Source organism: Megalops cyprinoides, chromosome 7 (assembly GCF_013368585.1).
Source record: "Megalops cyprinoides isolate fMegCyp1 chromosome 7, fMegCyp1.pri, whole genome shotgun sequence".
NCBI classification, from domain to species: Eukaryota; Metazoa; Chordata; class Actinopteri; order Elopiformes; family Megalopidae; genus Megalops; species Megalops cyprinoides.
Window position 1 is genome coordinate 31,184,852 of NC_050589.1, and position 122,993 is coordinate 31,307,844.

At 43.7% G+C, this 122,993-nt stretch overlaps 5 protein-coding genes across 7 annotated transcripts; 4 read left to right on the forward strand and 1 right to left on the reverse strand.

Annotated features, from left to right (window-relative positions):
• Positions 1-24,662: 24,662 nt before the first annotated feature.
• On the forward strand, positions 24,663-29,763 carry kcng1 (potassium voltage-gated channel, subfamily G, member 1). The gene is made up of 2 exons (XM_036534258.1): positions 24,663-25,439; positions 28,755-29,763. The coding sequence occupies exons 1-2, from the start codon at positions 24,663-24,665 to the stop codon at positions 29,532-29,534; spliced, it is 1,557 nt and encodes a 518-aa protein (XP_036390151.1). The 3' UTR covers positions 29,535-29,763.
• Positions 29,764-31,958: 2,195 nt separating this feature from the next.
• Positions 31,959-34,061, forward strand: manbal (mannosidase beta like). 3 transcript variants are annotated; one of them, XM_036533916.1, is made up of 3 exons: positions 31,959-32,038; positions 32,565-32,755; positions 33,077-34,061. In XM_036533916.1, the coding sequence occupies exons 2-3, from the start codon at positions 32,603-32,605 to the stop codon at positions 33,182-33,184; spliced, it is 261 nt and encodes an 86-aa protein (XP_036389809.1). In that variant the 5' UTR covers positions 31,959-32,038; positions 32,565-32,602; the 3' UTR covers positions 33,185-34,061. The 3 variants fall into 3 exon arrangements, with proteins under 3 accessions (XP_036389809.1, XP_036389808.1, XP_036389810.1); XM_036533915.1 differs by having other exon boundaries at positions 32,568-32,755; XM_036533917.1 differs by having other exon boundaries at positions 31,962-32,038; positions 32,585-32,755.
• Positions 34,062-36,472: 2,411 nt separating this feature from the next.
• On the forward strand, positions 36,473-68,575 carry src (v-src avian sarcoma (Schmidt-Ruppin A-2) viral oncogene homolog). Its single transcript, XM_036532829.1, is given in 13 exon segments — positions 36,473-37,038; positions 57,188-57,445; positions 57,997-58,096; positions 61,520-61,618; positions 62,190-62,293; positions 63,451-63,600; positions 64,731-64,886; positions 65,211-65,390; positions 65,889-65,965; positions 66,194-66,347; positions 66,878-67,009; positions 67,455-67,648; positions 67,650-68,575. Coding segments are annotated over 12 exon segments (1,881 nt in total). The 5' UTR covers positions 36,473-37,038; positions 57,188-57,195; the 3' UTR covers positions 67,935-68,575.
• A 6,493-nt stretch (positions 68,576-75,068) lies between these two features.
• ptpn1 (protein tyrosine phosphatase non-receptor type 1) lies at positions 75,069-89,151 on the forward strand. The gene is made up of 10 exons (XM_036533184.1): positions 75,069-75,120; positions 75,235-75,335; positions 79,516-79,606; positions 80,464-80,564; positions 81,841-81,939; positions 82,773-82,910; positions 85,719-85,928; positions 86,376-86,537; positions 87,237-87,412; positions 88,401-89,151. The coding sequence occupies exons 2-10, from the start codon at positions 75,267-75,269 to the stop codon at positions 88,672-88,674; spliced, it is 1,320 nt and encodes a 439-aa protein (XP_036389077.1). The 5' UTR covers positions 75,069-75,120; positions 75,235-75,266; the 3' UTR covers positions 88,675-89,151.
• A 23,326-nt stretch (positions 89,152-112,477) lies between these two features.
• Positions 112,478-114,074, reverse strand: cebpb (CCAAT enhancer binding protein beta). The gene has a single exon (XM_036533479.1). The coding sequence runs from the start codon at positions 113,870-113,872 to the stop codon at positions 113,003-113,005; it is 870 nt and encodes a 289-aa protein (XP_036389372.1). The 5' UTR covers positions 113,873-114,074; the 3' UTR covers positions 112,478-113,002.
• Positions 114,075-122,993: the final 8,919 nt, after the last annotated feature.

The window sequence follows — 122,993 nt, forward strand, 5'->3', positions numbered from 1 at the left end:
AGCAGTGTCCAAGCTCCATGATGACCTCAGGACTCTTGTTTTTGAATAATACAAGGTCTTCTCAACATGTTCTTTGCTGTAGTGTAAGAACCATTTGGTTAACCTTGTTCTGGAATGCAGTTCAAGGTTAATACCATACGCAGTGGTGTCCACTCCTGGTGTCAAAGATCCATGGTCCTAGGAGTTTTAGAGGTGCCTTTCAAACCAGCTACTGAAGGACTGCTTGAACAAGACTCACGCTTCCATCCAATCAATGGCTCCAGTCACTTAATTAATATCTGAACTGGAAAGAAAGCAAGAAACCTGTGGATTTGCAGTGGACAGTGCTGTCTTACACAAACCTGGCTTGAGACCCAACTAAGGTGAACATTTTACATATGTTTCTATGCTTTCTGTGTTAGGAACATCAATGCTTTTTTTAACTAGAGAGGAATTAAGAAGCACTGCTGTGATTTTCAATATAAAGCAATGATGTGATGCTTAATAATATAAAGTAACACTTTTGTGCCTTTGAATAAAAAGTAGTTTTTTTGAATTTGAATATAAAGTAACACTCTATAGTATTAGAATATAAAGTGATGCTCTAGTGTCTTTGAATATAAAGTAACCACCCTGCTGACATCCCTTTGAATTATGTGAATGTAGCATGAAACATACTGCAAGACTGTATGGTAAGTGTTTTATTCTTGAATCCCATTTAAGCCAAAGACAGTGCATCTCCTTGGTGCTTTTGGTCCTTTTGTGGACACATGCAAGCCCGTACATTTTATTCTTGAACAACTGGCCCCTTCCTCACGCTGCACACCACTAGTTTCTCATTATATTGACAGTATAAAATTAAACTGATGTGCAAATGAACTACACACTGTAAACAAGTGTTACAGTGTAAACACATTTGTGGTGTATTACATTACATTTGCTTAGCAGGTGACATTACCAGGGTCACTCACACAGCTTTCTTTATACATTCTGTGTACATTCCTACAGCTTGATATTTAGTTGAGCAATCCTAGTCACAAGTCTAGAGCCATAACTACTGTGCAACACTGCTGCGTGGTATGTTTGTATAGTGATTTTTTCATTTTCATGACTCATCAGTTTCTCTCAGAACAGCACTCTGGCTGGTTGTCACACACAGCAGTGGTTTTGTACGGTAGGCTTGGGGTTTCTGTAGCTTCAGGGGCGACTTGCACTGCTGACATTTCTAAGAAAACAGCTGGGGTGAAGATGCCTGCTCAAGCATAACCCCTGGGAATCAAAACTGCAAGCTGTCTGATTACAAGTTCAGTTCCAAAACCCATCTGCCTTAGTCTTAGAAATGTGCACAGTGCAGTTGTGACCTGAAGCCAGATTATTAGCGATTACTGCCCAGGTTAAGAACCAATTGCTACATTCCCATTACAGTTGGAAAAACTGTACTATCAATCCAACGCATTGCACAGTAGGCTGTGGTACACAATTACAAGTAGATTGTATAGATATGCTGACCATGTGCATTGTGAGTGGTCTCTGCGGGCAGACGGGTAGTTATTGTGTAGTATTGATCGGTCCATTGATCAGAATCTCTGACACTTATAGGGCTAATTATTGCGCTGTATTTCTGTCCACGTCATGCGAAAATTATATGAATGGAGCATTGTCCATGGCCGGAGGAATACCACCAGTAATTTTCCTTTGTAGATGGAAAACGTGGTCTCCTCAGCAGTACAAAGATCATGAAAGGCCTCTTCACAATCCTAGTATGAGGGGATTGTACCAGTGCAGGAAATGACAAAACACACAGCTGTTGTTAGATCTGGAATTGAAAGGCACTAATGCTCAAAGCTCGTCTGCGCCAGGAAATGCAGCACCTCCTAATGTGATTTGGCAAGATGGAGTTAAGTGCCACTGCAGATGAGGTCGCAGTTTCCATTCATCCCAAGACGCAAGACCTGATCTCGATGACCAGTGGCAAACACCAACTGTCCATGGACAGAGCGACACAAAGAGCCAAGATTCAGCGGTATTAGTGACGCAACTGTCCACAAGCCGTCGCAATCCTCTGCTTGTAAATTAGGGTCAAAATTGTTTAGGAGAATCGGGTATTCAATTATGTTACCCATGAATTCATGCAAATTCATCATTAGTACAGCTCACAAGGGGAACTCTGGTCAAAATCTATACTTTGATGTTTTGTGTAACATTTATGAAACATTACCTTTTCGACTAATAATTATGCTTCCAAAGCACAGTTAACTGGACTGCCCTCCTGAGGGGATCTAAGGCAGCTAAGTCAATGTGTGCATCTCGATTTGTTTCAGAAGACATGACATATTTAATATTCACAGTGCACAAACCACACATCTGTACACATAGATAAAGTATGATTACCACCAGTGAAGCATCTTTAAGTCACTAGTGCCTGATGTATGGCAAAGCAGGTTTTCCTTAATAATTCTGCTTCCTCTCAATGACTTACAGCAGCATCTCAGAGCTCATAGGTTCAGTTATAGCATGCAGCTGGCAGTTTGGAGAGGTTCTTGGCCAGCAGTGCTTTGTAAGTATCATTCCCAGTCATCAAAATAACGTTTCATACATATTACATAAGACAGCAAATGATAGATTTTGACTGGAGTGCCTCTTCATAAACCCATAGGTGAATCAATAACAAGTCAGTGGGAAGTATGGGAAACATGACAAGTCGATCTCTGATCTGAGCACTTAGCATCACTGTAATTTTTATGATCTTACCTGTTATGATATTAATATTTTTGTATAATCTTTTGAAATAAATGAGTGACAGTAACAAAATAAGGTCTTTTGTTTTGTTTTGAAGTAGGCTGAATAGATGTGTTTTTGGTTTCACAGATGTTCAAGCACAGCAAATTTGGATGATTCAACAGAAATGTATTTGCCTGGAATGTTCACATTAGAATAACATCGGTTTCAAAACAATACTTTCATGATGAGCTCCTAATAAACCTTAGGACAAGTGAACACCTTCTCAAAAGGGATTTTTCAATAACAAATATTAGTTTATTATGAAGCCTACAAAGTCTTCAGGCTCTAATTCTAACCAGAGTATACACAGTAACAACATTGAGGACAACAGGCTTTGAATGTGCACTACATAACCTGCAGTGGTTTTGTCCAGTATATTCAAACTAACATGGTGTAATCTTCTCTTCACGTTGTTGTTCTGTTTTCCTTGACAGCTTATTCACTGTAGGCTTGCATCTGGTGATCCAGTATCTCAATCAGTCCAGCAGCTAGCATCTGAGGATGAGGTGATCCAGTACTCTGATATCACCCTTGCTGCTGCGAGATGACAAACCCTTTTCTGCAGAGAATCAATTTCAGCGCACTTCTAAAACAGTTGCAAGTGTTGGTGTGTACAAATTGAATTGGACTGAATGGATTACTGCACCATATGAGATAAAGGGAGCCCTGGGTAAGGCAGTAGCAGGCTTTTCACTCTGTAACAAGGTTAGACGTTCGCTCCATATTTGCCATTTAAAAGCTGTACTTGCTAACAGACTGAAGTCAAGTCAGCAGCCAGATTATACAGCAATGCACTGCCATACATACTCAATGAACAAGAGCAAATGCAGCCCAGAGATCAAAACACAGAGGCTCTCCACTTTCATAATTTGTGGAACTCCATTAAAATTTGTCATCAACAACCGTCTCTTTGCAACTTCAAAAGCAAGGAGGTATAATGTTACTCATATGCAGCTGGAGGGATTATTTTGCATTTGCAAGAAATGTACATAGTAGCCCTCTAAGATGTCTCTGTGTCTCTCTCTTTAATTATGGCAAGAATGGAAAACATTGATATTTCCGTGTTTTATTAATGTTGCCTCATATTTCATTTCAGAAGTAAGAGCAATGTTGAGGCTGAATGACATATCAACAATTAATTATTGATATCAATTAAATATGAATTAATTATTAATTGGAAGTAATTGGATTAATCAATCATTTTGCTAATGTATTGTAAATCAATAGATATTTATCAAAATGAATATTTTACATATTGATAATTATGATAGTAAGGTAGTGTTTTTTATTAATAGCCTTCCTATGTCAGTGATAGTAATTTATTTGAACTATTGTGATAGTAATAATTGTAAGACAAATGACCTTTTTGCTGAATAGGTCTGCATTTTCTGTATATGTGTGCCTTTTTAGATATCTGGCCTCGTTTAAATCAACCTCCTTTGTTTTAGTTAGAGTAACAGGAGCACAGTATGTTGACACTCACAGCTTTATATCATTTTATTTGGTCTACTTGGCCTACGAAAAAATTTAGCATAGCTGGAGGAAATGCAGGTGAATGTGTGGCCTGACTCCTTTTCACTCCATTCTCTTGTCGGAAGAAACCTAAGGTCTGTCTGTCGCAAGATTCATGTGATGCTCAACACCTAACAGACCGTGGTTACTTAGTGCGCTCCCTGTCTAAACACAAAACTCAACAGAAGTTGCCATCTGCTGGGAATAGAGTCGATTTTGTGTCAGGGAGCCCTCAATTTTTCACAGGAAATTCATGGCTGGATTACAGCTGTGGAAACCCTGAGGATTAGCCCTTTTAAACATCAATAGATACCAAATAAAGAGCCAATTAAATCTGCATATTAACTACCACAGATTAACTTCAAACTGCTGAACTGGAAAACAGGTTTTAATTGAGACTGTCTTTCTGAAGTGCCTACAAATATTCTTCCAATTTAAAAGCACACCTTTCATAAATTAGAATTTGCACTGAAACAGAAACAGACAAGACTATGCATTGATTGTTTTAATGTTCTCTTTGTGTTATAAGTACTGAGCAACTTGAGGAGAGCCCAGAATAAATGTTATACACATATATGTCTTTCCCAAGACCAGGTCAAGGGTATAGCTTATAGTCAGTAAGCTTCCTCTTTGATATCCTATTCAGTATCTCAAATCTTTCATTACAAAGAGATCTTATTCTTTAGGGCCTACATCCCCACACCCAAAGATAAAAACAAATAGCATATAAACAATTAATTAACCCCCAACCTCCTAAACAGCATATAAATGCAATCATATTGGCACTGGATCTGCAATTTATTGTTAGTAAACAGATGGTTGTTAAAATAAAAATGTGGGAAAAATAAAGCATATTTACTATGCTAGTGTTTTTTTTTTTTTTTTGATTGAGCGCTATCATAATCTTCATGCTGTTGATTAACATCAATGTAAATTATTTCAACAGCTGCTTTAATTTAAGTTCTATTAAGAAACTTTCTGAAGGTGGCTTGGAGGTTGAGTAGATCTGCATGAGCAGTGATGTACAAAAACCCTAGAGAGTAAATAAATGTGCTGGCTGTGACAATTAGCAACTGTCTATAATGTGTTCTGCAGTAAAATAATCCATCTGAACACATCAATGCTGTATATTATTAAATACAAAAAAAAAAAAATTATAAAGGAAGGTTACTTATCTTCATGGCGCACAAAGTAATGCTTATTTTTAATCAAGCTGGGCAGCTAAATTGGACAATCCTAAGGCATTATGTGGCACTGATTAGGGTCAATGTCAAATCTCATCACTGGGACAAAATTCTGTGCAGTTATCACATAAGGCTTGCAGAAAAAAAGCTTCAGGAAATAGCTGCATTTGGGTGTACATTGAATTAACTTATAGCCTTTGCATAAACCCAAGTGACAATTGTCCATGCAGTCAGTGACCTCAAAAGAAATTGGAGGGGCTCTTGTCAGTTCTGCTTTTGCTATGTGGGAATAACTCTGTGAAAAACTGATCTATATCTAAGATTTCTCTAAATTCTGGGTGAATACCTTCTAAGCATCCTTTCATTTTTTGACAGTATGTCAGCAGTGTGACAATACCTGATAAACAACCTGGTTTGATCCCGCAATGCACCAGTCAGCAGCAGAAGAGATCATGGTCAAAGTGGTCAGATGACCCATCAGCAGCAGAGATCAGCCTGGGCACCCAGCTGTGCGCCCCAGCGTTGTCCTTCTCAAAGCCCCCTTTCAGCATAGCCTGGAGCAGAGGGGAAGATGGAGCTGTGAGCTCTGCACTTGGTCAGTGCACCCCTGGATTTTCCATTGAGAGGAGGCTGCCTCTGTTATCCCTCAGGGAACTGATAAGAAATATATCATGGAAGTCATGATAAAACATCATGGGGTTCCATCATTGCGAGGACAAACTTATTTGCGCCTGGGGGATTATGTGACTTAAGCATCTCCTGGCTGCCGTTCTCTAAATTAAACTGTTTTCACAGGATTCACACCAAGGCCCAACAGAGAATATTCTGATTGATGGCTTGAACAGAGCACAAATTACCTCTCTTCCCTAATGCAGCATCTTATCTCTCCTCAAATTAATCTTCAAGACCAAAAATGTTTAATGGATACAGCTCAATACGGCTCATATTAGTTTCTTATATTTCATTTTCTCCAGCGAGTGCATTTATAGAGTTCAACTCAGGTTACATACACATCCTACAGAGGACAACATTAGTGCCCTACCCTGGATTTGAACTTTGAACCTTCTGAGTCAAAAGTTCAGTTTCCTATGTACTGCATAACACTACTACTATATTTATATCCAGCATGGCTATCTTGCTTATAAGTCATATGCCAATTAGCAAATTAGTATGTCTTGCATAAAATACCACACATTATGTTATATTACATTTAATTACAAGTAACTAAATCCTAACGCTTAACCTCTTGGAATGTAAGTTTACTGTTTTTCTATCCTTCTATTGTATCAGCATTGCTAAGACAAAGATTCATAACAGACGAGGCAGTAGGGACATGAATTAGTGAGCTGTTAGTGTTGGCCTGGCTGTGGAGAATAGGCTTCCCAGACCACAGACCACAAGTGCAGGAAGCAACATCAGTGAGGTATGCGGACAATTCCCGTCAGTGTCTAATGCATCACGCCACGCAATTTGCAAGTGGTCAGGAGAAATGATGGGAAAAGGGCAAGCAGAAAGAAGGAAACACCAGACTGCAGAGCCAGTCCGGAGGTTGGAGACTTGGTACTGGAGAAAGAGAGAACCCGGGGAGAAACTTGTAAAATGTGTCTGTAATTGTAATAATTGTAAATATGATTAACGTGTCATTTATTACACTCAAAGTGAAGTGGCCCTCCAAATTACAAAATGGAGGATATGTTTCCCCTGCTCCACAGGAAAGCATACTCGAATACCTTTTCGCAGGAAAAAAGTACCTGCTGCTGTTGTACTTGTGAACCTGTGAAGCCGTGAAAATGCAATCCCCTGTGTTAGCACGAAGAGGATCTGGTCTAAACACAGCTCCCTCCTTGCTAGAAGTGCTTTCATGCAACGCCATGAGAGTTTCATAAAGGAAGATATGCAGACAAAATCAGTCTGAAGTTAGGTATAAAATCACGTCTGCCCACTAGTAAAAGCTTGAAGTGGATGCTGTTTGCTCTGTGGATTGTCATTAAAAGATTGGTTAGGCAATGGAGTGAAGCTAATTGACAGCAATTGACTTCCTCTAAAGTTGAATTAAGAGGCTGCAGCAGTACAAATTATGTGAAAGGCAGGTAAATCAATAAGGCATAATCGTCTTGAACACAGGAGGCGTTGTTTTCTTGAGATAATACTTGCTAACGAATGATCATACGTGCCCAGCATTGCGAAAAAGGATTCGTGTGGTTTTTGCAATAGGTTTCCTCAGTTAGATTAACTCTGGCCTGCCTTAATTACACATACCGTGATTTAACCGATGCTGGATTCCATTTGTGTTTGTTACCGTAGCAGCACAGAAGCGAATCAGTGTCCCGCTACAGTGAATTATTGTCTCCTAAATCCCATGCAGCACCTGCACTACACTGACTCCTTCTCAGACACAGCCTGCTGGTCAGGCACTTAATGAACAGAGAGGAGAGCAGAATCTTGCACAAAAGGGCTGGGAATGGAATTCTGGAGCGTCCGCTAATCCTCGGCAGCGTGCTCCGCAAAGCTGACCTTCAAGTCATCTGCTGGTGTGAACTTGTACTAGGGTGTGTATTGTTGTGTTAATGCACAGTGGAGTCCCTCGCCGCCGGGGGGGGAAAAAAAGGCACTGCTGGCAGCGGCATGTACACAATGCAGCACTTTACACCTCACATTTTAGCCCCCAAATCCCAGACCTCCTCGCCGCATCTCTGCACTCTCAGGTAATGTCTGATGTTTCCATCTAAATGCATCGGCCAGTTGGAAGCTTTCTGAAATGCGATGGGAGCTGGAAGAGCTAAAGGGCACTTGCTGCTAAGAGCGTTCTCAGTAGGAGGAGATATGAGCCAGCAAACGGGGATGTTCTCCCTCAGACGTCACCGTGAGCCCTTCTCTGGCAAATCATTGTTATTAGCTACTCATTTACTTGGCAGAAACTCCTATCAACAAAGATTTACGGTCTGTTAAAAATGTAGCACATAACACAAACATAAGCTTTGCAAGTGTAATACAGCCTGTGGCATACAAACACCTGAAAGATAAAACATAGTAATCTCATAGAGTTTGAAGCCAAACCCCGAAGAGCATCAACTCTAATATGTATCAGTAACTCATTGAAACCTATCAATGTGAAGTCACAAAGAGTGTGACTCTGGGTCCACTGCACCAGCTGTGTTTAAATTCATCCATAGCCTAGTTGCCTAAGTAATATGCCAGTTAGTTAATATTTGCCTTGAAGAAAAATCAGATACATGCTGCTGTCACTAAGTTCTGGAAAAAGGCAAGTTCACCATCCTCATCATAATCTTCAAGCTGGAGGTCCAGCACTTCATGAGGTCAATATTCAGTTTATGGCCATCAGCTGCCGCCATCTTCCTAACTTTAGTAGGAGAAGCAATGAATGGCTGCAGTGATCTATCGTTAACACTGACAAAGAGTTGTATAGTATTCATTCAGACTGCATATCTTATTGGGGTTTGGTATTTATTTCCTGGAGGTTTTATTAGGTCATTAAGTATTTGAATATGAACTCCAGGGAGACTGTGTGATTAGATATAGTTAGCACACTATGCTGTATTTGTGAACGCTTTTTATGTCTAATTGAACACTTTTATTTTGCAGTGATCTGACATGAAGTGTCTTTGACTCTTGAAAATGATTGGAATAGCTGGATTTCTGTGTTCTCTTTACCTGTAAAATGACCTGCCTTTGCACCTTTGAAATCAATCACGTAGCTGCGAAATTCACTGGCAACATAGCAACTGAATTCTGTGCAGGTCTGTGCAGTTCAGTCAAACAGTTGGCCACTACAGATTCATCACAGTTACTGAGAGAGCAAAAAGGTAATGTATAGTGTTGATTTCTGTACCAAAGAGGAGTTTGATTTGTATTCATTGGAGGGAGGGGCAGAGGGCAGAAGAAGACAACGTGCTGGCGATTAAATGGAGCTGTCAGTTGCTATTTCAATAGACTCCAGCTGCAGCCGGCCCCTGCTCTGTTATTTTGCCCCCATTCTGCAGAGTGTTTGTATGTATGGTCCACTGTCAGTACTTTGCCAGACAACTCCCCTTTGCAGTATGTGGCCCTGTACTTAAATCCTGGAGCACTGACGGGCACAGAGGGTCATGAACTGAATGGCGATGCATCACAGAGCAACACAGACCGTTCTTTCCCCATCACTGCAAAGTCCTCCCTCTGTCACAATAGAACTATTCAGACACAGAAAACAACCTGACCCGCAAGAGCATTCAGGCATGATCCTTAGGCAGCACTTGCGAACAGACTCATCTTTTAATTACTTCTTTATCTACCCAGTCAGTCATTTAAAAAAAGGAAAAAAAAATGGTGTGAACTGGCACCAGAGCAGAATGTGAGAGGTGTGTGTTCCAGGCGATAGTTCTGTCTGGTCTCTCATCTGTGCAGTCTGTGGGCTTAGCTGATATGAGGAATTTTGTGTGGGAAAAGGAAGTCCTGGTCTTATGCTAGGGTTCTTATGCTATTCTAAATTGAAGCTGAACTGTGGGGAGGTCAGCACTGATATCTCTTCCACTCAAGTATGCCACTTTCAGGGACCTCACACACTCGCCTCAAAGGCACAGCCACTTGCCAAAACGGTGCAGAGAGAATGAGCACGCCTCAGCGAGTCTCCTTCCAGCCAGGAAACTTCGGGACAAATATAAACCGAGTGATTCAGCGGTCAAAAGAGAGCGATTATTCCTATTTCAAGAGGGAATCCTCTGCTCACTGGCTGCTGGTTGCTATGGATTTCTCTCAAAAGCTCTCAGAATAATAGCACTTCCCACCGCTGATGTCAGCGCTCGGAGCTGTTGATCGGCGCTGTAGCCTGTTGCTCATGATCATCAAATAACCCGCGAGCACTCCAGATACCTCGCTCCCGCGCACAGATGGAGCAGGGCAGGAGCTCAGAGCAGTAGGCATACTCCTGGTTCCTCTCCTGTTCACCGGCTAGCCTTTGGCTCTTCTTGCAAACTGGCCGCTTGCAGCTGCAGTTGATTTTTTCTTTTTTTTTGTAGCACAGTGAGTACTGGATTCATCTTTCTGCCTCTGAGTGAGTTCAGCTGCTCTTCATTATATCTGAGCTAAAGGCATGCTGAATGCTTTGACCATCATAGAAGGTAGTTGATTTTTTTTTCTTTTTTGTATTTCTGTTTTTTGGAAATGGATCCCCTGTTTAAGTGAGTGAATATAGAATCTCATAGGACTGGAAGTTTTAAATAATCCTTTGTTAGCATGCTGATTTTTGTTCTGAAAAGTGTGAGGGAGAAAAATATTCAGCACATACATACTTGAAAAAGGGAAGGAAGCTTGTATAGATTGCCATTTGAATCAGTTTTTTTTTCTTTTCTGTTCGTTTCTTTCTTGCGTTCACTGAAGCAGGGTCTGTGATAAAAATGAGATAAAATGTTTGCATTGTGCTTGTCACTGTGGGATTTTCTAGTCTTATCGGGAATGTGCTGGCCAGATCAACTGGTTGCACTAGCGTGTGCCAGGAGAACGTCTATGGGAAAATACGAGTGAATCTGGCTGAAATGAGTTCCTATGTCATATTTCTTCCATGATGGATGTGTCATTTTTATCTCAAATATAACCCGTTAAACCTGCCTCTTGCAACGATGCCCATCCATGCTTATTACTGCTCTGGTTCGGGCAGTTGTGAACATTGTGCAGAACAATATTGATGTGCAAGTGTATAACGCAGAGACCGGATCTGGCTTCAGTTCAACAGCAGTAGAAATCATAGCATTTGAGGGAAAAAAATACCTGATTTTTTACACATAATTGTATTTTAAATAAAAAAAAATACTCAGTGATATCTGATAAGACAGAATATTATTTTTAATTTAATTTGTATGGTCAAATAATGTGATACTGTATGATACCGTATGATATGTGATAGTGAAGAGTTTGTGGTAGCAGTTCAGGGACCTTTTTTTACTATGATATGTTTTGAAGACACATATTCACGGTACTTTCTAAACATGGTTACAACATGGTGAAGTAACATAAATTGAAAGGACTGTCACACAACATAGTTATTTTGCATTCTTGTAAAATTCTGGTCATGTTACTCTCTGACACTGTGAGAACAGAACTTTTCTGGCTACTGTCACAACATGTTGAATTAATCCTGGAGGGAGACTTCATTATAAAAGACAATTCTGCATTGCTGTCACATTCTAGCTACATTCATTTGCTATACCAATGGAAGAAATTGAGTATGTTAACTGTTGTCACAGAGTGATGAGGTGTAATTTTCATGTAATCACTGCACTGTTTTGTACTTGAAAATGTGTTTCTACAGCCATTTTTAAACACATTACGACCATATGACCACACAGAAGTTAACATTCAATCAGGCTTGAAAACAGAGGGAAAATAATAATTTAGACTCAAATGATTATGAAGTATAAAAAGAAAGAACCGGAGTCTCGTAACACCCACCAATTTTACAAAGCTTGAATAAAAACTAGCTTGAATAAAAGCAGCTATAATATCAGTTGCCTGACAAACCTTGTTTTTTGTCAAGGAAAGAGGGCTGTTAAGGAAAGAGTGCTCATGTAGTAGTGAGAAGCGGCTCCATTGAGCTGTGAGAAGAGCTTATAACATCATACACATTAACTGTGGAATATATTTGTAGAACAAAGCTCTGAAATAAGGAGCTTTGTGGTTGTATGTAGTTACTTCATTCGTTTAACAATTCTGATTGTTTAAATGAATGTAACAGGTCTTCCCAAGACAGCTGCAGTGCTTATGTATGTTCCCTGGTAAATGGCTTCCCTGTATATCTTTATGTCTACTAATAATAAGACACTGTGAAGTAGCCACACAGCTCCATAACATTGAAAGCACACAGAAGTGATAGTATGGTGCTTATTCAGTGGGACAATGGGTACATTTCTTTGTGATCTGAGGTCATTTAGAAGTCAAAGAAGCCCATGCTTGTGTAACTTGTGAGGTTGTGTATCTTAAATACTGAAAGTGTTGGTATTGTTATCAATACAAAAACATGGATGACAGGGCTATGACTATTATTCATTGTACTCCATCTAGGTTCCTAACATGAATTGATAGCATTGTTTTAGGATGCATTTTAATTAGATCTTCAAAATCATCACTTAGTAAGTAACATGGGCAGCTGCTCTCAGGTTACTCTCTTGTAAAGATGCAGAGGATAAACTGGGATTGTTCTATCCATTTGGATTAAATACCATCAGCTGAGGCAGCCCATTGTCGAATATGTTGTTTATAGGCCCAAGGGAGGCACTGAAATAAGCCAGCCTTTTAAACAGGAAATGACAAAGCCATTTTATTGATTGTATGACCAAGGTATAACTGAAGTTTTTTTTTTTTTTGTAAACCAGAGATCATGCTGTCTTGAAAAAGTATAATGTTTTTATTTTACATTTTAAATGATTTATGCTATGAATAGGCATATCTCCTCTTCTGTAGTAACCACAGTCATTTTCCTCAGCAATTATTACCAATAATTTAGTTGTGGGATCGTGGTTAGTATGAAATACTTACCGTACTTTACTGTGGAGACCACTCATTTCCAAAGACCACACAGAACAGAATATACTCTTAGCCTGTAACTGCTTTATATCTATTTCTGTGTTATGCTGGTTTAATTATGTTACAATACATAAAAGACTTGAATTTATATTTATATGTAACAAATAAGGGATTAAAGACAGCTATAATCAGTGTAAATTAATTTTGTTGTTTGTTTGCTAGGTCCAGGAAAACTTATCTGATGCAAGTATACAGTTGAATAATGTGTTTGAATAAACCCTCTATTACAATTGATATCTTTTAGCCATGCATTTGGCTTTGAAGTGAAGTAGAACTTTTCAAAGTGATTTCAACATATACTCTTACATAATCTTTCTCCAATATATTAATGCAATGATATTCATACCATATTATATCTTTCATGTCTCTCCTTTAGGGATTTAACAGCAATATCCAAAGCTATGTTCCTTATATATTTTATATTTAATGCTGAATAAATAGCAGACCTAATATTTTCTCTCACATTTTGTAACAACTCATCTGTTAAGACAATAACAAATGATAATGTAGGTGTTTGACCATATATAAGATTTACTGAAGTAATAAGGGAAATTAATGTGCTCTGACTGTGTGTTCTAGGTAGGTTCATTAATCATCGTTTATGCCAACCAATATTTTATTTTATGATGCACAATACAAATTGCTTCTCTCTGACACTACCTTCACTATATAAGGTTGATGTAATGAAGTAAACAGTGAGCCTTTCCTTATATTACAGATTGCTCATCTCAGACTATATCTCTGCTATACAAACTAGAGGTAGCGCAGTATAAGCTGTGAGCACTACAGCAAGGTAATGTTGATTTCATTTAGATTAGCTAATGAGATTTTTAGAGTGTAGAGTCTTTTTTAACGGGCAACTTCCGCGCTCCTGTGTGTTGAATTGGTATAATTACAGGATGCTATTCCCAGGTGTATTTACAATTTAACAGCCAATGGGGGGAGAGATAAACTTCATACTCTGAAGCAGGATCGAATTAAATTCAGTGACATTATAATTAAACAACGTTACAATTGTAACAGACTGCGTAAGGTACTCTTAGGCCAGTAGGAAATATAAATGACTATAAAAAGCTGGCATGCTTTTTCCCTTAATGTGAAATGTAGCAGTTTGTGCCAGATATCAAATAATGTTACCGACCAGGTGTGATCTGTGAATGGTTCACTGTACTGCGTTCTATGAAAAAAGGTTAAAAAGGTTTATGATAGACTTGTTCATATTAGAGACATAGATTCCATAAAACAGTACATGTCTGATGCACTGGGTTATGTATAAACAGAAGGCATCAGCAGCAGCACTTCTGAAGGAGAAATACGAAGCCTGTGGTTACAGTGCATCATGTTCCTAATAGTCAGGTCATTGCTGGCACAATATGAAATCATCCATAAACACTGACAAATGCATGCATCTTGATTACATCATTTTAAAAGCCAAACCTGATGATGCATTTTGTTTAGCTGCACCAAATTGCAAGTTGTCATGCTTTGCGAGATTCAAAATAATGTTTGATCACAACAATCTTTTTCTTTCTTTTTTGTCAAAGCAACAAAATAAAGAAACATTCTTCCGTTGCGCCTAAAAGCAGCTTGTTACAAGGACATCAATTTCAAATATAATTCAGATTTTGAGAGCTGCTTGAGTCTGTGGATCTTTAGTCTCAGTTTTCCCACTAGAGGTTTGACAGAGAGGAAGATTTGATGATTCCCTCCCATTTTTGACAAGCACTTCTGTGTTTTTAAAGGAAATAGCTCAAACAGTTTTCAAAGTCACTGGAATGGGTTATTAACAAGACAGTGCGCCATCTTAAACAATTTCACAGAGATGAGCATGTAGCTATCTGGCAATGGACACCTGTTCACTTTTCCACTCATCGCACAGTCTGTCAGGGTGTATTAGATTTTCTTCCAGGCAATATGGTTGGGAATTGGAGCTTACATGGATCTTCTCATTTTCAGGTCACCTCCATTCATCAGTCAGTCAAGTGTGAGGATTACCGTACAGTCCTGATGAGGCCTAAGAATATGGTTCTATATCTGTCTTTCATACAAGAAATTGAATCCTGGTACTTTGACTGATGTGCCCATTGATACTGACAACAGCAACGTCAATCATTCATGGTCTTGTTCAAGGCACCAGTGAGGGAAAACAAAACATATTTTGTATTTTTGTCATTTGTCAGTGCAGCTTCTTTGCTTTGGATTAAATGGACTGTCTTAGTTTCTGCTTGCATAACTTGGTCCTTTGAGTTGTACTCATGACATTATAGACTTGTATTTATGATATTATGAAGTTGTTATGTGGTTGAACTCCTGAGCTGAGGATCTTCATATCTGTTTTCTGAAATATTGTGATCTGTATTCTGTAAATATTGTGATCCTCATTCCTCATACAAAATGTTGCTTTTACATCACTTCTGTTTTCCTGTTAATTTATTGTAGTTTCATTGCAGATTTAAGAACAAAGCAATCCTGTCAATTACCTGGAAATTGCTTACATGCATGGTTCTTGGTCTGAAGACTACTAGTGGGAAACTGCCCTTAGGAATCTGCATGCGTTTTCCGTGTTAATTTCCATTTAGCCTACTCTTTCCTCAGCTCCCTTAGAAAAGAGCAAAAAAAAGGTTTCTCAGACACACATGCTAATGTGGAAAAATACCACACAGTTTCAGACTAAGAGTCTTAGTATTGTGAATCCTGTGTGACACACAATAGCCTGCCGTATATGCAGCCCGTTGTCACCTTTACATTACAATTTCGTTCTATCTTAAGGGACATAGGAATTCGAAAGCAACACTGCGAGTGATGCCCACATCTGTGTGCCCCCCCCCCCCCACCCCCCACCCTTCAAAACCAATTAAAGCACTTAGTCCTATTATTTACAATGGGGTTGATTAGAGGTATTCTCTCTGACTTCCTGTTCTAGCAGATGGCAATGATTGGATGAGGACAGGGGAGAGGGACTGGGAAGGAGGAGGCGGGTAGGTGTGGGGGGAGGCACACGCTGTAGAGCACACTAAGAATTACTCACAAGCAGGCAACGCTGGTGAAATATTTCACATTAAGCTGCTATAGGCCAAGGTCAGTATACACTGTGAGGCACCCCTACCAGCCCAAATGACTTTACCTGGTCTGGTCTGAATAAGGTGCCATTATGGTGCTTTCATTACCCTCTTAAAGTTAATTTGTCTCTGTTTTTCTGTGCCAGATAAGTGAAGTGCACATAATCTTAGGATGAGTGTGTGGGTCAGCCTGCAATGCTACTGGTGGATTACCGTGCACCACGGTAGAAATTTCTCCATCTTGGCTGTTGCGCTGAAAGGAAAACGTGACATAGGGACACTGAAATTGTTGTAGAAGACACAAGTGACCATCATGGAATGTGGCTTGATAGTATTTTTTAACCCGTTTAAAATCACCAATCGAAAGATTAGGCGAACCTCAGTTCGGATACATTACGAATATGCACTTACAGAACATCACATATTCTAATTTGCCAACGACAGAAAAAAAAAAATCTCAGTCTACCATTACAAAAAAGGCCAAGTCTGACCTGCCTTTCCTGAACAGTGTGTTCTATTATTTCTATGGTCAAAATCTCTCAGCTTTGTTGTTTCGTCTTCTTGTGTTCTTTTGTAGAGGCTCTGGGCATTTAATCCACCCCATCAACTAAAGTACCTTCTCTTGTTTCATTCGCTCAGGCTGCCGACACAATCTAATAATGGCGTCGGTGGACAGTTTAAGTCCGACACCTGCTCCTAGCCCCCTTTTGATCTACCTGGCCCCATCAGCTCCAAAGCACATCCACTATGATGTCTTTTATTGGGGGATGATGCCAGAGCCCACTTTCAGACTTTCTGGGATTGACAGTTTATCACAGGGAGATTAGTCATCCTTCTGCCAGCCTTGAAAAAACTTCTGTGACCTCTTTCAAGAGTTTTTGCTATAGCTGGGAAAGTGTGCTTGGCTGGAATCACAAAAAGGCATGCACTTTATTAGATGAAATTATGTCGTTTTTTGTGTTTTGATCCCTTAAATAAGGAAATTGCTGAAATGAGGGAATGACAATGAAAAGCAAATGGATGTGAATTAAAGCATAGACACACTGTTGAGCTCCCTTAATAAACCAACAGAAGGAAAAAACAAAACAAAGAGGGAAGGAAGAAAGAGGGAAAGAAAGAAAAGACAAATGAGGTAATAACAACCCCATTAAATGTCACGTATTTCAGTCCCTCCCCATTGTAATTCACACTGAACAATGGTGTCTGCAGTAAGATTACATCATTTGCTGACCAACATTAGCATAAAAATACTATTCATTTTCCTGGACGGCTACCAGGTGACACATTTTTGCTGATGATCTGTTCTTTGCCATTTCAAGAAGGTCTATCAGCTGCCAAGTGTTGTTCTTGCCTGGGGAACCAGTCATCGCTCTTTAATGAAACAATCCCTGCTTATGGGGATTTGGTGTTTTTGCACATTTTCATAAATGATGTGAAATTAATGTCTGTAATATTTTGTTGCTGTAATTCAACATGTGTTACTGGTCTTGCTTAAGGTACACAAAAAGGTTAGGTGTCTCACAGGCATGGTAGAATGCCTATATATAGAATATCAATGCAGGGAGATATCCTCAGGTAAATGCAATATTAGACCAAACTCTTCGCAATACACAGTGTGTGATTAATGTGTTTGATTCTATCAGTTCTTGTGGAGCAGACTGAGTTTCCTCTGTTGTTGGATTGCTATCTGTCATCTTGTAATACCACAATATTGCAGATATGTCTTATCTGTAAAGATAAAGAAAATGCATTTTCTCCTTCTATCTGGACCTTTAGAAATTGAATTCTCTGTTGTTCCTGCCAGGCTGAGGCTATTTTAGTTGTGATTTCACATTCTTACACATTGTTGAAAAATAAAACCACAGAATTATGGAGTGAAGTTGGGCTTCAGCTCAGATCTGCTCTTGCCATTAAAGACAGTGACACAGATTTATGGAAAGGAGAGGGATTGTGAGACATATGAAGAACAGCAAGGCAATCAGGAGAGATAATAGGATGACAATAGTGAGGCACAGGGACCTATAGGGAGGCAATAATAAGGTTATTATGAGAGACATTAACGTGTAGGGAGGTAGCAATGAGACACAGCGAGGCATATGAAGAAAACAGTGGGGCACAGTGGGGTATAAGGAAGCAACAGTGAGACATAGTGAGGTACATGGAGATAACATGGGGGCACTGTAATCTACACGAAAACAATATTAGACACAGTGAGGCATATGGAGGCAATGAGGAGATATAGTGAGGTATATAGAGATAATAGTGAGATAATAGATTATAGGGACATGGTGAGGTACATGGAGACCACAGTGAGACACAGTAAGGTGCAGGAAAGCAATAGTTAGAGAGACTGATGTATAGCAAGTCAATACTGAATCAGAGTGAGGTATAGTGTCTGAGGGTCACAGTGAGGTACAGTATAGCGAGACAATAGTGAGAAACAGCAAGGTACCCCCAATACCTCACCGCGAGGGAAAGTAAGGCAATTACAGCCCCTGAGATGTTTCTTGCCTCGATGTATTCAGTGATTTATTAAGTCCACCCACTTACATCTAAAAAATATGCTTTTCTCCAGCTCCAGCTGGAGTTCCTGAAAGCACAGGTCTTGCAATGTGAGTTTTGCTGCGGGCATGTTGTATATTTTCACATTCGATAGCTCATTTTTAATGTGTATATATAGAAGCTCAGTACAAAAGGCAGGAGGAAAGATCGCAGGAGAAATGGCGCAGTTACCCAGAGGTCCAGCATTTCCATCCCCCAACGCCATCCCTCCGTCAAGCCTGACGAATCGCTCAGAGAAAACATTCCTACAGGAAATAATTGCTTTAGGTGCTCAGTAAGAGAGAGATAAATAAGGAGAGAAAAGACGAGTGATCCTAGTGTGTCGGGCCGTGTTATCTTTTTCCTGTGTTACGAGCGCTCCGCAATATTAATAAATAAACACACATGTAAGAAGCAAGTGGGCAGATAGTTTGGACCAGCGTGTGGTTTTAGCGAGACCAGCTGCGTGCTGTTTACACAAGCCTTGATGTTCAGCGTTCTGGCGTACACGGAGCACTGTCTGGTCCCTCGTGGATTGACCCTGCGGCTTCCTGAAGGGGTGGGGTCCTGGCTGTGATTGGTGGCTTTTGATGCTGCGTGTCCATACAGGTGTCCGTCTCGGTTTTGGCCCACTCCCATACGGACAGACAGACCGCCCGGGGATGCTGAGCATTCTAGTCCCCCTGGAGGGGCTTAATGGATCAGCTGGAGAGCAGCCGTGATGATGTGGGCGGAGAGGAGAGCAGAGAAGTCACAGGAGAAAAAAATAAATGCAGAAAAAAAAGGTGTAGACCAGACTGGAGGGAAATGCCATAGTGGAGCATGGAGCTCTGTTTTGAGGAGGTGTGGTGAGGGAGTAGTCAAAGTGGGATACGCTGAGGGGGTACAGTACTAAGACTTGGTCCATACCTGTGGAAAAAGGAATTTTTCTCTGTTTCTTCTTACAGATTGGAGGATAATTATGCATACATTCTGTCATTTGCATATATCCATGCATTTTTCCAGTGTAGGTGGCCCCTGGGCATTGAGCTCTCTGATGCTGGAGGTGCTGTGCTGGGTGGATTGCAGGATGGCTTGTCTTTCCAGGCCTACAATTACTCCTAGGTTACATTTACTCTAGTGTGCCTGTAATGAACTATTTTCAATGCTGTTTGTTTCTAATATTTTTTTTTGCTCAAATGCAGTTACAATATATGCTAATATGTTACATAAGGAATAGGCTCATTTCTTGTGTAATTATTGTGTAATTATGTTGGAAAAACCTCAGGTCTGAACCCTTGCGCCTCTAGTGTAAGTATTAACATAGAGTTTTTAGATTCATGGCAGCTTCCCTTCTTCAACAAGCATTAAAATTTATAGCCCTAAGGATATGTTGCCAATCAATAATTCATCTCTGCATCATTACTCAGTTTTTAATCAAATATATGTTAAATATATTGATATGGACGGGCACACACACACACACACACACAAAACATCAAATAATGATTCCCCTCATATTTCACTATGACCTATGCCAACATTACACTAATAGGTTTGCCTGACAGCTAACAAATATTCAAACACAAACATGTTCTGATTTAAAAACATCGTTAAACAAACCTCTCAATTTGTATCGTTCCTATTGATTTTAAGTACTGCATTTTGCAATCGATTCAGATTGCCTAGATACGTACATGTATAAACACACATACGTGATCCATTAACCATTTTCCCTCTGGTTAATAACTTTGAGTTGAAACAAATCAGTCTAAACTCTAAACTCAGTGTGTGTTATCCTTTAAAGTTTCAAGCAGTTCCTGCTTTACAAAGTGGGGTTGAGAGCAAGAAAAGGAGCAGTGGAGTAAAAGGCCTTTGTTTTAGTTTGTTGTGTGGTCTTATTCTAGTTTGTCACATTCATTCAGTGAACCCATAAGAGGGAGGTGTAGGCATTTGTTTTTCTTTGTTTGTATGCTCTGTCTCCCTCACCCACAGATCCCTGACAATAAAGGCACTCGTTTCTCTCTGCAGGTTTCAATGTCCTGTCATTCCCAAAACATACGTTTCACAACAATGTACTGTGCTTTAATATCAACACAATAATCACACCCTAGTTTAGAGGATTCCATGTGGACATCAAATAGGAAAAGATCACTGTCCACCTAAAAATTAGCAAACCACAAAGATGTTTTAATGAGGAAATTAGTGCGAATGCACATAACTGCTAACGAAGGCTAATAACAAGCACGCTCTGCTTTTGCCTAATCCACAGAAAACAGTGTAAACGGAATAGTCTGTCTAAAACTATAAATCCTCTATTTTTCAATTATTGCTTTTTTCCATTCATAATATGACAGTGGCTCTTTAAGTTCATTTTGTTTGATCAGTGACTCTGGGATCTTTGGTGTTTTTTGGACATAACTGAATGAGGAAGTATTACAATGACTGAAAAAAGTGAAACCTTATTTTCTGATGGGTATCCTCACCAACAGAGAGAAGGCAGCAAGAGTAAGAAGTGCAGGATCCACAGTTGTGGGATTCTGACAGGCACACAATGGCATGAGTGCCCTTTGCAAGCGGTCCTTTGTAGCCCTGGGAGTGGCGGGAGTAGAAACTTTGAAGTATTAAATGCAGGCGCCTGATATCCGTGATTGGCTCAGAGCGCAAGCGTCTCACGGGCAATATGGAGAAAATGGCCTGCAGCAGGTGCAGGGATGGTGAGGGGACAGACATATCAGCTGGGAAAGAGTCCCTCATGGTCCATGCCACCTCATCTGTTGCTTCAAAATCACTGTTTTTTTGGGATGTTTGTTCCTTTTACACTTTTTTGTGGGTCTGCCATTGTCTACACTTCAGGGCAAAAAGTCACCCCGAAAACGTTGTCCTCCAGAAGTCTCTTTTTAAGAGTGTCATGGATAATCAACATGGGTAAGACTTGGACCTTACTCAGTGGAAAGCTTAGCTCGTTATCTGCATTTTTTGTTTCATTTCAAGCACTCCACACAAAAACTATTTTGATTACTTGGTAAAGAAGAGAAAAATCAAGACACTTCTGTGTGTAAATATCACTGCGAAAGTCACTAGATCTGGCAACAAAATCACGAAGTTGGCAACACTTGTATGGAGCCACACCAGCGTGCCTCACAGACATCCCACAATCCCACAGTGTAACAGTGTTCCCACCATACATGTGCAAAGGCCATCTGTTAATCTGCACTGAGAGAAGGCAAATTTCTCATGAAAGAGAGATTGATCTTACTGTGTTGTATGAAAGCATCATGGAAACGATCACGTTATACTTAATCAGACCTTTACACATAACAGTCAGTAGCAGTAGTAACACCAAAGAGGCTTAAATCACTCTGCAATGCCCAGCTTCAAAGACAGAGAAAGAGCATAAATTATTGATGTAATGAATGTTCAAGATGTAAGAAAAAGAGGAAGCCCTTGCAACAATAAGAGGTACATTCATCTGTAAGAGCAACTCAAGACTCAGGAGGGAGGGTTGGCAATTACCCAACTCACTCATCCATGTTGTAACATTTGTGTTTGACTAGCCACGGTCATAACAGTATATTGTGGTTTTAGGAACTCAATAACCCACAAAAAAGAAAATATATGGTTGTGTTTGTGAAAGACTGAGTAAATCCCATGAAGACTGTGGACAGTCCTATAGGTCAGTAATGGACCCTCTCAGTGTTCCCACATGTCCTATATCAAAGTGGCGGTGAAAACTAACAGACACAGTGGGGTGAACAACCATTGCAGATAAGATCATCAGTGCTGACTCTGTGGATACAAAGTACATTGTGTGCATTGGACAAAAGCATTGAACAGAAGAAAGAAACACACACACAAAGAAGATAACAGGAGGGCATCCACACCATCATTCCAGATGGTACCTGCAGAAATTTCTAGATGACCTTGTCTCCCAGCCCTATATTTGTCATAAGGGAAAGCTGGGCACTAAAAGGAGGCATTGAGGCTCTCAGAGTCATTATCCAGCCTCTTGGGATTTGGATGCACAGTGAAGTGTCAGGGCGAGGGAGAAGCCAATGTCTGCTTGGAAACTGCGGCGCATGCTCCGGCTCCAACGTGGACTGCCTCTCAGACAGAGGGGCCCCTGTGGCCCCTTGGCTCCACGGTGTCCGTAAATCTCCTTCACTCAGGGAGAGGGGGAGGAGGGATGTGGGGGGCAATGCCTCCAGTGCCTCAGACTAGGAAGGGCGGGGTGGAAAAGTACTGAGCACCACGCAGGAACGAAGGGAAACGGAAGACGAACAAAGACACGCAGAGGAGCTCGTTCTAATTTGACAGGCCGGAAACAAAAGGCCGAGTGTAATCCTTCATTTTCTGGGTCTCTGCAGGTGCTTAATAACTATCCACTGACGCAGGCGCATCCTTGATTTAGAACCAGAGAGCAACTCCTCAACCGCTGATTGGTGGCAGAACATATGAGAGCTCAGACACTAATTTGTGACTTGGTAACCTGGCTCTCTTTAATCACTGTAATTGATTTAATTAGTTTGGACACGAGCCTTGAAGCCTGGGAAGATGAGGAGGTGAACCAGAGATACAAGAGGAGTTCTTTAATTTTTAATTTTTTTTTTTGCTTTGTTTTTGTAATTCTGGTGTTTAGTTGCCATGGCGTTTCAGAGCAAAGACAGAAAGAAGTGGATGTGGTAGAAAAAGACAGAGATTGAAAATTGGGCAGTATTCCTTTATGAATCGTAACTTTATATGCTTTAAAACTAAAATTAGTTTGGAGGAAAGAGTCATTAACTTTGTAGTTTAAAAGCTTACAAAATATTTGGTGATTACAGCATTGATACCATATTTTTGAGTCCCGTTTCTGGTTCTCTCTTAATGCCACAATCTGCAATAATCATGTCACGTACTTGTGAATATAAAGTGTGTGTGTGTGTGTGTGTGTGTGTGTGTGTGTGTGCATGTGTCCTACTGTTGTGAAGGGCTCCTGAAACAGAACAATTTGAGAGAAAAAAATCTCAGTACGCATCGCAAATGAACCGCCACCCTTCCCGAAACTCACCTGCCTCGGAGCGACCACTCCTGCCCAATCTGCATTCGGCTGAATTCTCTGACTCTGATGGTCAGCATGCCGTACTGGGTCCTAATTTGGCACAGCATCATCTCGCTGCAGTCGTAGAGGCAGAAGCACAATTTGAATATTGATCTTTCTCCGGCTCAGTGACATCCCCTCAGCACTCCCTTACCCTACCCGCGGGCTCTCGATGGATCACGGAGATGAAATACCTTTTTTTTCATTCCTGAAGGCCCATGCTGGCTTATTGATGACACAAATCATTGTATTATGTATTCGTTAGTGCCTTCAAGTAGATTAAAGTGGAATCAGTCCAATCCAGTGACATCAGTTTGAGGGGTGACCTTGAGTAAGGCCACGTTTTTGATTGGTTCACTGGATGACTGATGATTGTTTCTTAATTATCACTTCTCTCACATTGGGTTTAAACATTATAGCCGCTCTATTAACTAGAAAAGGTGGCAGTTTACTAACTCTGAATCACTTATTATAATGTCAGTTATAGGTTATAGTGTAGTGTCTCTGCACCATGGTGCATCTATGTTGTTATATATCTCATATTTCTGTCTTAATCTCAGATGCATCTACATTTTTGTTACTTGTATAAGTTCAGTATTTACAAAAAGCCAAACAAACTACTTCACAGTAAAAATGTGTTACAAAACTTTGCAGTGTTTAAAGTGTAGGTGTAAATGATAGATGATAGTAATTTTGCTTCCAGAATACTGTGTTCTTCACAGGCCTCTGAGACCTGTTTGGCCCCTGCTTATGGCAAATTCTCTTCTTTTTCTGGAACACTCTGCATTTTATATTACCTTTCCAAACATGATGAATGCAGCCACGAATTCCACAGAGGTGTGAAATCAGATTATTGTGGTCAGATTATTTTTGTGGTTGAACTTCTCTATATTGTTTGTTTTTTTCCCAGCAGGTGGAGGTGTGACTGAGAAGGCACTGACCACAGGGATGTGACAGCAGGGGGCGCTCAAGATGACACTGCTGGCGGGAGATGGCTCCGACTATGACTACAGTGCCCTGAGCTGTACTTCCGACACCTCCCTCAACCCGCCTCCGATCCAGGAGCGGGAGGCCCTCAAGGGGGCCTTCTACAAGAGGGCCCAGCTCCTCCCCCTGGACAAGGGGGGCGGGGAGAGCGCCCCCGCCGGCGCCCGCAAGCTCCACGCCATCATCAACGTGGGCGGCCTGCGCTACCAGCTGCCCTGGACCACGCTGGAGAACTTCCCGCTGACGCGTCTCGGACAGCTGCGGCTGTGCAACAACTTCGACGAGATCATGCGCGTGTGCGACGACTACGACGTCACGCGCAACGAGTTCTTCTTCGACCGCAACCCCTGCGCCTTCCGCACCATCCTGACCTTCCTGCGCGCCGGCAAGCTGCGCATGCTGCGCGAGACCTGCGCCCTGTCCTTCCGCGATGAGCTGCTCTACTGGGGCGTGCCCGAGGAGAGCCTGGAGTGGTGCTGCCGCCGCAAGCTGCTGCAGCGCGTGGAGGAGTTCGAGGAGCTGGACCGCGCCGCCGAGGAGGAGGAGGACGAGCTGCTGGAGACGGACAGTGGGCCCCGCGAGCCCGCCCCCGGAGAGTCCCGGCTGGGCCTCTGCATGGGCAAGCTGAGGGACATGGTGGAGCGGCCGCACTCGGGCCTCCCCGGGAAGATCTTCGCCTGCCTGTCGGTGCTCTTCGTCACCATCACCGCCGTCAACCTCTCCATCAGCACCATGCCGGCCATGAGGGAGGAGGAGGAGGCGGTAAGGGACAACTCCCCATTCACCCCCATGATGCCCTGACTTAACACTGCCTTACGGTCGCCTTTATACTTCCTCTGTGTTGCGTATCTATCGTCTGTGTCAGCTGATCTGCATCAGTTTGTCTCTGTCTAAGGAAAATAACACAATGCCAGAAAGAGTAACTAATTTACTTTATGCTTAACACTTAATTAATGCATTATTGACCTTATGGCTGATTCCCCTGGATATGTTGATAGTCTTCTGAGAAAAACAAATGTCAGACACACACATGCACGCACACACACACACACTTTATTGCATTTGCCTCTCATATATATATATATATATATATATATATATATATATATATATATATATATATATATATATATATATGAGAGGGGCATATATATATGTATATAAAGAGGATCATAAAATGATTTAGATGCACCTAAATATAGAGCTGCAAAGAGTAGGGGGAATATATAACCCAGTAGTGTTTCTATACCAGTGTTATAGTATTTTCTTTGTGATATTATGTGAAATAGAATTTCTATTATGTTGGTCTCGAATTTATGTGTATGGAAATTGTGAGTTAAAGGCCGACAGAATCTTGTTTAGCATGGCTGGGACTGGCTAAGGTAATGCTATGTATATTGGAAATTTGGTCCTCTTTTTTACTGGTGACACATGTATGGCAGTTGCATATATTGAGACTGTCCACCTATAGAGCCTATAGTAGGTTGGTGTTCTATCAATGAGAGGGCATTGCCTCACAAGCCCATCATTTAGGATGTAGATGCAGGTAACCCACAGACGATTAGCACAATAGAGGGAGGTATGTAAAACTATCCATAGTGTGTGCAGATCTTGTTTCTGGCAAGCAAAACTGTGGCACATCTAATGAGGGCTGCCAGCTCTCTCGCGCAGTCACTGTTTCACTCACGCTTGGAGGCCGTGAGAACAGGTTGCAGCGAAGAATCAACGTCGTGGTGAACGCGTGACAGTCGACAAACACAGCATGAAACAAAATGTGCGTGTGTGCTCATGTGTCTGTGTCGGTGTGTGTGTATCTATATTGGGCAGGTGCACAGTTCGTGCTGTGACTACAGAGTTCTGCGGCAGTTATAAAAATTATTTTCTCTTTGCCTCAGGCCATCAGACACATAAGCAAGACCTAGTGTGAATGTGCTGCCGGGCAGCTAGATTAGGATATGGCTCCGGTTGATGCTTCTGTTCTCACTAGCCGTTATGAGTCAGCACGACTGGCTCCTCGGCCGGCTGTGTCCGTTACTCGGTATTAAAATATGCTGAAATGGAGCTTATGGGTCGAATTTATTCGGTTCTGTTCATCCCTCTGCTGGCCCGGCTCCTCCCTTTCTGTGTCTATGTGTATACGTCCATTTTAATTTTCTTCCTCTCCTTAAATTGCGCGTTCCTGTAAATTCTTGGACCGAACTCTCGTCGAGCCGACGTCTATCAAAGCGTCGGTGATTGCAACGTATTTCTGTTTGCGAGGGTTCTAATTAAAGGCACTCCGTGATGTGCGGGGCGGATCTGTCAAACAATGAGGATAATTTGAAGCGCGACGACTCCAGAAAGGTCATCTAATTCAAGCAGCGAGGTTCCAAGGGCTCACACGGTTATGTAGCTCTTTCACTAATTGAACTCATATGCTCGTTATGAAAGCTGACATCAATTTGCGCAATAATTCCTTTGTAAGGCTCACAGGTCAGTAAAAATAAACTACTGAATAGTACAGAGGAATATAAATAGAATGGAACAATAGAAGAAATATATAATAGGCCTACTGCACTTATTTAATTCCATTGTGCACATGTTTACGAATTTATGATTTAGCAAACATTTTATCAGTTGCCAGGTTTTGCTAATTTGACTGGGGGATATGTATGGTTCAATTAGCACACTAAATCTTTAATATGCCAAGAAGCTGGTAGTGATCACATTTATGGAAAAACTCCTTAGCTGAGACAGTGCAGTGCTTTGCAGAATCAATTCATATTCCTTGCCCTCTAACTCAAATCTAGTGCAGAGCTGCATGCTCTACATAATCTGTGCATGTAGAGGTAAATAATCTGTGCAGAGATGTTATAATCTGCACAGAGATACACAATCTGCACAAAGGTACATAGTATGTGCAGAGCTGTACAAATCTGTGCAAGCACACTGCTTCTATTGCTAATGCAAACTGGCCTTCATTCTCACCTGCTCTGGGGACAGTATTGCTAGCATAGTTTCCCATGCTCAGATTCACCCTCATTTTAGGTAAAATTTTCTGAAACGTCCTTGCAAAAACTGCTCTGAGGTCAGTTTAATTTTCCTGCCCTCATACTGTTGTGGTTTTACTGGAACCCATTGCTTCACCTCAAATCCTTCAGTGCGGACAGGTGAACAGACTCGGCACCCTGGGCATTCCAGTGCAAGCAGAGATATTGGCTCTGTTACACACTGGCAACCATCATCATACTATACCATAATCTGTAATGATACAGAACACACATGTGCCTGTTATGATGTGCTACACATATGCATCATCTGCTAGATTTCAAAGGCCTCTGTGTTCAATGCTAGTGCTCACTGTGCCCTCTCATGTTTTGCTTTCCTCATTTTTAAAGGTTTTTTTTTCAATTTGGGGGCTGAAAACAGGAAGCGGTAACATACATTTCTAATTATAACTTGACACCCCTTTCACCTCGGGCTCGGAGAGGTATTGGTGTAATCAGAAACACAGAAGGTGTTATCAGACTCCCGAATAAACAGTAGCCCGAAACTGTGAGATGGAATTAATACGTGACCGATGTCTCAAACAGCTAGATTCACTCTCAGAAAGGGTAATTGGCGCGAGTCCCGCAATAGGCGTGGTTGGACTGTGTCTTGTTACAACATGTTTGGAATGATTTTTCTTTCTGGCACAGAGCATGCTTGCACAAAATAACAGGTTCTGTTTCTGTCACACTGGTTCTCTCTAGTGTCAGACATGCAGTACTGCAAAAGCCTCACTGCACATAGGTGGCAAACAGGGCAAACATTACATTCATTAAATGTGTTAAAATTCATTCATTAGATAAGTAAGCACTGTGATCTGTTAGCTCCTTTTGTTTGAGAAATTAACACTAATTAAAGAGATATATTTGCAGATATAGAATAATGTCTTTGTTGGTTCCCATAAGAGCTTCATATGAAGTACCATCAGGTCTAAATGTTATTTAGATTGGCTAGGGGTTGCATGAGATCCATCGTTGCATTCTGTTATTAGTTGAAAGAAAAACGCTTGGCGGTCATGCTAACCGATGCGCTCTCCCAACTGCGTCCCAGGGCAAATGCTCCAGGATGTGCTACAACATCTTCATCGTGGAGACGGTGTGCGTGGCCTGGTTCTCGCTGGAGTTCACCTTGCGCTTCATCCAGGACCGCAGCAAGCTGGCCTTTCTGAGGAGACCGCTCAACCTCATCGACGTGGTGGCCATCCTGCCCTACTACATCACGCTGCTGGTGGACAGCACGTCCAGCGGGGAGAAGCGGCTGGGCTCAGGCAGCAGCTACCTGGACAAGGTGGGGCTGGTTCTGCGCGTGCTGCGGGCCCTGCGCATCCTGTACGTCATGCGCCTGGCCCGCCACTCCCTGGGGCTGCAGACGCTGGGCCTGACAGCCCGCCGCTGCACCCGGGAGTTCGGCCTGCTCCTCCTCTTCCTCTGCGTGGCCATCGCCCTCTTCTCGCCGCTCCTCTACCTCATCGAGAACGAGGTGGCGGGCTCGCAGGAGTTCAACAGCATCCCCGCCACCTACTGGTGGGCCGTCATCACCATGACGACGGTGGGCTACGGGGACATGGTGCCGCGCAGCATCCCCGGCCAGGTGGTGGCGCTCAGCAGCATCCTGAGCGGGATCCTGCTCATGGCCTTCCCTGTCACCTCCATCTTCCACACCTTCTCCCGCTCCTACGTGGAGCTCAAGCAGGAGCAGCAGCGCCTCCTGCAGAGACGGACGCACTTCCTCCTCCGCAACAGGATGGCGGGCCTCAGCAGCCTGTCGCTGGAGAGCGACGTGCTCTTCAACAGCGCCTCCTCCTCCGAGCCCCGGGACCCGGAGGACTGAGGGGGACCTCGTAGAAGCTTCCACCCCCTCCAGTCCAAACCCCTCCTGTCTTTTCCTCCATGTCTGGCTTCGTCACATAACCTAATGATCTTCTTCCAGAAAAAGGCCCCATCCAACATTACGGGCAAGGGGTTAATGCAATGTGGTCATCACATAGTAAGTGAGCATAAATTATATCCCACGTTGTTAAGTCACATGCAACATTGCCCTCTCTCAAAGCAAACATATATATCACTCCACATTGTCAAAGTGCAAAACAAATCGCAATTGTCATAAATTACAATAAAACATTAACTATGTTTAACAATTCCGTATATTTCCAGTATGTGATCATATGCCTGTATGTATTTTTTATTTTCATTTTTTTCCTCCAGGGTCTGGACATATGGATATGAAAAGGTTCTATGATTCATGTGACTAATAAAAATGTCCTCCTTCTATTGCTGCAATGAATGTACTGTGCATTTTGATGTTTACTTACGTAATCTTTGTCTTGCAATATCTCAATAAAGGTATATTTCCTGGTCAGTTTCTACTTTTGTTCTCATTTTACATTTATTGACAGTTAAGTCTAGAATAATCAAAACTTTAGTCTACAATTAACCATGATAATGTAAATTACCCTATATTGTTAAGTACTTAGGGAAGCTGCATGAAACAAATTGTCTGAAAGTAAAAAAATATTTAAAAAGGAGTACGTACATTCATGTCTGTACTTAAAAAATGATGGGTCCGCTGACTCATGAATTCAAAAATGAAAGGAGTATACCTAAATACTAAAAAACAAAAATCACATTCAAAATCTTAATCAAAAAAGGCTTGGAGCCATGGTTCTTTAATTAAATACAAAAGATGACTGGGGGGGGGGGGGGGGGTCCAAATGGCTCCCTCATTTTATTAAATAAGAAAGTACATTTATTAGTTCTCTTAATCAATGCAAGACTTTTTCATTAAAGGTACAAGCACTAGGTACTCATATTTCAGAGTGACATGAAATTACTATAAACACCCATTTTAAATGAATGAATAAATCCCAACTTTTATGGCAATGAAACCAGTAATGAACAATAAGATTCCCAAAGCAAATGTACTGGATCCACATACTTTAACTATTGTAATATATAGGCCTATATCCATTTCTCGAGTGTATGAGGGATTTGGTGCACTTGAGTTCTTCTGTGATGGCAGCTGTGGGCAGTATCTTTTACAGTGTGGAAATGATAGCTTTGAAATATGCCAGCATGCCAGAACATGAGTGTGTGTTGAGGCTCCCACAGACATTTCTTTAATTCTTATTCACTGTTATATTATTTACAACACATAAAAATAAACTGTATCCCTTTCTAGGTGAATGGTGAGCCTGTCTCCTTACATTTCATCTGGAGTGTATCTCAACTACTTTAATCTCAAAAGTTAATTAACAGTCAGCTCAATATGAACAAAAAATGTGAAAAATAATGAAAAAATGTAAAAGCATGTGCTGGTAGCATAATTTCTTCTCCAAATTTTTAAAATAATCATAGTAGAACTGCACAAAGGAAAATAAGATTGTTGCCTACACAGAGGTATCCACAAGCTTCTTGTTTCCTTTTAGCATAAAATGACATGCTACACAGAAGACATTCATCACTATCTAGTCTTATCACGGTTAAGGTCATAGAGTCATTGAGCTCCACAAGTTGGAAGATGTCAGTGAAGGAGTTCACAGAAAGTTGAATCTACCTCTGTAGTTTGTAGTGTGTAGTGTCCCTTGTTAAGACATTTAGCACTATGGGTTAAGTACCAGTCCTGCCACAAAGAGGATTCATGTCTAATCTTGCCACAATGGGCTGTGAGACAAATGATTTGGAAGGCGACCATAAATCCAAAGGCAACAGATTTCCTAAACAAACCGGCATCTTCATGCTGAAAAAAAATGCCAGAAAGAACCGGGGAATGTTCTTGCATAATATGAAACATGCATAATATATTGAACAAAATGTGGACAATACACAAAGAAACTTACAATAAGAAAACAAATAAATATATTTTTTAAATCAGCTAATACCCAGAAAAAAGGGTTACTTATGGTGTTCAAGTGAATGGTTTAACAATGAGTTTTAGGTGGTTGTTAACGGTTCTTTACTTGACTATTAAGCCTACTGTTCCGTAGGCCAAACGGAAATCCTCTAGATTTAACGCAATATTGTCACAAGAAAGACATTTGAATTTTTTTAATCGAAAATTATCCAAAATGTACGTATGTGCTTTCCAAGATAACATGTTTGTTATTTAGTTCGGGATATTGTCAAATATTGAGCGCATCTAAAACATAAATATACACGACTCAATGGATAGGTAAGAGCATTATGTTAAATTTCCCAACAATAGAGGGCGCTATTGTCAATGTTATCGCTGTGTCCAAAGTGAGCTTGGAAACCGGATGTTTCTTCGTGATTTAACATCCGATCATTCCGAGGCACATCCACCTACTCTTCCATCAACCCGACGGCACAGTAATTCAGGTAAAGTAGCTAGCTAAATGTTAAAAATTCATTCTGTAGAGTGCATTCTTCTGTATAATGCATTATTTTCATCAGATCAGACGTGTAGTTAGCCGCGTGTTTTGTTCTTTGTTCCTCCGTACCTACATCAGTCGCCAGCTAGCATGCTAGTTGTTAGCTGAGAAGATAGCAAAACGTACCGTACATTTTTGTTTTTAGTTATAGCTCCAGAATGTCGTGCAAGAACTTCAACTGAACTTCAGCTTGAACTGCTATCTAGGTTGCAATAATTAAATTAAAAGTCACAAGTGCTTCGTTTTTAGCTAGCTATATGGCTAATTAGCTGCTACCAGCCACTTTGCGTAGCTTGTTGGCTACAGCTTTAATTTAAAAGCTTTAAGCTTTAAAAGCAGTTTTCTTCCGATAAAATCAGAATTGTTTGGATTTAGTTGGCTGCGTGTTACAGGGGTATTGCATTTGATGTAGTGGGAGGAACAGCAGTCCTTTAAGGACTGTGACTGCACCTGACAGAGTTGTTTGACCGCAGCAGGGTTAACGACGTTACAGGAGGGTCTGAAGAGCGTCATGTCGGGCGATCTTGACCTGTCACCCCCCGAGGTGCCCGAACCCACCCTCCTCGAGAGTCTCCTGCGGTATGGTCTCTTTTTGGGAGCGGTGTTCCAGCTTATTTGCATACTTGCGGTAATCATACCATCATCGAAGACCCACCACGAACAGGTATGGAGCAGACTTCGAGTTGTGTTGTGTTTCAGCTGCACGTTTCATAAACCTAAAGGGTAAGGCTGAATTAAAAATGAAAAGTTACCACAGCTTCTGTTACAGATAGCCATAGCCATTTCTGTCTGGAGTGCTGATGGAGTGCTGATAGATTAGTGCATAACGTGAGGACTGTTGAGGTTGTGTAAAATACATGGGAAGAGCTTGGAAGTCTATGTTTTATATTACATATTTTCTCAGTTTAGTTGTGCTGTGTAAGTAAACTATCCAAAGATACATTGCAGCTCCACATAAAATGGCATTGCCTTTTGTTTTTTTCAGGAGCCAGAGCAGAGTGACGTGCGAGGAGGGGAACAGGTCAGGAAACCCAAGGGGCCTATCCCACAGATTCGACAGAAGATAAAGAAGGAGAGCAAGAAGAAGAGATAACCTGGCCTTTTGAGTGTGCAGATGGGCATCAGATGCGGTGTGTGGCACAGAGACTTGGTCAAACCTGGAAGAACTTTGAAGAACCAGAAATCGGACTGCCAATGGTCACTTTGTTCTTTGTGCAATTCCAATTTTTTTTTTTAAATTTTGTATTCTGAAATGTCATCAGATGGATATAGCTGCAAGTATCCAGCAAGCATTTGTTTAGAACTGCACAGGCATGGACACAATGAGGGACTGTTTGGGCCAGAGAGGGAGTGTATAGATGGGGCAGAACAAGTGACATCAAGGATGCATTCAGTAGTTGCAACTTTCTGATATGGTGCAAACATTTCACAATTTGGTTTGCCAGTTGTTTAAAGCTGTCTGTGTTACTGTGCAGCTGTCCTCCAAGGTGGTTCTGTGGTTTTTGTCGAAATGCAGATCACACTGATGTGGTGACCACAGACCATGTTAGCTGACAGTGTCACCCGCGAATTTTAGCTGGTGTTGGACAGCTTTGTTTCATGAAGTCTAACTCAAAGGCGTGCTCAGTTTGCATCCAAAATGCATTCCAGAAAACTCCAGGATGCAGCGTTTACTTTTTCCCCCCATATACCATCAGAAGGATCATTTCCCGATCCCTACCCCAGTGCATCCGTGGAGATCCCTCTCTGGGAAACTGTTCTGACTCTTGAACGCATCCATGCAGCAACAGATGAACAAGGGTAAAGAATGAGAGCAGGATGGAAAAAAGTGTTCTTGACCTGAAGCCATATAAAGATTCCAGTATGTTCAGACTGGAAAGAGAGTGCTCTCTTCCGCTGTCAGACCAGTTTTGCTTGTTTCATGCATTAATTCCGTTTTGATTGTAGCCATAACGCTAATAAAAGTACCAGCATCCAAAGCTTTGAGTTTGTGCCTGTTGCATTGAGGACAGATAACCTGAGGGGGAAACTCAAAACTCGCTGGATTCTTCTGCTAAATTCTATGGGGATAAACACTTTGCCTTTGAACCTGATGTAGCATTGAAAAGCTCAAATGCTAACTCAGGGCTTTTGCATTATGAAGACAACATTAAATCTAGTGTTCTGGGCCCTTTTGTGGCTCCCCATAGGTTTTCACCAGTACAGTTCTTGACCTCATGGTGTGATCTCGGGGGGAAAAGCACAGTCCATTCTACATTGTCTTTGGTTTATTTGTCATTTTTGTGCCTTAAAAGGTGAATTCTCAACATAGACTATTATGTGCCAGACTTTCAAACGCATGACAAACCAAGGAAGCACAAGTCAATTGTGCCCTTGTGGCTCCGGCTTTCATTTGTGCTGGTAATCGTCGCACAAAGGGCTGCCTTTCTCTTTATCAGGCCTTGTTTTCCGAGCCAAAACGATGGAGCCTGCAGGCTGCAGAGATAACAGGAGTCATCTCAGTTGTTGATCTCAGCTGGAATAAAATGCACACATGAGGCGAGGGGTGCTGTAATGGTTGGCCCCTTGCCTCTTCATTATCATTTGCATTCTCATTTCCTCGCAGAGTGTCTGACAAGAGTTTGTGCAGCTTTTTGGACTCTGAAGCCTTGCTGTACTCACATTGGCAACATCAATAATATTTGGACATGTGAAACCAGTTAACTGAATGACCTCAGTCGTTGTAAAGGAATATATACGATATATAAGGTGTATATATATTTTTTCATATATTTGGCAATATGTTAATTTGGCAGCGTTATGTACATTGGGTAGAGGATGAGCATTTTTTTTATTTTATTTTATTGGAATTTTATACATTTACATTAAGGTATATATGAGAAATGTATCCTGATATAGACACATGCCCTTCCCTCACAAAAAGGTTATTGCTGTTAATAATTAATGTAGTTACAGCGGTTCACATTAATGGCTACATAAGTCTTTGCATTTTTTATTCCTTAAACTAATTTCATAAAGTACCTCTGGGACTTGCTGACACCTGTGCAGCAACCACAAAACCTTTTCAAGGAATGTTCCGTTAATTTTCCGACAGGCGGTGCTGCACTACGCAACCTCCCTACCACCCCCATACAAAGCTATAACCACACCGGTTTGTGGAACCTGGAACCACCACAGAACTCGTTTTTCCATTGGTCATCCAGAGATCTCAGTGAAATAACACCCAGTAATTAATGATTTACTACATATGTTTTGTGTAGAGAGGGTTTAAAATGTAACCATGTGGTTTAAGTCATGATTTTTTTTCCTTTTAGCTGACTGCTTTTCCTGTTCAGTTCTGCAGTTCTGTGTAGAGCATGAGAACCATTTTAAAGGTAATAAATGTTTGTGCATGATGACGGTACCACACACAAACACAAACAGAAGGCAGGGCTGATCCGATATCACTCAAGCACTCAAATACCCAGCTGAGCTAACCATGCTCAACCCAAAGTGATACAATTATGAAGACCTCCTGACTCTTCCTCCTTTCCTTCGGCAACGGACATACAGTCTCTGGGTCTTTGAGTCCGGGTCATTGTTTAATGGCAGCCTGTTCGCTTTCATCTGGAGATAGGGAGATAAAGGCCTTGCTAGTGGTTTCCAGCTCTCATATGTTCACCATGACATGATTGCTAACATTTGCAAGCAGTGGTATTTCTAAGTTTAAGCAACCCAGCTGCAGTGCTTAACTGATTAAAAACACTCTTTCTTAGTAGCTAATTTAAAAGTCTTACCTACCTACTTAGATACATGACAGGCTTGCCAGTCCCATGGGACAGCTTCATGGGGCAACAGTGAAGTGTTTAAGGAGTCGAGCTTATGGCCAGAGTTTAAAAAGGTGAATCAATTCATGTGTATAGGACACTGGGGCTGTGCACTTGAGCAAAGTCCTTGACCTGAATTGTTTCAGCAAACATCCAGCTGTGTAAGTGTGTAATATATAAACCTGTTTACCGTGCTAGCTGCTGTGCAATTGGAAATTGAAATGTACAAAACCAAGAGACTTGGTTGTAATACATCACATGTATGTAGTGGACAAGGCTAACATACAATAAGGGTTAGCCCGAGAGCCGGACCTGCTAATCGGGGCAATGAAAGAGAAACTGTTGCCGAATAATTCATCTGAATTGAAATGAAAAATAAAAATAAATAATTAGAAGTTTTGCTCAAATGCCGTTTTTGTATTTGTAGAAATCTCTAGCCCACAACCAGGCCCCGCCTCACCACTCTAAGAACCAATACAAACGCTGTGTATGTACACCAAATAAAACGTCAGTCGTTAGGTGGTTCTGAAGCCCATCATTTGGGCGTGGATCTCAGCTCTTCGATATTTCTTCAATGGTAGTACGCAGACTGGCGTAGGCTATGCAAAGAAGGGCATTCTCGACTCGAACTAGTAACGCTTAAACGTAGTATCGCTTCTGTCTACACCTACCCATATTCGTCAGTCCCAATGGTCTTGCTTTCTGCCTCATTTGGTGAAGACTTGATTTTCACCATGTCCCACTCGACAGCGCAGCATGTTCCTGCTAAATGTTAGACACCGTGATAAATATCGGATTCGTTTTTATTTTAATTAACCCGAACACAGGTTGAACTTCCCGCGTGGAATTCGTTAGATTTGGAAAGTTGATTGCTGCAATCCTAGCGCCGTGACTGTTGCTTTCTTATCTCAGGCAATCCCCGTCATGACCTCACTATAGGCTACTTCCAATGCACTGAATGGGATTTTACAGCAGTCTGAGCGTTGCCCCATATTCTGTGAACGCTGGGTGAAGTCAATCATTACTTAATCGTTTTCGATGACGGTCTGACTGAAGATTTCCTTTGATTCATTCTCACAGTGCGTGAGACAACACATTTGTTTCAAGCAGAATCAACAGCAAGACAGTGGCCCTCCAGAAGGTGAGTAACTTGATATTTTGTCTGCGTTTTGAATGAAGCCGAAACAGTTTAGTAACATTTGTATCCCGCTAGCGAGTTTGTCGGCATTGTCTAGAGACAAAGCACGGTGATATGTATTATGATTCTTCAGTAGCCTACTCTTCCAAATGCAATTGTTAGCTAGCTAGCTACTACGCATGTCGTCTGTAGAATCACTTTCCTGCTGGACTCCTTTCTTTGCAAGGGTATTTTATATAGTTAATGTAGCGTTTTACGAGAGAACATCAGATGTAATCAAGATATTTCATTCTATTAATTCATTTTTATTTTGAAATACACTAACCTGCGTGTGGCTATTCTGTCTCGCATAGAAACTGAGAGAAACTGGTTTTTGTAATTTCTACGTTGTAAGAAGTGCTCTTTAAAACCCATTCTGAACCATATTGTTTGTGGCCAGCTAGTGAAATGTGAGGGGTACTTAAGTAATCAATCCCCCTATATTAAAAAGGGGGTGGCTGTCCTAGCCAGAGCTGTTGATTTCTAAAGGAGGGGGATTGTTTGTTTTGTAGCATATCTCTATTCGGGTTAAAATGTCCTCTCTCACAAGCTGAAGTGTGTTAGCTCTGGGGAAAACGATGCATCCTTTTCAAGCCTATTGTTTGTGGACAATCCAGTTTCTTTTTAAAGAAGATAATGAAGTAGACTACTCCGGCATCTGGCAAGTCCAGTAAGACGTAGCTAAATGCTGGCCAGAAAAGACTGATCCGCAGACACCGATTTACGTAGCTGGGTATGTGGAGAGAGCAAATTAGGTTACTGTTTCTTTCTGGAACCCTGGTGTTTTAAGTGGTACCAATTAATTTTCGGATATTTTTGGACCGGTCTCCCTTATCATAGCCATATTGGTAAAACCCGGCAATTACCATTCAGGTTCCGTTGACCCATAACCTACATTCTCATTTTTTCAACATAAATAGCAACCGTCACCTCAGCTGTGTACAGTGACTAACACACGTTTGTTTAAAGACCTCCCAGATGCCCCAACGTGATTCTTTAATAAGGTCAACAATGTTTGTAGAGCACTGTCATTTCCTTCAGTGATGAAATAAATAAATTATACATCCAGCCTTCACTGCATAACTAAATACAGTGTTGTAAACGAAGGATTTGCCATTAGCTACATTAGAATATTGTCTTGTTAAGGCAATGAATGATAACACCGTAATAATACTATAAGAGGATGGGTGCTTTGTGGAAAAAATCAAATATTTGAGAATGAACTGTTGGGAAACTGTAGGTAGAAGTGTAGTAAACAAATACTGAGTGAATCGTCTTATTGGCCACCTTTTTATATATTAGATGGATTGTTGCTGCCTTTTTAACTTGTGCTATATTTTGCTTTGTGAGAATACTGTAATGCTTAGTGCAACAGTGCTACGACACAACTAAGTGTTGTTTTCACTGCCAAATGTAAACATATGTTTGTTAGAACGTTTTCTCAAACAACTCACTTGAATGCACCGCTAATCACATATCGTATAACAAAAGTACTTCTTTGTTTTCATTGTTGCTCTGGTCAGGTTTAAATGGAAGTTGTTTGCATGAGAACTCCATAGCTGCTGAACAACCAGCAAGCATACATTGTGAGACAGCAATGTAAAAAGGGCAGCTGAGGGGTTGCTAATGTGTATGTAGACTGTGTGATACCCAGCAGACACATGTGGTCTCAATAGCATCTTGCTGTTTGCACAGCAAAACCCATTCACTTGCTCATAATGTTGGCTTTTTCCTCTGTGCTATTTCCAACAGTCTCTCTGCTGCATTCGGGTGCGTGTGTGGGAGTGTGTGCGCGTGTGTGTGTTTGTGTGTGTGTGTGTGCGGCGTTTGCGTGCGTGTGTGAGAGAGAGAGAAATGGAGAGAGAGACATATGCCAAAGATAATGGAGCTCCCACTCAGAATGACTCAGAGTCAAACACTGAGTCTTGCGCATGGAGATGTAAGTGAGTTCTTTCTTGCATTTTGCTGAATTCTCCTTCAGCCCTCATCTGGCTGCAGTGCACATGGATGTCGGCACCAGTGTTTTAAATTTAGATGATTTACACTTTGATTTGTTCATACAGGTATAAGATGATGCCTTTTACTTTTCTGTCTATTCCCACTGAGTTGATATCCACCAAATAATAGAAGGCGCCATCCATGGATGTTGAAGAAGAGGCAGATCTGTCCTGCTCCATTTTAGCATGGGGTATTTGGAATCCATCAAGAGACTGTAGGCTATTTAATGAAAAAGATTATCTAATGTCACTTCAGATACCCTGGAGCCAGCTTTTTGTTTCCTCAGGCTGAATTCTGGCTCACAGACTGAAGAAGAAAGGTTTTTGACTTTTTGTCATAGAATAATTGTTATGGCAATAATAATTGGCCACAATTATCTACTTGAGAAAGGCAGTTTGAACAGGGAGATGATACTCAGGAAACAGGGTGAATTTCACCAATTCCAGCTGCTTTCTTGAGAGTTTATTGCGCTTACATTGAGAATATTCGCTAAGTCAGCACACCCACTGTTGATGGCAAACGGCTCTGTTTATCCTCAGCTGTTTGCATCATGTTGTTTCTTGACCTCGCCTTTGAAAAGCTTTTGTTAGTCTGTTGTCATTCCCTGTACCTGTGTTACTCAGGGAGCAGCGTGGAAACAGGTCCAAGGTTGCTGTATCCAGTTTCAGGCATCCTCTCCAGCCCTCTCCTCTGGGTGCACAGTGTGGCGTGTTGATGGCATATTCTGTCACTGTGAATTAGAAAGTGAAAGCTGGTTACTGCCTATCTCCCAAGGGGATCTCTCTTATCAGCGTGTAATTTGCCCCGGTGCAAGTGGACCCGCGCACCCCCCACCTCACCCTGCGCTGTCTGGTAACTTGCGATCTCCCTCCAGGCAAGCCAAGTTCCGGTGTCTGGTGAATCTCGGCCATCTTTTGTCGAGGATATTCTTTTGTCTTCCAGCCCCCCGTGCCCTTGTTTTGAAAGGCTCTGGCCTTTGTTCAAATTCATCAGCCCAGACCAGCCTTCCAAGAAGGAGCCCTTCATCAATTAAATGGAACATCTGAGTGTCATTGTGCCTTTAGTGCAACATTCGATTGCAACAGCCTACACTGGTTTCATGGGCCTGTTTTCTGCCTCTGTTGGAGTAGTGGGGGAGATGAAAAGCAAACCCAATTGTTATTGATTAACTCGTATTGAATACTTGGTTTCTCATTGCTGCCTTCCTCACCGGGTGCCTTTCGAAGGATGCTGTGCATGAAGTAATCTGGATAGCAGGCTTTTCCAAGCACAGGAAATGCCTTGGTATGGCAGGGTTGGTTTTGATTTGATTTGAGAACGCACGGCGCTCGGTCAGGAGAATTTTTTACCCTTGCGTCCCCATCAGATGGAAAATGAATTGACCGTGCTTTGAGCAGTTTCTGTCTTGGGAGGCTGACAAATGTTAGGAAACAATTCTCATGGATGGAATGTTGCATTGAATTTCGCTTGCTTTTTTTGGATCATGACACATGTGAACATGAAACAACACTAAAGAACGTTCAGTGTCCAATATACCTGCTCGCATACCTTTGTGTCAGTGCTCTCTGACAGAAAGAATGTGGAGACACGGGAGAGCTCTAGCCTTTTTTATGCGCTAAGATAGAATTGCAGCATTCTATGCATTGCCTAGCGTGGGAACTTCTGGTCTTGTTTTCTTCATCTTAGAGGCCTTCTGTGTACGAACCCCATTCAGTAATGTGAATGCAGAGAAGCAGTGAAATACAGACTAATTTGGACATTACACATTGCTGCTTTAAGTTGTCTGTAGTATATTTAAGTTGTAAAATCTACTAAGGCATTGGGGGAGGGGGGGCGTTGTTGGGGTTATAGCTAATATTGGCTCTGCTCACTTGCCATCTTGCTTTCATAAAAGTAATATATTCTACACCTGCAAAGGTTTGTAGATGTTCAGCATAGCAATTGCTAGCTATAGAATGTATCACCTTTTTACAGATTTTGGACTCCAGTGCAAACCAAGCAGTAAAAATATAACTTACGCCTCTTTCTTCTATTATTGAATTACAGTGGCAGTGTCTCCTTCTATATGATCAGGGAAATACTGCTTCACACATGCATGATATGCCAAACCAAACACCACCCCAAGATTTCTTCCCTTGCTCATTATACAGTTTAATATTCCCTTTATTAATACAGCCAGAGGTCATGATGAGGAGTGTTTCATTTCTGACGGAAGCAACACAATATTAGGTGCTGGAGTTGATGCAGGGAGAAAATGCACTGAGGCCTTACAGCAGTAGTTTACCAGAACGGCTATCAAATAAGCCATCCATCCTTGAGAGCTTTGACATCAGCCGGGATGGTTCGCAGCTCTGCTGATACAGTGTGTGTGCTTTGCAGAGTCGTGTTTTCTTTGTCAAGTTGCATAGCGCTTGCAGTAGCCGGCACGAAAATAAATAGCTGTGTTTCCCCATATCCCACTGACTCACGGCACATGGCCCTTAATTAGAGAAAGGCTCCCCCGAACGTTTCTAATGCCTTTTGGAATCCGGAGCAGCCCGGGCGAAAGCTTCAACCGTTTGCAGGCTTCTAATGAGATCACTGGAAATCTGCTCATGAGGCCGAAATTCCTGTTAATTGCTAACGAGGATCTGCACTATGGCCTTTGTTTGCGCTCACACTGCGGCTTTTTCTCTCTCACTCTTTCTCCTCTCTGTGTAATGCACTGGGCTGCAACATGAATGAGCCGGTTGTCTCTGAGCTTCTAAGTCTTTGAGAACCAGCTTCTAAAAATCGCTTTCCTTAAATTCGCTATTGTGGGAACTCCAGGGGAAGGCACGCATGCTGTAAGGGAACAGAAGTCAGGCATGTCCCACGGGCTACTTTACAGACAGTTAAGTTAGCATCAAGCCTCTCGGCTAACCAACTCATATGATGCCCATACAATTTCGCCTGTTGTATTTTCTTCAATGGGAGTTAGCATATTTTCGCTGCAGGGGAATATTTGACCATGGAAATTAGCAGAAAATGGTTAGGAAGATGATTTCAGCTGAGTGCTCTTGCTTCCCAAGGTCAGATCGTGGTTAATTGAGTTTAACATTGTGCTGATGTAATTGGTTATAATACTGTGAATGCAGCTGCTATGTGGGCTGAGGGAAAGCAAGCAACAGCTGACAAACTGTTGGTTAAACGGGAAGAAAACTTGTGACGGCATGCATACACTGTGCTCTCTGGATCAAGTGTACTGAACCAACTCATAAGTGCTTGTGTAAGATGTGTCTGAATGCATTTTCATTTTGCCATACAATGCACAGTAAATATCAAAGCGTGATGGTTCTTGCAGGGATTTGATGTAAGCATTCAGTTTTCACAGCTTCTTTTAATTGTCTTTACTGTTTGGCTTGACAGTTGGGTAGATATCCCTCAATACACATGGACCAATCCTAAAATCTGTGTTGTTAGTCAATTCCACTGTGGACACTCCTGTAAAATTTTCAGCTGTATTAAACAGATTGCTGGAGGCAGGCTTTGGTTTGGGGTGCCGGTGTTGGGCCATGTTTGCCACAGCCCTCCACAGACCTCATTAATTTTTCATGCCACAGACACCAAACTTCTGTCGCTTTGCCTTCTTTCGACTCTGTGTCACACTGGCCCACTTTCGCCCTTAATTAGTTTGCGGTGACTTTCTAGGTCGACAGCGCGTACGTGGAATTGCCACCTGTTTCGTTTTTTCCCTGCCATTGAGCTGGCCGATGTCGAAGAGTTGTGTTTGGCGTTTTTTACACGGCGTGGGAAGGCAGCTTCCTCTCCGACCTCGTGCAGGGAGATCACAGCGCGGCCGTACGTGACGGCGGCCGACGGACAGGGAAGCAGGCACCACAAAGGAGTTTAACAGCCAGCCCTCCCTGACGATATCTCCAGGCCCGTCTGCAGAGATTAGAATGGAGTATCTGATTATAATTTTTTTTTTTTTCCCAGGAGGGTCAGGGTTGTGCTGTGATTCATTCAGCAGAACAGAGGGGCTGCTGTGTCCCTGGGGGGAGATGGGGGGTGGAGGGGAGGGGTGCTGGGAGTTCCTGCCAGCCTCTTCCCTTGGTTGAAGGAGTGCAACAGAGCCCCCGTCTCGTTTCTCAATCCCCTCTCTGTTGATGGTGAGGCCTGTCTTTTTTTTTTTCTTTCTTAATTTTCTAAAGGCCACACAGTCAGCTCTATGACGTGGTTTGTGCAGATCATAAAGGGCCTGTTTGCTTTTGCTGTTTGAAAGGTGTCTCTCTGCGTCCTTATTCAGTTACAGCTGTGTTGTGAACAATGTAATAAGATCCCTTTTATTAACCAAGATGGGGCACTGACCTTATCTGAACCTGTAATGCTGTGAACCCGTATTGCTGGTATCATCACACTGCAGTGATATTATTTTTAGGGTTCTGTTTGGATTTTGTACGAGGTGTAGGGTGTGAGGCCACCATAGGAAATAGAGTTGGTACAGGAGGGTGTGTCTGATCAGTATTTATTTTAATAATAACGCATGGTTGCTGATAGGCCCAGACCATTCGTCTACCGTGAAAACATGGTGTTCAGCTTCGACGTTGAGTTCATTATATTTTAATGGGTAAATATTAGCATTTAAGTTGGCACGGTCCTAATGAAACAGTCTGATTGTATTTTATCTGGGAGCTTCCCGGTTCCTTATCACTTGTGGACATTTCCAGATTGCCAGCCAGACTAAAGTTTGGTTCATTTATCCTGTGCCCATCAAGTTGAACTCTTCTTCCCAGAATGGAAGAGTCGCATGTTAACAAACCCTGTTGCTCAGAAATGAGTGAGCTGCTGGGGGTTTTCTCTAACCTGTACATCTGTGAAGCAGAATGAGAGGAAATGAAAGAATTATCCACACAACGTTTGTTCACTGCAGTGGTTGTGCCAGGTGGCAAGTGACTTCAGTAATTGTATTTTAATCCCTTTTTTAATCCACCTTGCATTGTCTAGGAAGGACAGGGGGAGTGGTCTCAACAGGAAGAATAGAAACTCAGTTTTACCAAAGCAACGATTCCACTGATTCAAATGATAAATAGCATGCCTCCGAGCAGTAGCAGAATTTCTGTAGAAAACCTGGTCTCTGTTCCCTTATTTATTTTTGCATCTCCATGGATACCATGGGGTCTGAGAAGTCGTAGGCAGAGAGCTGATTCATTCAGGTAGAGGTAGTGAAAACGAGGTCTGGAGCCACAGTGTCAGGTGCAGCATGGGAAGTCTTGAGATTTACATGCTTGAAATGGTGGACATATTGTTTGCCAGAAGGGGGTTTGTCATTGACATGCAGTACAGGCAAAACATGTCTACATTGCTGCCTTTGCAGCCAAGGTTACAGGGCACCAAAGCTGAAGTGACCAGAAACAATGCGAAAAGAACAACAGGCGGGTGATTCAGTCTTCAGTTTGTACACAGCTTGTGTTTCTGTTGTATGTTTCCAGCTGCTATTTCATTTCAGTCCTTCTGCTGTTTTTTTATGTTACAGAAGGCTTAATAGCACATTGTAGAGGAGGCCTGTTTTTAGTCCACAGTATCTACTGTCTATATAAATCTACATTCTCTCTCTCTCTCTCTCTCTCTCTCTCTCTCTCTCTCTCTCTCTCTCTCTCTGTATGACCACGCATGCAACCAATACAGTATACTGCTAACCCCCTGTCTGTTTACCCACATCTACTTGTGATTTAGAAGAGCAAATGTGAGCATGGATCAGAAGTAACTTAATCCAATCTCTAGCTGCTCCAGATCCAGTCAGAGCCCATTATCCCTTACCCTCTCGTTCAGGTTATAAGCATAGATGTGAGATTATGGAAATGGATGTGGGCAGACAAAGGAGATTGTGATGCTTTGAAGAAGAATAGAGAGCAGAAAGTGAGGATGACCCTTATGTGGAAAGCCAATCCATTGTATGGTCTTTAATCTGAAAGGGTAGCCTTTGATCTAGAGCAATCTCACATTTTTAAAGTTAGGGGGACAGCAGGTTCTAATATTCATATTCATTCGCCATTGGGGTCCCCTGATGTGAACGTTGTGCTGTCATCCAATTATGTCGTGAAGACAGATCCCAGGTGCAGCAGCCTGTGTTACTGGTGTAATGTGATGTGTCCAATCGCCGAAGCTGGGCTGACCCCAGATCAGCATCTGCCCTGGGACACTGCCCTCGTTACGAGGAAGGCGGCAATTTGAATATTAAAATGACTGTTCCCTGAACAATGGGCGCCGCAAAGATGTGGAGGACACCGCGCCTCGCACGGGCTATTGTCCGAAAGCTGTTATGGAAATCGCGAGGCGAGCGCCCGCGCTGTTTGATCGCAGTGCGTGACAAGGTGAGGGGCGTGGTAGAGGACCCGACAGCATTGGCATTAATTAATGACTCTATTATTCATGCGTCTATCGGGCTGCCTGATCTAAGGCAGCAGCTCACGAGTGAAGCGCTTCCTACCCCGCCGCCGAAACACCAGCCCGTTTCTCACAAAAACACACCTCTGGAATAAAATGGTACAAACGACCAGAAACCCATATATTTCCTGTTTCAAGTGCTCATGGGACCTCATGGAAATTCCTTTTTCACCCATGGAAAATTTGTGTGAACAACTGTAGAAAAAAACCGTGGGGGTTTCCACAAGAGTAAAACCAGATATGTAGGTTGGAGACCATGTGCTCTTCAACACTATGAGTACTTTATATATACAAACTACTGATTTAGTACCTCATTATAAACACTGTTATAGTGAAGCAGGTTATAGCATACTGAATCTTATATTGAATGCAATAATATGGTTGTCATATTGAAAAATGTCATAGTGAACAATGTTATCGCCCTCTTTGCAGGGATTTTGGTGAGGTCATGGTAATAAAAATCTAGAAGTACCGCAGATGACTTTGCGAATGTGAATGGTTTTTCCCTCTGGCAGTGCTCATTTTCCTTATGTGTCCTATCTGATTCAGCTTTTTTAGGGCTCTGAGCAGATGATTTGAAGGTTTGCTCCACTGTCTTATGTCTCCACTGTCTTGTATGTCTCCGTGTCCTCATTCCTCCCTCTCTCTTCCCCTCTCCTTTGAGGAAGTTCTGCCCTCCGTTCAGAAAGGGGAAAGAAGGCTGGAAATTGTTACTCTTGTGGAAAATGACAAGCCGACCACGGACGCCTGACTCTCAGCCGATTCTAAATTCAACCCTGCACTGGGCTGAGTAATTCCGCCCTGCTCTTGTCCCTGCCTGGGTTAGGGTCTCGTACCTCCTGATCGTTACCATGCCATTCTGACCTAACCACAGTTAGGTTAGCCTCTGGGTCAGTGTGAGGGACTGTCAGCGGGGCACACGTGTTGTGGACAGAATTTTAGGGGCATCCCCAGCAGCCCACAGAGATTCATTTCCCAGCTTTTCACAAGAGGAATGGGTTCTTAAAAGTTGCACCTTTCAAATGATACCCAGCCGTCCCCTGCAAAATTGAAACTCTGGCAAAATTAACCCTCCAGCCTTCTGGAAAGCAAGTACATCAGCACTGCTTGTTGCTCTGTGTTGGCCATTGTTTGCTACGTTAGTAATTGCAGTGTTTGTTCAATATCTTACCTAAGCTTCTTAAAGACATTGTGACCTGGGACTGACCTGGCATTCTATGTGTGGTCTTGCCGTCATACTTAAGCTCTTCGTGTGGCTTGACATACTCCTTGTGTTCTTTTAATTTGATGTAGGAAGGAGAATGTCTGGTGCGCTGTGACGGTCATGACCCTTAACCTGTAACACAGGCTTTTTTGGCTTCTCGCTTTGTGTTCAGATTAAATCAGCCCTCTCCTCACCCTCTATTCTTAGACTGCAGTTTGTAATTATGCAATTTTTCTAAATGACTACTCTCACCAGGTCTTAGTCATTGAGGACTCCTCCTTTGGTAATTATCCTGTTAAGCTTGCAGGAGTGCGGCTCTCCAGGACGTTAAACGGATAATCTCTGGATCCTGAATGCATTTAAAAGGAGCAATAAGCATAAACGGGATTCTCGTCTTTCCCAGGTTCCTTTAAGGCCCCTGCCATTCAGGCTGCCATATAGTTATAGAGGCTTTACTGCTTGGCATGATATTTCTAAGAGTGTTGCTTTTAATCATATGTAATGCACAATGGCTGAGTGTGCTGTCCTAAAATTTCATGAGAAAATATGTATTTGTATTAACGTTGGAAGATGGAACCACTTATAACATGTTTTAGCACATACTGGCCCCAAACAGGGCCTGCTGTCAATTATATTCTCATGGTAAAGTGGGGTTTTGATTCTCCTCAGCCAGGCTAAAGAACATGAGAACATTTGGGTATGTTGTATGATGGATCTCTTGTAAAAACATACCCTGGTTGCTCTCAAGGTTTTTAACCTGATTTGCCAAACCAAACTAATGGAAAATAAACATTTCCACAGCTTTCAGCGCACAGATGTCTGGGCGTTACAGTAAAACATGCGCACTGAAGTTTCAGGTGTTCCTGTCCAAGTGAGTGCTGCATTTCGGAGAATGTTTTATGGTGGAATTTGTGGCCCCTGGCGGTGTTTAGGTCCCGCCTCGGTGGGCGTTGAGAGTTCCCCCTACCTGCTCCGAGCGAATTCCCTGCTGTAGGTGTGGAGGAGGTGTCAGGACTTGCCTCATCACCCCGTCCCGCATTCCAATAGTGTGAGCTGGCCACCCCCCGCCCCCCCCCCCACCTCCCTGCGGTTCGCACCTGACCTGGGTTGGCTCGTGCTTCCCTAACATGCCCGTCCATCCGTGCCCAAATATGTTTGCACTCGTAGACAGCTCCCATTTATTATGCATGTCACCCTGCTGAGGGCTTCCAGTTTCAGCCTGGAAGACAAAGATCCGGTGGGACTCTGTACCGCGGCCCCTCCGAATTATACATCAGAAGTTAAACTGTGGAAGCGAGGAGCTTCTGAAGCGTGTCGTGCCTGGGAGCCTCAGTGCTTCCCCCTTTTTGATGGTTATCCACTTCTTAAGACATCAGATGCCGTGGCCGCGCATGCGTGCACTTCAAGAAAAGGGCTGTTTCTTTGTGGGTCCAGAGGGGAATCGGGGGTGTTTTATACCGGAGGATCATCTCACTGTTGTTTGGGGTGTGTCGGTTTCGCCCTCACCTCTCTGGGACAATGTCCTGTCACATGAAAAAGGTGTCCTCGCCGTCTGCCTCTCCTTTGTCACCACTGCATGTGACTGTGTGTCACTGTCCTCATGCTGCTGCGCGGCAGGAGTGTGAAATGGCAATACAGGATGACTGGGCGTATGTCCAAAAGCCACAGTGAGAGAAAGGGACAAAAAGAGAAGCCAAGGGACCAAATGCGTGAATACACTGGCTGTTTCATGGGCATGCTTAGTGGTCCAATGCGAGCTCATGGTAGGAGATTCATTAGTAAAAAAATGTGAGCAAAATCATCAATACTTTTTTTTCCAAGCATAACTTACTGGAATTGTCAACCAGTCATCTAAATGAATGTTAGCCATGCATAGAGTGCCATATATCACAACTTGTAATTGAAGATGTAATGCATGAGATACCAGTCATAGGAGATTGTCTGGTGTAGATGGATACAGAGAGGCTCAGCCATAAGTAAATACTTAAAGGATGAATGGATGAATGCTCATTCAGTAAACAGGCTCCCTTTGTGAATCACACTCTCAGTATTTGATTGGCCCATTTCTACTTTTTCCTGTGCATTCAGTCGTACAAGGAAGTGTGTCTGTGGAACGGACAAAACGGTCTCCACACACCCACGCGCGCACACACTTTCCCACAAATTAGCTTTGACCAGCAGGCTGAAGAGGAGAGAATGAGGATGTGTCTTCCCCCCCCTCGTCTGGCGGTCAGGATTTGGCCGTGAAGGGAATTGCCGACTCCCCTTTTCCCACATTCGTTTTCTCCCCCTCTCTCTGTGGAAATCTCCTGCAGCGGATGGTTAGGGGGGGAGAATGGGAACGGGCTAAACCCTTGAGGATTAGACCTCTCTCTCTCTCTCTCTCTTTCCCTCTCTTTTCCTCTCTCTTTCTCAGCAGAACATGTCACATGACCTCAGAACCACGGTCTCCAAGCAGTCCGTGACCATATTTGGACGTAGGGAAGGAACGGAGGCTACCGTATGGTTGTTTACAGGCAAAAACCAAAAGATGGGAATTTGCTGGCTCAATCCAGCCCTCTCTCTGCAGGCATAACAAGACTTGACATACTGAGGAGCATTGCCTTTGAAACACATGAGCATATGACATATCCTGATAGAGGTGTCAAAATGTGATTTATCTGCCCCCTTTCTATAGGAATGGAAAGCATTGTGGGCTCCCCTCTACATATAACTGCTGACCAGTTTTGTTTTGCGAGCTTTTATGGATCTCAGCATATTTCAAGAGCTCTGTTGTGACAAAGACATCCCTTCTAATGTGATTATAGAGACCTGGAGAGTGAGTTATATGATTTATGGTCGCTGTGTGCTATTATTAATGGATAATCCCTGTCGGGCTCTGATTCACACTTAGTCACAACATTGTTTTTGCTCTTCCATTTTCAGTTTCCTTTCAAGACATGTTCCCCGCTTCTGTTTTGCTAAGAAGGCATTAAATTGAGTTCTTTGACTCATGCGCTGTGAGAAGTGTAACATCTATTGAAACGGGGACAGTCGTACCTCAGTTTCTAGATTAAGGCCATGGTGACGACATTTGAAATGATTGAATTGGCATGGAGTAATGCTAATCCTTATCCATGATTTTGCTGGGGCCATTGAAGAGGGCATAGAGGGCATCTGCTGTTTATTCAACAAATACATAAACACAGCCTTTTACATTTACATTTACCTTTTGGTGCACTCATCTAGAGCGACGTACAAGTATATACTTTAAAAAGTATAAAATATTACATTTACATTAATGACATGCAGTAGACATTCTTTACTAGAGCAACTCCAGACGTCAAGTACAAAGGGCATCCAGCAAAATGCCATAAAACTTTACACAAACAAGGACACCATCGTCTGCACATGAATGTGCCATCACCAAACGCACAAGGCCCAGACCACAACATGAAACTGCAGCATAATATACCCGATGAGTGTACCGCTCCAACGCAATGCCAACACATACCCAGGGCCTCCGTGGGTTAATGTTAGCGCAATGATAACGTAACAATCGGTAAAAAATAATATGAATTTTCTGAATATCCAGGATTGTTCTGTCCTTTGTGTAAATCGGGAATGCCCGGCCGAAGTACCTAGTTAACCATTTTGGTTTGTTTGTTCAATGTTTTGGTCAGACGGACGTGGACATATTCATTCTTAGGGGGCTGTACGACGTTGATCAGTAGGTATCCTGGTTCAAAACAGTTGTGAGAGTGAATGCACTTCAGAGCATGATGACAAGGGTGCCTGTGTCCGCTTGACTATTGCAAAATGTACTTCTGTTGTGCTTTACAACGCCATGCCATTTATTTGTCCCACACGGGGCCATTTTGGCTTGTGCAGATGTCTCATGTGCCTGGCCAATAATACTGCAGTTTGAACTGAGTCAGAGAACAGGCCTGACAGAATGCACACGGGGGTGTGGAGGTTTTCAGGACCTCCAACTGCAACACCAGCCTCCAGCTCTGTGGTTCACCAAAGCTAACATAATCATAGGGCATTATTAATGTAAGAAAGTCTATTTCGGTCCACTATCGATTTGAATAGTCATTCCTGTTTCTTACAGCGATCGCCCTCTCAGAGTGTGGTCGGGATGGCGATTGAGCAGTGAGTCATGGTGTTTAATCTCCCCTGGGATTGATTGCCAGCCCACATAAGGTAATTCGGAAATTCCTTCTAGTCTCAGGTGTTGTAACGGAGTTCGGTCGCAGTGGTGACGTTTGCCATTTATCCTCTGCCATACAAGGTGTTCAAACCACCTCCCATGGAGCCTAGATAGTGTCACAGGCAAAGAATCCAAGTGGGGAAGATAACCTCATTTGGACCTATGAGAGCAGTATCCCTGTAGACAGACCTCAGAAAAAGTTCCTCCTGAAGAAACTTTTGTGGAGGGGGCGGGGGGGGGGGGGGGGGGGGGTTCTCCAATTCTCAATTTTCTGAGCAAATGTGTCATTTAACCTGCCTGACACATTCATAGATTAACATGAAATTTTGTTAGTTACACATTAGGTGTAATGCGGGCCAAGCCGACATCCCAGCACTGGGTCAGAAATGGCCGTCCAGACGGCCCAGATGGGGAGGTAACCTCTCCACAGCGTTCGCACACATTAAGAGCACCGCGGCCTCTGAACGCTCAGCTTTTAGCCTTTTGATGCCGTGAAATGGAACAAGGTCACGACACGCCTCTTATCAGGGGAAAGAACCTGGATTAATGTGCCCTTTTTGGGGCTTGCGTTATTAGGTGGCATTCCAGAGATACGCTGCACTGTATCAACAGGGCGCAAATGGAAAGGAATGGGATTGAGATCACTGGATGCTTTTCCCACATGTGACCTCTGGCCCTTTGAACAGCATGATGGCTACATCTGAGAGCTGCTTGAACCAGATTGTTCGCAGACACCGAGCCCAAACGGGAGAGAGGCTTTGGCCAGATTAATGGCCTGACTGGAGAAAGGGGCACTTTGCTCTTTCTTCATCCAGGGTGATTTTTTTTTCCCAGCTATAGTGCAGGCCCCCACTCCTCCCCAGCAACGGCGCGTGCAGCCACTGCTGGAATGTAAGGAATCGGTGCCATGGCAACGCTAGGCCCATTTCACTCTGCGGTGGTAAATATTTACTGTATCAACTCCCCCTCCGAGTCGAACTCCTTGATTGGAGGCTCTGCGGGTTTGGCCACGGACCGTGGGCCGAGCTCGGCTGCCGATGCAGCCGTTACCGTGCCGTGGGCGTTTGCCTTTGGCCTCCTGAACGGAGGGGGGAGGATTTCATCACTTCTGTTTAAACTTTGGCTGCTCTCAGGAACTCCTGTGGCTGCTCTCTGAAAGACTGTGGAGAGTCATCTTTCAGCACATGTACCTGTGTGGAACTGAATTTGACCTCCCCTGGAAAATGTGGTAAAAGTAGCCTACTAGAAAATAAATGCCAGGGAACAATCACACAAGGCAAATAAAATGACACTCCCAAGGCTGATTTATCCGTCCCTGTCACGTCCAGCTATTCACTTTTCCTAGGGTTTTCTCATAGACCCACATCAAGCTGCCTTTCAAAGGCAGGAAATGTTATGTGGGTAGGGGTGTAGTGGTGTCCAGAAAACCTGGCACGCTGGTGGCACTTCATATCTCTGATACCACTTCAATTCTGTGTAATTGTCACTTTGCTCTCTCTGTCATTTGACACAGTGACAGATTACACGTACTGTAGGGCGTGCTGAGGTGAGGGCCTCTTGTATCTTGTACCAGATTTACCACGCTTATTACTCATATATTCTGAGATGTTGCATTGCATTACTGTCATTTAGCAGATGCTCTTATCCAGAGAGACTCACATGGGCTACAATTTTGTCCATTTATAGAGCTGAATTTTTACTGAGGCAAGTGTGGGTGAACTACAGCAGCAGTACCCCAGTAGGGAATTGAATCGGCAACATTTCGGTTTCAAGCCCTGCTCCTTACTGCTGCTATGAGCTATGCAGTGAAGTGCACCTGGTAGTGCTGGGGTTTTGCAACACGTTCTATCGCTCCCACACCATTTCAGTGCAAGCGTCTCATCGTAACTTGACCCCTTAGGGATGTTTTTTTCCAGTCGGTGGTGTTTGTTCAAGTAAATCGGGTCAACTTGCATCAGGGACCGAGCACAAAGGGGTTAGCATTCCTGTCTCTGGGCCGCACCGGGGCCTGTCAGCTGCAGGGCATACCTGGAGAGGCTCAGGATACCGGCAGCTGGGCGGCCTCACACCACGCGTGGGCGGAGCACGCTCCTCTCCTCTCCCGACTCGGGGTAATGATTCACCGTGTGAGTTGCTCAACGGGAAAACGCTGTCACGCCACGGCCGCTCCTGCCAGAGCGCGGCGTGTCGAGCGAAAAGGGGAAGAGGGCGTGCAAACATTTGGATGAGCAGTCCTCCTCCTACACTCTGTCTGACCGAGAGAGGACCGGGACCTCCGCGGTCACGGCCACAGAATCACAAGTTCAGTGTCCGTGGGTGTCACTCAGGCTCACTGCACTGTGGCGGAGCCGGGCTTGTGCTGAGTGCACCTTGGCTTGCCTCTGTAGTTGTTGTAGCGCCACTCCTGCCACTTTAGGAGGTGTTATTGGACTAGGTTTTGATCATTTAGGATAGTTGTTTTGAAAGATATCGTGCTTCTGTTAGATTGCACAAGTTAACTTGTGGTGGGGATTGAATAGTGTTAAGATCACACTCATTGGTCCGGGACTGTTGTTAGCCTGGTCTGACACTGTTGCCCATTTAAACTGAATGGATACACTGATGTTCTATTGTGATGGAAGTCACTCGGGATAAGAGTGTCTGCTAAATGCATGTAATGTAATGTAATGAAAGCTTGTTTTCACTATGGACCGAGTTGTTGTAGCACTGAGGGTGGTATTGGAATTTGATCAAATGAGTTTGACGTATTTGGTGTGTATTGTCCTTTGTATCCCCTTTGCTTTGTAATTCACTTTAGATAAGAGCATGCACCATATGAATACGTGTAAGTGAGGAGGGTTGGAATGGGGTTCATGTAGTCACTGTGGAATGTGTTTTTTGCTTGTTTTGCACTTGTAATGGACTTGGTGAACCTGCCTGGGGTGGATGGGCGAAGGCCTGCCCTCAGTCGGGACAAGGCCAGCACGTTTCGGGCGCTTCACGTGGTCGGGCCTACGCGCCCCATCCCCCCTGTCCCGTGCCACTCACGGGCCACAGATGGAATGCGCCCGCTGCTCGGCTGAACCAGATTACAGGACTGACGGCGGTAATCCGATCGGAGAGAGTGACCGCCCGGATTAGGCCACGGTCCGCCCCCATGTGCAGTGAAGCCCCCCGCATTTCCCCGAACTAACAATGCCGAGGGTTTTAGACCGAGAGAAAGCATCCGGTGTGGGGAAAACGGAAGAACACGCCCGCATCTCCCGCACGCTGGGCGACCCCCTCGTCCCATTCTCTTCTCGGCAGTGCCGTAGGTCGACTCAAGCAGTCTGCGTTCGGCCACCTGTAGCGAACTAGCGTGCTAACATTCGCGGAAGATGCCGGCTCACAACGCGTTATGTAATCCTTTCATTTACTGCCGGCTGTCACGTCCGTGTTCCCTGCGCTTCCTAACATGTGTATTTCGGGTTCATCATTCCAGCCACGCCGATGTGTGCGTGTCTCTCGTGACATTGTCAAAGCCAGCTGGAGCGAGCTGCGGAGGTATGCACGTAAAGGTTGAGCAATATGCCGAAAACCTGAGCAGCTCAGAGAATGGACCCTGCCGCCCCCCCCATCCCCCCACACACCCAGCCAAACCCCCCGCCCCCCATTTTCTCACATTGAGTCCCTACGGTCTCACGTGTGGCAGTCTGCTCCTCCCTCCCCCCCCCCACCCCAGCTCGGCCGTCTGGACATATTGTACCGATCAGACCGCCTTGCCCCGCCATTAATGTTTGATGTCTGCCCATGCAAATGGAGTGAAAATAACGATGGCTATCTGGGCCGGTGCAGCACCTGCCATCCGCTTCTCGATTGAAGATCGAGCCGATTGAAGTGGCCAGATAAGGACGTCTAATTGTCGGCAGGAAGTTCACTTCGGCCCAGTGATCAAACTGACACGGCGAGCACAATGGGTAAAATTTGTGATCAGCTTGTGATGCTGATTTGCGTCTCTGTCCAAGGGCTTTCTTCCCCTGGCTTTTGGTGTGACACTCCGCATGCCAATAGCGCTTATGGGTTTTTGCATTTTTCAGAGGCGGAGCCTAAGGAGGAGTCACATTGTAGAGAATAACTACCTGCTGAAAACCAGCAAGCCTCTCCCCCACCCCCAGATTCCACTACAGTCTGCCTACCCTGCAGAGCAAATTGAGGGTGATGTTTCCAGCAACCACTCCCTGCAATCATAGTAACCCTCGCCAGCGGCTACAGGAACATGAAACCCGATCCCTCCGGAGGGCGGGGCTTGGGCGAGCCCGGACCTGAAAGGGCTGGCTTGTTCCTGTGGGGGAATTTTGGGATCTGGAGGGGGGCGAGGTTACCAGACTGGTTTTGGGAGGAGTCGCCTAGAGATAAGAGCAGCACCCTATGGCGTGACACAGAAATGAACCGGCAAACAGTCTTGTGTAATTCCTCCCAACTACAGATTTGCATTTCCGTTTAATTTTAAACACCACGTGGTGCGCTTTGTCAGCCATCCTCTCACCGCTTTAACCTGGAAGGCTACATGCAACAGCGCGTCGTAATTTCGAGCAGTTTGTCCTCAGCTCCAGGAGTTTGCAGCCCCGCCGCTTTGGAGTTCACGCTGAGATTCCACAAGAGAGAGTGCATGAACTGCCAAAATAATGGCCTCACAGCAGCACCTGTACCTCCAGAACGGACGCAAGTGACCAGCTGTCACCTGCGTCAAAGAAAACTAACAGGAAAGCCATCGCATGAAAGCCAAATAATGCCATCTACTTGAGCTGACTAAGTAAACACCATAATAAACCGATTAAAAGAGACAAATACCCATTGTTGTTTTTTTTTATTATTATTTTGTTGTCTTTTTGTAGACTCATGTTTAGCTGCTGAATAATCCCTCATGCAGGGAATTGCAGTCGTCATCCACAGGGTCAGATGGTTTTTTTGTTCCTCTGCATGTCATTTTCAGATTACTCCTGTTATCCTCTGAAGAGACATGGTCATTAGTTGAAATCAAAAACAAGAAAACGTGGGGGGGTGGGGGTCGGGGGCAGAAAGGCAGACACAAGGCGGAATTAAAAAGCGATTCCCGCTCAGCCAGCCCCGATTTTTCAGAACAAGCATTTTCTTCTGTGCATCCCAAATATTATTTACAGTACCGTCTGTTTGTTCTCATTCCCACAGACATGCATATATCTCTGGAAACAAAGACCTTTTTCATGGGGCAATGTGTGTTTTGAGCTGCGAATAAACACCAAGCAGTTGTTGCAAGGAGCTTGCACACTATTACGCTGGTGCTGGGATGCCTAATTTGGAGGCTGTGCCTTAGAGGTCCTGTGACATGGAAAATAGCTGAGAATAGTTTATACCGTGCCAGTCGGAGCTGCCGGCATACCGTGTTGTAACGACTGGGCGGGTAGGCAGTTGTGCTTCCTTTTCCCGTTCAGCGTGAGAGCTGTGAGGAAGTGTTCCTCTTTCACGGCTCGCACAGGCCCCTCCGCTTGGAGAGAGGGAAACTCCGCTCGCCCGCGCTAACCCCTCGTTACTTCTGCTCGGTGGAGATTGCTTCCGCCCCGCTGAGCGGGCAACAGCTTTTCCACCAGAGGCAGGTGGCGCACCATTCCCCGCGACCTGTCTTTCGAAGAGCCGTCTGCCTCTCTCAGGGGTCACGGAGGGGGGGGGGGGGGGGTAGAGGGTTTTTGGGGAAGATGTGCGCGGTGGGGCGAGACTCGGAGTCAGGGGGAAGGGCCGCGGCACTGCCGCTCTCTGCAGAGTCTGGCGCACTCATCCTCACCTGTCAGTCGTCGTGGTAACGAGCCTGACGAGCCCAGTCGCGAAAACCGCCCGCGGCCACAGGGGACACTGCCTGCTCTGGTATTCTGCCAGCATGGCCTCCTCCATTATGTGTACATGTCTGACCCGGCTGTGTGTATTTGCTGCATATGCTGTAGCCGTATTATATCTGTGATACAGGCGGCATGCTGTTCATGTCTCCAGAGTGAAGCACAAACTGCATTATGGAGTCTAATGTTGGACTCATGTTTTTTTCTTATTGTTCATGACTTAAGCAGATTATGTAGCCTTTTCCCCATTAGTATCTTTCGTCCTGGTCACTTTTTTTCACTAAATTTGATGAGAATTCTCAGGGCCAAGAACTGGAAAAACTTCAAAAACCAGTATGAGAGAGAAGGCGCTCGGAGCAGGGAGATGGGAACTGTTGAATTCACTTATGAAACGTATGACTTGTTGGAAATCTCTAAGTGCTTTGTTTTGGGGGCCGATGTGGCTGCTGTTCAAAAACGCGCTCACAGGTTGCTCCATTTGTTCTCCAGGCGCAATAATGGGGGCAACCAAGAGCAAACCCAAGGACCCGGGCCAGCGGTCCCGAAGCCTGGATGGCACCATCGGCAGCGGCAGCACACACCACCTTGGCCCCGCCCAGCAGACCCTCACACCCAATCGGAGCCCTGCTGTTGACGGGAGCCGGCGGGGCACCCAGCCTGTCACCAACAATGCGGAGCTGGCCCTCTTCGGGGGCGTGGACCCAGTGGGCGGAGTCACCTCTCCACAGAGGGGAGGTCCCTTGGCAGGTACGGCCTCTTGAGGTGGGGCACTCAAACAGCTAATCACTTGCGATGGAGTGACCTGGAATGGAATGAGAAATTTACTGTATGCTCCGTACGCCTTTGACAATTCACTGTCAGTTGTGTTCAGGGACTGCTGTCATTTTCTGAAAGGAGAATGAAAATTGCTTGACTTTACTATTACCATTTGTCATATCTTAACTGGGTTAATGGCATTTTAAGGTTTTTTTGGAAAAAGTCAAGTGTCAAGAAAAGTAAAAGCTAAGTTAAACATTTATTTGGATATATCAGTATGTAACACAGTGAAACTTACCCCCACATTCATGTAGAAGTTCTTTGTTGGTACAACCAAAGATTGTCCCTGGAGTCACCTTTTAGACCATAATCCCTGTGAGCCATGAGATTGTATTTGCATTGTACTAATCTGACATCTAGACTCTACTAATAGATTGATGCCTGAACTTCTTGAGTGTATTTGTGCTTAACCAAATATACTGTAGTGTACAGGATATTTTCCAGTGCATAATTCCTATACCTTTTACACACATTTTCCATAGGAGGAGTCACTACGTTTGTGGCGCTGTATGACTACGAGTCCCGCACGGCCACCGATCTCTCTTTCAAGAAGGGCGAGCGACTGCAGATCGTCAACAACACGTGAGTAGACGCCGCCCCTCCCCCTGCCCTGCTCACGCGGGGTGGGCGTGGCCCATGCAGACAGCGGTAGGCCACACCCTCGCTGAGAGACGCCCGTGGCACACTGTAAGCCTCCTCTGCCTGACTCCCCCCTATATACCCCCCCAATCCCTCCCCCCCACCCCCAGCCTGGCAGCTTTGCCCTCAAACTGCATCTCCGCCACCCTCTGAAAACCTGTAACCATGGAAACGGAATCCCCTCAGAAACGTCCGTTTATGCAGGATTGACAGGTCTTTGTCATTGCTTTGGGTGGCTTTCGGTTAAAAAGGCGGAGCCATATGGCTTTTTTTGGGGTGGGGGGGCCCATGTGCTTAAAAAGTACTTGCATTTGAAAAGCCTGGGTCTTTTTTGACATCTCATTTGTCTTACTTTATTTTTCAGAATTTGAGACGTGCTGGTGACGAAAATAAATAGCATGAAATCATGGCATTAAAAACAATGAGCTACTCACAGCATAAACATTTGTGTCTAATGTATAGTGTCCCCTGTGGGGTATTTCACAAAGTGACAGGAAAATAATTGCATATTTATGGTGCCAAATGTGAGGTATTGATTGACTGCAGCTGTATGTGTTTAGGAAGTGAGCCATTGCTTTTGTTAACTACAATATCGCACAGCGTTGCCAACATTTCAGAGCAGACGTGCACCAGATTGGCTCCCAAAGCTGCTAGACAGAAGTGGCCAGGTGTAGGCTTGGAGGTCGTCCAGAGGGCAGGAGAGCTAACTCTCCATGTTTCCTGTAGTTCTGGGCACTCTGGTAAGGTACACAAATAAACGTCTTGTTAGTTTATTAAAACGTTGGTGAAGGAATATTTAGTTCTATTCAGTGACACTCTTCAGTTGACAGAAAAAAATTATTTTAGCTCTGAAAGTCTGAATACAAGCAAATGAGAGAATACTTGCCAGTACACACAAAATGAGGCCCGGTGCAGCTTTTTAATTTAATTGTTAGTAGCTGTGTTTGACTGCACTTTCCAAGAATTAAATTAAAACTTCATTGGGCCTCATTTAGTGTGTGCTGGCAATTCTTTTCTCATTTGAAGGAAGATTCAGACCACGGGTGTTTCTATAGAAACATATGCAGAGATTTAATTTGGGTTCACCAAATGTCTGGTGACAAAAAAATAAAACATTGCTGAGTTGGCAACACTGCTGTGGAAATGGGATCCGTGGATATGGACAGGATGTTGGACAGCTTTTTTCTGTTCTCCTTATATCTGCGTATCTTCCGATGCCAGTAGCTGTGCCCTAACACTTGCTGTTTATGTTTTCCAAACTACCCCTCCCCCCCATCCTCCACCCCCCTCCCCCCACCCCCATCTATTTTTCCCTTCGCACGCTTCACGGTTTAATTTAGGAGAAAGTTGAACTGCAGGTCAGTAAAGCCTCTCTTTGATAGCTGTCCTCACTTGTCCTCTGTCGAGTCGCCGCGTGTGTGTCCGTGTGTGTCCGTGTGTCGCCATAGCTCAGAAACGGGTCAGCACCCCAAATACGAAGCTGACACAGAACTGGGAAGAAGGCTGTAGTCTTTGTGTTCATCCTATCACCCACCACTAGGAACACTGTCGGCTCGTTGATTCATCCATCCTCGCTAGCTGTAGCACCTTTCATCTTAGCGGTAGCGAGAAAAAAATGCATGTTAGCTTGTCATTTCACTGCTTAGACTTCCATTTTCATGCTTTGTCTTGTTTGGATGGGAGCATCTGTGGTTACTGTCTTTTGATGGAAACCAAGAGAACTCTGTGAGCACATTCCACCTGCCTGGCCTCCAGTGGCTGTTAACTATTATAAAGTGTAATGAGGATGTGTTGAAAAACTGAGGGAGCCATGCCAGATCACTAACTGCTCTGTTGTCAGATGCTAAATTGTGACCATTCGTACAGGAGAGGTCAGTTGCTGGCATGAGGTGATCGATTGGTTGACTGCTGGACATTGTCAGTTCACATTTTTCTCCAAATGATTGACTTATTATGAAGAGTCATGTCACATTTCAGAGCTACAGTATTAAGATTTCTCAGCAAACATTGTCTGTATCTAACATTGGAGCACAGTGGTGCTAGAAGTATAAAGGGTCTAACAGTTCACCTTAAAGATGTAAAAGTGTCCAGTATACAGTATTGCAGCGGCTGTAACATGCAGCGTATAGGGTCTAGTAACACAAAATAGTGTGAGTGCAGCAGTGCGATTCAGAATATTTCTTTACCCAGTCCGTTACACAGCACAACATTCCAGTTTACATTCACAACTGTTATGAAAAGCCAATATATAATTACAATCCAAGCTAATATACAGTTACTGAGCAGGCCACTGAAGTATTGCAGTTAAGTAGTTACAGTACAGGATACCAATTTGAAGACTCTGTTTGACTTGCCATCCTATGGTAGTTAGAGCATTGAGCTTGGACAGCTAGCAGTGCTATTTGCGCTGTTGTTACAGCATCTTACCAGTAACATCTGATCACTTCGGGTCATTTATTGAGCTCACTGAGCCAGCTACGTAGCAGGCATTGAGAGTCTGTCACCATTTTTCACCTGCTCATGGATTTCTCATAAATGTATAGCTGGTGCTTCAGTTCTCTTTAAACCACTACATTCAGTTCAGTTCAAACCATTGTAAATACCTGTATAAGTACATGCTTTCTTGATTGTGAATGAAACACGATACATTCAAACTGTTTACACTAATGTTGTTTCCCCTCTTTCACTAAAAGTATAATTTAGCTCTCATATGTTTTCTGCTAATGAATGGGTCTCTAAGAGCACTTACTGCATTCAGTTTCACAGCTCTCCAAGTGAAGTGACCCCTTTCTTGTTCGTGAAACGACACACCAGTTTCCCTGCTTTTGAATGATTAACGTAATGGAAAAATAATGACGCGAAGACCGGGGAAATTAAAACGAAAGCAGGGCCCTAATTAACACCCGCTCACGGCGGAGCTTAATGAATCCAATTACCACCAAAACGGGCCACTTGTCATTCAGACACACAAGCAGCCTACCTCGTTTCTCACCGGTGATTCACTCTCCGACTCCTGCAAGGGTTCAGGACCAGTTTAATGGCGGTTTCTGAACCCTCCGCGTCATAACACATCTCTGGGTCTTTAATGAGCCCTGACACAGATACCTTTGTTTACCCTTGCCCGGGGAAGCTACTGATTTTTACAGAGACTGAAAGCACACAACCTGACAACAAGTGAAAATTCCAGCACCGCACCCTGGTGTCTCACGTCGAGACTCAGGCAGAGGCAGGAAATCCCAGGAGCTGACCAAGGCCCTCCGGGAGGGAGGTGTCAGAAGAGCTTCTCGCAGGGGGGAGAGGTGTGAGTGGCGTGTCAGGGCAGTGAGTGCATTGGTTCACACTGTTTTTTTTTTTTCCTCTTTGCAGGGAAGGGGACTGGTGGCTGGCCCGCTCCCTGGCTACTGGAGAAAGCGGTTACATTCCCAGCAATTACGTTGCTCCGTCAGACTCCATCCAGGCGGAAGAGTAAATCCCTCCTCTCTCTCTCCTGCTTTTTTTCTGTTCTGTTTTGTTGATTATGTCTGAAAGGAAAGTAAGACTGACAGGACTGAAAAAAACGAACACCCCCCCCCCCCCCCCCCCCCACCCCCACCCATTTCTGAAACCCACTCAAAACTAACCCTCCCAGCTCTGCCCCTCCTCCTTTCCGTAACACCACCTCCATGTCACACCCCTGTCTGGCCAGTCACAGGTAGTCCTCAGGAAGAAGTAATAGCAAAGGTACAAAAGTACAGCAAAGCAGGTAAGGCTGAGAGTGCAGTGTTAGCCAGGACAAGAACAGAGAAGAGCCCATCCCAGTTTGACTCAGTATGTGGTCAGAGCCATCATTAAAGGCACACATGCTCTGTCATCTACAAGTGTACACATGCAGGGACACTCGCGCATAAAAGCACACATACACGCACTCTCGCTTCCATGCGTACACACACGCACACGCACACACGTGCACACTCAACTCTCAGAAGTCCTCCATTCCTGAGAAATAATGTAGGACAGTAAAGTGAAGCCCACACTTGTCGTTCCACCCCACCTGCAGGTGGTACTTTGGGAAGATCACACGGCGTGACTCTGAGAGACTGCTCCTGAACCTGGAGAACAGACGAGGGACCTTCCTGGTGCGGGAGAGTGAGACCACCAAGGGTGAGGCCGCCCAAACACGTCGCTCCACTGAACAAGCGCATCCTTGCACGCTGCTCCTTGCTTTGTCAGGATGTTAACTCACAGCCCTTAAGTAAGAAGGTTCAGAAACACATTTAAATGGGATTGTCGGAGAGGAGAAAGAAGTTCATTTAAAGAACACATCCTGGATAACAGTGTCAAGGCAAGAAGATGCAGATGAACTGAGATGTTGGTGAATTTTGGCGGGAATAAGAAATTACTTTGTAGTAAAAGTGTGTATAGCCACCATTTTTCATCCGACCAAAATTTATCAGCCTCGTTACGAGACATTGAACTGTACAGACCAAGTTGAACTGGTGTGCCACCTGCTAGTTTCTGTTTTACACAAGCAAGATTTACAAGCAGTTAACCCGAACAGTTCCTCCATCTGCCGTCTGTGCTGATTCTGGGCGCAGTCCCTTTTGTTGTGTCCCCTCTTTCTCCATTTGCTGTGGTCCAGTTTGCTGAAAGTAGGAAGGCAAGTGTGCACGATTGTGACGCCAAGAGGAAAGGGGTGGGCGTGATGCGCCAGGGTCGGGGGCAGACTGTCGCAGTAGGCCTGGCTGTAGGAGTCAGTGCCCCTCTCTGACTGCACCGTGTGCCTGAGGAGGCCAAGAAAGTGAGGGGGGGGCAGTAGATGGGGAGGCACGGCTGGGAACAGATCGGGGGGGTGGGGGGGGGGTGGGTTTGGTGAACAAGGGAGACAGAAGTAGGTCACTGTTTAGCCTGGCAGGGTAACCACAGGCCGTGTCTCTACTCAGGCAAAGACAGCCCCGGGGGAGGTTGTGGAAGCGGGGGGCTGAGGGTATGGATTGAGGTGTCTTTCTGTCTGCATGGCGCCCTCTAGTGAAGGCCAGTGTGAATTGATTCTGGCAGTTTTTTGTTTGTAATCAGCTGTGTAGCTGTGGAGAAAAACAGATTTGCACAGGCATACTCCATAAGCTTCATTCATGTGTGGTGCTATGCAGTGGGGTGTTGGTGACAGGAATCCAGGGAAGATCTTTCAGATACCAGGTACCCAGACCTGGAACAATGCGGATCAATCTGGTTTTCCCCTGTGTGAAAGGGCCTGAACATGTCTGTCGGCAACAGCTGTTCCTGCTTCCTGATCTGTCTCATAGGCCGTTTTCTCTCTCCAGGTGCCTACTGCCTGTCTGTCCTGGACTACGACAACACAAAAGGCCTCAATGTCAAGCACTACAAGATCCGCAAGCTGGACAGCGGCGGCTTCTACATCACGTCTCGCACACAGTTCAGCAACCTGCAGCAGCTTGTCGCCCACTACCGCAGTGAGTCAGAGCTCTACAAATGACTTTATTAAACCACAGTCATATATGTCGTCAGACAGAAGGAACACATGACAGCAAAGTGGACATCATCTATGACAGAGAAACAGAATAAACTTCTAAGTTTTTCAGTTTTTTATTTTTTTTTTTCAGCATTCACTGTGGCCTAGTGCTTTTGTCATACCTTGTATTTCTTAATTCAGCTTTTACACATTTTATCAGCTTTAATTTTTAAAAATTCTTTATACACACTGACAACCTCCTATTAGCTATTGGATTGTACTGCTCTCAAGAATGGCCTTTTTTAGCTTGTCCTCCACTGTGATTTGCTAGTCAGGCTTCATCTACTAGAGGATTTCGTAAGAAACTGTTCCATAAATAAAGTTGAGGAAGTGAGACTCAAGCGAGTGAGGAAGCAGAACTGGGCCGAGTCAGAGAGCCCCGGAGAATCGGAGCCTCTTGTTAGGGCTCCAGAGCTTTCACACGGCTGTCCCAGCTTCCTGTGTCAAAGGGGACAGAAATCTGGGCCTGCTCCTTAATGCTGGCGTAGATAGAGATTTTATATGTTAGAGAACTGTGGTTGTGTAGACCATATTATTAAATCCTTTCCTTTGAAACATAAGGTAAGGTAAAAAAAAAAAAAAAAGAAAAGAAAACTAGGCAAAGCGTTTGAGTGGGAGGTGCTAAGCATTCATAAATCTGAGTCCTGAGGGCTGTTGGCGTGGCTTGAGCTTGGTATGCCAGACTAAACACTCCCCAGGGCTCATATTCCAAGTGCTTATTGACCTTCATGTCTTCTGGAATTGCAGCTTAATTTATTTCCAATTCATTCTCGCTTGATTTCAAGTGCCAATTAGCTGCATTGATAATTATAACATTTGATTATTTGATTGATTATTTTGGTTGGAGGACAGTCATTTTAATGGAAAGTGCTTTTATTGTAATGAAAGCAAGCTGTGTGACTGGGTTTGGATGGCTGGAGGGGAGGGGCTGCTTCTGAGTCCTCTCTACACTGTGGGAGTGTACTGGTTGAATGCGTGGCTGGGGCAGGAAGCTGGCAGGAGAGGTGATATCAAACCTAAGGCCATGCCCTCCCTGACCAAATCTCTTCCTCCGCTCCTCCCCACACACAGAGCACGCTGACGGTCTGTGCCACTGCCTGACGGAAGTGTGCCCCGTCCTGAAGCCTCAGACGCAGGGCCTAGCCCGGGACGCCTGGGAGATCCCCCGCGAGTCCCTGCGGCTGGACGTCAAGCTCGGCCAGGGCTGCTTCGGGGAGGTCTGGATGGGTAAGCCAGCTCGCCCTGGTCACTTCAGACACACAGGGGACACACAGACAGAGTGAAGGGTGAACAGAGCTTTGTTTTGGTGTTCACACATAGTCAAGCATCCAATGTGCTTTGTTTCCCCTACGCTTTCCCCAAACTGGGAGAAGCAGAAATTAGCTGTACCGCACTTGACATATGTAAGATGTAACCGTAAATAGATCAATGGTTTGAGATGTACGTATGTGTAATGTGTACTATGAGGTAATGTATTTTGTTTATAAGTGACATTTAAGAGTAGCTGTAGGTTGTAAGGCCGCCTGACAGGAAGTGTTACCACCCACACAGGAACTTGGAACGGTACGACGCGGGTGGCCATCAAGACACTGAAGCCGGGCACCATGTCCCCGGAGGCCTTCCTGCAGGAAGCGCAGGTCATGAAGAAACTGCGCCACGAGAAGCTGGTGCAGCTCTACGCTGTGGTTTCCGAGGAGCCCATCTACATCGTCACCGAGTACATGGGCCAAGGTCAGCAGCACGGCATCATGGGAGATGTAGTAGTAATGGTTTCTAACTCTTCAGAATGGCTTTATTCTTGGGGGGCCTTTGCCAAAGCCTAGATAAATAGCTCCTTTTTATTACTTATTTGTATGCACAGAGCTGGTATAGTGCTTCGGTCTCACAAAATGATGTCCCTAAATGATATACTGTACCTTGAATTTTGATTTAGGATGTGTGTCTAATCAGAGCTTTAAACTGGTTTTTGATATTTCCAGAAAACAGTCACTTCTGAAAATGAACCTTTGGACAAATGTTTGGTTGGATATACCAAGTGCTCATTCAGTCAGTGTCCAAAGCTAGTTCTATTAATATTCATAGTACAATGTTCAACCACACATTTTCCCTGGATTTTAATTTCTCATAGAGCAAACCAAAGCACTTTGTAAAAATAAGTGGAGATAAAAAAAAAGTCTGAAGGAAAAGATGTACCTTAACAAGATCGTACCCTCGCTCTCACTCCCACAGGCAGCCTGCTGGACTTCCTCAAAGGGGACATGGGCAAGATGCTGAGGCTGCCCCAGCTGGTGGACATGGCATCACAGGTGAGAGCTGAACAGCGAACGAAGAGGCCGGGCGCATCCATTTTAGCTGCCTTAAGACAGATTTATGCAAAATCACACAAGCATGACGAAAGGGCCTTTCAAGTCTGCCTCGCTGCCGTAAGAGTCGTCCTCCACAATTAATTAAATATTACAGCAGGAAAAAGTTCACATTTTGCAGGAAGTTGCAGGAGATTGTTGCAGAATAACCCTCTGGCCATGTTCTTCCAGATTGCCTCAGGGATGGCCTATGTGGAGAGAATGAACTACGTCCACAGAGACCTCAGGGCAGCCAACATCCTCGTGGGCGACAACCTAGTGTGCAAAGTGGCCGACTTTGGCCTGGCCCGACTCATTGAGGATAACGAGTACACTGCCAGGCAAGGTGAGGCCAGCAGAGGGCGCCAACATTCTCTCTTCCTCACATAGCCCCCACCCAAACCTCACACCACAAGGTTTGACGTGATATCTTGGATTTTTTTCTAATTGCTCAAGATTTATAATGTGTCTTGGCATGCAGGGGCCTAACTTTTTTTGGCTGGGTTTCTTTATTATGTCTAAAGCATGCTCAAGACTGTTCCAGGAAAGGGGAAGAAGAAGGGTTGGGCCATTGTTTTTGTATATTAAGCCCCTAATAAGAAAATCTTTTAAAGATCATTTTTGTGAGTGAAGCCACTCTTGCTTCTCTGTTCTCGGCTATTTTAATTTGCATTACGTATATACAAACATATGTGTGTTTTAGTAAGCTTTCATACAGCTTAAATCTAAGCATTTGACTTGAAACACGGTGGTGATTATGTTAGCCAAAGGCGGCACGTACCAAGCTGTCAGGTCTGAATGCCCATTTAACACCTCCCATGGCAGTGTGCATCTGTGAACCTGGTTTAACACCAGTTCTCAACATGTCCCCACAAGGAGCCAAGTTTCCCATCAAGTGGACAGCCCCAGAGGCAGCGCTGTACGGCCGCTTCACCATCAAGTCTGACGTCTGGTCCTTCGGGGTACTGCTGACCGAGCTGGCCACCAAAGGAAGAGTGCCGTACCCAGGTACTGCCCGCACCGGGCACTCTCTGATCACAGCAGGAAGTGCTTACTTCCACGTGTTTGCACATACTAAAATAAAAGCAACATATTGAAATGAGACAAATCGTAATATGGGTATGCAGGTGAGCTAGGAAATCCAGTCAAGGCTTATGTGGAAGCTCACCACACAGTTTGGAATAGATAAGTGTGCAGACATAAATAGGAGGTAACATAAAACAGCTTCTAGGGCAAAAACCGAAATGTAAGAATGGCTGACATTACTCGAAAGGGACCAAATAAGGAGCTTATACTAAGCGCCGTTTCTAGTGCTGTATATGTGACTTCTCGCTGTTTGCGTCTGACGCCACAGAACAGGTTTTGGGTCATAGCGATCAGTGTGTGCGGTTGTATCTAGCTACATTGCGGTGTGTAAATGAAACCTGAGAGATGCGTGTCGCTGCCTGCCCAGGGATGGTGAACAGGGAGGTGCTGGACCAGGTGGAGCGTGGGTACCGGATGCCCTGCCCCGCGGAGTGCCCGGAGTCCCTGCACGAGCTCATGCTCTCCTGCTGGCGCAAGGAGGCAGAGGAGCGGCCCACCTTCGAGTACCTGCAGGGCTTCCTGGAGGACTACTTCACCTCCACCGAGCCACAGTACCAGCCAGGGGAAAACCTCTAGGGCCTCTCAGGGGATGGGGGAGGGTTTTTCCGCGGGGAGAGAAGGTGTGACGCGCTGGAGCCGGGCCGACCTCCCTCCCCCACCCCTCCCTGCCGCAGAACCTTTCCTCCAGCGAGCCACTGCCAAAGGGACACGTCCACCCTTCCCCCAACCCCCTCCCACCCTCATTGTCCCAGCATCCAAAACTGCCCCTGCCCTTCAAACGTCTCTGTGCCAGAGGCAGTGGAGCAATAGAGCAATTCACAGTCTGCTTGAAGTCACAGCAGTATGACCTAAGCCTCTGTAAGTGGTCCATTTTCTTCTTTTTCCTCCTGTTGTTATTTGTTTGGGTTTCAGGTCAGTTGTTGAGGGCACAGAATGGACAGGGCCACTATAAATTAAACGTAAAGCATCTGTGGCTTTCCATGCCCAACTGACGGAACAGCTCCATCTGTGGAGCAAGCCCCACCTGTGACCACACTCTCCATGTTGGCCCCGCCCCCCAGAGGGCTGGGCAGGGGTCTTTTAGGTCTTCTGCTTCAACATGGCACACTGGTTTTCCCCCTCCTGATTGCCGCAAGGAATGTGTCAGGAAAATCGGGACAGGGATGAAAAGCTGTCCAGGCTTGAGAAGGACATGCTCCTTCGAACCAACGTCAGAGGGTGATCAGAGCAGAGTCGGCAATGTTCCTAGGTTCAAGAAACGAGGACATTTTCAAGCGGAGTTTTTCGTTGTGGAAGATGTCTGCTTAATCACACCCATCCATCAAGTAACTCGCCGATGTGTTTGGGGTTTCAGCGGGGAGAGTGTTGGGGTCCAGTTTTCAATTTCTTCTCTTTTTTTATAACCTGGATTAACTGGAATTATGCGTGGGCTGAGACCAGAACTGGCAAATGTTAATTAACTTGTAGCCATAGGCCGCTGAGTGTGGAGCAGAGAAACTGTGGGGGTGGGGGGGGTTGGGGTGGGGGGGTTTGAGAGGGACTGTGCTTAAAAAGAGCTTCCAAAAAAACAGAACATGTTTGCTGACAACGGCACCATGAGCTGCTGAAACAGAGGAGAAATGTCCGCATGTTTATTTAAGCCCAACAGGACTTTCGGAAAACTGTTTCTGAGAAAAAAAAAGAAACTACTGATTGCCTAGTCTCTTTCTACCGGGACTAGAATCCTGCTGCAATTTTTTTGTGCCAATGGGAACCATTTTTTGTACCGTCTGCTGTGTATAAAGTGTATTTTTATGAACCTGGACTTTCTTACTACCAAGTTCAGTGGGCAAGCCCCGAAAGTAATTGCTGGCTGTATTTTGAGTCAATGGCCAAACCCTCTACCGTGCACCCATTCAGTTTCCACTCCCATGGTTTGGACTGTGGGTGGGGTACCATAGAGATACAACCTACATCTTACTCACTGGCAGAGATTAAAGCCAGTGACTGCCAATACAGCAATCTGCTGCCAGTCTGTTTTGTGTGTTCCCCCTCAACTGGTGTCTATGTGTATAAATGTTATTTTGTCATTTATTTTTGCAATTAAAACAGCACCAAGCAGTAAAACAGCAGGCGTTTTGTTATCATCACTTGCTGCCGTCGCTTTTGAGAGGTGCGTATGTTTTGCATGTGGTTTCTGGTTCCAGACTGTGAAGGGGGAGGAGGGGGGAAGAAGGGTGGAGTGGTGAGCGGGAGGGGACAGAGTTGCAAAGTTCCACCTTTGCCATTTACAGAAGTTGAGCCATTTCAGTACTCTTTAGCGGATGTGAATCTTTAGCGTCAAGGTCACGATTTCCCTCTGTGCTGTGTTCACGTAGGTTGCCAAAGGAGCTCAGTATTTTACAGATGCCTTTTAGGAGGGCTGGCTTGTTGATGTCATAAAGAACCACTTACAATGTTTGAAGCCACCCGTCTTTGGGTGTGATATTGTCCCCTTCTCAACACTAATGGAAACCTTCTGGTGAAGCAGGGGAGAGCAGGTGTACTGTTGCTGCCCCAGTTGGAATTTCCAGTTATGTATCTTGAAACTCTTAGCATCTTGAAATATTTCCTAGTCTGTGGTAAGGGTATTATAGGAAGTGGTGTCAGAGGCAGCATTTTGTTTTTCTAGTATTACCTTTATTTGACTGCAGAGCACATGGTACTGTCACACGGTACTGCCTTCTCAAGAATAACATTAAGCAATTATATGGTACAGAAAACCCTGTCTAAACTCATATCAAGATCATAAGCAATTATATAGGAAAGTAAGCAGTTACTGTGGTGTTGTCTTGAGTTTTTCCATACCAATGTTATTCGTCATCGGTGCTTCAATACTTGCACTGGTGGGTCTCTGTAACCAGGTCTTAAGGAAGAATTGTTCAGAAGGTTTCTCTGTCCCAATCAGGATTGAAAGTGTCAGTTTGTGAGAATCACAGGCCCACCATTTGAATGCCTCTGGTTGTATTTAAGAACGTCAATGACACAGTGGTTGAGTACTTTGTGTATATCAGATATGAATCATCCCCGTTCTTCCCACTCCTGCCTTTGGTCTTTATGGGCAGACTCCATGAAGAGAGGCTGGTGTGGCCATACGGCCTGACAGTCTGGTAGCACAGTCTCACTGATCGATCTGAGATTCAATGTAGTGCTTTCACTCTTTCCAAGCACACTGTTATATATTGCCGTTTTTTTTTTTTGTTTTGTTTTTGTTTTTTGTTTTTTTTTATTTGCTATCTGGTTAATTAAATGTTAAACATCTACAATGACTATGCCTGAAGCATCTGCCTTAATTTGCCTAAGGGCAAATCACAAAGTGGTTTGGCTTTCAAGGGCTTATGTTGCTATTTTGGCAAAATATAAAATTCCTTTCTAATGGCCAGCCAATGGCATTTTACCCCTTTCTTCACTGAAACCACACTTTAACATCATTAATTCAAATCGCACATAATAGGAAATGAGACGAGTGGGTGTGTCTTAGCAGAATCACTGGGTGTGATTTTGAACAGGACTCTCTGAAGCTGCTCTGTGTTCAAACAAATTTTACAATGTTGACAATTGAATCTAAAAGATCACATTTGCTTATTTCACATCAGTGTAAGTGGGGAAGATGCCTATAGGGAACTGAAGAGTAACTGTGCCTTAAATAAGCCATTGAACGATAAGGCCAAACTGTTGTGCTTTGATTCATGCAACCTCATTGTTTTAATTAACTGGCATTATGCAGATGTTGTTTTTTCTTGTTTTTTTTTTTTTAAAACAAATGAAATGAATTTGATGAATTTAAATTTGAACACACAGTTAAAATAGACCTTTATGGACTAAGCGCAGGAGAACCTCTCTCTCTTCCCTTTTGGATAAGTGCACTGAATGGTAAAAACAGGCTGCCCATGCAGAAAATGTGTTGTGTGTTTGTGAAAGTCAGATGTTCACAGAGAGAGACAGAGGGCTTCGTCGATCACGCGAGACCTCCCATGGCCTCAGCTTCTGCATTTCACACGAGTGGCACAGCAGGGCGTGGTCACAAAGGTCACTGCTTTGTGTGATGTCTGTCAGGGTGGGGGTGTAGGTCGATGCGATCCAAAGCAAATATAGATCTAGAGTCAAATGGTGTCTTTTGTATGAAATGTGCTTTATGTCTTCCCCAGGGTTTTTTTTTTTGTTGTTTTAAGGCACTTTTTGGAATATTACCTATATAAGTATGAGTTAAGAAACAAGAGCTTCCTTTATCATTTTATTTTATAATTGGCATGCACACATTGTCACCCTAAAATTGGAGCACGTGGGAGAAATAACTTTCATTCTGAGGTGTTCGGTGTCACTGGTTTAAAGAATTGTAAATATCCCTGGTACTAATGAGTCTTGTATATATCCTTAATAATTTATTCATATTTTTTTATTTTTTGGCTCACAAGATAAACCCAGTACAGGGTTCTCTGTATAGTTCTCTGCACCATCTTCCCAATGAATCCCACATCTTTAAGACACCCCAAGTTAGAGGTGAAGGTATATGATATAGTTTTTTTTTAATTTGCTTGTTTTTAAATATGTGTAATTATATATTATTCCTTTGTTTGGCACCTTTTTTCTGTGTTCACCTATGTGAAGGTGTTGGGCAGTGTGTTACCATGGGAATGGAAGGAATAGGACCTGGACTCCCGGGATGTGCACAGCGACCTGTCTCAAACCTAGACTTGGTGAGGGAAAGAAGGCAGACAGACTACCACATCCTTTCTGTTTGTTGACATGTGTATAGTCACATCTGAACACTGCGGCTTATTTCTTCAGTATCTCGCCATTGGTATCTGGATGCTTTTGTCCTTTTTACACCAGTCATTGTTTTGAGAAATCAGGCTAGTTTCCATGCTGAAATGTTTTACTATCAACTGAGATAAAGTTGTGGAAGCAAGTAATTTAACAAGGCATCAGTTATTATATTGTTTTGTTTTTTTTTTCTTTCCTGATGTCATGTTTTACTGTACCTGAACATTACTGTACCAAATCCTCGGATGTGTAATGACTGTATGTATGGGGAATTGGGAAATTGCTCCACATCGTAAGAGCTGAATGAATCTTCCAGGTGGTCATCAATCCCAGACTCTCTTTGCACACATCACATTGCATTTACATTTTGTACATTTTTTTTGTCCCACGCGGCATGTGAGGTTTAGTTTTTGAATGTGTCCTTATCATCGATTGGAATTCTCCAGAAGGTTATTTGGGCTGCAGGATGGGTAATGCAGTTGGCTGTTCAGTCTTTTGCCCTGGATGTTTTCACATTCGTGTCTGTATAACTAATGGCTGGGACACCCCCTGATTCGGTTCACTTGGTAACATCTGGGCCTGTGTCTGTTTCCTGTAACCTATGCAGCTTCTGTTTCATGCCATTCCTCTGTAACCTTTTTTATTATTATCATTATTTTAAAAGGACATTTAGGACGAATCTCAGAAGAATGATGATTTTTGTAGTAATGCAATGTCAAATCCTTTTGTTTCATCTTCAGAAGACAAATGGGTGATGAAATCAAATTGTACTTTACAGGCTTTATCTGCCACTTCATGTTGTAATCTTTAAATGTGCAATAAATTATGTTTCTAAAGCTTTGTTTTCGCTTTTTCATGTGGTAAATGATGAAAGTATTTAGATGAATATGAAGTTTGGTGTACCTGAAGAATTACTAGTTAGTGGCACACTTTGTTGTTGCAAGGTTTTACATTAGCAATCAGTTCTAAAGTATTTCATATTAGCATGTGGATGTTTTACCTATCTGCGGGCTACCTAATCAACAGAGTGAGCGAATACCAAACCTTAACACAATTCATAATGGTAGAGGTCCCTTTATCTATGCAATGGGGCTATTCTTTCTCTTGGGGGGGGGGGGGGGGGGGTCATTTCAGGAAGATATGACTACAAGCACATGCATGTAGTCATATCTTCTGGTTCTTCTGCTTGCCATTGCTTCAGACTACAAAAGCAGTGTGACACTTCCTCTTTCCTCTCCACGGCCTTGAGTAAAGGTTCTGTAACTAATGACGACATTTGCTCATTTTAAATACCTGGTGGTGTCCCATGCTTTAACTTTTTTTCCAGTGGAAATAGTGTATCATGACAGCTGTGGAAAGGTAACTCATGAATGTGCATATGTATTTTTCCTTTTACCATTGTCAAAAACTGATACAATGTCAGCTAATGTTCCCCATACAGCAAGGTATCTTGTATGGTCTTGGGGATAAAACGCAAGAAAGCCACTAAAGAATATAGGGAAAATGGCTGGGTGTTCATCAGTACATTAGCATTGTAGCTCTGGATGGAAATGGAACCAATGCATGATAATTTTTTGTGACACCTTTGTCTGCTAAACACCCTTAGAGAAAATGAGTGAAATAAACTAACCCGTATATGGATTCAAAATCTATATGCAAGGATACCCTGAGCCAGGGGTGTAGCCAAAGATAATGTAAAACATAAATGTCATCATTACTATCATAACACAATCGTATATCCCAAAGAACATAGGCTGTTGTCTTTAGCTGAATTCTTAAGTCATGGGGAATCGAGGAGGTGTGAAAAGGCTGGAAGTTGGCACAGATGCAGTGAATCATATGGCAAGTGTCCTTTATGGAACATTCTGGAAACTGCTCCTTTACAAGAGCCCTATCCCTTTGCTGAATACTTCTTGAAGAGGTTGTCTGTTGGCTCTGAGCCAGTGATGCTGTTCTTTCCCCCATGACCAGGTGCTGCTGCATCCGGCTCTGTCAACTGAAGCTAAGCGTCATGATGCAAATAAGTCATAATATCAGTAACATCTGGCTCAAAGATTACTTCTTTTGCATGAGAAGTCTAGAACAGGGTGTATGAATGCAGGTGATACTACATGGAAGCATGAACGGGAGCTGGACTGTAAAATTATGGCAGACAGCAGGCATCCAAGAATGCCACCAGCAGACAGGGGCCTGGTATTTTGCCAAAGACCAACGTTCAGTATGCACACATTTTTTACCGAATCAACAGGACCTTAAGAAAAGTCAGTGGAGAAACAGTACAGGGAAATTAAATAAAAAACAACCTCATTATATTTTCTAGTAATATTTAAATATTTTGAACTATTTAACTATTGTACAAAATATGTTAGCATTTTCCTTTTAGTGCTGCTTCTGTTAAACCCTGTTGAGTTCAGTATTTCAGTAGCACTGAAATTACACAAGACCTGGGCTACCACCTGGCTAGATGGTAGGGTGGGCGTAAAAACATGTCCAGGTGTGTTGTGCTGGCCACAGAGTGGGAGAGGGAAAGACAGGGCAATGATCCTCACCTCTGCAGGTGTTATGGGTTCATGAAGGTACCCCAATAGATGAGAACAGCAGTAGTGTAGAAAAGGTGTTATTCCATGCCCGCTGCAAGCAAGCATCCTGTATAGAAAAGAATCTGTATACCTGACAGGAGGCAAAAAAAAAAAAAAAAACTCAGCAGAGACAAACTTTCAGACCCAGTTTTGGAAAAGGGAGTCAGCAGTTGCTTTGCATAAACAGATACTGAAATGATAGTGATAGTAAAATGATAATATGTATTATACAGATTATTGGTGTAGTCATTTGAGGGGTCCACTGTATTGAAAATAAAGTGAATTAATGTTGGTTAGAGAGATGAGAAAAGGGGGTTTACCGGGGAGAATGTCATCATATCTATGAGCTCCTTAAGTGGCAGTCTGGGGTTCCTTTTAATATATTGTAAACTTCTTGACTACAATATGCCATTTCCAAGTTCAAGCTCTCTGGCTTCCTGCGACGTTAGCCCTTGAAGTAAACTACAAGACCCAACTAGACCAAATAGTTAACGCTTCGCATTCTGTTTGGCTACACTCTGCGCCCCTCCTCCGTTGGATATGCTGATAGGCTACTTGGCTGTCTTTCTCGATGTCACAGGACTGTGATTGGATGAATATCAAAAAAGGGGGCGTGAGTTTTAGCCACGGAGGGACAGTCGTGGTGCGGGAGGAGCAAGCGGCGTGTTTCCGGTAAGAACAGGCCAGGGAACAACAGTAACATTAAATTTATATACTGACAAATAAAGAACAATCATAAAATATTTATTTAGACAAAAACTTTCCGTTTAATTACGTTTAATTTAGCTTCCACTAGGGGAGTTGGAAGACGTGGTGGCATGAGCAGGGAAATGGAAGCCGAGTTTCGGGAAATCGATGAACTCGGGAGTTGGAACGCCATTTACCAGGTAGGTGTTGAGCAAAAATAAGGTGGTGCTATGAAGAGAGGGATGAGAACCACAATGGCATGCTGTACCGCTCGCTAGGTAACGAGCTAGGTAACGTTAGCGTTTTGGACGTTTGTTAAAGAATTGTCTGCTGACTGTAGACGTAGAGGTGGTTATCCGGTAGCTAGATAGGTGGCTGAATGGGTCTCCATTCAGTGCGAACTAGTCCTGCTAGCTTACTGTAGCTAGCCGGAATAAACTGGTGGTAAAGCTAGCTGGCTTACTTGCTAGCAAACTGGAGCGACAGTGACAACTAATCGACGCGATGTTAAGTGATGTTTGTTAGCTTGCTACTGTGATAACGAAGATCTCAAGTTACTTTGAGAAAATGACGTTTCCAGACATAGCCAGGAAGATAGCTGATCAACCCGTAGTGCCTAATGTTACGCTAGAGTATCCAGCCTTTGACTGTCTTGTCACGATCAGACAGGATGCGGTTCGGGGTATGTCGGGGTTCACCGGCACGTCAGAGTGCTGTATGGCAGCTTGGATTTAACTGATGATCCTGTGCAATAAATCACACTAGCCAGCTAGCCGTACACCTAACGGTTTGATAGTTTTAACGAGTATTTTGTAATCACGCATGTAATTTATAAGGTGACTTTGGATAGCGACCGTTATAGCGCTACTTATGCAATGACTAGTTGCCTAATTAACGTTATCCTGCTGGGTGGTAAACGTTAGCTTTTTTAAACGATCCAGATTACCTAATCACAAATACATAGTTAAATGGGTATCTTGCTGAGGTTAGCAACCTGACAAGTACAATTGGTTTTAGCTGTGGTAATTAGACTGTTACTTAAAAAACCCTGATTTTATAACACGTAGTTAGCTGACTGTGTAATTACAACAGGGGTAAGCTATCAGAGACTAATTATACAGTTATCTCTGCTGCTCTTTTGGATCAATGACATAAGCTAGTAACAAGCTTGCTACCATTTTCCAAAGTTACATTTGCAGAACTGACGGAAGCAACATCAAAAATGGAAAAGCATTTGGACTGGTTAGCTGGCTGACTTACATTGCTTAAAAGTAATTTAACAGTAAAGGAAGTATGCCTTTGGCGTACACCTGACATTAGTTTTACCAAGATAGTACAAAGAAAGACATAATAGCAGTACAATGTGTACTACATTAACATAAGTAAAATATTAGAAAGTAAAAGTAAAATATTACTATTAAATTGCTGTGAAACACTTCAGCTCAGTGGGGTGATATTGTCCAGTTGCTTGCTTCCAGTTTGGGAAGTGTTAATGCTAAGAGAATTTTATAGAAAGTGTCATAGCGGCCCGTGAAGTGTTAAGGTGAGTTTTCAGAAGGAAGAAGAAAAATGTTTCGGGGCTGAGTACCCAGGGTCAATTTAAGGAAATGAGTTTTCAAGCCAGGTGGCTCTGGGTGATGGGGTTGTTCGTTCAGCTGACTGCCAGCCATGAATTGTAAGCAGACCGTAAGTAAGCGTGAGGGTTGATGGAGCATGCAGGTGGTTTTGGGGGACGATTCGCATTAAAGCTGTCTTGGCCAAACAGATGATGGATCTGAAAGGAAATCAGTTTTACTGGACAGAGGCCTCTGCAATGTAGGAGAGTACCAGGGAGATGGCAGCAGAATTATTCTCACAGAACCCTTTTTTTTTTTTTTGCCTCTGTCCCCCGGGTGTGAATTGAAACACTTTTTGGTAGATGTGTTAAAGAATAAAACCCTGGGGCAATGTTAGGTTGCATGTAACCACACCTTTACAAGTCAGACCTTGAAGTAAAGGTCATTTCCAGAGTGTGGTTGGCACCTCTAAATAAACAGCTCCTCAGATTGTCTGAAACTCACTGTCTTTGTTAACTTAAAAGTTTCAAGTTCAGTTAAAAGATACGTGATAAGTAAGTTTAAAAAAGAGTAAACAGTCATAATTGTCCCTCAGTGGAACTGTATTTTGGGATCTGCAATGTTAGCGCGATTTTAATGGTGATGGGGAGAGAGGGCAGACTGGAGATGTGAGGAGTTACACAGAGTGCTGGGTGGACTTTGGGTGAGGTCACAGGGGTTGGACAGCATTGGCACGGAGGTCAGCGGGGAGAATGCTTGCAGTAGGGCAGACAGGAGGGCGCAAGGTTCAGACCACTAGCTGATTAGGAGGTGAGATACAGGCATGCCTCTCTGATTGGTCAGTAAGGGTTCGGCGAGTGCAGGTCAGCTCCACTTGGTGCTGGGAGAGATGGTGAGGTCCAGCTTTTCTGCAAGGTACTTGGCAGGCCTAGTGAAGGTCAGTCTGCACCTGTTGCGGGACCTCCACATGACAGAACTGTTGGTGGCTGGTGCCGCTGGCCTGTGTGTCCCTTTGGAAAGGTGTCTGGGCCTGCATCTCTTAGGATTACGGGGTAAGCCCTGTGCCTAGGCTGTACTGTCCTAATGACCTCAGCCTTAGAAATCAAAGTCTCCTTTAACACAGGGTATGCTGGCTGTAAAAAATTCACAGTTAAGGGACTTTTACATAAGAGCAGTGAATTGTGAAAGACAGATTATGGTATAGCGGAATTTTCCTTGCTCAGACATTTTATTTTGTGCAATTCAGCACACAGGTAGTCTGTGCAAATTTGTTATGCAGTCGGATTTTCTTTTTGTTTTTTTTTTTTACCAACAACTTTGGAAGTAACCATGACTGTGGTGTGTGTTTTTTCCTGAATATTTCATCTGAGACACGAGAGGTAGATGACAGTGGGGCTCAGATCCTGTCAACAGCACGGCACAAAAACAGCTGAAATAGCACGCCCGGCCGGCACGCTTCAAGTGTTGGACCCCGGGGAGCATTTAAAATAGTCCTTCCAAATATATACCCACCAGTCACGTTTGATCTGGACTGGAAGGAAACCTGTAATACAAGTGAAAATTCGCACTTTGCCAAAAAAAGTGGAGTGCGTGCCAGCAGGCAGCAGCGCGGGGAGCCCCACCAGAGCGTCACCGCCACCCGTGGCGTCAGCTCTTTCCTCTACCGCCTCCGAGGGTCTGAGCGGGACGCCACGCCCCAGGGGGAGACACCGTCCATCTGAGGTGTGTCACTGCCCGCTCACGGGCGGTTGGACCGGTGCCCTGAGCGTGCTTTGTGTAGCCTGAAGCTGTTGGCAAGATCGCTTTCCATTGGACCGCCTCGCCTCACAGCGTGAACGGGGCTGCGCAAAGACGCGAAGCACGGCGCAGCAAAACGGCTGTTTGCCTCAGTGACTCCCCGCCCCCAGACCCTCTCACCCTGGGACGGAACCCCCCGGGTTTGTTATTGGGTCTGCTAAGTATTATGTCGTTCCCCAAATCCACATAAGCAGAAATACATGTGCCACTCAGCTTCTGCGTGAGCTAAAGCAGACAGTCATCACAGAAATGAGGGATGAAAAGGTACGGACCTGATCCCGCACTCAGGCTGGCTCCGCTCTACCAGTGGGCCACTCCCAACTGTCTCCAAAACATCCCGGCAGCAGAACCACAATGGAGCGTACAGTAAACGGTTCTGCCTCATTTATAGTCTGTCGTGAAAAAAGAAACTAAAGACTTCTGGGGAACTGACCTCAAATAGAATAAATGCAAGGCGTCAAACACGTTATCAACAGCCGATAAGCTGCTGAATTGTGATGCCAAATTGTCAGGTAGCAATCTGCCCGTTTCCTTAAACGGAGAGCACAGCCGTGATGGAGAGAGGTCATTTAATGATGGCGTTCATTCAAAGCGGCTGGCTGCAGTATTTATTGCTCCAGTTTGGTCGTGGTGTGAAATGTAGGCTGATGACCAGGGAGGAAAGCTGAATGTTTGTGAGCTTATGCTACTAAACAAAACTTGAAGCTCCCTTGAAATGCAAGTTTGCACCGTGTGATTGACTGTCATAGTTTCCTGAAGAAAGTCTGTTTGAGGAATTGAGACAGCAATGTGGTGTATTAATCAGGAAGCTGGGCTTGTTGCGGTTACGAGTTTGAGTCCAGGTTCTGGGCACTGCTGTTCAACCCTTGAGCGATGCACTTAACTTGAACCACTTCACTAGATGTCCAGTTGTATACACCTAAAGTATGAAAAATGGCTTGCATACCAGCATACACTAAGCAAGTAAGTAATTATGTGTCAGGAGGTCAAATTCCAAATTTAACCCTTGATTTCTTTTCCCCTCCAGGAAATCCGTCAGCAGTCAAGCGAGCTGCCCTGCAAATTTGCCAAATTACCTGAAAACAAAACCAGGAATCGCTACAGAGATGTGAGCCCCTGTAAGTACTCTCTGTTTGGAACATTAGATGATTGAGCTGGCCTGGCTATGTTCTGGGCCAATAAAAAAAAGTGGTTGAGGAAAGGCTGGACTTGAAATATTATTTAGGCTGAATGACAAACCAGGCCAATAAGAAAAAGTGTTTGAGGGATCATCAAGACGGGAAAGTCTGTCCTAAAAACAAATGATTTTAGTGATTAAAATGCTTGTTATAGAGATGTATGTTCTTGTGATCAGTATTTGTTCTGGACAGGGAGTGTCACTGCAATTTACATTGATGTGGAGGAGACAGGGCTGTCAACCAGGCAGTTAAATATATAAAACATTTTTAAATTGTCGCATGTTTTTTTTTTTTTTTGCCTTTCACTCTTCCGTCTTGGTAACTTGAAAGAGCAGTGTGGTTGTGGTTTCCTCTTCGCGAAGCCTGAAAAGTTTAACTCCTCTGGTGCCAAGCAGTCACGTGTCACTTCTGATTTGCGTGCTTCCTATTGGACGGCGTGCCATCCCCGCAGCCCCACGCGGCGATGCAGCCGGCACGGCCGCGCTCAGACTTTCCGAGCAACACGCTCGGGCGGCGAAGTCGCCACAGGGCGGCATCGACTCGGCAGAAGTTTGTGTTTGGCCCCGGCGCTGACAACAGGGTGGGCGGGGGGGGGGGTTGTGGGGTGTGGGGCCTATCAGAGACACGGCTGGTCGGTCGCCGCTCGTCTGAAAAGGATGACGGATATGGGAAATAACACACAGCTGCCGGCGCGGCCCCAGGGGCACCGTGCCATTTCCGGTTCCTCTCCCCCGGGCCGTGAGAGAGAACAAGGGAGAAAAGAGATGCGCCTTCTCACCCGGATTTCTCTCCCACAGTCGACCACAGCAGAATCCGCTTGCAGCTAGGGACGAACGACTACATCAATGCCAGCCTGATCTCGGTGGAGGAGGCGCAAAGAAGCTACATTCTCACTCAGGTGGGTTCAGCAGCTCAAGACGTGCGAGACACAGGAGAGCACTGTACTGCACTGGAGTGGGAGGTGGTGTCGGCCAGCTGTCTGTTTATTCATATTTGGCAGCCGCTGCCTAGTATTTGATGCTGAGGTGATTCTGTCTGACTCACAGCAAGGCAGAGTTTGCTTGTTATATATACTGTACACAGCATCACTTGCATTGTAATAATGATCAGGGTGCTCAAGACTGGGGAGACAGTAAAACTTGGATTGTAAATATTTCAGATGAAACTACATCATTGCAGGTAACTGAGATTGATTCACAAAATCACTGGTAAAATAAATGCACCAGTAAATATTGTTAGTGAGTTAGTTTAAATGCTGTCAGCGATGAATAGCTAATCATATGATGAGCACCATGTGATGAGCTAATCATATTACAGTGTTAGTGATTTAAGCCTTGTAGATCTGACAAACAACTTTGACCTCGTAGGTCTTTGGCTCTCGTCGTTTTTGATTAATTATGTAAATTGTGGTTCAAGTTCATCTGGTGCCTCAGTCTGGCCCAAGGCAGCTGTGGGCTTGTTTGGTTTTGCGTGTCTCTGCCGTGAAGTTCATCTTCGGGCATCTCCCAGCATGCACCGGTGCTGTGGAATCTGAACGTCAGCACCCTCCCCGGCTTGTTCCAGCACACCTTGGCAGCTGTTCTCCGCACTGCAGACCAGGAGCTGGTCTGGACCTGCTGTTTTTGAAGATCAGGGTACTGCAGTTTCAGTCAGTATGAAGGCACTAAAGGCCTTGAGTCAAAAAGAGTAGGGCGTATTGCATGTGGTTGGGGCCTGTCTTGATCTTGGCTTTTCATGTAGTTACATCAGAAAAACAGCATCAACAAACGTGGTATAGAAAAAGAATTGCATTTGAAGCTTTGAATTGTATCTGAAGCTTTTTTTAATGCTGAGCATTATTAATTCTTAATTACTCTTAATTACTTAACCAATGCTGTCCCGTGTGTGCAATTGACACAGTGGCACGGTTTTCTGAATTTCAATAAGCAAACTTAAAAGAGTAAAAGGAGACCTTTAACAGGTCTCTTGATACAGCACTTTGTTCCTACTTTTAACTGTCAGGCCCTCGGTGACATTTAATGCAGATGCATACGTGACGTTTATCTGCCCTGGTCTGCTGAGCGGGACCTTTGCGCTAGCAGTCAGAGTTCACGTGTGGGTTTGCACAGGTGTGCCGTTGCTTTTTCTTTCCTCTTATCGGAGATGCGGTCGGTCACGGTTCTCTCTCTCCGCAGGGCCCACTGCCGAACACCTGCGGTCACTTCTGGGAGATGGTCTGGGAGCAGAAGAGCCGCGGGGTGGTCATGCTGAACCGCGTCATCGAGAAGGGCTCCGTGAGTACCGCCGTCCGACTGCAGCGCCGAGGACCTCGGCTGCGCGTGACCGCATGTCGACCGTACGGCCGAGCACCCTCACATGCGCATCCCATGGCCGCCTTTGGCTGGTGTGGAAAGTCTGAAGGCAAATGTTTTATTGTTGAGCCTACAGATTTGCACCTGGTAGGATTTCCAGTGTACCTGGAAGCACTTACCTTTAAGGATGCTTTCATGGTCAGGAAGATTACATTACATTACATTATTGGCATTTAGCAGACACTCTTATCCAGAGTGACTTACATCAGTTACAGGTTTTTACAATGTTATCCATTTATACAGCTGGATATTTACTGAGGCAATTGTGGGTTACAACAGTGCCCCCGTGGGGAATCGAACCAAATCGAACAAGTGCTGATCCTTAACCACTATGCTACACTGCCTTTGCACACCTTGTTGATTTAAACAGCTTAGCATATATAGGGACCATGGGTTATTTTTTGTCTCTCCCTTTGAAATCATATTTGTGTGTTTGAGACGTTATTTTGCTGTACTGATAAATTGGTTGTGTTTAAACTCAGCATTTTTGATAGCTTTGACAAGCCTGAGACAAGAATAGACAAATCCAGCACTGAGTGGCCACAGTATCATCATTACTCTCCCTTAATCCTTAATTGTTTAAATGAATTCACTGATTGGATAGGAGGACGACTCACTCAGTGCGGTTCAGGTGCTAACTGATTGAAAACTAAAACTCATCCCTGAGCTGAGAGGGTACAGTGCAGTCTGCTTCATGGAATGGCGTTAGGAACACGCTGCCGTGTTGACGCTTTGTGCTGTCCTGTCGTTCCCAGGTCAAGTGTGCCCAGTACTGGCCCCCTCCAGAGGAGCGGGAGGCTGTCTTCAATGACACGAACTTCAAACTGACCTTGATCTCTGAAGACGTCAAGTCCTACTACACTGTGCGTCAGCTGGAGCTGGAGAATCTGTCGGTAAGGGACCTCGTCCGCTGCCCAGGTGTCCCAGAGCATGCTGGGAAATGTAGTTCTGTAGTCAAGCTGAAAAGATTGTGTCTCTTCACAAATCCAATAAAATACCACAAAGGAATATACCAAAGTAATGATAAATGGGAGAGGCACAATGTAAATAAAAATTTTTGTGTTACTACAGGCATTGTGTTTTCCACAATAAAATACATTTTGCTTTGTGGTTGGTCACATGGAACACATTGTATATATCTCAACACACTGAGGTTGGTACTGTTATTAAAAGTGTAAAATGACGGAATGTTATGGCATGAATGAAACGAAAATGAAGATTTCCTAACATGGAACAGTTTAAAAAAAGTTCTTCACAATGCTCCAAGTTTTGGAAGAGTGATGGGGAGCATGTATACAGCAAAACCTTGCCATTTGTAGGTTTACAATCTGCAGTTTCAAATATTCATGCTGGACGGTGCTCTGTGTTCCGGGTGTCACCCTGTGAGCCTAGGGTGGTGAGCACTGTGAGGATTTAACCATTATGTAGTTAAACGAGTTGGCTAATGATCGCCTACGTCAACTTCCTGTTGAAACTCATTTGGCTTGTCTTGTTTATATTTAGCCGATGTTGTAAAAAAAAATAGAGCAAGTCGGCCAACAGTTGTAACGCTCAGAATGGATGCAGTCTGGCTGAAGTGAACTATGTGAGCTGTGTATACTTTTGCATTGCTTTGATACAAAATGCATTCAATCACCACTTCTTCTGAAATTCATGAATACCTCTCTCAGTCAGTGTTCACCACCAGCAAAATCATGTACAACTACAGCAAATTTTGCAGGCATTTAGATATTCTGTTCAAAACAATTAACTTTCAGTTCCAAACCTAACAAAATTTTGATTAGTATAGATGGAAATATGCAGCATTTTGACAGACAATGAAACTATACGCTTGAAATAAGACAGATTATTCAGATTTTAGCAGAAAGTTTATTCAGTTTTTTTGTTTGCTGCCTTGTTACCATCTATACAAAAGTGATCATATTTGCATTAAAATGTGCATGTATATAGGCAAAATATAGATGTAGTTGTCACTGAAGAGATTTTTCCACTACTGCTGCTGTATATCTAAGTCAGGGGCTATCAGTGAGAGAAAGTGACCCAAGAATGCAACTACGGTAAATTTACCACGCTCAATAGTGGTATCTACAGTATTGTGACAGGCAAAACAACAGATCAGAAAGTTTGTTCTGGGAGTCATGATAGCTGCTTGGCTTCAAATATTTATGGGGCGTGGGGGATAGTAGGGGTGGATAAGATATGCTAAAGATTTTTTTCTCAAGGTTTAAGGCAAGGGAGAATGTTGCAGCAAATGTGAAATTCATAAAATTTTGACCCAAAATACAGAGGACACCATGGATCAGCATTAGTACTACACCAGACTTCTAGTGGTAGTATCATGTGTTGTTTCACTTACTGTACTAGAAATGAAAAGCATCTGACTTTTTGTTGTACTATAGTATACCTCAGTAATTTTAGCACAGAGCTGTCATGAGGCATATTGAAGCATTTCAGATTTATTTGTTTGGTATTATAATATGTACTGTAAACTTTTTTTTTGCAATGCAGCACTAATCAATACAAAAACAGAGGATATGGCAAAACATAATATATGCATTTCGCAATGCTTCAGGTTGTTTCTGTTTTTTAGTCCATTGCATTGTGAGTGACAAAGTAGTCTTGCTGGGAGAGAGCATTTGCTATAGTTATGGCAGCATGAGTCACTTTTGGGTGAATTATGAAGTGTTTTGGTGGTTGTAGTGCATTTTGCATGAAAAATTAACTGATGTGCTCATATGCATGGTTGTTAAGGACACTGTGATAAAAGTTTTGAAAAAGTGTGAATGGTATTGACCTAATAGTGCGATAACGGTTGTAAAAAACTGTAACGCAAAAAACGTGTAGTATGTAAAATGTGTGTTTCTGACTGTGAGCGTCTCCAGTGTGTCATTGATTGATTTCCATGAAAGTAAATGTAGCCAAAGCATTTTGTGAAATATAGGATTTAATATGCTGAGCTTAGAAGTTGCAGTGTAGCTTTTGTGGCGTGTCAGTTGTCAACACAGACCATGTAGCTTCCATTTGAAATGGTGATTCTGTTGTTTGTTTATTTTGTCTTCGTGTGACACCGCTGGCTTTTTCCAAAATGTTGAACCATGTGACGTAAATATTTATTTTGGAAATGTGGCGTAAGGACCCTTATTTTCGTCATTTCGCTGTCGCTGCTGGTCAGAGCAAGTGGCCGTAAAGGTGGTGGGTGTAGGCCGAGGCCATGGCCTGTTTACGTTTCCCAGAATCATGGCCAGATTTAGCATCTCTCCTTCCTCTTGTGGCCTCCATGCCGGCTCATCTCCGGGTTGAACTCTGTGGTTTGTTTTGTGTCTCCCTGACTGCAGGTAGAATGTATCAAACAGCACTTGGCAGTGGTATGTGTAGTGCACAGCTAAATTGGGGTTAAAAACACATTACTGTTTTGAAATAAACAGTTGAGGTCATAGCCTTGAGTGAGTCCCATTGAGAAAACTTGCTCTACAGGGTGGAACCACAGAATGCTAAGCTTCTACAGGCTCTAAGTCCCACTGAGGTCACAGTGCAACACCACACCTCCTCACAAGGGTTAACTTTTCCTCAATGTCGCTGATGCCACATTGCAGTCGGACCAGCTAGAGGCCAAAGGAGAGAGTGGCAGACGATACTGTGGACGAGCGCAGCCCTACCGATGGCTGAACTCCTCTCCCCCTTTCCCTCGCTCTCTTCCCCAGACTCAGGAAACGAGAGAGATCCTTCATTTCCACTACACCACCTGGCCTGATTTCGGGGTGCCCGAGTCCCCGGCCTCCTTCCTCAACTTCCTCTTCAAGGTGCGGGAGTCGGGGTGCCTGAACTCGGACCAGGGCCCCGTGGTGGTGCACTGCAGCGCGGGAATCGGGCGCTCCGGAACCTTCTGCCTCGTAGACACCTGCCTCCTATTGGTGAGTACAGAGCAGGAAGGGCGACCTGCACGTTTTGCACACACGATGCTAGCGCCACTTGGACACCAACCGCTTTACCCGTCTGGTTTGATCTCATATTGCGTAGGGCTCTTTTTATTTTCTGCTATGGCTTAACGTTAAAGGGTTCCACGGCGGAAGTCAGAACTTGAGCACAGCGCATGAACTGTGGAAACCATCGACGATGTAAAAGGGTCTTGTGCAAGTGTGAGCACTTTTACTGGTTGCACCTCGGTTCAGGGTATTGGTACGGTGATAACGCTGTGACAGCGCAGTGTTAAATCCCGGTTTACCTGAGATTCGCCCAGAGCGAGGGGCTGTGTGTGGAGAAGCACCGCAGAGCGACTCAGGCCCCATCTGTCCGTTGCATCTCATTGGGCGCTCTTGGCTGTGACCGCGCTGTGCCCTGCTGTCCCGCGCTCTCCGCAGATGTCCAAACGCAAGGACCCCTCGTCTGTCCGCATCCGGAACGTCCTGCTGGAGATGCGGGAGTACCGCATGGGCCTCATCCAGACTGCAGACCAGCTCCGTTTCTCCTACCTCGCTGTCATAGAAGGGGCCAAATGCATCATGGGAGACAAATCGGTGCAGGTATGATTCCCTCCACGGAATTAAACCTGCAACCAGACATTTTCTATGCCTTAAATAAAGGGCTGACCCTCATATTTTCTTGGGATTTCATTTTTCTGCAGTAAATGACAGATAATGTGCATGTTGGTCGAAGCCTTATTGAAAAGGAGAACTACGGACAAGTTTCAGTACATATTGTATGGTTTGTAGTAATGATTTACATATATGATTGCGCCTTCCACACAGTGTTCTTAAAGTTTAAAGTCTGATTCTCATCTTCATTGCTATTGCAAGCTGATATTTTAACGACCAGAGCTGGTCAAAATTATGTGGAAAAAGCAGCATTTGCCACAGATAGCGAGTAGATCAGGTTAGATACTAAAAACTGTGTTTTTAAAAAAAAAAACTTCTTGCCATTTCGAAATTGAGAAAATGAAACATTTCAGAGGAGGAGTAGTAGCTGAAATGGCAACCCATGCTTATGACTGAATGTGTAACTGTTGCATGTTAAGTGAAGATGGGCACTCCCATTAGTTATCATTGCTCATAAATATTTCCTGTCGATTTCATATTTCATCACTGATGAAAAGTTCCGTGATGAAGCATGGTCCACTCACAGGGCCCACAGGTCATTCATCTCAGACTAGCCTTTCTGTGTCAGGGGAAACCCCGCTCTGTACTGAGCTGAAGCTAAACCCACTGTCCCCTGTTCATATGAAGGAATCGTGGAAGGAGCTTTCAAATGAGGAGGACATTCCTCCGGAGTTCACGCCCCCTCCCCCGCGGCCCGTCAAAGACCCCCACAACGGCACAGACAAGACCCGAACGTTCTTCCCAGGGGGAGACGTAGCCGAGGAGGTCATCGAGCGGTCGCACAACGACATCCCCACTCACAGGTAAAGGCGGCCCGCCGTGGCTCGCAGCCAAGGCCGTCACTGTGGAGCGTGTCTTGTTTGTTTGTCTGACCCTTGTCACACAGCGCAATTTGCGCAGCTTTTACGCCACAGTAGATATCAGTCCTTTGCGTTGCTGCCAGTTCCGTGTGATATCCAGTTATGTTTATTTTTTCCACCTGAGTAGTTTTTGCATGTTTTTGCAATGTCTTTGCATTCCAGTTACACAGCTGTGCTCCATTTAGCCACAAACGTTTTAACAAACCAGAAGTGACATTGAGTCTCTTGGTAGCTTGCGAGCAAGTTAACACAGCACATCTGATAATTAATTACTGTTGTATCAGTCTAGCTACTTGGAATGCACACTTAGTGAGACATTTCTTAGCGGTTGTTACTCGCTGGCAAATTTACCAGTGTGCATTTCAAGAGTGAGTTGATAATATAGTTACATTTCTCCACACCTGGCAGAAAACTCAGTTCAAAAAGTCGTTTGTCCTTTTGCCAAAACGTGCTTCCAAATGGCTTTTGCCACAGCTGATAAATGGTGCGTGGGAAGTTGCAAGGAGCAGGATGAAGCAACCGGCTTGTTTGATTCTGATTGCTCTGTGTGACAGAACAAAGAGTGTTCATCATGTGTTGCATTATTGTTCCATTAACGATGGTCAGGAGTTTCTGAATTCACTCAGCAGAGGAAATATTTTCGAAAGGGGGTGTCAGTTGACGTAAAGGGAGCAGATGACTAAGGGCCTGTCAAAATCTGACTGTTGCCGTGAGGATTATCTTCAGGGTTCCCTGTTTCGTTTTTGCAAAGCTGAGTCGTGCCGTTCCCTGGGCTCGTGGTGGCGCTCGGCAGAATGGAAAGTGAAAGCTCCGCCTGTAGGCATGCGAGGGGCAAGGCGCCTCCCTTTGTATTTCAGAGTGCTGGTTGGATGGGGCGGACGTCTGTCGAGAATTTCTGTGATCTTATTGGTCCGCTGGCGTGTCCCCTCAGCTTGCCGCCGGAGCCCGGACTGCGGAGGAGGGCCGTGGGCGACAGCGCGGCCGCCCATACGGATCAGTCGGACGGGCCGGCCGCGCACAAGGACCAGAGAGGCGGGGGCCAGATGAACGCCCAGCAGCAGCCCGAGGCGGAGGGGCGGGCGGAGGAGGCGGTGGAGGAGGGCGAGAAAGCACACGGGACGTGGACGCCCCTGCTGGCCAACATGTGCCTGTGCACCGTCCTGGCTCTGGGAGCTTACATCTGTTACCGAGCCTGTTTCCACTGATCTCTGTCTCTCTCTGTCTCTGTCTGTCTCTCTCTCTCTCTCTCTCTCTCTCTCTCTCTGTCTCTCTCTCTCTCTGTCTCTCTCTCTCTGTTATTCGCGCATAACCAAGGCCAGCCGGCCCGCCCACTTTGCCTGCCTGGAGCTCCGCCTCCGGCATGTGCAAGAGCTGGAACTGAGAGAGGCGCGGACTGGTGCTCAACTCCTTTTTTTTCTGTTTTTTGTTTCTTTTTTGTTTGGTTTTGTTTTTTCAAATGCAACCTGGGGGAGAGTGGGGTTTAAGGGGAGGGCTCTTCCCCGCTGGCATCTTCCCCCAAGTTCCACGTACTGTCCGTTCTTAGCTCAGGGCCACAATTATCAGGTGTCACATCCCTACAATAAAACACGCGTTTATCAAACAACATTTTCTCCATCGCTTAAGGGGAACTGTGTGTGTGTGTGTGTGTGTGTATGTATGTGTCTATATAAAATGTGTATGTGTATATATAATATATATAAACATCCCATTTCATAATTCATAATAATGTAGGAATCATAAGACCGTCACATATACACACACACATCCCCGTCACTGTTACTGAAATGCATTCTTCCGTATCTTTATCTCAGCCTTTCAGCATATTTTCTGCTTCTCAGCATTTCACTTGTCTGTATGAAATGTGTCCGGTCTCGTCCTCCAGCAAAGGGGGGTGGGGGTGCTTCAGGAGGCTGACGTAGAGCCGGGTTATTTGTGAGCCTGCAGAATAAATGTTAAGAAAACGCAAGCAACCGGATGCTGTTTTCCTCCATGCTTACTAAGTGTGGGCCGACTTGTACCAGAGAATAAGCTGAGACATGAAGGCGCCTTTCCCTGAGAGGCAAGACCACGGCCTTCCCTCTGCCTGAGGGGGGCGCCAGAGAGGCGCCGCTGTCAAGCCAAACGCGAGCATCCTTGACAGGTCAGGCCCACAAGGGGGCGCTCTAGTCATACATAGTCAGGATTGTTGGGACTCTTCCCTCAGTGCTTGATTTCTGTGTGCCGTCTCAGTGAGAGAATGTCGCAAACTGGACTTGGCAGGTCAAAAGGAAAAATGTGTCCCACATCGCTTCATATTAAATATTTTTTTAGTTTGATTTTTTTCTTTTGTTTTTTTTTTCCTGCCCTCAGTCGTTTCACGTGCACATGAAAGTATCAGTTGAGGATGTGCTGTGTTGGGTAGAATGTCGACAGTATTGCCACTTTCTTTGCTAATCCATGCTATCAGCTCCAGCTGGACACTTTGCACACACATAAATACACACACATACTTGCTGTTGTTAGCAGTTCCATCAAAATAAATTTAAATGATTGTATTTTGTTCCCACATTTCCAGTTCCTCATCATGTTGTTGCATCATCAAGCAGCCTTTGATTTTTGTAGAGCTGGATCTGTTTTTTGGTCCCTCCACTCAAACTCTGGAACATATTCGAGTTAGAAAGGGGGGAAGTAAAAACGTTTCCAAAGATAGAGATGTCTCATCAATGCTGTATTGGATAAGTTCTGCAAATGCTTCTCTTGCTTTGAAACAAAGTTGAAATGGGGGTGGGGGTGGGATATTGTGGGTGAATGTTATTTAGGGACAGGTTCAGGAGCTTGAACAGGGGTAGGCCGCGCTAACGCACAATGATGCCAGCTCAGCTTGGACGACCCCAGGGGGGCTAACCCCTCTCCTCCTTTCGCCAGCAATAGGAACGCAGCACTTGGCCCTTAATTCTGACTTTTCCGAGAGACGGGCCCACACCAGCCGTCAAGACAGGAGTCAGGGAGTCAGACCTACCAAAAAAAAAAAAAACAACAAACAAACCAAACACCAGCGCAGGGAGAAATGTGGGAGTGGTCATCCACACGGTGGGACAGGATTGGCTGGGCTGGCATGATTATTTTTACAAAGAAAGAAAAGCTGCAGTCACACCGACCTTTACAAAAAATGTGGGGATGAGGGGGCATGGGGGGTAGGGGTGGGGTGGGTTAGTACAGCAGTCTTTCAGCATTGATTCCTTTAATGACTCAAAAATAAAAGACTTCCTGAGACTGTAGATTTCTGTAGAATGTGAGGAGTCCCATGGTTACTCCCTCCCACAATGTATCCAAAAAATCAGGTTCCCATTGTGTCACGTTTCTGAGTCAGGGCCGCCGACACAAAATACCTGGGCATCTTGTCGCCCAGACTTGTGAGTTTCCTGTTTCCTGTACGTATGCTCACTGACATTTTGTCATTTTTTATTATTCTCATTATTCATCGATCATATTCCTTTTTTATAACTACTGCTTTGTTCCTGTTTTTGGGTCTGATACATGTTCAAGATTTTATTTTCAGACTGAACTTTGAACAGACTGTGGTAATAAAATCGAGTCTCAGAAAATGTGTGCTGGAGAGTTTCTTTTCCGAAATGTCCTAATTTCAACACTTCAGTCGCCCTGAACATTTTTCTGGCAATTAACCCGATAAAAGTATTGTAGTGAAATCAATTTATTTGTAGGATCTGTGTTCTTATAAGGCATTCAGCATACTCTACCCAAGCTCACCACACCCTCTCTCTAGTGGCAAAAATAAACATCCTGAAGAAGAAAGGTCGGGATCACCTCCTTGCCCCCTCCTTATATGAAGCATTGCTGTATAAATGCATTTCTCTACACAATAACAGACATGATTCTAATATGTTTTACCGTCAAGTTTCATATTTGCTCTGTCCTAACAGAAACTTAACACGGCACCTGGCAAAGTAGATAAATTGGCTATCTATCTGCTTAGTTGCATCTGCAAATGGATAACCCTAGCTAGAAATACAAAGGGTTCAGTTTACTTTTCATTTTGGGCAGATGGATCTGTTTTTCTAAGTGAAGTTTTCCCAGATTGCCTCAAGGGGGCTCTCTAGGTGCATAAAGTGTTTTACAGAGAATGTAATTGGACAAATTCATGTTGAGGGACACTGTACATATTACAGAGTTTATAAAGATCAACAGATTAATTAAGCACAATTACGCATCAATGTATATGTTGTCAGGAATGTAGCAGTATATAGGTACATATGCAACATGTTGCTGAATATGGTGATCTGCACAGTGCATATGTAGGCACAGCTAACATAGAAAATACTGTAAAGAGATATGAGCTAACACAAGACACCTACTCAAATACAACACAAACGTAAAGTCAGTCGAAAAGCAATAATATTTGACGTTTCAGGAAAATCATAATCCAAACTGTATATTTTATAATATTTCTTCTGTAACCATGGTTGATCTTAGTTGCAAGGAAATATATAGTGGTTGCCTTCTGCTGTAACACACATTGTCTTACACACAAAGCTGTACTCCTATTTAATCGTAAAGTTAAGCACTTTTTATTGCTTTGTGTCTATGGCTGCGATGCTTGTGCACCTTAACTGGCAACAGGCTACAAGGTGATCAGTAGTGTTATATGTCACTAATAATTACCTTTGGCAAAGATTGTAAAGTAATAATATTTGTGACAGCTATAGCACCAAATGTTATTGAGCCAATTTTCTAGCTAATTTACTTGGAAGCGCCTTTGGAGAGTGCTGACTAAAGTGGACATCAAAAAGGTGCCTTGAACAGCTTAAGCTTGCTCCATGAGATAATTACCCCCAGAACCGTTTACTTGGTATGTTCGTAGTACTCCCAAATGACCCATTCCTTGGGAGTTCATTTTCAAATACTTCTTGCCTCTCTTTTTCCGTAAAAATCGCTTCTCAATTGGATGCACATGGAAGGTGAGGGATTGATCATTTTTCTGAGAAAGGACCAAGGTGGCCTCTAGCATGCTATAAACATTTTTGCCATATCATTTCCTGTTACTCATATTCTGTGCTGGAACTGCACACTGACTTCAATAGCTGCTCTTAGGAAAAATACTGAGGTAAATAACGACACAAAACCTACATGTCAGTGTCTGAAACTCTTACAGACCATTGTGCAGCTGCTTATAGAGCTGCTGTTCTGTTTTACCAAAGTACTGCAAACTGTGCATTCACGCCTAAACTGTTCTGTGGTACCCAGTTGTTTTCCTTTCCTTGAGATATTGACAGTCTGATAAGAGCTATACTTTTCTGGGGGGAGGGGATGGGGGAGAAGGAATTGGGTCTACAATACTGAAAAGGCAGCTCTCCTGGTCCTAACTGATAAACATGAATCATGTAGCACATGCATAATTTGCATGTTCAGGTAATGAGGCCAGACTGGGGTTCGGAGAGACACGGGCACAAGAGGCGGTTGTGACATGCGCTCACGTCACAGATTCTTGGGGGAGATAAAGGATGAAGAAAGCCCAAAGGTGTGTCAGTCTGTGCAGGCTTCAGCAAGCCTCGCCTTTGAAAGCGGACAGGAAGTGCCTCGTGACACTGAAACGGCAAAGTCTACTGAGCTCTGTGCAACTGCAAAGTTTTTGTTCTCTCCACTCTGTCTGGATTCAGGTGATTTTTTTTTTACTTTAAAAGGGAGTTTGTGTGTGTGTGTGTGTGTCTGTGTCTGTGTCAAAAAGGCATCAGCTGTTATCATTTATTTGCTGAGGAGATACCCTTATCTGAGCCTTACGGTAACATATTAGTTATATGTCTGGATATTTACTGTATTAAATCAGTTAGCTAATGTATTCAACAAAAGTTTAAGCACCCTGCTTGAAAAACACCCTCCTCCCAGGATTTGAACCAGCAAACTCCCATGACCAGGGCGCCACATTCTTGCCCCACCCACCTGGTCACTTTAGAATACTGCAGTCCTGTATTTTTAACTGTATGAATGCCCCATTTGATGGCCCAGTAAAACATAGTGGCCTAGTTCCTGTAGTGTGACCACTGAACACTGACAGGCAGCTGCGCATTATCTCTCAGATAAAGGGCCACTGAGAAGGCCCTGGAGCTGAGCTCTGTCCTCCTCCACTGCAATCTAATGGCTGGGAGTGATTCTTAAGTCCTGGGTTTATTTTACACAGTACGTGTGTCCAGCTAGCATCATGCGCCAGACTGGTGACTCACCATCTGAAGCCATGTGTGGAAAAAATGAGAGCAAATGGAAAAAAAAGAGGAAAAACAACAACAAATGGATCGTTCCCCTGACCCCCCGAGTTCTGTCCTCTCTGCAAGATTTTGATCACTCCACCAGCCACACCTCCCCTCACACTGATACTCTGCCCTGTTTGTTTAGAGGCCACGGTCAACAGGTGTGCGGGCAGATCTGTATCATTAACTCCGCTTTGATGCAACCTTGTTTAGTAACCTGGCAAGTTTGGGTGGCATTCACTGGGTGAGAGTTGCCTATACACATTTGAATGAGATCTTTACTGGCTCTTAGAGGAAAGGGTACGGATAACCGTAACAGTGTTGGGGCCTGGGGGATTGGGCCTGGTGCCTGTGCCCTGTTTGGGAAGCCGTGGGAGGGAGACAAATGGGGGGGGGGGGGGGGGGCGTGGAGGTACACGCTGCAGTGGAATGCAGCTCCAATGACTAATGGTTCTCCCGACCACGCTGCCTTCTGACGTCAACATACAGGATAGAACAGGCTTCACCGATCAACACGGGGGGAAAAGTACAACCAGGGGTGTGGCAACTGGCAGGAAGTGGCCTTAAAAGGAAAAGGTTTCCTTTTTTCTCTCCGCAAAAACCCTCTCAAATGTGTGTGGAGGTACACGTCCACTCAGAGAGTATGGAGTTGGATTTGTCTCGGTCAGTCCAAGCCTGCCAGGAGAGAATCCTGAAAACAAGCGCACAGATCACACCTTTATATTAGAAATGTTTACATAGCGTATCCAGTGAGTGTCTTTTTTGTTTGTGTGTCTCATTTAAACTTCCGAGCAATAAAGTTGGCAAGCGTTTGAAAATGAAAGGCATGTCTGTTTATATTCCCAGCTCTGTTGACGAGAAACCTGTAAAGGGTGACTATTCCGATCCCCCACAAAAGTTATCGTTCTAAGAAAATGGCTCATTCTGTGGTAAAGTGGTGACGCTCATTATGTTTTGGAATGTCTATGGCTCTAGCCAAAAAAATGTCCCTCTGGCTACATGGCCCTAGTATATCTGAGGTCTTCTTGTGAGTTCATATATTGTCACTGTATACTTTTGGACTATCAGGCATCTTCTTAAACACTATGTGTGCTTGACTAGAGAAAAAAATATACTAAAGGCTCACCATTGCTAGGAAAACTGAATGGGAGACAGTTAAAAGGAGTGGCCCCATTTTCTTGAATAAAATGGTCATCCCACTGAAACATAGGTGACTGTATCAAGTCCATGTGACAGGTATGTATCTACCCTCTCTTCTCTTAATGCATGCATGCAATATTAGCAACAACATATGTGTAGTGCCAGTCTTCTCCAGTCTAAACTTTTGAAGCGGTGTAGGGCACTTTCTTTATTTAAATGAAGTGTTGCATGGAATTATGTGTGGTTAGCCAGTCCCCACCTAGGGACGACCCCCAGCCAGCCATCCAGTTTGAACACTGGACAAAAGACAAAAGAATGTCAGACAAAAAAATGATGAATTACTAAAAAGTCTGGGGAAGTGCTGCAGCTGATTTTTTTTCCCCCAAGAAAAATATATATTTTGTTCTAAATGAATGTCTATATTTTCTCACCGTTGTATGAGGCAGTCACTGATGCTAAATTTGTGTGTCTTTACAGACAGCTAACTCTTCACCTTCGGCTACTGCATCCATAAAAGTGTATTTCTTAAATGCACTTACACTCTTAAGTACCGCAAGACAAGACCCTGCTCCACTTCCCATAGGCCTAACATGTCAGTCTGCTATGCCAAAATACAGAGACCCATCACACTACCAGACTCGTTCAGGTGTCTTTGGGGACTGTGCCACAGCGCTGCAGCATTATTTTTGTGGCTTGAACCAGGGACTCCACTTTTTCACGTCATCAGTTATTGGAAGGGGAGTCAGCCCCGCCGCGCGGTCTCTGCTGATATGTGTCCTACGGTTAGTCATTAACCCCGGAACTTCCCGACCGACTGCCCAGGGGATAAAGGTGTTATCGCGGAGAGCGCTGTTACAACACCGCTCTGTCCCTTTATCTGTCTTTTTGGATTAGTTCCTGGGTCCCGGCGATTCTGGAAACTCCGGGAAATTGAAACCATTGGCAGTTTAAAGACTCGTAGCTTTTGTCCACTCGGTTGGTGCGTGCTGTTCTGAGTCACTTCTCCGGACGCGCTCGCGGGGAGTGGGGAAAAGGAATCTTCAGAAAAATTAAGACAAGAGGAGGATTTGAGGAGAATTGTTAAGTCGTTGAATTTCCCGGTGTAATTTAACAGTTCTCGCACTCGTTTGTCGATGTATGAGCGAAGTCTACCTCTGAGGGAATGGGGTCGAACTGCTGCTCACCACCGTGAGCGAAATGCATTGACGTGTTTGCGCAGCAGTTAATTGCACAGAGTACCCAGAATGCCATAGCAATTGGTTGTCCATTATGATCTAGAAGTATTTTCCTTTCATTTGTACACTTTGAGCTGTAAAGTGGCCCGATTCCATTGATTTAAAAGTTGAAAATTGCGTAACATCGCTATGTAAATGGTTGTTTTTATTTTATTTTATTATGAAAGACACACACTGGTGGATAAACTGCTCTCCTCTTTGCCAGTTTGCCTTAGCAACAAAGTTTCAAAATGCAAGAGCAAAGAGACAAGCATGAAGATAAAAGACAATTGATTGACCGAATACTCTCAATGAATAAGAATTATTCCGTCATCAAAAAGCACAGCTGTCAAAGGTGTTATTATTTGCATTTGGATTGAAATGCATCTAACTTCATGGCAGAATATGTATTTGTATGTATTTATATGTATGTATGTATTTGTTATATGGAGTGCTACTTATTTTGCAACTACTAAAAGTACATTCGCAGGGTCAGGATATTTGCATTTGCAGTTTAACAAATTCTTCACACATGCAAAAAGTCTTCAAGTCTGTGATGCATTCTGCCAGTGGTTGGCCCTAGTTACAGAAGTAAGCAGGATGCGGGAGATGGGTAATGGAATCACGGACTTTGGTGTGATGTCAGACACCACTGGCTGTGACACTTCAGGACTTTTTGATTCGGCGTTTACTTCCCCTAACCAGATCTGGACCAGCATGTCAACAGTTGCCATGGCACCCCTGTCTTGTTTTCTGTTTGTTCCGTCGCGCTTGGGGACATGGTGGACAATCCCAAGACAGACACGGCGATACGGGGTCACGCCACAGTGGTGCACGCAGCAGAGACTTGTAGGTCAGGCCCTTTGTGCGTAAACAGGGTTGCGGCGGTGCGTGCAGGCCCGGTGTTTCCCCGCTCTGCTGCTGTGCTAGGCAACGCAGGTTTCCTCTTCCTTCCTCTGGTCTCGCAGAGGCCCGTCCCGGGTGACGGCTGACGTCGGCGCAGGTCCGCGATGTAAACAAAGCCCCACTGACGTCCCTGGGCTCCCTCTCCCTGTCCTCACACGGCAGTTGCACACGCAGTCACATACGTAGTCACACTCTGTACGAGTCAGTCTGTGATCAGAGCACGCTTCCGGTTGTGCCAGATCGACAGCTGCGGAGGTGGCCAGAAACCAGATATAGCTTGTGTGTTTTCAGGTACATATGTTTTATAGCTGTTGATGTGCAGCAGTGGGTTTCTTTCCCTTTTTTTGGTTCCTCAAGTCCTTGCCTCCCAACCTCTGTCCTGGAAGGCATTGGTGTCTGTAGTGCCAACCTGGCACTTCTGCAAATCCCTGACAACAGAATCAGTGCAGCTGCTCCACCCTGTTCTAAGAGTGTTTGCGGTTCAAACAGAGCTGCAGAATCTGCCATATCACAGCCTTGCAGGGCCAGAGCTCAGATGTCCTCCATGTTAAAGCAATGTACCCACAATCCAGCTCCAGCTAGTACATTGTGTGCAATACCATGCAGCATGTGAGAATCACCATGGATGTGGTTTTACGTCACCATCGCTGAAGCCCCAAAACAACTGCACGCAGAACGTTATCGCTGGATATCTCAAGAGCTCTACACTTGCACAACTGCCTCCGGCCCCGTGAGAGTGGTGGAGCTAGAGTCCCCTCCACCATGCTCACTCCCACAATGTTAGCATGCCATTGGCATGTTTCCCTGAAAAGGCCCAACGCTGGCAGGTGTAACCTCCTGAATGAACAGATAACGCAAGTGCTGATTTAGAATGACAGCACCGTAAGTGAAATACATTATTTGCATGTTTATTTATTTCTCTTTTGACACTTGGCCAGGCTCTTGGCTGATGGTTGTCGGGAGTGTTGATCTGCGGTTTGCAAGCTCTCAGCAGCGCGTTTCCGTCTTTGGCCTGTGACTCAGCGTGTGTATGAGGTGGGGCCCACAATGGCGCAGAGACAACAAACAGCCCTGAGACCCGCTTACAGAAGAAACAAGCACATTTCCTTGTTCAGCTCGGAGAACAAGCGCCTCAAACTGATAGCGCTGGCCTCCTTCTGTTGCACCAGCACGTCTCTCTCTCTCTCTCTCTCTGGGGCCTACCCGCTTGCACAATAATCCTCTTAAATGCAGCCTTCGCCCTGCTATTATTTTCAACAGAAAAATGCAATTAGTCTAGACCAGTGTTTCTCAATCCTACTCTTGGAGCCCCCCTGTCCTGCATATCTTCAGCCTATCCTTGCTTCAAACACACCTGATTGAAATAATTAACATGCTCTTTATTAAATCAGGTGTGTTCGGCTAATCAAAAGTGCCACTGATGAGTTCAGTCAGGTACGTAGAGCAGGGAAAGATGGAAAACGTGCGGAGCAGGGGGGCCCCAGGAGCAGGATTGAGAATCAGTGGTCTAGACTATGCGCATAGCCAAGTCATTCACATGTCCCTCAAATGCTGTACCAGTATTACAGCTGTTTTTAATCAATCAGTCAATCGATACAAATTCCTTCAAAAACCCTTCACTGTTACACAGGTCAGTGCCTTAATGTGTTCAAAGGTCATTTAGGTTTACTTTCAGGAACAGTTAGGAGCCTCTGTAACAAGACTTAATATTGTCTCTTTCAACTGGACACTAACTGCAGGTGTGGTCAACCAGTATGGTTCCAGATGCAGAACATAAAGCTGGCCACATGTGAGCAGCTGGTGGATGAGTAATTGGACCCCTATGTAACTGGACCATGTGACTAATGACATTGATTGTGAACTTTGTCTCCTTTCTGAGTCACTTCCTCTGAGGGACATGTCAGCTGAAAAATTAAGACTTGTGTTTTGACTTATGGGAAATGGGCTTGATTTCTGGAAAGGGTCCGGCGAGCCAGGTGCACTGTAACGCAGTCAATCACAGCCCTGCGCTCTCTTCCCCTGACCCACATTTCGCGCACGTCGTCTTGGGTACATGCACGCTGCACCTGGGCTGAAGATCTGAGGAGGCTCTTTGCTGTCCTGCTGCTTGACGTTGTAAATGGTTCAAACCGTGAGCAGCTGAAACTGAAACCGTTGAGTAGGGGAAGTAGAGATTAGTGTTCAGTCATCCTACGTCTTTTCTACATACGACAGACTTCACAAAGTTATAGGCCTACGTACAAATTACCATGCTGTGTATGTGTTGATAAGATTTCTAAGTCTTGATTATACGCTTGTTTTTTTGTGTCATTTGTACATACCAATACAATATTTATACAATGGAGATCAAGACAAACCATTGTCAGGCAATCTGTGGCCATCTAGAATTGAAGGTAACTAAAGTTACTTCACCCTAACAGCCAATAGATTTTCAGTACTTCAGTAATGCAGCACAAAGGTAATGGTTTTGTTCAAATTCACTGGCAAATGTACAAACAAGGATAGCCTTACTATTTAATGTCTTAGATAGCTGGCTAGCTGGCTACAAGCTTATAGTGAGGTCACCATTAGGCATCAGATAGCCAACTAGTGAAACTTCCTGCCAGTGAGACAGCACTTCTCAGTCTCAGTGAACAAATACCAGAACAGAACAGAAGCCATCAGTTATATATGTAATGTGATAATGTAGATACCATAGGCATAGAAATCACATTTAGCTGGTTAAGCTCCACATAATTTTAGCTATAGTAGGAATCTAGTTTAGTCACCAGTTAACACTTCTTTTAAGTCATCAGGCATTACAGTGCATTCGATAAGATTACACATTAAGCAAACTGTCTTAATTTTTCAGGTAGTGCGTTTATTTTATATTCTCTGTTGTATCACTTGTACACTATTAAATCTAACGCAAACCATAATCATTGACCTGAAATGTGTGTGTGTCATTCTGCCTAATTTGTTCTCATTGAAGAGTTGAACTTCAATGAGACTTTTTGGCCGGTGAGGAATGGAATCTTCAAACTGATGTTACCCTGTATTCATGTTACAAGTGTACCGGGGTAGCTGGTAACATTGTACAGGATTTCTCACATACACTATTGCAACATCATAAGTTTTGTGTGACTGATGTGCAGACAAAGTTTGTTGACAAATTTTAACCAGTTTTTCCCAGCTGTGCCTCCCTTCACACTTTGGGTGTTTTTGAATGATCATGTGTTTTTTTCATTGCCGGCTTAAATGTACGGGAGTGCCCTTTGTAATAAGGAGAAGAAGTCATTGGCAAATTCAGCTAATGTAATGCCTTCTAGACCTGCCAGATCTGCTGTCTTGAAAAACAATGGATGTTCACCTGCTAGACTCAATGAGCCAGGTTTAGCCAAGCACAATCCTTGAGCATGTCCTTCACATTACCCCAGCATTTCACCAAAAAATGTTTACTCGCTTTGACTGTAACTCAAGCTGTCACCTGGACCTGGACCACGGGTCAAACTGCACATAGACAAAAATAATTAAGAGCTGACTAAATCAATTAAAGTACAAATGAGTGGAGATGGCTAATCTTGCTTTAATGACTGCTCCTGTTGTACCTTCCAGCACCATCATTTATCAAGACCCACCACCATCATAAACATCCATTGTTGGGGAGTTGTGAACTACTTGTAATTAAACTAGTAGTTTAACTACATTTTGCAGTAGCTTGCTGGTAGTCCAACTACATTCATATTTGCATAGTGATTCATTAATCACTATTAATCAATTACTTTTTGCCATTTTTGTGTAATTATCTAGTGAAACTACAAACAATTTTGGGCCATAAAGGAAAAGGAAAGGAATGATTTTTCATTTTTATCTTACCATTTCTTATCTACTGTATTTGAACCCCCATTGAGCAGCCCCCACCCCCTTTTTCTTTCACACTGACCGCTGTGAAGGCATGCCCAGACAATGCATTCGTCAGGCAGCCACCACCACACACTCGACCTTTGTGTAGTGCATGTGCAAAAGGGCGGGCGTTGCTCAGTGCTCACACAGCGACAACGTCATCATGGATAAACCTCCCGAATCCCAGCCTGAGGAAGAATCACCATGGCCATACTTAAGCAAATACATGACACTGACAAGCTCCACCGACAAAACCTACATTTTTACTTGTGAGCTATGCAATGAATAGTGGGGTATTTTATTTTTTGGTTTATGTATGACCTGTGAAAAAGTACGCACTTTTTGCAATAAACTCAATTGAGTGGCATTTTTTGCTGGCATGTGACTTTTTTGTGTTATATTTTGTTATAATTTCGTATCACATGTACATTGTCAGTTTGATCATTTTTTACAAAGTAGTTTGAACTACTTTTTCTAAGTAGCTTTAGTTAACCAAACTAGATTTCTCCCTAGGGTAGCTTTGCTGTAGTTCAACTTCTTCCGGTGTGAAGTAATTGGTAGCTTGCAAAGCTATGCTTTCAAAGTAGCTTCCCCAACACTGTAAATGTCCATGCGATTTGATGTATGCACTTAAGCATCACACTTGTTTGGATGTAGTTGGTTCTGTCAGCCAGCACCATCATTCCTGGGAGTTTCTAAGATGTACTTTGCACTGGTACTTTGCGAATTGCTCTGGATAAGAATGTCTGCCAAGTGAGTGATTGTAAATATAGATTCAACCAAAACAATGTCAATTCTCAGAGTGAGACACATTTACAAAGGGGTTCTGTGTGACAAGCGGAACTTGCCTCTTTAGATAGCAAAATGTGCCCCTGTCGAATTAAAGGTTCGAGTGCTCGTTTGAGGGGTGACTGATCTCATATGTTGGCCTGGAGGGAGGGGCGGGGAAGTTTCCACTCTTTACCTCCGGAGTCCGCATTGTTGTGACACCATCTGAAGGTTCAGGCAGGAGGAAGCGCTTGGTAATGCAGGGTTTGGTGGGTGCGCTTATTGCGCAACTCCATCCGCTGGGTAAAAGCACTGTCATATCCAGGCTGTCACCACACCATACCTTTGCATGTTCCTGTGAGCATCACAGAGCTGTCTACCCAGTTCACTGTTCGTTCCCTTATTCAGGACCCTGGGAATAGGAACAAATACATCTGATGTAATAGCAACACACTTGTCTGTCCATAAATGTCCAGCAATGAATCTAAACATTAAACTGTGACTTATAGTACATGACGTAATGAACCTGGTGGTCAACAAAGCTCTCAGCTCTCATTGTTTAAAATCTCTTGGAGTAAAGAGAATATGGTTTGATCCATTAGAGGCTTCAAAAAATTAGTTAATAATTAATTGTTCCTTGACCCGCTGAGTATTTGCTGAGTATTTCACTCAAACTCAGCAAAAGTAAATAGAAGACCTCAAAACAATACAAACTATGGTTGTGTAACCAGGGAAAGGCTTGAATGAAAAGAGAGGCCTGAATGGGTTAATGTTTCAGTTGTGTAAAATGTTTAAATGTTGATGTTTAAATTAAAATTTTAAACACATTTACAAATGTTATGTCATTTACTGATTTTGTGTGTGCAAAGTACATATTTTATTTATTTGTGTCAAATTAAAACCAGGACTTGCATTCATTAATAAACAGAACACTTCCTGTATGACACAGCAGGCCAACCCTCAACAGGTATGTCAAGTATGTCCAGCCTGTATGGAAAAGGTTGCCTAGGCTGTTTTGAATCACAGAGGTGTGGCTACAAAGTGTGAAGGAGTTTACACATTCGCTGTCTACTCAAGGAAGAAAGAGATGCCATATCTTGGCCTTTGAAGAATCTGGCTTCCATGGTGGGTGGATGACGCTGCTGAAAGGTAGCTGCGTTCCATCACGTGAGAGTGAAGCTGAATTGTGTGCCTCCTACCACCTGTTGTTGAAGCATTCCATGCCGCTATTATTGTCTTTTTAGGTGACAAAATCTCCATTCTATACAGGCCACACTGCAATGAGCCTTCCATTAACCATGACAGCACTGGATCTTGGACAGAACAGGTGCCTATATTTCATACAGTTACTGTGGCCTCTGTTCCAAAGCGTCTCTGGACTGCATGATAAATGGACTATAGTAGTTTTGCCAACTCTTGGACGTTTTTTGTGCCATTTGCACATACCAATACAACTTTAATGCAATGGAGATCAAGACGAGCCATTGTTAGGCAATCTGTGGACATATAGAATTTAAGGTAACTGATGTTACTTCACCCTAACAGCCAATAGATTTTCAGTACTTCAGTAATTCAGAACAAAGGTTATGTGTTTGATTCAAATTCACTGGTATACTGGTACACTGGTATTCACAAGTATACAAATAAGGATAGCCTCACTGAATAATGTCTTAGATAGCTGGCTGGCTAGCTGGCTACAAGCTTATAGTGAGGTCACCATTAGGCATCAGCTAGCCTACTAAGTTCTGAAATGGTTTGCAACGGCCCTGATGGACAGGTCAGCGGAGTGATTAATGCATCTGACAGAATGGCTGATAATGACATGTCGGCTCTTGGCGTGCAGTACGTACATCCTGGCGTGGTGTGCTCCGCTGCTGTTTGGTGTCCGGGGTGCCCTTGAGCAAGAGCAGGAAGGCCTTCAGTTTCACAACGCAGGGGCCGCATGATGTGTGCTCTGCTGTGACCGCAGCCGCCCCACGTCAGCACGTCCTGACGGCTCAGCCTTTGGGCAATTGGAAAGAAGGGCAAAAGAAGAAGTGAAGACGTGTCGAAATCGTGCCTCGGCTGCCGGCCAGATCCGCTCCGGCCACTTACGGGAGCTCAGCAGGCCCCGGTTCCCGGCAGGTCACAGGTCCCCGTATCAAAAGTTCATGACACCACCCTGTTCCTCTGGGTGTATCCGTTTGAGCCTGCTCCCCTGGGTATGGCTGTTGGAACACCTGTGCCCCTACAAGGACATTGTTACATTACATTACATTACATTATTGTCATTTAGCAGATGCTTTTATCCAGATTGACTTATATTGGTTACAATTTTTACACATTCTCCATTTACACAGCTAGGTATTTACTGAGGCAATTCTGGGTTAAGTACCTTCCCCAAGGGTATAGCAGCAGTGCCCCAGCTGGGAATCGAACCAGCAACCTTTTAGTTATGAGACCTGCTCCACTATGCTACACTGCCACCACGATGTTAATTAGCTTATTGATGTCCTCTGAACAAACATACTTGTTGTGCAATGTATATCTACAGGGATTCTGAGATTAAATTGCCCCCCCCCCCCCCCCCCCCCAAAAAAAGTCAGTGAGCTCATCAACCCACAGGGAAAGTGTCCAGTTGATTGTATGAGGCACTTATGAAATAAATGGCCCTGGACAGGGACAATTTATGCATGATTGTGAGTCCAACCAAGCACTTTTCCAGGATTTATTTTCTCATTGAAGCGCCCTAGGAGTCATGTGAAAAACAAATGTACAAACAAATCTTTCGTTTCACATACTGTGCTATATGTTAAATGTCTTCATAAATGAAACAGGCAGTTCCAGGCTCCTAGTGCATTTTGGCAGTGGTGCACAGCTGGAACCACCCTTCGGTCTGGTCAATAAATGCCATGATATTTCAGTCCCTGGTGTAGCTTTGCATTGCAAAGATTCACAGCATCGGTGTTATAGAAAATCAAATATGTAATCAACAAGAGTAGAAAGAAAGTCAGGGATTGGGTCCTAAAAGTACACACAAAAATATTCTCTCAGGATTTGATGATTAGCCAGTGGTCAGGTGTACCATACATGTAAATATTTGTCTGTAACATGCTGATTGTGCATCAGCACTGGGTATAGTAGTTTTTCTGGATTCCAAATGTAAACCATGCAAATTGAAGATGATGATGTGAATAAGGGTCATTTAAAATAAAGCAGGACCAAATGTGCTCTATACAAATATATAATGTGAAAAGTAAGGTCTCACCCTGGGTACAGAGACAGTCACCCTAGTAGTTTTAAGATGAAGAATGTTCTGTCTGATATTGGCAGAAATACAGTATCTCCTCATTCTGCAGATCACCCAGGCCTGAGTTAATATCTGTATATCTGTGTTTATTTTTGCTACCCCCTTATCCATTTCTTCAGTTAAATGGAAAAGATACATTGTATTTTTTTCAATGTAGTCTGATATCTTGTGTCCACCTTCTAATGGCACTCAAATTCTGCCTTGCCTCAACATTAGAAAGGTGTTTACTTGTAATGAAGCCACTCAGAAAAGATTAATTAAATACGGTTGCCTTATGTGAACATCAGCGATCACATGTGGCCTCACTCGATGTCAGCGGGAGAGGGTGGCCTCATGCATGTTCACATGCATGTTCCTCCATGCCAGGAAAGCCTAACAGATACAGCCTGCCTTTGACCATGCATTTTCATGCTTCAATGCGAAGGCATTCTTTTTGAGCAACGTAAGGTGTAGTGTGTGCATCGGGAGGGCTGTCTTGCACAATCAAGGAGCCATCGATGTACACCAACTGCCATATCCGTCCATGTCGCATTACCACCAATACCGTCACACCTGCACCGGACTCCTTGCGCAACGTAGTGTGGGTGTAGCCCATTCCCGTGTCTGTGGTATGTTTTCTGCCTATTGTGATAGCCAGAACACACTTACCCCTGACTCTTCAGTTGACATAACCTTGCACCGGTTTGCATTTGGCCAGTTTTTGCTTTTTTTTCCCGTTTGGCACGTCCGTGTTTCCAGACAGAATGTGGGGCCTGAGGGAGTGATTCAGCATGAGGCTGGTGCGGGTATGGCACTGATGGAGCTGTCCCCTTGCTGTACTGCACTGATCTGGCCACTGTGCGACTTTGGGACACAGAAAAATGTCCATCTCACAGGTGCCTCAGTCAGACGCACTGATCTCCAGCAGGGATGGTGATGCATGGCCACGCTGACAACCTTCAGTCAGGAGCTGAAAGCATCTTACTGTACCAACACTGCAAGCATATCTGTATTAATTTTTCTTTAATGCATGTTTTTTTTTCCTGTTTTTTCAGGGGTATGAATAAATATAGAAGGCACTGTACATGTAACTCTTCACAACTCAACTCTTAAATGACTGAGATTAGGTTTTCCAAGCTTGGCCAATTCATTGTTTAGAAATGCAGTGAATTTATTATATTCAGTAATGAATAGTGGGAGCTAGAGCCATTTGGTGGTTATTTAAAGGCTCTCTGCGCATTGCTATGGTTTTCTCAAATTTGCTTTCATGGAAAGAAACAGTCTGTGTTTAGGAGGGAAGTTATTTTATGCCGACCGCAAATGAAAAGGAAATAGAGGAAGTATAAATAAAATATGGCATTTCACAAGACCTCATCTGGTAAGGCTTAGAAGTGGCTTAAAAACATTGTCCTCAAAGGATTGTAAAGGTGTCAAAAATGAGTTGTCACTTTTTGCCATGCAGCAAATGAAGCTTAATTAAAAGCTGATATATCCGTTGCAACACAGCACTGTTTGTATTGTTTTATGTGTGTAATACGATGTGTATCAGGTGTGACGCAACTCCCAAGTTTACGGACAACCTCTCCTTCATTGACAGTAAGTCTGTGAGAAAAAAAGGGCGGGGCATTACTTTCCAGAAAATATTTGTTCTCTAGGCAGTATGGGAAATCCCCCTCGAATTACAACAGTGTGTCATGAAGCAAGGCAGTGGGAACAAGAGGAAGCCTCGTGTAGGGCCCAAGGTGGGATTAGTAACACAAGAGGCCTGACCTACAATTTAGTCCAAGAGTGCACGTGCTGGCAAGCTACAAGGTGTAGACTGATGACAGTCTAATAGTAACAATGCCACTGATAATTATTGTTAGAGCAGTTATCATCATCATTGCCATTATTGTTGTGACTGCAATAATTCAGGGCCATCCTGATATATGTAATAAAGCATGTGACTTTAACTGATTAAACTGCCACAAAAGCATAGTTGAATATGATTCAAATATTGCATTTACCAAAATGATTCACTTTTAATTTGTATTTCAGCACACTGGAACACATTTCGAGGAGAATTTAAATCATAAATTAATTTCTTTAAATGTGTTCTAAACACAATAAATAAAGATTAGCAAACATGTGTGTGAAACATCGGGAGAGACTATATTAAAAGGGAATGCAGTTTATATGTTCTGTAATATATAGTGTATTTTATATGCACCAAATTCCCACACAGTGAAACTAGATAAGAAAAATATTGAGATCTGTAGAATTACAATGGCAAGGAATATATTGTGGCTTTTCACTCCTCACATCCTTAATCTTTATACATGGAAAAAATGTAGCATTTCCAAGTAATATCAATGTTTTCACCTTTCTAAATGTTAAATATTGTTACTACAAAAGTAATAACTGTTCAATGTTCATTAATAGTCAGTGTCATTTATACAATCATATTTATAAAATCAATAATAATAACAAATAATACATAATTATGACAGTGATAAATAACAATCCCTGACATGCAGCATAAACCTGGATGGTAATTTTGCTTTTGCCATAAGAAAGGTTTGTATTGCCGTGCGGCAACAGTTTTACTGTGACAGCAGATTAAAAGTATAGACTAGTCGGTCATTTGAGTTTTGCTGGTGTATATGACCATTGCATTTTGATATGTCTCATCCCTACAGTTTTACAGTGTTATATAAACTTGTTTTTGTCACAGTAATCATTCCTTAACTTTTTATCAACAGCGAATAAGATGCAGGAATTGCTCTAGTGTCCACATGTCTTTTTTGTCTTGAAGGTAACAGTTTACAGGAGGAACAGGAACAGGAACTTGGATGTGTTGGGTAATACATAGTAAGACTGATGGCAAGGGAAGTGTTGTGAAATTTTCTATTTTGAAAACAACTACCATGGCCACTTTTGAGCCTGATTCGAGACATGCAGTCTTTCATGAAACCGTAAGACAAGCAAAGGAAAATCGAAAAATCTCAGGAATAAGTTCACCCGAAACATACATTTGCATGCACGGCCGTTTTTGAATTAGCAAGCAGCTCCAAGAAACATAATCGATCCTTTTATGAATTGTATTACAGTGGATTTTATTTTCCCTGTGAAAATATTTATTTTTTGCCAAAGTGACTGTTGTAACTTGAAATTACCAAATCAAAAGTGATTTTAGAAAAATAATACATTTGTGTGGAAGAGGTCACACCAAAAACTGACCTGTTTATCATTGTGTTAACCCTTCTGCTTCCCATTATGTTCAATCTATCTCTTATTTCCTACACAACCATCAGTCATTTCCTTGATCCTTTTAACTTCAAATGACAAATAAAATAAATAAAAATATATTATAGAAATAGAATATTTCTAATTAAAATACAGTAAGATAATCGTGATGATCACAATTCTCAGAATTTTCAGAAAAATTCTGACCATGATTATACACATAGAGTGGTATATTTGTTAATCAAATTCAGAAACATTTTGTAGCCATTGCGAAGGAAGGGAAATAAATGTTCATTATATATACATTACCAACATTGTACCATAATGCTGATTACATTTAGATGATTTCCTATACCATGTTTTTCTAAATACTGGCCCATAAGGAAGCAAATTGTCTAGATCTGACTCTAGGCGTGTTCCAGATTAGGTATATATTCTCTTGCAACTCCAAAACATAATATTCACAGCATGCACAGCTTCTTGACTGTGATTATGCTAGTTGGTCACTACCAAGTCATAAATGTCTGAAATGTCCATCTTAACAGTGCCTCGGTTTGAAACTTTTTTGTTCCAGCATCTCAGTTTTGTTTTATTCTAATGGTGTGTGGTCATGGTGTTGATTACTCATTCATTCACTAATTCCCCATTTCTGCCTTTGAAGCCGTGTGGTACAAAATGCTCAGCTATGACTGGATAAAATTCCCTGCATTGAGAGATGCTGAATAAAAAGTGGGAAAATTCCCGTTTGCTGTGTTTGCGTTCATTCTTCCTTTCAGTTCCTCCTGTATACATTCTCTCTCTCACACACACACACACACACACACACACACACACACACACACACACGCATTAAAACATATACACTCACAATGTGCATGCGTACACGCACACACACCTTTGTGATCAAACCTGTAATATTACAATATTAAAAATAAAGACAATATGGCCCTGGCATGAAATGATTCTTTTTGCATGTTAGCCACAAAAACTCACTACTATGCAAAAAAGAAAAGCTGAAAAAAAGAAAATGGAAATACCAGAGCGGAGGCTGTTTGATCCTCAGCTTAAAAGAGAAGTGGTCTTCCATACTCAGAACTGTTGCACTTGCATGAAAGCAGTTCTCTCTCAGTCATCCGTCAACTGAGGTTATAAACTGTTTGTTTTCAGTCTGAACTCGCCACTGCCTGATATCATGCAATCAGCTTCTCAGAGACTGATAATTCCTCAGCAAGTACAGAAATCTCATTCCTCAAACACACTGAAGATATTACATATCAACAGGTACATTACTGTGCATATAGGTCAGAGACCCACTTAAAACATGCATACATGCATGCCTGGACACACACTCTCACACACACACACACACACACACACACACAAACACACATATACAGTGATTTTCTCGCATTGCAGTTTGTTCTTATATTATTTGACCAGCTAATTCAAACCTAAAAATTCATTAGTTCTAATACTATTTTAAATATCTGTATTATTATTGAACTCTTGTTTCATGAATACCTTTCATATATTTTCCCCACCCATCCTCTAATCAAAGTGTACCCTGTGCACTGCACTGGAATGTGTAAAAATGCAGGCTCCAGAGCACTACACCAAAAAGGAGTGAGAAATCAAAACGCAGAAGAAAAAAAGAAGGCCAAGGCCAAGCATGCCAAATGTCCACAGTGTTTTCCATTTTGTTTTGTTTCTGAGTGCAATTAAGTCAGTGTATTCTGTTGCCTGAGCATGGGCTTCTTGGCTCTTGTGTTTTTGCTGTTGAATAGAAGGCACAGTTTCTGTAAAAGGCACAATAAAAGGAGCTTTGCCATGTTTATTTTCAGGTGTTGGAGCTACAGCATACTGCCCCCCACCCTCCATTGTTTCCACCATCCCCCGTCGGGGCTGCCCCCTGGGCAAGGTTTATCCTTGGGTGTGATTCAGGTCCCTTTTCATTACATCGCAGTGGATGATCTAGTCTGACAAGTTCTACAGTCTCTGCCAACATCTGACCAATCTCCCTAATCCTGTCTTTCTGTCTCCAAGAAAGTAGTTTCACTGCTGATTCACACACTGTTGAGTATAGTCTGCTTAGGGATGAAGTAGGCCTTGGCACTTTGGAAATTCCATGTGCCAGTCCTCTAGCAGGAGAGGATCTAAGCATGAGGGTTGTTGTTTAGGAAATTTACTAAACCCGAGACAGGCCTAGGTTAGCTGGGTTTACCAACTGTCTAAACTTATTCAGACGGGTAAAAATAAACTTCAATGCTTTTCAGGTCATAGTTTATATCTCATTTAGCCTGATGGGCTTAAACCTAGAAAATCAAAATCATATAAATATTGGCATTTACTGCAACCCAATTTTTAATTACAAGCATGAGTATGGCCTCCTGTCCCAAGACAAGGTGAAATATTCTGGAAACATTTTCTGTACAGTTTTTCTGAATTAGTACCTCATTTAATAATTAATTAATTAATACCTGACATTTCATTATGACCATTACAGTAGGCTACTAAAAAAACTACACTGAAACAATTCTTCTATAACAAGACTGAAATTTTTGATTACTGAACAAGAGAAAAGAAACACCTTTTACTATAATCATCATTCGGTGAATGATGTATGTGATGAATGTGTATTTGTGATTGTAGACACTTGTGTTTTGAATCATATCAAAAGCACATTCATCTGTCATGCAGTCACAAACATAGCTTGGATGACTATCACATTTAAGGCAAAACATTAAAAAAAACCCCTCACATTAGAAAATCCTGACCACCTCCCTCATGTGATCATCATGGTGTTTCTGTGGATATATTCTGCATTCTAATGTTCAGATGGTTATATTCAGCTCTAAAACAAAACGGTCGAGACAGCACAGGGATTCATATATTCAGTGCGCCTGCCTCTCTCTCTCTACAAAAAAAAAAAAAAATCTACTGGCTTTATTTCCCATATTTTTTTACCGTGACATTTGTCTTAGAGTTTAGTGTTTGCATTAATGTTTTGTCATCATTTTCAGTTATATGCCATTTCATGCAGAAACCAAGAAGGTTTCTGTGTCAGCTGTGGTTGTGCCCCCCCCCCCCCCCCCCCCCCCCCCCCCATGCCTTCCATGTAAGATATTTAATTTGGCATGTGGATGACCGAGACGGGGTATCACACTCATACAAGGCATTCACAAGCTCTTTCTTTTGCTTGGGTATCATATTGGTATGTGTGTTAATATGTAGTAATAAATTTATATTAAGACCTTAGTAAAGCAATTTAATGGAGGATAAGACATATCTATATCCTTGCCTGCAGAGCTCATTGCAAGATTCTCTTTCAGGATTTAACTGTCAGCCTCCTCCTTACTGAGGGAGTGAATTTTATTGGGATCAGTCTTCCAATTGCCCATAAACATTTAAATGGTCTTTTCTTAGGAGCTGTTTTTATCGAGTTGGAAGGGAGCGTGCTTTTTGTGTGTGCTTTTGGCTTAAGGGATGCATTGTAGCTGACTAATCTTTGGGTGGCCTTGAACCCTCCCCCCTCCTCTCGATTCCTCCCCCGCCCGTGTGGAGGGCAGTGAACCCAGTACACTATTGACTGTGTGTTCAAGATAGTGTCTGTATTTGCAGTTTAAAGATGGCTGACACGGACACAGGATAAAGATTTAGAACAGCCTCCTTCCTGCATCGAGAAAAAAAATTACATTCTTTAAGTCGTCGTGGAAATGCCCAGTGTAATACACCCTCACGGAGTGTAATAGTGTTCTTTCAATGCAACATCAAATCACATTTTCAGATCTGGGCCATAACTGAAGACCAAGAGAAAATAATATCCCATGCACATATATGAATCATGTTACTGCGCTAAACCGTTTGTCTTTCGTCATGCTAAATACAGACCAGTACCCATGGAAAAAAACCCATGGCACGTCTGAACACAACTCAGGAATACCTGAGCTACTGGTACTTAGCCAGAAACTTCTGATTTAGAAACTGGGTCTGTTCCCGGTGTGAACCTAGTGTCTGGTTGCTGGCTGAAGGGATCTACATTCTTTATTGCAGAGAGAGAATGCCAAACAGGTCAATGTTTGACAAACCCCTGCTGTCTATGTTATATAATTTAATGTGCTATACTTAGTTTACAGCTATCGCTTGCTACCATTTGATCTAAGATTTAAGTATAATATTAGATCTATGCATGTAAATATCAACTTCTTTTGGCATTATTTCAAGATATGCTGTGTGAGTTTAGAGTATGAGGGAGTGGGTGTGTTAAAGCAAAGCATTGCAGAAATACCACACATCAAATTAGGCCTCCCATTTGGCATGTTTTGGGAGTCATTAGCAACAGAATAGCCACACAAGCAGTTTTTCAACCACGTAAAAATATTTTAATTCGATAAAATATTCTTTACCATTAAAAAAACATTTGTACCTTTTGCATCTTTAACACACTTCTTCATTGCTTTGCCAATACTGTTACATAGAGTTGCATCATGCCCATGCTATCCAGGTCTTCTCTTCACTACCACAGCTCGAAAAAGCGAGGAAACAATTATATTTAAATAACACAATATTAAACATATTTATCGATAAAATTCGTAAAAAATACTGTACATACAACATAAAACATACCTAGGTGGTATGTCACCCAACAATGATGATTACGCAATGCATTCACCCACGAATTTCTTTGAAGCTGTTCATTTGTAAACCGTTCGTCCGTTTTTTTCTCCTGCTGTTCTGCATGTAAACGTAATAACAGTAACCACTGTACAAACCTCCGCGGTATACCATGGCATACCACAGTTTACGCATGTATACATCCCAGAGACTCAACCTGTTACAGCCCAAACTGCTGCTCGGTGTTCTCAGTACCATTATGGTGCGTGATGCCTCGGCATTAGCACTGTCCAGTGGCGGAGAGCAAGTTGCGCAGGGTGGCCAGTTCCCTTGACAGCTGCTCCACGCGTTTCTGTAAACGTTCGTTCTCGGCGGTCAGCTCCAGCACTTTGTGCTGCGTCTCGAGGTTGCGCATTTTCGCTTTGTCTCTGCTCTTCCTCACGGCGAGGTTGTTCCTCTCCCGCCGCTGTCTGTATTCCTCGCTGTCCTTCTCCAGGCGCTTCTTCCCCTTGCTGCTGGCAGACGTCTTGCCGTTCTGATGCGGCGAACTGTCCTTACCTGGCGCGGCAGGTGTTCCAGGTGGACTGGAGCAGGAGGAAGAGGCGGTGGAAATGTTCCCCAGGCTGCCGCTCGGGGCCGACTGGTACGGCAGATAAGATCTCATCTCGTAGCCAGAGGAACCGTTGTCCATCCTGGCCTCTTCTTTCGGTTCGTGTCTCAAGCCGGCTTTAAAGTAGCCGCCAAGAAGCTCTGGGTAAAACACGGTGTCCACTCTGGTCTCCTGCAGTTCTGGGTAGCTCAGGATACTTTGCTCCCGAGAGCTGCTGTTTTGAACGTGTTCTCGCTCAATCAGTGGGAAGTAGTTTCTGTAGTTCTGCGAGGATGCCCCGCGCTTACTTTTGCTTTCCTCGGCAAGGAAGTCAGCCAAGATATCCACTCCGCGCTGCTGGTGCAGGGTTTCGTTTTGAGTTAGCTGCTGCTGGTAGTGCGACGCTGAGTCCAGGTAGATGCTGAAATCGATCGCCTTTTCGTGGTCTGCAATGCCCAGTTCCGTCATCGAACCGTCACCTTGCTGCTTGCAAACAATATTACTGCTGTTGCTACCGTGGAAAGCAAGGCAATCCTTCTCGTAAAACCCGGCCACTTCCATGGATCTTAACACCCGCCGGATTGCGGGACCATCGGAGTCAGGGGCAGGGCGCCCTGGAGAGACCACTTGTTGAAGTCGAAATAAAAAAAAAAAGTGCCGATCAGGTGAAGTGGCACGAGACAACTCTGACGGTTCTGACTACTTAAGTGATCAGTTGCTCAGTTCTGCTCCGGCTGCGGCTTCTGCGCGTCTGAGCTTAGGAATTCGGTTTGACAGCTCAGTGACAGTCGGCTGCGGTTTATATAGGCACTAGGGTGGTAGGGGAAGTCTTACGGCTAGGTCGGGGTGATGACGTATTTGGCAGCAAAGGCATACCTGGGTCAGCAACAAGGAACTGAAAAAGTGTCGTACTCATACGACACGATCACTTCTGAACCAAACCAAACCAAACCAAACCTCTTGTTTGGTTATTTTCTGTAGTGGAAAACCGCATAGTTTTTTTGTTTCAGCGCGCGTCTTGTAGGACCTTAAATTACACGATTTTTAAATTCAGGATTACGAAGCAGGTATATTATGGAGTGCATTGAATATATAACATGCAATTTAATGAAAAGCAACAGGAAAATACTTTTGGATTATTATTTATATGTACGTATCTTTGTTAACTTTCTTGACATTTTCTGTTGTTGAAATTTATGCAAAGTCCAGGTTTTATCTATAGCTCACACCAGATGAAATTAGAGTTTCCTCTTAGACAATCAACTGACGACACTTTTAAAAGTGAAGAAAATATATACAGTGCAATCTCCGCATCTTTGTATCATAATTGTGGTGGCCAATAAACGTTGACATGACTCAACAGAACACGTATTAGTAAAAGTATACCATATGAAAAATTTATTTTCACACAATCTGCAATGCAATAGAGAAGATGATATACATCTTCGTACTGTCTTCCGTACATGCGGAACATCGTTGACCTGCCCAACAAGTTTCGCTTGACCGTGGCTTTGTAGATCAGAGTCTTATACCGCCGTCTAGTGGTAAAACTGCAGAAGTTCTAAATTTCAGAGTAAACAACCATCCAACATACAGCACAGTACATATGCACATCAAACCATTTACACTAAAGAAAATATCAAATGATATAAAAGGAAGATATAGAAACACTTTTCGACTTCATATATGATGCCAGAATTTAGACATCAGGTACCATTCACTTAGACATTATTTCTGCCATTTTCTGATTGAAAAAAAGCGGGGTCAAGGAAAAGAGCAAACACCACTATAATATAGTAACTTACATATACCATAGTCCTACTTGAAAAAGATATTCAAAAAATTCTCACTACTCTATTGGGATTGGCAGATGTGATAATATAAATATGTTGGGTATCACATTTAATGAACATGAATCATTTCACAGAACCTGTAGCGTGCATGTGCTCATTCAACATCAGGTGATCCTTAGCCAGCAAGCCTGAAACACACATGCCTTCATCTATATCTGTTTTCATCTGTATATACCTGTGAGAAGAGAGGTACAAGCTCCCCTAGCCAGGGCTGAACCCAAAAGTATGATCACTTAGCAAAGTGGTGACGTCTGAGTGAGAAGAGGGGTGAATTTGTATGTTTGGTAGGAAGGATATTACATTTGGTTTTTCATGATAAAAAGAGAGTGTCTTTATCCTAGCATCTATCCTAGTCTTCCTGAAAATAAAAAATGTTTTCATACCTTAGCTCTGGTAGTTTGTCTTACATATGTTATTTCTCAACATCGTTGAGTACAAAATTATATTTGTTTAATAATGTTTTTGTGCTGATCATATCAGTCCCATAGCCAGTTCCAAAAAATATGGCACACAAGTGCATGTGGTTTGTGCTACTTGTGGTCTGGGTTCTGACACAAGATTTTAATTGGTTTAATTGGTTTTGATTGATGGTTTATGTTTTTTTCAATCCTTTTTCATCAACGTCAGCAGAAACACACAACGTGTCCATCTACCATTACACCAATAAGCACATAGACAGTGTGGATGATTTTTAAAAGTTTATTTCATGAATATATATTGTTTTGCCATGGTAGAATCTGAAGCTCGGGTCAGTGTGTGGCAGGCACTATGGCAGACATTTTACACTCAGCAGTGTATAAAACCACTGGGTGAACCTGTGGAAAACAACACATAGGACAGTCACTGTTAAACGTTCATGAAATAAATATTTAGCATCCTCCATTCACAAAATTCCCACCATGATCCACAAGGCCTAGGCAAATTATGTCCTCTTCCCCATCTTTGCACTCATTACTTTCTCCCTTATTACTGCTATCCTATCTCATCTCCCTCTTCTACTCTCTTTATTTTCTTTCGTCTGTTCTTTCGCCATTCTCCACCTTAATCCCATGCGCTCACCTCCTCAGACACCTTTTCCTGCCTTTTTCCCCCCCTCCTGGTTCCAATGCCTCTTGCCTTGACAGTGTCTCTTGTTCCTTATCAGTCTTGTCTCCTGCGTCCTGCGTAATGCCCAGGGACGGAAACAAAGCATTCAGGTGGCTAGCTGATTTCTCGAGGGCGGCCACATGCTGTTCTCTCTACCTCCCCGGCTCCTGGGCCTGGAAGGTCTTGTGGCTGGTGCATCTGATAAGCTGGTGTGCCTGTCAGCGGGAGACAGCCAGGCCCCTCTCCTTCCTGTCAGCCAACTTACCCGCACATCAGACGCTGCACCGCCATGGACGGCCTGCGGCCCTGCCTTCAGTTCTTCCTCAGCCAGATGGGCAGGGTTTCGGGTGGCCTCGGAGGGGAGAGTCGCAGGGCCAAACAGTGTGGAAAAGGAATTCTGACAGTAGGGGGTGCGTAGCATACTGGTCAGAGAGGACTTTGGTGAGAGATCAGAACCGGAGGGCTTGTCATGAGAGGCTATAAGCGATTCAGCCACAATCAAACCCGCACTGCTCCCTGGGCCCTATAGGAGAGGGAACACACAGAACAGGAGATTTATGAGAAGAGCGTTCTATACACTACATCAGTGCATAGATTGCGCAGCGCATGAATTTCCCTGCCCCTGAATGAAGAAATGGAGCCCCATTACTAGCAACAGTCATGACAGTGGGCCTAATACTAGTTAAAATTGTCATAACTTTCCCAAGCAGCCTGTTTGAACAATGCTCAATTTTTGAGTACAACAAGAAAAATTTTCCAGCTCTCCTCCACCCATACACCAGTGAGATGTGCAACATGCAGAAAAACCGCTTGGACATCCTCACCGTGCTGGTTCCCTTCCCTAGCTGAGCCATTCTCCTGTCCATCTCTTTGCTGTATCTGCAGTAAAACTCCACTGCCCTGTCCAGCTCACTCCTCCACTCCACCATCTCTGTGATCTCCTGCTCGGCTGCCCTCATGTTCCTCTGCATGATCCCCAAGCACCTGCACGGAACATTGGCCAAATGATCTACAGGACCTCCTTAATTGTTCTAGTGAGTAGAACCGATTAGCAGACACTGGAGCCTGACATCTCAGGAAGGCTGATTCACCTTTCTTCAGCACAGCTCAGGTTACAGGCAAGCATTTGGTCTCTGCATTGACATAATGCTCACTACAGTCATAGGAGAGTAACTGGGTCAACCAGTCTCTTTAAGCCTGAAATGTGGGTGGACCAGCAAGGATGGTTTTCTTCATTCATAGTATTTCTCTATTTGCCCTACCCTGTAGTATCTGATGCACTTGTACTTTGTGATTATCCTTTATTCATTTCTAGAACGCTTTGCAAGCAGGAACTACTACGTACCTCACAAACTCTGCCCCGGCCACACAGGCGTAGGCTTCCTGCCCTGCTTCCAGGCTCTTCATCCTGACGCCATTAAGTTCCTCTTCTTCTTCGTGGCTCCCTCCCTCCACCCTGCTGCCCCCACCCTCCTCCATCCACCCCTTCATCCATCTCTCCGCCTGGGTGTGCCTCCTCTCCTCCGCCTCCCTCGCCTGCCTGCGCAGATGCACGCTCCTGTCCAGGCTGCCCATGACGCGCTCCAGGAGCTGCACCAGGTCCAGCTGCAGGACCAGCCGGCCCTCCTGCATCGCCTCCAGGGCGTCCTCCTTCGCTCTGGCCCACTCCGCTGCCTGCTCCTCCCTCTGCTCCCTCGCAGGGACAGCGGGGGACACGCCCACCAGGCTGAACATCCTTTCCAGGTCTTCCACAGAGGGAGAGAGAGGGATCTGGGGACTCTTCACTGCCTGGATCTGCACAGGAGCAAGGAGACACACGTTGCAGCTACCGGAGATGTGGTTCTTGTACAGTTTCTGTGTCGGCAGATATTTTTGGAGCTCAACAAAAGCTGAATACGTCCCTGACATCAAATTCAACACTGAGATGTTTGATATCAGAAGAGATTATGTAAGGTATAACACCAACACACTAAGGAACACAATTAGCTAACAGCTCAACAGCTCAGATCTTGACATATGAATGACATATGCCTATTACGACTCTATGGCATCTTAAAATATATTAATTAGATTATTAAAACATGATACACAATACAATAATGCAATAGTATAATACAATAATATTTTGAGCAAGCAGAGGGATTTACAAGGGAACTACATTTTAGATGTAAGATACTGTGTGTTCATGTTACAAGCATAGAAGACCAAGTGTATGGACAGTGAACTGTTAATATTTTATTTTCAGTTTACCAGCATAATTCCAGTGAATTCATTTACAGCTCTGCAGTAATGAATTCACACCATTCACAAATAACTTGTAAGACATCTTGCCTGCAGTACTTCTCTTGAGTGTTTTAGTTACATTCCCCTTTAACCAAACAAGCACAGCTGTAATGTCACTGTGCTGATGATGGCAATCAAGGGCTAGGCAGGAATAGTACAAAACATCCAGCTCTACAACACCCTACCATCACTGAAAGGCTTTACTTACAGAGTGCTGTTTGGCCATCTTCTCAGTTCTCACCATCTTCCATAGATGAACCATTCTGTTCTGTATGTCTTCAGCAAACCTCCAGAAAGACTTTTCCACTCGAGCCAGCTCACGTCTGCCCTCCTCCATCACAGCGATCTCCTGCCTGTCCGTGCTCACGCTCCTCTGCACGATTTCCGTGTCTCTTTCAAACTCTGTGCTGACCATCCACGCACACCTCTCCTGCCCCTCTTCAGAGCTCCTGCCTTCCGTCCTCCTCCCCCCACACCTCTTAGCCCACTCCTTCATCCATCTCTCGACCTGGAGGTGCCGCTTCTCCTCCGCGTCCCTCGCCTGCCTGCGCAGACGCAGATTCCTGTCCAGGCCGCCAGTTAAGTGCTCCAGCATCTGCATTAGGTCCAGCTGCAAGACGAACAGCACCTCCTCCATCGCGTCCAGGCTCTCCTCCCATGCTTTGGACAGCTCCGCCTCCTCCTCCTGCTGCTCACTATGGCTGACTGTGGGGGTCACGCCCACAGGGCTGAACTCTGGGGGATTCCCCTGGTGACCGTCCATCACCTGGATCTGTGCAGGCACAGAGATGCACACATTGCAACCCATAAGAGGATAACGCTTTTGGTCTGTGTGAAAGAAAATCTATTGTCCACACATAGTGCTGGCACCGAGGCTCAGGCACACTGATGCGCATTATTCAGTTCCTTGAATGACAGAGAGTCTCACCAGACTGAGCACTTCTGGCTTGGTAGTGTCAATGGTCTCAGGGGTCTCAAAGATGATCTACAAAAGTAGAGAGGAGTGCTGACTCCTTCAGCTGGTAGCTGTATATGTTGCATCATGTAGGCATGTGTTTCATGTTGCTCTTGTGTTGTGTCAAAACTCACCGGTAATTGCTTGTTGCTGCAGGGGAGTCCCTCAGAGTCTGGAGTCTTCGGCAGGGCAACAATATAAAACACAGCAGTCACATGAACATAACCAACATTAAATGAGAAGAAAATTGAAATAAAGTGACATTCTTATATCAATTTCTCAGTTTTACTTAACCTAACTAGCCCTAGTCTAATGCTGCAACAAACTCTGAAGCATTGCTTTTCCCCTATAAAATATCATGGGGTATGAAAATATATTGACCAATATGCTGCAAAATAAAATCGCCAACAAACTATGGCAGACCAATATCTTTACAGTGACTTCAAGAATTTACAACACAACAACATTTAAGTTACGAATGTATCTTATATTTTCACGCTCCAATCACCAAACAACCAGAAGCACAGAAAAGGAACGACTAATTTTACAACTGATCATTTTTATACATTTTTGTCTTCCTTGCGTCGATTCATCTCGATGACGAGAAGGCGCCAATCATCACTAATTCACTTCACTGCTGGGCGGTGGCGCGCCGAAAGCTTGGCAAGTTTTAGTCGGGAAGAGCCCTACAGAGACTCTACTATAATTTGTACTTCAGCGTAGGCTTATCGTTTGGCCAGATCTGAAGTCGACTTGCCATGGGAGAATGGGATCGCATGTTTTTGAATCTTGAAACTCCGCAAAACAGATTATGTCGTCACTGTAGGCTTTGTGATATAGTGTTCCATTACCAAGCGCGTACAGTCGCAGTTTTACGAGCAGTTACAGTAGTGTAACTAAAAGGTTTTTTTGTTGTTGTTGTTGTAAAGACTGGTGTTCCGCTACTGTACTACGATGTGCAATGAAATATGTGTCAGACGTTTCCTCATCACTGCAAGCAAAATGGTCACTGCTTGTAAATATTGATCTAGCTTGCTTTATGGCCTATTATAAAGTAATTATGGTCGGTTGTCAGGGAGAAAATGATGTTTTTTTTTTGTTTTTTTTTTTAAAAAAAGAAAATTAAAATAGCAAAAAACTGTTTAAATCTGATCATTTTAAAATGGGTGTCTTTTTTTCCAGCACGTCGACTGACTCAGTTTAGACGTTAGATGTCACTATATTTCCACTAATTACAGCGCTCCCAGTTTCAAATGGGTATTCCCATTCCCGAGGTATTTTTGGCATTGGCATGTCTGTCTCAGTCAATCCATTTGAATCCACCACCAAGCCAATTGAATTCATTTGCTCAGAAGAAAATCACGGCATTCAGGAAATATCTTGTACGCAGAAGAAGGCAATTTGACGAAATGCATCGTGTGCAAGAAGCAAATCTTAAATTACCGAATGTGACACTGAATTCATCGTGAAAAATGGTCCATTTTAAATCTTAACAGTTACGTTAAAACGTTCGATAGACCCATTTAAACTGTCTACTGTACGAAATATATACACACTGAATAGCTACATGAATTTAAAATTTAATCATTAGAAGAACCAATTATGAGGTTCTGCACCTCCAACAGCGTCATGCCACAAGGGATGTTCATATTTACCTTGATATCATGACTATAATTAGTCAAATTAGAAAGCCCCTCTAGTAAGTAGCCTACTCTAGTATTTTTGTTGTTGTCAAGGTAATTCATGTCACTTTGAAAGTGGTTGTATTAGACAACCTCTTTTCTGTCAATAAACCTTACTGAGACAATTTTGTCTAGCCACCTCAGACACACAGCAAGACATTGGCGATATCACTCACTTTGTTTTTCCCTGTCAGACAAATTCCTCCTGTTTTAGCATGTCTTTGTATGTTTATTTAAAAAGACATCTATCAATCTCTTGTCTTATCTCATTGCATGTTTCTAATTTGTCTCATTACTGGACAGTCTGTTAGATTCTGTCCTGTCTTATTCTCTTCTCTGTTACCACTTCCTGCTTGTTTCCTATCTCTGTCACATCCTGTTATATTCAGTCTGTCATGACCTTGTCTGGAACTGTCACCACTAACACTTGAAAATGTGTCATTTCTCCTCTTCCTGCTCCTCATCCCTCATTCTGTTGCCTTGTCATCCCCTGTTGTTTATTTTAGCTCTGTCTTTCCAACTCCAGCTGTCTGCAATTGTCTCTGAGCACAGTTGCAGCCCAGTGGAGTAGCCTTGAGAATGCTAGCACTGTAAGTCCTTGGCATATTGCAGGCAAGCCCGCTGTGAGAAACACTCAGAAGGCCAGCTGGATGACGGTGAGGTGTGGAAACACAACTGACTTTGCTGGACCAGTGTATGTGTTCTAGATCTCGAGCCCCTATAGGCAAGGAGAAGTCAGGTCCGATAAGGTCTACACATGAACCCTTTGTTGGATTGTTGAGGAAAAACTAATTCAGAATGTTTAAAATAGACCATTAAAAAGATTTTCTGTAAATTGATGATATTCTGTTTCTTTCAGTGACACTAAACGATTTATCTGATTTTTTTCTGTATTGGAAATCATTTGTGAATAGCAGAGGAGCAGGAAAAGAGGATATCAAACACCAGGTAAAACAGAGATGGTCTAAACTGTGGTGACAGTCAGGTGACTTTTGAAGACTTTCAACACAAAACATCTGTAACACAAATAATATATACTTTAAAAACATAATTATTAGCATGTGCTACTGCATTAATTACAATGTTGATAACCAAGTAGACTCTCACAAGTCACTGTGGAGTGTAACTCTTTGTCATAACTAACTGTAGTGAAAAATTTTCTTAGTTAGCTTGCAAACGTGAACGCTCAAACATCTCACAATGGAATGACAAACATCATTATGTACAACTGAGATGAATTCTATACTCCACACTGAAAGCTCTGTTACATTCTTGAACTTTAAGTCCCTGCACTCTGATTCTTGACACACAAATAGCACCTGCAACTCCAGCTGGACAAGGAAATAGTGTAGTGTGTAATCTACTGACCTACCATGCCCATGGTCACACCTTAGAAATGGTGTTTTCAATACAAAATTGTGACACATACAGGGGTGACTCACCAATACAGCTGTAACCTGTCAGCTATAACCTGCTGGGTAAATAAGAAGCAAAAACACCATGTATAATAAACTCAGCTTTTATTGCAAAATTGTTTATTTTGCTTTCTTTGCTATTCTTTGGATCTGGCCACATGGAGAAGTCTGGTATCATCCACAATTGACTTCTAAGGAAACAAAAAATACATTTAAAAAGCCAAAGGTAACCTTTTTGTTTCCTTTGTTTCCTTAGAAGTCAATTGTGGATGATACCAGACTTCTCCATATAGCCAGATCCAAAGAATAGCAAAAAAAAAAGCAAACAGTTTGCTTTTTATACGCATTCTAAAAACTAAATGGATAAAATCGGCATTTGCCAGGAGTACGTATTGCCACGAAACGGAT

Bases quoted from the DNA above. Each gene is read 5' to 3' on its own strand.
- cebpb (XM_036533479.1), bottom strand. From the start codon at position 113,872: ATGGAAGTGGCCGGGTTTTACGAGAAGGATTGCCTTGCTTTCCACGGT.
- kcng1 (XM_036534258.1), top strand. From the start codon at position 24,663: ATGACACTGCTGGCGGGAGATGGCTCCGACTATGACTACAGTGCCCTG. The intron at 25,440-28,754 runs GTAAGGGACAAC...ACTGCGTCCCAG, and splicing joins TGAGGGAGGAGGAGGAGGCG to GGCAAATGCTCCAGGATGTG.
- manbal (XM_036533916.1), top strand. From the start codon at position 32,603: ATGTCGGGCGATCTTGACCTGTCACCCCCCGAGGTGCCCGAACCCACC. The intron at 32,756-33,076 runs GTATGGAGCAGA...TGTTTTTTTCAG, and splicing joins CGAAGACCCACCACGAACAG to GAGCCAGAGCAGAGTGACGT.
- ptpn1 (XM_036533184.1), top strand. From the start codon at position 75,267: ATGAGCAGGGAAATGGAAGCCGAGTTTCGGGAAATCGATGAACTCGGG. The intron at 75,336-79,515 runs GTAGGTGTTGAG...TTTCCCCTCCAG, and splicing joins GTTGGAACGCCATTTACCAG to GAAATCCGTCAGCAGTCAAG. The intron at 79,607-80,463 runs GTAAGTACTCTC...TCTCTCCCACAG, and splicing joins CTACAGAGATGTGAGCCCCT to TCGACCACAGCAGAATCCGC.